The sequence below is a fragment of the Opisthocomus hoazin genome, chromosome 1 (genome assembly GCF_030867145.1).
Source record: "Opisthocomus hoazin isolate bOpiHoa1 chromosome 1, bOpiHoa1.hap1, whole genome shotgun sequence".
NCBI lineage: Eukaryota > Metazoa > Chordata > Aves > Opisthocomiformes > Opisthocomidae > Opisthocomus > Opisthocomus hoazin.
The window spans coordinates 5,811,469-5,955,647 of record NC_134414.1 but is presented as its reverse complement, the minus strand read 5'-3'; the positions used below and the strand labels follow the sequence as shown (position 1 = coordinate 5,955,647).

The window sequence follows — 144,179 nt, the reverse complement described above, 5'->3', positions numbered from 1 at the left end:
GCCCTGTGGGATTTTGGCTAAGAAATCTCTCACAATAAAATTTATCAAACTTCCAGGGCTCACAATTTTCCAGACAACAAGGAGGTATGTATGGTGTTGTAGCTACCCCCTCTGCTCAAATAACAGTGATGTGATTTTGACAGTCATAGTCACAACAAATATAGAATCATGGAATTATAGAATCACAGAATCATTAAGGTTGGAAAAGACCTCTAAGATCATCAAGTCCAACTGCCAACACAACACCACCATGCCTGCTAAATCACATCCCCAAGTGCCACATCTACACTTTTTTGAACACTTCCAGGGATGAGGACTCCACCACTGACCTGGGCAGCCTGGTCCAATGCCTGACCACTCTTTCAGGAAAGACATTTTTCCTAAGATCCAATCTAAACCTCCCCTGATGCAACTTCAGTACATTTCCTCTCGTCCTATCACTAGTTACTTGGGGGAAGAGACCAACCCCCGCCTCACTACACCCTCCTGTCAGGGAGCTGTAGAGAGCGAGAAGGTCCCCCCTCAGCGTGCTCTTCTCCAGAATAAACAGCCCCAGCTCCCTCAGCTGCTCCTCCTCTGGACACACTCCAGCACCTCAATGTCTTTCTTGTAGTGAGGGGCCCAAAACCGAACACAGCACTTGAGGTGCAGCCTCACCAGTGTCGAATGCGGTGGCACGATCCCCTCCCTGCTCCTGCTGGCCACACCATTCCTGATTTAAGCCAGGATGCCGTTGTCCTTCTTGTCCCCCTTGGCACACTGCTGGCTCATGTTCAGCCGGCTGTCGACCAGCACCCCAAGATCTTTTTCTGCCAGGCAGCTTTCCAGCCACTCTTCCACAAGCCTGTAGTGTTGCATGGGATTGTTGTGACCCAAGTGTCAGTGTTGTGACCTGGGGCTTGGCCTTGAAACTCCTACAGTTGGCCTCAGCCCATCGATCCAGCCTGTCCTGATCCTTCTGCCAAGCCTTCCTACCCTCAAGCAGACCGACACGCTGACCCAACTTGGTGTCATCTGCAAACTTTATCTCCATGATATTCCCATGAGAGTGATCCTCTTCTCATGGGGCGCAGCAATCAGCCTCCATTTGCTACCTTGTCCTAATAGGATGTAGACATTTTCTATGCCACACATACTGGGAGGGCGACCGCGTGAGTCATCATAAGCGAATGAGATGAGGTGATGACAGACACTGTGCTGATAGGTAGGAAAATTTCCACTAAATCATGTATATTTTGTGCTATCATAGCTACGAATGTGAACAGATGTCCTTGGACATGAGGTCTTGGAGAACCTATCTGGGGGTGTATCAATGCACCCCCAAATAAATGATCACTGCATACTATACTGAACCAAAGTATGTCAGAGGCAGGCTTGAGCCCTCAGTTCTGAATCTTGTCCACCCTTGTTCATTGTTCCTTAGCTCCCTGGCTCTATTTAGGCCTGAGCTTGCTCCAGGGGAAAAACAAGTCATGCAGTCCTCCAACACTGGTTCAGCAAGCTTTGCAGCTTCAGATGCCCCTCAATGCCCCGATCCACCAGCCAGAGCATTGAATGCCTTTGTGGTTTCGTTGCATCACCACACTATGCTGGTGGAATCAGCACTGCCTATGCTATTTCAGATACTTTGAATGGAAACACACAGAGAATCATAGAATCATACAATCGTTTGCGTTAGAATCATAGAATCATAGAATGCTTTGGGTTGGAAGGGACCTTTAGAGGTCATCTAGTCCAACCCCTCTGCAGTAAGGAGGGATATTTTCAACTAGACTAGGTTGCTCAGAACCCCATCCAACCTGGTCTTGAATGTTTCCAGAGATGGGGCCTCCGCTAACTGCTGGGCAATCTGTTCCAGTGTTTCACCACCCTTATTGTAAAAAATTTCTTAATTTAAGAAATTAAGAATAATAATAAGGTTAGAAGGAACCTTATAGATCATCTCATTCCAGCCTCCCTGCCATGGGCAGGGATCCCTTCCACCAGCCCAGGGTGCTCAAAGCCCCGTCCAACCTGGCCTTGAACACTGCCAGGGAGGGGGGCAGCCACAGCTTCTCTGGGCAACATGGGCCAGGGCCTCACCACCCTCATGGGGAAGAATTTCTTCCTTAGATCTGGTCTGAATTTCCCCTCTTTTAGTTTAAAGCCATCACCCCTTGTCCTGTCACCCCATGCTCTTTTCACAAGCCCCTCTCCAGCTCTCTCGCAGCCCCTCCAGGCACTGGCAGCTGCTCTAAGGTCTCCGCACAGCTTTCTCTGCCCCAGGCTGAACAGCCCCAGCTCTCCCAGCCTTTCCTCCCAGCAGAGGGGTTCCAGCCCTCGCATCATTGCTGGGGCCTCCTCTGGCCCCGCTCCCACAGCTCCAGCTCTGCCCTGTGCTGAGGGCTCCAGAGCTGGATGCAAGACTCCCGGGGGGTCTCAGCAGAGCGGGGCAGAGGGGCAGAATCCCCTCCCTCACCCTGTGCCCACGCTGCTGGGGATGCAGCCCAGGATGCAATTGGCTTTTTGGGCTCCTTATGTCTTGGAGCCACAAAATCTAGAGCAGCCTCAAGGCTGTGTAAATTCAATGCAATAATTTGACTCTGGAGAGTGATAACCATAAGCAATAAATATCAGCCGTAGACCAGGTCTCAGTCACTGTCCCTCTGGCTTAGTGGTGTAGAAAGTATACACTTTCTATTCATTACAGAGGGAGCCTACAGTGACGTGCTCGTAACGTGGAAAGCACAGCTCATTGCCTATATTTAGGTAAGATGAATCCAGGCCCTTCTAAAATGTTTACAGTGCCTTTTATTTGCGGCTTGAACCGGAACATAGCAATTATACACATCCCAGATGGAGAAAGATGTTTAAACGGAGGCTTGGTTATACCAGGAACCCTGTTGCTTGCTTTTTCTGTTTGGCTGTTTGTTCGTTTCTCCTACAGAAGGAGCAGGAAATCTTTAGGGACTGGCTTTCCCTCCTCTGCTGTTTCCAAGAAACTGCCACTCTCTTTGATCTTTTTTACTCTTGCAAAACCTGGGCCTGACCTTGTTCCAACCAAAGTAAGTGGCAAACTCACAGGATCAGATCCTTATCTGGGTGTAAATTGGCACAACCTCTGCACATCAGAGAAATTCCCTGGTTTACACCTCATGCTGACCACAATCCTCAAGGTCTTCATGGGAGGTGGGACCCCATGCCGACGACCTTGGTCAGTAAATTACTTAATTAAAAACAGCCATTAAATAATCCTTCATCTAATGTTTATTTCTCCAGGCTGAGCTGTTTACACTGCTTGTTGCTGCTCTGCATCGTGCCAGAGTGATGGGAGGCTACATCAAGGCTGTTCCTGCAACGTGGTGGATTTCAGTGCCCATGTTTGCGGCTGAAGTCTTGGCAGTGTTTGCTCGCAGGAAAAAGTGCAGTCCAATTATTAGATGGGGAGAAGGAAGCCAAAAAACCACTGCAAAATGCCAAGGTTGAAATCTCTGGTGAGAAGATTCTCTTCTGCTCTCCTGCCTCCTTCCCAACGAGCAAGTTTTACCTTGAATCTAGGGTTCAGAACAAAAGTAGCTCATTGCCTCCTCCAGAGTGAGGTTATGCAGGTGATTCATGCTGTCAAAGAGAGACTGAGCTCACACTATAGCTTTTCCCTCATCTGGAGCCTGTAGTGGGACTTCCTCTGAGCAGTCCGTTTTCATGACACTGTTTTGAAGCCTCCTGAATGACATTCACTATTGGGTTTATAAAGAAGGGTCTGGCAAACAGATTCTTTTTACTGCACGTAGACGCCAACTCTCAGGGCCACACTGTCCTAGGAAACAGCCTAAAACCCAATGCTGACCATGCTGCCTTGCTCACTCACAGAGAAAAGAGGGCATTACCACCACAGAATTTGGAGGGGCCATGCTGTGAGGTCCTTAGCATGAATTCTGGGGTCTCAATTTCTCAGGCAACCCCATTTCTGAGCTCTCCAGGAGCAATGATTTGCAGAGCACTCCTTCCTACAGCCACTGACCTTGACTGCTCAGGACTGAGGCCAGGTTCCCCAGAGCAGTTCATCCAAAGCTGAGCTTTCTGCTTCCAGTTCACTCTCTGAGGAGCAACCCCACAGCTCTCTGTGTCTTTCTTCACCTCCAAAGAGGGGAATGTCAGGAGGATGGTCTCCTTAGCACATGCAAATTCAACTTTCATCTTTTTTCCCCAAAAACTATGTTTATGGTGTTAAATCCCAACTCCTTCCATGAAGGCATGCCTCTAACCTCCTTATCACACATTCAAGGTGAAAGACTTTGTTCATTCCCCGTGCAGGGAGCACTCCTTGTCAATTCATAAGAAAGAATGGCATTATTGATAAGCGCTTTTAGATAATATACTTTAGATGAGCCACTTAAAAATGCATTTTGAGAAGTAGTTCTGCCAGGGATGGTTTCTCAGATGTTGAAGCTATTCTTTCAGGAAGGTCATGCTGTCATAACAAACATTTCACCAAAATAGAAACAATACCCTGGGAATCTGAACGCCAGAGTGGAAAGTCAGCTTCCTGGCAGATATTTCTGAAGTGCTTTGAAGATGTGAAAAGCGACATTGCTGCTAAGAAATATTTATTCCCCTTTTTAGTACTATGATGTTGATGAGCTAAATTTTTTTTTCAGTGTGTAATGACAGAGGCGATGTCTTCTCCATACTTGGGGATTAAAAAAAACAACAACAAAACCATACAAGAAAAACTCTGTGATATCTCTGCTATCAGCAGAAATATAAACAGTGCTGATTTATGTATAGATTTTTCCATGCCTCTCACCACTGTGGTATCTGAACCACTTTACAAACATTTAACAGCTACAATAATTTTGTAAAACGGTGAAGTATTGTTGTTTGTATTTTGCCCAGCGGGAACTGAATCACAGAATTAATTAAGCAACACAAAGTGAAACAGGAGATTAGATACTGAATGCTGATCTCTTGAGTTCCGATTTACTGTTTCTTCTATAAGATTATGCCTGTTAGCTAAAAAAAAGAAAAAAGAAGATAAGGGCTTTACGCAGTAGCCATTTAGTGCAGTTCTTCGGCCTGAGTTGTACAACCCAGATAAGATTATCTCAAAGGTCCCGGATAGTCCCAAAGCCCTGGAAATTATTAACTTTCTCTAATTCCTTTGGATTTGGGTGTAAGCCATTTTGTCTATGTACAATCCCCCACAAGAAGGCTTTTGTGGGTCATGACTTGGTGTTTGTGTCTATCCCATGTTTCAATTGTGTTGTGTTCCCATTAGCTGGGCAGGAGAGGGAGACCCTACAAATGCTCATCTGAGAACTCACGTGGGGGAGAGAAGAAGAGAGAGAGACATTAAAAATGACCCCACAGATAGAAAAATATGTTAGAGCTCACAGGCCTTTCAAGCACTGAAGGCAATCAACGAAGAGCCACAGCTCAGTAGAAAAGTGGGCTTTATAATTTCTGGTGTTTGCAGGAATCCTGGAGTTTTGAAAAGTTCAAGATGTACTTTATAAACTGCAAATCATTTCTCCCCCTGGAGAGGGGATTATCACATTATTAATTTTTAGCATCTGTGGAGCATGATAACAGAGTCTGGCTGCAGATGAGACACCATCTGATGTTGAGTCAAGACTCAGCCCGATTAACCATTCAGAAGGCAGATTTGGGGCTGGTTTATGTTCTTCACTTCTGATATCACTTCCAGCTACTCTGAGACAGCCCTCCTGCAGAATGAGCTTTGCCTCCCTTGAGTTGTATACCCCACATATTCCATCTGTTGGGCTTTATACCCCACATAATCCATCTGTTGTGCATTAGGAGGAGTGTGGCCAGCAGGTCGAGGGAGGTTCTCCTTCCCCTCTACTCTGCCCTAGTGAGGCCTCATCTGGAGTACTGTGTCCAGTTCTGGGCTCACCACTTCAAGAAAGATGAGGAGCTACTGGAAAGATTCCAGCGGAGAGCTAAGAGGATGCTGAGGGGACTGGAACATCTCTCCTACGAGGAAAGGCTGAGGGAGCTGGGCTTGTTTAGCCTGGAGAAGAGAAGGCTGCGAGGGGACCTAATATATACTTACAAATATCTGAAGGGTGGGTGTCAGGAGGATGGGGCCAGACTCTTTTCAGTGGTGCCCAGAGACAGGACAAGGGGCAACAGGCACAAACTAAAGCAGAGGAAGTTCCATCTGAACATGAGGAAGAACTTCTTCACTCTGAGGGTGACGAAGCACTGGAACAGGCTGCCCAGGGAGGTTGTGGAGTCTCTTCTCTGGAGATATTCAAGACCTGCCTGGACAAGGTCCTATGCAGCCTGCTGTAGGTGACCCTGCTTCAGCAGGAGGGTTGGACTAGATGACCCACAGAGGTCCCTTCCAACCCCTATCATTCTGTGATTCTGTGATTCTGTGATATCTGGATGGGGGCAGTCAGGCCGTGGTATCTGCTAGGGCTCATGAGAAGGCCCATGCCTCTGAGGGGATGGGTGGTTCAGTTCTCCTAGTTCTCTGAACTAAACATCAATTTCCCACATCACTCCCCGTGTCCTAACACAGCCCACCCCACATCTCTGGGGTGAAGACTGGCACCCCACAACGTTCAAAGGGTAGCTCTGGTGGATTAAAATATTATCAGACCCTTGAGGTGGCTTGGGTGTTTTAAGGTGACTCAGGTCATTCTTCCTGTTGATGAAGCAGTTCTTACAACTATGGTGAATTCAGCTTGTTGCTCCAAAACTCAACCAGGAAAGGCATAGAAATGAGATGTCCATATCACACACACTGGAGAGAGGACAGGAATGATAAATTGCCCTGGATCCCTGGATATATTCTTCAGATCAGACACGAAAATAATTCTTTTGCTTTGGCCCCTTTTGCTAGACAAACTCTGTCAAGAAACCTAGAATGAGCATTACCAGCTCAATTTAGGTTTAGAGGGTTTCTGCGAAGAACAAAGCAGAGAGTAATTTTCTTACCCAGTGTTCCCCTCGCTAGCTGTCTGTTTACATGGCGGCTATCACCAGCAGTGCTCTTGTTTTCAGCCGTTATCCACTCTCTGTGAAAGAGGATGGGCTGACCATACATTGGTGTCTCCTAACAAGCTGCTCCCAGCTGTTCCATGTAGGATAATCGACAAGAAGAAACAGAGGAATAGTTCTGAATGGCTGGGGTTGGGGTTTTTTTTGCTTGTTTGCTTTTCTCAGACTTTTAGGAAGCTTTCAGTTTTAGGAAGGCTAAAACAAGATACTCTTTTTGTTTTAATCCTACCTAGCAGGAAGACAATTTTCTTGGTCTGTAAGTCAGGACGTGGTAGGAGGTTCTTAACCGCTGGAGCAACCTACGCAAAGTGTTTATTTCCATACTTAGAAAATGGTTATAATTGAACTCTTCACAGAGATACAATTAGGAAATTATCAGACTCCATGCCTGTCAGTAAAAGCCTTCTTTGTGATTTGCCTGGAGGGTCGTGGTTTATAGTATTCATAAAGGGGATGAGATTTCTTCAGATGCGTGCAAAGAAAAGGCGGATTAAGTCCTGGGCAGGGCAGGACAGAAAAACATGATTAAAAAGTGCTATGCCTCTGCTTCGGTCCGTTACAGTTGTGGAATTGATCCAGTCCCAGCACCTGCTCATCTGCTCCCCTGCCAGACGTTGCTAGCGGAGAAGAGTTTGCTGGGGAAGAAATCCCTTACACTCCTGTTCTCTAAGCGATCACTGCTGACCACTGCCAGAAGCAGGAAAATGCAATAAAGGGACTGTCAGATATCACATAAACTGGGATTTCTACTAACTAAAGGAAACTGCCACAAACCTGGATTGGATCTATCCAGTTATCCACCATATTCACCTTCTTTTCTTTCTTGAAACTATAGACTCAGAAACACTGATGACTACAGAGATACTGTGACCTTTTTACAGTGCCTTTGAATCTCAGCTCACAGAAGCCAAAGAAATCCTGGTAACACTCATAGTTTTCCTGGCTGGATTACTGAATCTAATCTTGGGTTAATTTCATATTTGAAGGCTACAAATCTACTAATGAAAATTACAGGCCTTCCAGAATCTTGCTTGCAGACCCTCACTCTGATATCATAAACTTTAATATGCTCCTTAATTTTCCTGTATTCATCTACCGCTACTTCAAAATCTAGTGTCTCTTGTAGAAAAATTTTGTGAGTCAGCTCATGGTATGAATAATTCCAATGGATGTTTCATTTTGCATTGCACAGAGATGACTAGAAATGAAAACTCCGGAGGGATACTTTACAGACTGACATGTCAAAGGGACAGTAAGTTCAGTGAGAAAAATACAGCACAATGTGCATTGCTCATCAACATTGCTTGCATCGCCATACAAAGACAGGGTGTAAAATTCTGTCCTCATTGTCCATGAGGAATAAAGCTGATTTTACAGTCAGGAATTGACTTTCCTCTGACACAGAAGAGAAAGCTTATAGTCAGTAGGAGACTTCAAAGGCAGAAGAGACCATCCTTGATGAAAAATACCCTAAAAGGAATAAATTAAGTGAAGCGCAAAGACCTAGAAGACTATTGACTATAACTGGAGCAGATATATAGTTTGCCATGGAACTCCACTTTTACATACTTTAGGAAGGATAACATACTAGCCAAGAAATTCAGGCACTCTTACTTTTTTCATCTGGGTACCCGTACACTGTGGCAGTGGAGGAAGATGAAAGAGTTTTAGTGCTGGTACCAGTGGAGTGAAGTCAACAGTCTGTTCTTGCTGGCGAAAACATAGAATGATTTTGATGAAGTTTCAGTGGAAGCACTAGAGGTTTGTGGTGCCTCAGATGTGAATGGAGTTTGGCCTGCGATGCCCAACCTGGATCATGGAAGGAAGACTCTTTATAGCCCATGAGAAAGAGGGTACAAGGCAGGAGCTAGGACTAAACCAGAGGTCTGCCACTCTCAGTAGGGCAGGGAAGAGATGGGAAACAGCCTTTGATTCTCCCTTACAGGAGAAGCATCTCCAGATGTTGGTTAGCTCTGCTCAGCTCTGCTCAGCTCTGGGCAAAGGGAGCAGCATTGCCAGAGCTGAGGCAGCACCAGGTAGGAGCAGTGAGAAGGACCACGGCCCCATCTCCAGACTCTCTTTCTGCCTTATGCTGGAGAAGAGAGCTAGACAAGTAGTAGCTCCCCAGTTTTGGATGAGGTATCAAGACAGAGGCACAGAAAAGCCTGGGAGAACAGAGTAAGTCTTGGACAACATGCTGATGATTGCTTAGAAAGAAGGGTCTCAAGACTGGTATGGTTTGCTCATACAGTAGTCATAACAAGCCAAAAAAAAATTGGTGTTGTCTGGTACTGAATATTTGTAGAATTTCACGACTAGCCTGGTACCAGGGCACTTCTTCACAGAAATGGCCAAATACTGCTGTGTCAACAGAAGACCTAAAAAGATGTCTCAGGGGACCTACAAAGACTTCAAGGTCGTGTTCAACTGAATGTTTGCCCAAACGTATCTGAATTATACACAAGTCCCATGACGGCTACACTGGGTCTAATATGATTTCCTGCTGGATAAGAAAGACATGAATGATATTTTTCTGGGGTCTTTTCTTGGGAAGGTGGGAAGAGGGGAAAGAATAAAAGAGTTTAATTCAACAAGCTTTTAATTTGACACTAGTTTTGGATAAAGAAGTTCATGAAGCAAGGGACATCTCAAGGATTGATATCACTTGCAGAGTAGAAATAAATGACTTATTTTCACAGTGGAGGTATATCACCAGAGGACATCCACAGGTTCTAAGATACAGTCTGTATCATGTGGTACATCCATAAATCATCTCTAAAAAAGGAGTGAAAAGTGAGGGGACAATGTATGTGAAGGACACTCAGTTATTAGGAATCCTAAAGGGAAAAGTAAAAGTGAAAAGTTGTAGAAAGAGTGGTTGAGGGATAAAAGTCAAAGGCAGTAAATGCTTTGTTGTGCGGATTGACATAAACAACACTTTTTTCCTACAAAGAAAAGGTCTCTGAACTGCCCTTTAGCACTCAGTGGGGAAATGTTGGTGTCACAAGAGTGAGGTCTACAAAAATGTCAACTGAACACTCAGCTGTGGCTAAAAAACATTTTGGAAAAGTTATTATGGGGAAGCCATTACTTGGGAAGGGATAGAAAACTACAGGATGATGTCACTTCAGAAACCACAGACTACCCAAATCTTGAAAGCGCTTTTGCTCTCTGAGCTTTACCCCTCAACAAGGATATAGCAGAAGTAGGAAAGTTTTAAAAGGATCAGAGGTGTAGAAGGCTTTTTGCGCAAGAAGTGTATAAAAAGAATAGAACTGTTCAGCCTCATAAGAGATCATACAAGGGAGACACAATAAATATGTCTACAAACAGGTAAACCATGGCATAGGGAATAATCACTCATTGTTTCTAACAATCACAGAATTAAGGTCATCAAATGATGTTATTGGGCAAAGGCTCAGAAAAAAACCTCAAGATTCTGCCTTTTCACAAGTCTGGAGTCCAGTTATGGACCTGCTTGTCAGCAGGCATTATGAATAACAAACATTTATACAGATCCCAAAGGCAATTCCATAGCTAAGGGAAGAAATGTTCCTCAGAGGCTCCTCAACACATATATGCAACCTGTGGCTTGGCAAGTCCCTAAGCCACAACTCGGTAGGCACAGACAAGATACTGGGGCAGTGCTACTACACTCTGGTGTTGTTTTTATGATCCTTTCCTAACTTCCACCCCAGAAGGGATGGTGAACAGTTACAGACCTGGTCTGACTCAGCACAGTCACTCTGATGCCCTTACACACTTGTAAAACAACCTTGAAAGGTCTCTGACCAACTCCAAGCCAGCAAAATCATCTGCTCGGTGACCCAAACCTCTGCTTGCTTTCAGCACCTTTAACCCTTGCAAACTCAACTGCTTCCCAGTAAGGCTGAAGAGCTGGGGGAACCCAAGTTCCTCCTTCATGCTTGTTGGCATGAAGAGCTCATAACTTAGCAGACAGGGGAGATGCTAATCTGTGTTGTAAAGAAGCTAAGTTCCAGACCAAGTCTAGCAGTCTGGCCAAAAGCCTTACGAGGAGGCACAGTGCAGGAAGCAGTTTGGTGCCAGTTTCCCAAGTTTTGATCCCATGCCTTGCTGTCTGCAGCTCTATGATACATCCACAGTGCTCTGCAAGTAATTAACGCCAATTCTACACTAAACTGAAACCAGGAGTGACTGGAAAATGAGGATTCAGCCAGGAAATGCCTATTTATTGACCTTCCAATCCGCTTGCACATAAAACTTAGAGCAGACAGTGAAACTAATCCTGCTTTAACCCCTCTTACTCTGTGTCATTGCTGGCCATTGTCCTCTTGCTCTTGGTTCATATTCATCTCTACTACCCAGGAGATTTCTGCTTGTTTACATATTGAAATATTCTCCCTTTTATCCCTTGTGGTGGCTTAATGTCTCATTGCCTCTTGGCTTCACTGCATTTCTGATTCAAACTTTCTCTATATGGGGCTATTCAAATATGAAACAGCTCTGACCAAGGCAGCTGCTGCCTTGTCAGCTTTCATTTCTACAGATGATGACTAATGCTTCAGCTTATGATTTCGGTGGATTTTTGTACTATACCCTGACGCTTCGATCACTGGTGTGGGATTTGCAGTCTACAAAGTTCTCAACATATTGGTCCCATTAGGACTTCATCTGTGACCGATGCCATCTCTTGAAATGGCTCTTCTCCCAACCACTCGGTTTAATTCGTGTCATTAACTTCTGTTAACATGCCCTTGGTTTACCCTGAGCAAATGGCTGGGATCGGCATCACACCCTCCAGTCCTTTTGTGGGAACAGGCTACTGTCTGTCCTCTGGGATCTCCCCCAGCCCCACCCTTTCTCCTTTTATATCCTTCAGTCATCTCTGGAGCTGCCAAATGATCATATTTTCCTGTGGTCCGGGAATGTTAGTGATGGCTCCCCAGAAATACTCCTCATAGTGTGTATGAAAGTTGCTGTTAGCAGAAACAACCTCTCCTCCTGCCACTGACTTTGCAGACCCTCACACACAGCAAAAGGTTCAAGGCAAGTGAAGGCCCCAAGTTTACGTCCAGACAGCTCTTAGGGCAAGAATACTCATTAAGAATCTGAATGGAAGAGATGGCGATGATACGGAGGTTGCCCTGACAAGAACTTCACAAAAAAGCTCTGACTGCTCTGACAGCTCTTCAAGTGCTTGTGGGACTTGCATACAGACTCCTGGCAACATCATCAGCTGCATTACCAAGAGATGCAAGGTGGTACTACAGTAGCCTGCTCCAAACACTGAGTAAGAGATTCCCCTTTCCGAAAGAGCATCCCATACACACCAACCAAAGGAGGTATGTGTTGTCACCTCCACTTTACAGCTGAAGAGCTGAGCAGGTTTAACGTTGCACCCAAACCCTATGTTAATCAACAGGACACGGGCAGCTGTGTCGTTCTGAGGACTTGAGGCTCTACTTTGAAAACGATTTGGTGACTGTTGAAGAACATGGCTATTTTTGCTTCTTGCCATACGATGAAATCCTCAGGTCTGCAAGGTGCAAGGTGCCTCCTTCCTAGACAGAGTATATGCAGTGAGGAGATCTCCAAACACGGGGGAATGGAGACCTTCCTCTTCTAGCCAGGTTGGAAAAAGGGAACATGCCTTAAGCACATCTGGCAAAGACATGACCCTCCTTCTGCTTCAGCACCAGTCTTTCTATCCTTATTGCTAGATTCAATTGCCTTATATTTCTGTTCATGGAACATTTCCCACCCCATAATAGTACGAAGCTTGTGTCCTAGGGAAGAGCAATAGAAGCCTTGAATATGTGGAGGTTTGAAGTCAAGTCTTTTCTTTATATCCAGTGAAGCAAGATGGAGATCCTGGGTCATCTGAGTCAAAAAGGACCTGTGCAAACATGAACATTGTCAGCTGGCTGTCTCTTGTCCAGGATGTATTCAGGCTCAGAGCTCCTCTGTCGGATGAGGTAGCAGAAGGGACCAACCTAAGACTCCTCTACAGGACTTTGGTATAAAGTCTGATCAAATCATTGGCTGCAGAAGATGCTAACATGTTGGTGCTAGCTAGCAGAAATGTAGCATCCTCAGGTCTAGACAGTGGTTGAGTAGCAGTTCTGTCTGCCATGTCCGCCACAACAGTGACAGACAATTACTAATGTATTTAGTGCAGATCTGGCAAAGCATTTTAGCCAAGATCACAGACTGCTTTGTGGCAGAGCTGGGAAAATCTGACCCTGTGAGGTTCAGTCTAGTGCTTTAACCACATTAATATGTTTGTTGTGCTATCTGCTCCCCCTTTTCATGAACTCTACTATATTTTTCGTACCTAATTTATTCCTGATCATAAGAAAAAAAACCCTTTCAAATGCATATTCCATCAAACAAAAACCAGATTCATGGACCTTAAAACCTTTCCTGTTCTAAGTCTCTTTAAAATATGTTCTTTGAGTGTTCATTAATTACAAAGACTGTGAGATGGGAATTTTAAGTACAGTAATAAATCTATTCAGTTAAACCATGACACTGGGGATTTAATTCAAGAAGGGGTTTATGCCATTAGATTATGGCAAAAGTTTTCTGAGACATGAGGAACAACTCAGTCCTTCAGGGGCTTCAGCGATAAGGCTGTGAATGTGCTGATCCCTTGCACAATGTGTTTCCACTTCAGAAAATGTAAGTGGTCCAGAAACACTGCAACCTGGGCACCAACGACCTGCTGGATGGCTGGGGAGCTGTTGTTGCTGACTAGGGACCAACAGATCCCCTAAATTAAGCAGGGTTGTCCGTGGGAAGTTGGTAGGTAGAAAGCAGCTCAAGTAAAACATGGAGCAATGCAAAGATCTGAAGAACCTGAAATTTATGGCCAGCAAAAATGAACGTCTCTGTCTTGGTGGGGCTTCCACACTGGAGTCTGGACTTTACGCGCTGTTCACTACTCTAAGTCTTTAGGTATCGCACCCTTACAAAGAGCCACAGACTTTCTTACTTGGTGTTTAATCTAAACACCTTCTATCAGCCCTACAGATATTAAGACAACTTTTTGTCACTGCCCTGGTCACTGTCGTCACGTTCACTGTTGCATTCGCTGCCCCTCCACGAGGAACAAGCGTCATGATAGCCTTTTCTATGATTTCCCACCAGGTCCTCTTCAAACCCCTCCTTCCCCCAAGAGTTTAACTACAAAGATCAGCAACAGCGGGTACATCTGAGACTCTTCATCTCTCCCAAGCCCTCATGTTTCTGCAGAAATAGAGACTTTGCAGCACAAAATGTGCATGCTGCTACTTCACGCCCTTACAGGCTGCTGTCTCAGGGACTCCCAGCCTGCACCCCTACTTGCCCAAACCTGTTTGCTGCGGGAACTCAGAGCACCTTTTGCCTTCTCTTGGGAGCAAACCTCCTCACTAGTGCTGTTCCAGATGCTCTCCCTGCTCCCTGTTCTCAATCTCCGACTCTTGGCATTTTCCGTCTGCGCTATTTCAGCCACTCCGCTGCGCGTCTTACAGCCGGGTGGGGCTAAGCTATAAAAGGGATCTGACTATCTATCGTCTCTTGGCGCACAGCCTTGGGCTATACACAGCTCAGTTAAATCATTCCACGCATTCCTTTCTCTCCCGGGTAAGTGTGATTCATTGCAAAGGTTTTTTTTTTCACCATGCCCTCCCGAGACATAGAATTCTCTGCTCTGCAGCTGCCTTGACACATAGGTCTTGGGATGAGCTTATCTCAAGCATCTTGTGTGCAGAAAGATTCCATGGCAGCATCAAATAATAAACAGATCTCGAAAGAGTGTGCAATGTGCAAGCAGCCAAGAAAATACTCTGTGTTCCTAGAGAGACATTTCTACACTGATCTTCCTCCTGCTGCCATTATCCAGTTAGAAATACATGGTGTGAACCAACTGCTTAAACGTCAGCATTTTATTAATTTATATGCTGCAGTTACTGTTTGGTGGACCACGATCCAGCAGCCTTTTCCACCACTGATCCTGATGAAGCCACAGCTGCTGATGTTGCGTGTTTTCATTCTCAGACACACACAGTCCCATTGCATTACAGCCATGTTGCATTCCGGGGATAAGGACTAGCCACATTTTTGGCTTTCTTCTACAGAAACTTGAGAAGTAAGACACAAATTCACATGAACATGATCACGCCAACAGGTCATCTTTAAAAGTGGGTCTCAGGATCAAGAAAGGCATTTGCCTGATCTCTAAAACCCTTGGCAGGCATCAAAAGCCACAACTACTTTACTAAAGGCTTTTACTCCAAGGAGAGAGCCCTAGCCTCAGGGTGGGGGACGAGGCATCCTCTTTCTGTACTTCCAATGCATAGTTCTTAGCACTGTGTATGTGTATTTTGTGCTTGTGTCTTCTCAGACAAAGTGTTTGAATTCACCAGCTCTGTTGCAGCCCCAGAATGGTGTTTTACACTGTGGTGACAAGGACGCATGTCCATCTTCAGGTGCATGTGGGGTGTCCTGGAGGTGACTGTGGGTGCAAGGCAGTGCTGGAGGACCGTGTGGAGTGAAGGGTGCAAAGCTGTAGAGTTAGCTCATTTCTCAGGGTAAATTAGCTTCTCTTTAGTCTGGATGATCAGGGAGTCAGGACTTGGAATGATTCAGGGACGTAAATTATATGATTATATTGACTCCTGGAGTCAATAAAAGCCCCCTGGCTCCTGCAGTCAGAAAGGAACGTATGTGACAAGGTACACTAGAATTTTAAAAGTGTGTTGACATCTAATTGTATCTCCCAAGACTTCCATGCCAAAAGGCCATCCAAGTCCCTTATTACTGTTCATTTTCAACCCCAAGCTGGACATTCAACCTCCAAAATTGCTAAAATTTCCAGGATCCAGCAGCTCACAGCCTGGATGTTTTGCCCAGCTTAGTGGTTTTGCCCACCTTGGCAAAAGAACTGAGAATATTCCATATTTTCCTGAACATTTGGACTGAGAAATCATATCCTTCAGCATCTGGTCTCACTGTGGACATGGGATCCTTCTAAGAGTTACACATCTCCTTCCTAGAAGATGACCGTATATGCTTATTCACTCGCATAATCTATTTTTCTTGCATTCAGGGTGGTAACTGAATGTGTTACAGAGCGAACGCACATCATCTCTGTGGTCTACAGAGATGGTTTGCTGGGAATTTGGAAAGGCCAGTACAACATCATGCCTTTCTGATCCTCTGTATTTCAAATTTTAGACCACCAGATAAATATTTGACTTACATTGTGGGCAGCTTTTGGAATGAAGCTGTGAGCTGTGCAAAGATGTGAATACTTGGTCAGGGTGAGAGGGCACTGCCTTTCTCCAAAGGGTCTTATAACCAGAGAAATAACTTCTTGGAAGAGCCTTGACATTGTGCATTGGATGTGCTGAAATGTCCCCAGAGGACAGTCCGGAGGAAAGAGCTTTTCTCTAGCACAGTTAGAAATGTGACCGTGCAATCTGGGCTGTGGGTGATGCCCTCGTTAGGAAAAGGGCATTTCAATGAGAAGCTCAAGCCAGGAGGGAATATTTTATATGCTTTCTGCTCATTGGCTCCGGGGCTTGTAGAGCACATCCTGTTTGAAAAGCCCCTTTTTCAGTAAGCAAAGAGCTTATCTTCCACTTGAAGCGCAGGGGGTTTAACACGTGTCGCCCTGCTTTGCTGAATCTGAAACACTGAGCACGTACTTGGTGTTTTGGCGACTTCAATGAGAAAAAAGTTTCTGGAGGTCTGCTCAAGTGGTGACTAATCAATTACAGACATACCAATCTAGATGCTTATTCCTGTAGTTCTGAGCCAAATGTGACTGTCACATTTCTTGCTGCTGACCCTATCTCCATTTCTTTTACTAACGGACCAGCTGAGGTCTACGAATTACTCTGTATATCAATTAAGAAGTCAAAGTTTATTGTCTGAAGATAGCACCACCACAGACCTTAGTGATACTTGAAAAATTTAATATCTGGTATCATGCAACAAACTTGCTTGCTCATGCAAAACAAGTCAGAAAAAAGGTGAGGTATCAGGACACTTACCAAGTGCTTGGTTTTCTAGCCCTTGCTCCAGCAACAGTGTCTGTGTTTGAGGGAACTGGAGCTCCAGTTAGTGCAGGATTTGTATTTATTAGCAGCATTTCTCCTGTCACATCATTTAGCACCATCTCATGGTTAACATTCTTACTTCCATAGGAGCAGACATTTAAAATGGATTAAATAAATTCATCAACGGTAGAAAAAGACACAGGAATCTGACCACCTAACTAGGCACTGAGTATCATGCCTTAGCACAGAAGTGGTTGCCACACGGGTGATCTGTTATTTACAGGTCCTGCAGCGAAGTGGCAGCAAAAGAGGAGAAGTTGGCAACTTCTGCCTAAGGGCAAAACTTATTTCTTTCCAACAGCTCTTTTAAAGGGAGTGGTATGAGCATTGGAGGAAGCCTGTTGCTGGAGTAAAACCTTGTACGGTAGCTCTAGCTCAGGGCTGGCATTTATTGTAGCAACAGATTGGAGACCTCCTCATCCAAGCAACACCCAGTGAATACATTGAAGTATGGCAGATGAGATGTTTCCAGCTGCTTGCACATTTTGTGAAGCAGGTCACAGCTCAGACTTTGCACTTTCTGTTCTTGATTATGGCTTGTGCCGCTGCTGATCTTAGTCATCAGACAGGTACATTATTCAGAGTATAGGCTGTGAGAACAAACCAAGAAATATTTGTCCTTTAGTGAACTTGGATTAGAAACGCATTTTGGGAATGGCTGAGTAAGCATTAGCATGGGGCGCACGTGTTGCTGATTTCCACATATTAGGATGCTATTTAGTTTAATTAAGTGAACTGAGGCCCATGTAAGACGCTGCGCATCGTGTGGTCTGATACCGCTTGCTGGAGCCTGCAGGGAAGAAGGGAGATGCCTACAGGCTGATCTTCAGACTGTAGGCTCCTGAGGCAGCAGTATCACAGGAGCAGGAGAAGCAAGAAAATGCATAAACATGGAATCTTCATTTTGCATCGTCAAAGCTCCAAAAACCTGGGAATCAAAAAAAAAAAAAAATCCTTATCATCCATCCTTTATAGATGAGAAGGCCAAGGAACAAACACACAAAGAAATGTCCTAAGGGCACCCAGCAGCACCGATCGTGGTACCCAATGCACAATGGTGAGCACAACCTACCTGTCTACCTTGCTATGAGGTTCTGCAAACAAATAAATGAGATGATCCATCTCCCCACCAACCCCAAACTGTGGCTATAAGTCATAGAATCATAGAATGCTTTGGGTTGGAAGGGACCTTTAGAGGTCACCTGGACCAAACCCCCTGCAATGAGCAGGGACGTCTTCAACTAGATCACCTTGCTCAGAGCCCCGTACAACCTTACCTGGAACGTTTCTAGGGATGGGGCCTCCACTACCTCTCTGGGAAACGCGTTCCAGCATTTCACAACCCTCATCATAAAAAATTTCTTCCTCATAAAAGGCTTATATTCCATTAAAGGAAAAAGAGATTTTTAAGGCTGTAAAAAGGACGAGGTCAGGTTGACCTGAAAGCCTGGAAGGTATCAGCATCTTCCCATAGTGTCTTCCTCAGCTTCAAACTTTCTCTGAGTTTTTCCATCTAGGCTACAGCTCATTTTGCAGATTCTTTGTTACATATGGTCATGCTATGGCCCCTCCTAACCATCCACACAGGTACAATGCTCTCAACATCTTGGTGCTTCAGTTACTGCAACTTCCTTTACTCTCATTCTGAAAAATACAAATCAAAGATTTCTTGACACTCTTCAAATTGTTTTAAATAATTTTAACCATCTCTCCCAACTTTATATAACAACATGGTCTTCTCTTTTTTTAGCTCATAATCAAAACCAAGGTGGTGTTCTTACTTCAGGCCTCTTTTCAAGCTATGCTTGACCTATCTTTTTTGTTTTGAGTATAAAAGTTCAGATCCACCTACAGTCAATGCATTTGCTATGTGCTAGATCTCTAAGCAAATCATTATACATGAACCAGCAAGACATGGTTCAGTTCCTGACTACATCCTTGTGTGATTTTGCTCTGTACTTCAGTTCCCACACAGTATACAGAAGAATAATGCTTTTTGTCCACTGTTTTTAACTACTTTTATCAGTTATGCCTATTTAGTCCATGTTTGTAGAGCATCTCATACAGCAAAGCCCTGATCATAGATGAAGTCTTCAGTCACTACCAGGACCTAAACAAAAAAATGACATTTTGGGGAAAATAAATTATTGATTATCAATGAGGAATTCCCAATGGTGTGAGCTATTTAGGTGCAGAAATGTCTTCTGAAATACTGAAAGTATGTAGGTTATGGTAGATATATGATAGTAAATAGTGGAGGCCTATTCTTGCTGTCGTAAGGGGTTGGAGCAGAGGACATCAGGCTCCTGAGGTCCTTAACTCTGAATTTCACTAGAAGAAACCAAGATCCCCCAAACGATAGAAAAAGGTACTGCCATTAGCAGTCTGGACAGGCTGCATATCTGTGTTTTTCATGCCCTCTCCAACTACTCAACAGGAACAGTAAGTAATTCTGAGCCCGAGGATATTTTGGGAGTATGTGTATTAGTACTTTTTTTTACTTACATAATGTTTTTTCCACTCATAATCTGATCATCTTCATGTTCTGGGAAAAAAAAAAAATTATGCAAACAACTATTGCCCCACACAGTTAAGATTGTTTTAATTTACTCCATTACAGCACAGACGAGTCGGAAAAGAGGTCTTAGTCATGAATCTAACACAGCGTGAAGGGAAATTCCTGGGGAGTGAATGAGCGCCGCAATTCTCAACATCTTTTCTTTTTTTTTTCTGAGCACTCTACACGCAAATGTCTGCTAAACTTTTTTAATGATTTGTCATCTTTTTAGTCTGAAGTTGGCACTCCAAACGCAGTGATTCTCCTCTGCATGGAGTCCGCTTGTATTGACTTTACCTTTCCAGTGTCGTGACAAGGTGTACTTTTCCTGGGAGCAGAAAAAGGACAAGATTTCCCCACCACCCCGGGTCAGTATTGGTAGGTGTCATGATTTAGCCTGGCTGGAGGCCAGGTGCCCACCAAGCTGCTCTCTCACTCCCGTCCTCAGCTGGACAAGGGAGAGAAAACCTAACGAGAGACTCGTGGGTCAGGATAAGGACAGGGAGATCACTCGCCAATTACCATCATGGGCAACACAGACGCAAATCGCAGAAATTAATTTATTACTAATCAAAGCAAAGTAGGATAATAAGAAATAAAACCAAATCTTAAAACATCTTTCCCCCCACCCCTCCCTTCTTCCCAGGCTCAACTTCACTTCCGAATTCTCTGCCTCCTTCCCTCGAGCAGTGCAGGGGGACGGGGAATGGGGGTTGTGGTCAGTTCATCGCACGCTGTCTCTGCCGCTCCTCACTCTCTGCCCCTGCTCCAGTGTGGGGTCCCTCCTACAGGAGACAGTCCCCCATACACTTCTCCAATGTGGGTCCTTCCTAAGGGCTGCAGTTCTTCACAAGCTGCTCCAACATGGGTCCTTCCACGGAGTGCAGTCCTTCAGAAACAGGCTGCTCCAGAGTGGGTCTGCCATGGGGTCATAAGCCCTGTCAGCAAACCTGCTCCACCATGGGCTCCTCTCTCCATGGGTTCACAGGTCCTGGCAGGAGCCTGCTCCAGCGCGGGCTGTCCATGGGGTCACAGCCTCCTTCAGGCACCCACCTGCTCTGGCATGGGGTCCCTTCCACGGGCTGCAGGTGGATATCTGCTCCACCATGGACCTCCATGGACTGCAGGGACAGCCTGCCTCACCATGGTCTGCTCCACGGGCTGCAGGGGAATCTCTGATTTGGTACCTGGAGCATGTCCTCCCCCTCCTTCTTCACTGACTTTGGTGTCTGCAGAGCTGTTTCTCTCATGTATTCTCACTCCTCTCTCTGGCTGCAAAATGCTGTTACGCAGAGGTCTTTATGCTTCTCAAATACGTTATCACAGAGGGGCTTCCACCGCTGTCACCAGCAGCAGGTCCATCTTGGAGCCAGCTGGCATTGGCTCTATCAGATGTAGGGGAAGCTTCTAGCAGCTTCTCACAGAAGACACCCCTGTAGCCCTCCCTGCTACCAAAACCTTTCCACGCAAACCCAGCGCATGTTCAAATCCTCCGGATGTAGTGATCGCCTTGCAGCCAGACAGGTTTCTGATTCAGGTGGGGTTGGATTTACCTGTGATCAACCCACACTACTATCTGTTATCTTGACAGAGAATATTGGCCAATATAAATAGCGTTATTGAGCCTTGACATAGAATCATAGAATGGTAAGTGCTGGCTCCAGACCATGCCTTACTCTATAGGAAGAAAGGCTTTAAATAGTTTAAATACACCCCAGCAAATTGTCCTGGGAAACGCTGCAGGAAATAAGTTATCAGTAGTGAATGGTAGATAGTCCGATGCCTGATCTTTGGTCTTCATTTCTACATCTGCAGCTCGACAAGTGCAGGGACAGCAAAACAGGTCCTTTGGGGAAACCTGAGGGCATTTTTATTGAAGGAAACATGAAAAATGTGGCTTCCTAAATCTCTCTCTGTCCCCATTTGAAATGATTAAAGTGGAAATCAGAGTTCAGATACCACTGGAACCTCTTGGAAGCACATCTCTATGGTTTCATATTTCATCCTTCTGGCTTCTGAAGTACTACCTCAAATTAACTAATAAATAACTGTATCTAAAACATTACATACCACTTCTGAACCCCCCAGGGCCTTGACAGAGAAAAACAGCAGTTACAAGTTGTTACTTGTAAGTCACTCCTTGCATTGAAAGAACACGGACATCAACCAACTGACCACACTGACCTGGGGGAGGAAGGTGGACCCATTTTAAAGATGGGAAAGGCTGGGATCCGTCTGACCAAAAGCATCCTAGGGTTTGAGCAACCTTGGGGTTTCCTGGTAACCAAAGAGGAGACACTCCTGGGGTGTGACTCACCTTCTTGGGAAACAGATGTCTAAAACAAAGCAGATGAATTGCCACCTAAAAGTGCCCACTGTTCTCTACTGACTGTAAAGGGAGTCACGTGTGACTTGACCATGCGTAGACTTCGACACAACATGCATCTAAGGCCATTTGTGAGGAATCATATCTTCTGTAGACTGGCCAAGACCTGACAGCCATTTAGCTATGGCAGCAAAGTCTGAAGCTCATTTCAAAATGACATTTAACTAACATAAAATAAAATAAAATAAAATAAAATAAAATAAAATAAAATAAAATAAAATAAAATAAAATAAAATAAAATAAAATAAAATAAAATAAAATAAAATAAAATCAGTATACATATATAACTGGTACTCTGGTCTGAGATCTGACTACTTTATCTGACTCAGACCCTGTTATTTGTCATTTTTAGATCTCTGTAGCAACAGGAAGTCAATACATTGTGGACAGGATATGTAGCAATGTTCTGCTGCAATAGGATTGCCAGCCACAATGAAAACTCTGGGGGATCTGTGGGGGATCAGGCTCACGCTTTGTGTACAAGGCATATGGGCAATGCGAGTATCTTCACATCCCACAATGCGTTGCACAAAGCATGGAAGCCTGAAACACCACGAGTGGAAAACCTGATCCAAAATATCCTGCAATTTATCTTTTGTATTACTTTTGCTTCCCGCAGTTACTGCTGTACTTCTGAGTTCAAGACAGCTGGACTGCTCCTGGCAAGAGGAATGGGAATCTGAGTAATCCCCATGGATTTGAGACTTGGGACAAATGGTATCAACTCCAGACACTGAACCCAAACCACCCCAAGCCTTAGCAGTACTATGAGCTGTGGGTTTCAGAAGAAAGCTAGTGGTAAGAAAATGGTATTATCATCTGGGGATGGTTCATTTGCCTGCATTTGGTGGTCTCAGGACATTTCCACAGTGGTCAGAAGCCTACGAGAAAAATCATCACCTTGGCTGATGCTCATCTGGGACAGCTTCCACTTGGAAAAGGAAGGATAAGAACTGTCAGACCTGCACCAGTATCCTTAGCTCAGAGACTGCTTTTTCCTTGTAATGGGGAGGCTCCAGCAGACACAGCATGGAGAGCTGTAAGAGATGAGGAAATTCACAATGTCTCTAGATTGAAACACCCAGAAAGATTAAAATGGCGGAGTGTGCCTTCAGCTGAAATAAGAAGGTGGAAGAGACCCAAGAAGGGGATTTTCCCTCATCCTGGTATGAGCTCTGCTCTTTGCTGGGATGGCCCTGGCTGGGTTCAGACCAGGATGGGGAGCGATGCTCAAGTGTTGCTTGATTTCTCATGCTATGATTTCTAAGAGGTCTATACTTATCCTTACATTACTGGCACACAGGAGAGTCAATTAACATAAATCACTTTTATTACTGCCGGTTACCTTTCCTGGCGGCGTCTTTACCACAGCTTTTGTGGTCAAATTCCTCTGCAAACGTACATTCCCCTGTACAGGATCACAACTACCATGCATATCTTTCACAAGCCCCTGAAGTACTGGGGTTTGCTTCGGTAATTATTTACAGTCTTTAGTTTGGAGATTCAGTCTTACCGTGAAATCTTCAGGCAAATGAGTCAAAACTGGGTGCCTGCAACCATATTTAGGCTTTCTGAGAAATGAGATCTCATTCAGAGAAGTGTCAAGAAGTTTTCTGTGTCAATGGAAAGCAGAGGTACTCAGCACCTTTGAAATATTATCACACTTGAAGCGTCTAAATATAGGTGTTAAAGCCTAATTTAAGAACACGGTTTAAAAACGTTGGTCTAGAAAATTCTGTGGTTTAAGTTTTCTTCCCCTTGCATATCTACAGAATGTAAAAGGTCTAGTGCAACAAACTATTAAATACTGGTGATTTTGAATATTTCACCTACCAAGCAGTTGCATTTCAGAAGGGTTGAGACATTTGTTCAAACTAGGTTTAATGTCATATATATATGTATATCTTCTCCTGTTGCACTGGGGGGGAGGGGAATCTTGTTCTAAGCAATTTTTAAAAAGCACTATTTTAAGTATATATTATGAGTAAAGTCCTATGAATTCCTTCAAGATGAAAAACATGAAGACCTATGTTTTTAGTTTTCTTGTGTAATAAAGCTAGAATAAACAGAGATGTACAAAAATATACACTTCCCTTATGCCAGTTTTCAAAAGCAGAGAACATTACTTTAGTAAGACGTCATTTAACCAAGACATCTGATGAACTTTCACTGAAAGAATTTACATTCTCAATTTAGTTTAACATCCTGTCCTGTATTTTCGTTGGGAAATACTCAGAAGTGCAATGGAATCATCTGGGACAAAAAACCCTCAGAATCTCTCAAACTTTGCCTCTCTCCTAAACAGCAACATATCACACAAAAGAATGTGTAGCTCAGGACGTAGGTTTCAAACTCCAGGCCATGCTTTTTTCTATCTTGGAGCAACAAACCGAAAGAAACTTCGCTAACTTACCAGTTGCTTATTGAAATCTCATTAAAAATGTTTCAGTTGTCATTTATTTCTACCCAATTATTCTCTTATATGGTCTCATTATCAGTAGAAAGTTAGGGGGAAGAAAGATTCTTCTGACGCATAAATTTAATTATCTCATTTTAGGATCAGCTATACATTTTAACAATTGTTTTTAAAAATAACTGTGACTTTTATTGCTGGTATGAGTTTTCAACGGATACCTGCTGGGTTTCTGAGCATGTGTATTATCTTCAGTAAGATGACATGTTTTCCCAGGCTCAGACATTTTAAGATAAATTAAGACACAATTTACAATTTACATCACTTTTTCCAAACAACCCATCCCATGGAAAGTCCCCAGCTGTGAAGGTTTCACAAAAAAAGTGATGAACCAGTATTTGGCAACTAACCCAAGAGACCATTTTAAAAATTCAACTCAAAAGAAAAAAGGGGGGGAGGAATGTGTGGTTTAAATCAAATAACCAGCTTATATCGTCCCCTCCCTGTGAGCCCATGATCTTGCTGCACAACTAGTTACATCCTTAAAAGAAATCTTACTTGGTAACAGAGTCATGTATACAAAAGGATCACACCACTCACCATGGCCACGGTGATTCGTCCTGGGCCTGATCCAGAGCAGGCTGGAGGTGATGGAAAGACTGTGTTTGCCTCCAAGTCATCTCCAAGATGCACAATACATTGCAGAGCACCTTCTCACTTGCAAGGGCTCCCAAGGAGACTGCAGAACCCATCTCTGCTCTTCTCACCAACATCAAGTTGAGTGAAAGTTGCTGGTCACCATCTCCAAGGCATCTGGTGGCCTTCCCTGGTGCATTGGAGGGTTGGACTAGATGACCCACAGAGGTCCCTTCCAACCCCTACCATTCTGTGATTCTGTGATTCTGTGATCTGAAAGCTACTCAGAGCAAACCCAACTAGAGCTCTGGGGTTGCATATCAACTGCAGACATGTGCAGCATGATCTGCTGTGATTGAACACATCATTGGGCCAGATGATGTGTCCTGAGGCTGCCTTCTATCCCTTCCCCTCTAGAAGGACCTGCACCCAGGTATTTACCCCAAAACACTGTTGAGATCCCTTATTCTTCACCAAGAGGTGGGAACATGTGATGTGGCTCCAGTAGGAAGACAGAGTTGGGATCAAACCAAGCATCGCATCAAGTCCTGCAGATGCAATTGTCTTTGCACCAACAGCCATACAAACAACATGTACCTCCAAGATGTTGTAGCAGCATCAGAACAGCAAGCAACAAAATGAGCTGTAACTAACTGAATCTGTAGTATGAAAAAAATTCCTAAAAATCAAGAAAAGCAGACAAAAGTCTAGCTGGAAGTTGTTTGAGCTTGTGCAACACATGTGTCTGGCCTGCCTTTGAGTGATCTTAGCCAATTTGAGGTGAAAGTGTATATGAGTCAATGGTTTGCTTAGGTGACTTGCTCTCCCTGGCCTTGTGGTGGGACCGCAGCCCAGGGAAGTGTGGTAAGAAGGAATAATTTTGAGAAAGTAAAGACCTGCAAAAGATGATTTCTCTTGGCAGCAACACTTTCTTAGGAAGAAACTACCTCTCACTGTGGACACATCCCAGATGTCCAGCCTCCTCACGCTTTGGAGGGGGATAGCAAGAGAGGTCTGCCTGGGGAGAAGAACACAGCCCAGGACACCGCAGTGTCATTTGTTTAATCTTTTTTAATGTTCTGTAGGCTCTGTCTCTTAGGTTCTGCTTATTATTGACCATCAGACAACTCCTAGACAGCAACTCTGTTTCCTTATCACAGAAACACTAAATCACAAAATGGTCGGAGTTGGAAGGGACCTCTGGGGATCACCCAGTCCAATCCCCCTGCCAAAGCAGGGTCACCCAAAGCAGGCTGCACAGGACCGTGTCCAGGCAGGTCTTGAATATCTCCAGAGAAGGAGAATCCACAACCTCCCTGGGCAGCCTGTTCCAGTGCTCCGTCACCCTCAGAGTGAAGAAGTTCTTCCTCATGTTCAGCTGGAACTTCCTCTGCTCCAATCTGTGCCCGTTGCCCCTTGTCCTGTCACTGGGCACCACTAAAAAGAGTCTGGCCCCGTCCTCCTGACACCCACCCTGAAGATATTTATCAGCATTTCTAAGGTCCCCTCTCAGCCTTCTCTTCTCCAGGCTAAACAAGCCCAGCTCCCTCAGCCTTTCCTCGTAGGAGAGATGCTCCAGTGCCCTTATCATCTTTGTAGCCCTCCGCTGGACTCTCTCCAGTAGTTCCTCGTCTTTCTTGACCTGGGGAGCCCAGAACTGGACGCATTACTCCACATACAGCCTCACTAGGACAATGTAAAGGGGGAGAACAACTTCCCTCGACCTGCTGGCCACACTCCTGTTAATGCACTCAATGTTCAGTTATTTTCATTTTCAGCCAAATTTGGAACAGCAGCTTAAGAAACTTGACCTCTCTGCAAAGCTTGATGTGAATCCATCCCATGCTGGAGGCTGCACACTTCCCTTTGAGGTCTTAGGAATGAAGAGTTTAGACATTCGCTGTCTTCAGACCTGTAATTCTGTGAGCTTCAAAAGCAGTTAATTAGGTGTGATGCTGCAATATTACTCTTTAGTCCCTTTTTTGTGAACAAGGACCCAGCCTCCACCAGACACAGACGTGAGATATCCTCAGACTGGGTTTGAAAACAAGAGCTGATAAAAGTAATTAAAATGAAAGCTGCTTCGAAGACGCAAAGGTCACTAGGTAGGAGTGAAAGCAGAAGACGGCGTCAGGCTAGAGCAGAGGAAATGAAGAAATGGAAGCAGTCTATGCAATGGAGACCTTGCTGCTGGAGGAAACATCTCATCATACCTCCGACTGGCGTCATTCTTCTCGGAGCAGAGCCGCAGCAGCACCAGCAGGTTTGGGGGAGTTTTTCCCCCTCCAGATCTGCCGGCAGGGGGAGGAGGGGGTCACGCCAACTGAGACCAGCTTAGTTCGACTCGCACTGAGCTATACCTGCACACGAAAGCGGCAGCAGGTTTGCAAGTACCTCTTTCCCTTCTCAGAAACGACTATCACAAATTAGCGGAAGACAGTTTGAAATCCTCCTGAACCTTCTCAGGCTGCAAGTCCTCACAGCTAATTATAGCTGACACAACCCTGAAAACATCTGGGCTATCGAAAGCCCTGTCTGTCACAAAATACATGCTGATTTTGCCTCGGAAAATTTGGCCCGACACAGGACTAAGACAACAGAGTTCAGGGGAAATTTGAGCTGCAAAGAATCTCTACCTTTTTCAATGATATTATGCAGAAATGAGTTTAGCAGCTGTCCCAAACAAATCCACTAGCAAAGCAGGTCAGTAGGCTTTCATCATGTTACAGATAAAGACTTAAATCCACAGTGTTGATCGCTTTTGATTATTACAAGCTCAGTCGTTGCCAAATCCCTGCTCTGACACTCCACCCCTCCCCTGAAGTCGCAGGGTAGTGCTGCTCGCACGCCATCCAACAGCAAAATAGTCAACTGCACTCCAGTGACGGGTGAAGAGACACCTAAGCATTACATCTTGGGGATAGTTATTTGCTTAGCTGTGCTCACACTCCTCCATCACCGCGCTGACCTGCACAAGAAGAGGATGGGATGGGGCTTGCACTAGCCATGGGCTCAGCTCCTGATGTTTCTCCAAAGACCCGTGCAGACCTAAAAACCTCTGGACAGACACCTCGTGACCTCAGTGTGTGCAAGGTGGAGACATCCCCAGGAGCTACCTTGGAGGCTGTTTCTGCGTGCAGGCTGATGAACAGCCTGGAAACCACTACGAGAGGCGAAACTACCAAGGAGGTGCTCAGCAGCCTGCCAAGGCAGCAAATCAACTGCAGTGCAGCACAAGGGCACCTCGAGGCGTTGACAGTGGCTCTGTAGGGAAAGCGAAGAAACAGTGCTAACCCCTTTTGCTCCACATGACCCAGGCAAAGCATAAGCAATGTTGTTTTGATACATTTGGGGGCAGAAGATACTGAAATCCAGTCCTTGTGGGCCCCTCTCTAGACTCCTTGTTCTTACAGGTAAATGAAGGGGAGTTGATACCATGAAACAGCATTTTATACAGCCACAGAGCCTGAGGCTATTTTGAAAAAGGACAAGAAAACCTGTGTTGACCAGCAACTCCTACACATTATTCCCACACACCAGATAAGATTTGTCTTTCGGATTAAAAGACTGTGACATTTATAAAACCACCACACAGTGTAGGCTTCCTGATAAATGATAAATTCAATGGCAATTCCCCAGTTATTCCAGGTCAAAAGTAAATGCTCAATGAAAAAGAGACTCATGAGACTTTACAACGGTGAGAGAGTTCTAAAGGGCTGGAGAGAAGAAGCCAATCAATGCACAAGCCTAATTGGGCACAAAGACACCCATGGCATTTACTGTGAGATGTATGCAGTACTTATAAGACAGAAAGCCAATGAAAAAGTGCTAAAAAAGACACAGGTAGCAACAGTCAAGACTACTCCTTTGTGCAAAGGTAATCCACAGCTTTCTTCTGCATTGTGCAATGGGAGGTGGGTAGGTACGGCATTGAGCAAATATCCGAAGCCTGGCTTTTAATGGTTGCAACGATGCTCTGAGCTGTTCCCAGATATGCTGGGATTACTTTGGGAGGGAAAAGTCCAGGGCCACCAAGATTTCGGTAAATGTCAATAAACCTTGTGTTGTACTGGGCTCCTCGTGCAGCAGCGGAAGAAATCAATCTGCTGAATCATTAGCGCAGCAGTTATTTCTATCCACATGTCCACACTGGATCGTGCCATATCGATTGCGTTCCTTGCAGACTTGACAGGGACGAGTGATCAGTGCACCAATTTTCCTTCATACTTCACCATGTTTACTCCAGCAAAACTTTTATTCTCATGGAGTTGTGCTGGTGTGAATCTGAGAAACAAGGGAAAGAGCAACCACCAGCCTGGGAACAAAAGCATAAAGCACCAAGATCGGAAAAGAATTAATAATATTACATGGTTACTTATCTTTTCAACAAATTTCACTGGTGTGCTGGGTTTAGAATCATAGAATAGTTTGAATTGGATGGGACTTTTAGAAGTCATCTAGCCCAACTCCCCTGCTATGAGCAGGGACTTCTTCATCCAGATCAGGTTGCTCAGAGCCCCGTCCAACCTGGCCTGGAATGTTCCCAGGGATGGGGCATCTCTCACCTCTCTGGGAAACCTGTGCCAGGGTTTCACCACCCTCACTGTAACAAAATTCTTCCTTATATCAGGTCTGAATCATAGAATTAAAGAATCATTTAGGTTGGAAAAGACCCTTAAGATCATCGAGTCCAACCATTAACCAAACACTGCCAAATACCCCACTAAACCATGTCCCTAAGTGCCACGTCTACACATCTTTTCAATACCTCCAGGGATGGTGACTCAACCACTTCCTGGGCAGCCTGTTCCAATGCTTGACAATCCTTTCAGGAAAGAAATATTTCCTAATATCCAATCTAAACCTCCCCTGATGCAACTCGAGGCCATTTCCTCTTGTCCTATTGCTAGTAACTTGGGAGAAGACACTAACACCCACCTCGCTACAACCTCCTTTCAGGTAGTTGTAGAGAGCGAGAAGGCTCCCCTCAGCCTCCTCCAGACTGAACAATCTCAGTTCTCGCAGTCGCTCCTCATAAGACTTGTTCTCTAGACCCTTCACCAGCCTCGTTGCTGTTCTTTGAACATGCTCCAGCACCTCAATATCTTTCTGGTTCTGAGAGGCCCAGAACTGAACACAGTATTTGAGGTGCTGTCTACTCTCTTTTAGTTTAAGAGGTGAATCTAGCCTCTTTCAGTTTAAAACCATTACCCCTTGTCCTATCGCTACAGGCCCTAATAAATGTCTGTCCCCGTGTTTGAGGTATGATACATCACTGACTATATCCCTCTGCTGCTTAACAAGAACCCTGAAGCAATTATTTTCCCTATTTATGTCACTGAAGCGCAGCCTGGTCTTTCCTAACTGCCACATTACACTGATTAATGTAATTAGCAGTCATGTTTTATGATTATTTCAGCCCACTTATTCCACTCATGCTGAGCAGAAAGTCACTTCCGTCTCAAAAAAGGCCAATGATTTTTAGTATTATTTTGTTTCAGACTCTAAACGCCCTTCAGTTTACATCAGTGAGTCAATTCCCTCCAGCTGTGAACCACTGATTGGCAGCTTCCGTGGAAAAGCAGCTTTTGTCCTTCTCAGCATTGCTGTGAGAGGGTAAAAGGCATCATGCTAAGGGCATGCTCGACTCGCTGTTAGTTTTCAACACCTTTGTCTTCACTCTGAATTTTAATGCAGACAAGAGGTGCCAGCTGGGGTGTTCACAGAATAGCAGAATCACAGAATCAGAGAATGATAGGGGTTGGAAGGGAACTCTGTGGGTCATCTAGTCCAACCCCCCTTCCAAAGCATGGTCACCCAAAGCAGGCTGCGCAGGACCGCGTCCAGGCAGGTCTTGAATATCTCCAGAGAAGGAGACTCCACAGCCTCCCTGGGCAGCCTGTTCCAGTGCTCCATCACCCTCAGAGTGAAGAAGTTCTTCCCCATCTTCAGCTGGAACATCCTCTCCTTCAGTTTGTGCCCATTGTCCCTTGACCTGTCGCTGGGCACCCCTGAAAAGAGTCTGGCCCCGTCCTCCTGACACCCACCCTGAAGATATTTATCAGCATTTCTAAGGTCCCCTCGCAGCCTTCTCTTCTTCAGGCTAAACAAGCCCAGCTCCCTCAGCCTCTCCTCGTAGGAGAGACGCTCCAGTGCCCTTATCATCCTCGCAGCCCTCCACTGGACTCTCTCCAGTAGCTCCTCATCTCTCTTGAACTGGGGAGCGCAGAACTGGACAGAGTACTCCAGATGGGGCCTCACCAGGGCAGAGTAGAGGGGGAGGAGAACCTCCCTTGACCACTCAATGCACCCCAGGAGACCATTGGCCTTCTTGGAAGCCAGGGCACACTGCTGGCTCATGGTCAACTTGTCATCCCCCAGCACTCCCAGTCCCTCCACAGAGCTGCTCTCCAGCAGGTCCGCTCCAAGCCTGTCCTGGTGCATGGGGTTGCTCCTCCCCAGGTGCAGGACTCTGCACTTGCCCTTGTTGAATTTCATCAGGTTCCTCTCTGCCCAACTCTCCAGCCTGTTTCCTCTGCTGTTGTAAATCAGGAATGAGCGTAAACTTGATATAATCATGTGGAGGTATCATCAGAGATATCATGAGTTCTTCTGGGGACTTTACAGGTTTTGGATAAGGAAAGGAAACTCATTCTCTCCGTCAGGGTGGGATTCAAGGGTGGAGTGAGAGGTGGGTGTGGATTAGGCATAGATCAAAGTATGCAGTTTATAAAATTTAGCCTAGGAGAGAGCTAGGTTTGGGTCCATATTGAAGCTAATCCTATGAGATATAAATAGTGGAAATTTCACAATGTCAGAGGTGTGGCCTGCACTTGGTTACATCTGGGCTGGACTAGGAAACAAAGCTTGGGTTTAAATAAACAGCTTGAATCTGTGGAGAGAGTCAGTCACTGCAACTCAGAGGTCGTTGGTCCCGATGCTGAAGTCAGTGACACCCTCTTTTGCTACAGGACATATTCAGGGATACCTTTAGACAGAGATTAATTTAGCTATATGGAGAGAGTTCTGTCTACCCGTCAAAACCGTTGTAAAGCTTCAAAACGTGGCTTTAGAGCCCTGTACTCCTCTTCCTCTGCATGTGCAGTTCCTGTTAAATCACCAAGCAATTTACAGATGGGCTGAAGTCTCAGGAGGATTTTTTTAAAGCTTCGCTACGTTATTAGTTCTGTTTATCTTTCTGTTCCGTGATGACGGCTGAAGTAATCCCAGCCTTTATGAATAAACTCAGTTTCACCTGTGTTTGGTTAAAGACCACAAGGTACAATACTTCCCACAAACACAGCCTTGTCCAAGGAGTCATGCATCATGCATTGTGCTGGAAATTATACTATCCAAATTTAGTGTCCATCTGATGCCCAGTGAAACTGGTGGAAATATTTAAAATGCTGGCAGCAGCCAAGGAAAACTGCTCTTTATTTTTTGTCATGCCAAGATCTTTGCTGAAAGTTTGTTAAGAGATCTCCCTGTCCACCTCCTTTCACTACAAACTAGCTGACTCTCAACTTCTTTTTTCTTTTTGTTTTGTTTTTTTTTTTTTGTTAAAAGAAACTGCAGTTGTGACTGGTAAATTGTGGTTTTGTTTGTTTGCTTGCATTTCTTGAGTGTCTAATAATCTGTATAGAAGGCTGAAACAGAGCGTCATTGGACAAGTTTCAGCTTTGCAAAGAGAAGCAATAGCAAAACAAAACAAATAACCCTCAATAAATCTCCAGTTAAGATGTTACATCTGAGCAAACTGCTGGCATCCCTTTCTACTCTGAGACGAAGCTTCATCCATCGCCCAGTAAGCCTTTTAGCCAAAGTCCTCACTGGCCAAGTATCGTTTCTTCAGGAAGGTCAAGCCCTTAACCTCCAGCCCTTCTTTTGCTGGCAGCCTGGAGCCTGAATATTTTGGGATGGATGTTCAGGGCTGTGTATCACTGAGAAACAGGGGACCTGTTTGCCTTTCTCAGAGCTAGTCTGGAACATATCATTCAAAGCTCTTTTTTGCTGCATGATGGATTTTTCATTTCAGTTTTTAACTGAGAGATCTGTTACCTATTTTCTTGCCCTTAGTGGAATAAACCATAAACAATGTCTCTTCTCATTAAAAAAAAAAAGAAAAAAAAGACTGTAACAGTCTGTATGGGGCTTTTTAAGAAAAAAATCACAAAACAACCACAAAAGGTTCAAGGCAAGTGGAGAGCTCTATAACCTTCATCCAGGAGACACTCATGGCAGCAATTTGTGCTCCATAACTTGGGCTTTCATCCAGTTTCTGCTTTGTGCAGGTTGTACAGGTGCACCAAGGTAGTATTTCTAATACTCTCCTTGGGGACAAAGAGCAGAAGCATTCACATCCTGAATGCAATGGGGATCCAACAGAAGATTACACTGAGTTAACTCCTGGATGCCCAAGCTTGATTCCCTAACCCATACTTGGAAAACAGTGTGGAAGGAACAGGGATTTTGTCAGAAGGTCACTTAATAAGTGTATCCTGAAATGGCTGGAGTGTGAGACGGGCATCAGGGGAACAGAAAAATAGTAGGAACAGGCAGCCCTTTTCAGCTCCCGAGTGTGTGCTGGAAAGAGACCCAGCTGCACCCTTCCTCCTACTGTTCCCTGTGCTGGTTTCCCCAGGAAGGAAGCCTGGGTGCATGCACAGGGAGGGAGCCAAAGCACATTCCAGCAGGTCTTTTTGTTGAGGTGATTGGCCCCAAGTTTAGATATTTTAGTAGGCAATCAGCTCAGATGAAGTAAGGGATCCTCTGCATTTAACATAACATTAGTTCCCTACTAAGTTTCTGAAATAAACTTGTGTCTTCAGCTTTTCGAGAATGTCAGAAGATTTTGCAAGAGGTTTTAGGTTTCTCTCCTGAACTTGGGTACCCAGCTTCCACCCGGGCTGTAGCCAACACACCGGAGTCTTACTAGGAGTTCTGTCTCTTGTTTCCACTAAGACCAATGGGAATCAGAGCCCCGTTCTACCAGAGGGATACTTGGGTGATACAAGAGGTGTTGTCACATGCCCCATTGCATGGCTCTCAACAAGACAGCTTGGGAAGATCTAGTAATGCCCAGCTGGGCACCCAAGCTTTCCATGCATTGAACCAGAAATGTCTGAAACCGCACACACCACTCCCATCCATGCCATGACACTCGAACCAGAAGCAGGAGTTTCCCAAGAGATGGGTGTGCTTATAGAGCATGAGTGTAGACCATGATCTCACCCTCTCAAGGTGGGGCTCAGGGCTTCCTGCCCACACCCTGCCTTCCTGCCCAGGCGCGGCAGCAGACACCCCTGTCCCAGCCTCTCCTCACACTGGCCAGGCTGAGCACACAGCCTTTACATATCTTACAACTAATGAGGCCAAAAGGAGAGCTGGGGAAGGGGTCTGACTCCAGTCCTGTGGTAGAAGACTCAGTTGGGAGGGAGGGAAGGAGATCCCTGAGATCTTGGTCCCTCCACACATATTTTGCCATTTGCTTGCTGAAATGGTGTTTCATCTGGATTCCCTTCAGCAGTCCACTACCACAGCACAGTTAGACTTTCCCATTCTCCATCCTCCCTACATGAGAGGCGTAGCAAAGGTCTTTAAGAATCACATGATGAACTCATGGGAAAAGCATCAAAGACAGGAATGGTGCTCACCTGCTCTCTGAGACTCTTGAGATAACTCACACTTTCCCCAAACTAAAAATAAACTAGAAGATGAACACAAGGAGACCAGGCAGAGGAACACATATCTGATGCTGTGAATCCTATAAGATCAACCTTTCTCAGTTAGACTGGATGTCCGTATAACAAAATTTGTGCTATTTACCCATAAAAATATCTTTGGGATTAAATATCTGTGTGTTTAGCTTGTCTACACACGAAAAAAAGCCCTGGACTAAAAGCACATGTGAATCTCTTCAACCAAATTACTATCAGTGTCACTGTATCTAGGCTTTGTTTGGTTTTGTTTTCTAGTACTCTTAATTATAATTCTTACATTGCGAAGCTATAAACCCAAGGTTTTTTGCTGTCTCACAGAGTTCTGAGGAGCTGCAGAAAAATAACATCACTGGAATTGACTGTCACCCAAACAAGGTAAAATACATCGCATGCTTTCCTGAAAGACAAAATACTTTGGAAAAGACATAGGTGTTCACTGAGAGGAATGGTGTATTACTTACTCTTGTACAAGTCAAGGGGGCTTGGCCATTCTGGTGTGGTAGGTAAGCAATCTGCAAAACTGCTGTTGATAGTTTCTGGTTGTGGGCAGAAACTTACACCTGTTAGAGAGGCTAACAGTGACCGTTGCATGGGCACAGACTGATGCTCTTCCACGCATCATGCGCACAACCAGGACAAGGGGCAACGGGCACAGATTGGAGCAGAGGAAGTTCCAGCTGAACATGAGGAAGAACTTCTTCACTCTGAGGGTGATGGAGCACTGGAACAGGCTGCCCAGGGAGGTTGTGGATTCTCCTTCTCTGGAGATATTCAAGACCTGCCTGGACGCGGTCCTGTGCAGCCTGCTGTAGGTGACCCTGCTCTGGCAGGGGAGTTGGACTAGGTGACTCACAGAGGTCCCTTCCAACCCCTGTCATTCTGTGATTCTGTGAGTCTGTGATTTTGTTCCTGACAAAGCCAATGAGCCAGTGGCAAAGCCAGAAAACAAACTTTGGATTTGAGTCCTAACCTGGTAGCCCGGTGCCTCCAGCTGGGGGAAAAAAAAAAAAAAAAAAAGAAACAAACAAACGAAAACACATAAAAGGAAGAATTTCTGATAACTTCTGCCTGGAAATGTGGCTGTAGTGGCTGCAGATAATTGATAACAATACAGACACAAAGCAGACGCACCATTCCAGTATTTGTTGGCAAGAATTGTCCAGCAACTCAATCCAAACTGCTGAAGGGAGGGTGAGATGGGAAGGGAGCCTGAACACGTTGCACGGAGGAATTTCTATCACATGCTACGCTTCACATGTGGTGGTTTTTTCCCCCCACCTACTCACACAGTAGGTCTGAGACTTAAATCTGTTTGTTTTTAGTGGGAACCATGAGTAGGTAAATATGTGCTCTGGGCTGATATTTTAGGCAGGGAGGTTTAATTATGTATGTGTGCTAATTGTTGTTATGTTTCTAGGTATTATTGATCTTGGCCTCGCTCCTGCACACCCCCACGCACCAGAAGAGGAGAATAAGTTGTTTGGCTGCTATCACAAACACTCGCTACTACTACTGTACAAACGGAGCAGGGTGAGGGTTTTCCCCCAGTTGTTTGCTGAAAAGGTTGGAGCTGTCAGAAGCTGCCAAATAGGTCTTGGAAAGAAGCCTCATTTGTCTGCAGGATGAATGGAGGAGAGACTATGGCCATGCACGTTGTCCCTGCTCTACACCAGCAAAATGCAGCCACCAAGATGTTCAAGTGAGACACGGACCGAGCCTCTGCTCTTGCTCTGCATTTGCTGGTTTTGCTGCAACAAGTGATGCGATCAGCTGTACCGGCACGGAAACTGGTTACGAGCTTTGCCCACCCTGCTAAACTCCTTGATGACTCGCACCTCGCTGCCTCCAACAAGTCCATGAAGCTGGTCAGGGCACTCAGGTCAGTAAAAAATGGAGTCTTTCTCCTTCTGCTCACGTGGTAAGTCTGCAATCCTTCAAGCAGTTGTGTAAGCACTTGGCCATGCTCCAGTCACCCCAAATCCCACAAGCAGCACGAGATTCCTCAGTCATGCACAGATATGTCCTAGGACATCGTTGCATGGGAACGTTTGCTGATGAAAACTTTATAATCTGATAAATTTGCGCTAAACTTGGGGTCTTTATGCAAATCTCTCCTGACTACCTATTTCATTCACACCTCTGAGGTTAAACACCTGTTTTCTTGGAAACACTCAAGTTCTATTCCAAACTTGATCTACCTGGTTTGGGTAACATCATAAAAATAAATCACAGTATAAATAATGATGAAAACCTTAAAGCAGATAGGCAAAAATATTACAAGGTATGGCAAAATGACATGATTTTGATTAAAACCAAGAACAGAAAGGCAGACCAGAGTTTAGTCTTCAAATGACCCAGGCCAACTTGGACTAGCTGAAGACCTCTCTTAATATCAGCCAAAGCTTTATCCCGTTCCATTTATTTTCTTGATTGTAAATCAAACTCTAATTAATCACCGCCACCCCAAGCAAACAATCTCCTCTAATCACCTTGCCATGACAATACATCTTTGTAATATTGCAGATGCTCGGGGACATCTTATAAACAGGATGTAAGTGAATGTGTATTAAAAAATTAACTAGATTACTGCAGTTACTAAATATTATTGCAAGTTTCATAATACTGTGTGCTTTACGGCCAACACACAAAACAGCAGCTGCTGCTAGAGGAGTTTGTTTTTGCACTCATAATCAAATTTTGGCTTGTGGAACGGTGTGATTTTGCTACCCTCATGCTTTTTCTGGGAATTGTTGCACCAAACACAGACAGAAAAAAAGCTGTCTTCCTAACTTTTTTTCATGGGTTTCTTTATTTTTGTCTTTAATCCACCCACCTACTCCCCCGTCGATTGCTGATAGCTCTTCTCTGTTACTTTTGTGCTGCTGGAGACAGCTCATTGTGTCTGCATTTCTATTGCTAAACCGGGGGGTTCCGCAGATCCTGTGCCCAGGTAGGTGCCCCAAACCAACTCCTGAATCCATAGCGTGACGGTAATTTTTTCTCAGGTTCTTGCATAAATTACAGGGACGTGAATACGGAACATGTTTTTTGACATTCGTAAATGTACCCAAGGGAGAGAGCTCCACTAGTCCTGCCAGAAGAAGGGTGACAACCCATCCAGCATCAGCTATCAGGGATGAAAATTTTGACGAGGACACTGAAGGTGTCCTGAAGAGTCCACCTGACTCACAACCGAAGTATAAAGCAAGGGGCAGACAGATGAAAGCAGACAGGGGAGCACAAGGAAGCCCCGAGAGCAACCGGCAACAGTTATGCCCAGCAGAAGTCATCAAGGTTTCTGCATGCATTGACGATGTAGGTCTAGCTACAGGCATCTATAGGAGAATTTTCCCAAGGATAAGGGACAGAATGGAAAAGCACAGACTTGTGGTTTTGGAATTCTAATAGGTAAGCAATAATTGTCACATCCATGAAGAAGCAGTGGGTCTTTCCACGTTGGGTGTGAGAAGACAGAGGGAACAACGTCTGTGACAGAACAGAGATGGAGTAGGTATCCTTGAACATTTTCCTACAGGTGTTTCTGCAAGGGCCCCTCTATCTCTAGTCTTCTTCTCTGTATTCGTGTCAGACTGGGTCCTGATTTTGGTCCTCTCCATTTGCTTCTATCCACCCTCCCTCCTGATGTATTTTGTCTGTATTTCTCCTGCCATACAGCCGTGCTGCTGAACTGGGCTCCGACCTCTCTTTCCCCTCTGTCCTGACACTACCCATGGGGACCTCCTCCACCAGGACCTGCATTTCAAACTGATACTACCCATGGGACCTCCTCCACCGGGACCTGCGTTTCAAACACACTTTTTTCCAGAAATGAACTCTTTTTACCTCCAGATCCCAACTCTCTCCCTTTTCTTGACTCCCAAACCCTGACTCCCAGACCTTTGACCCTTTTTCATCCTTTTCTGTCTTCGCTGCAGCACATCACTTTTCTTTTGTTCCCAAGTCCGCACTTCTTTCTTGGAGACCAAGACCTCACACAGTATGCAATTGCACACTTGAAGTTATAAGCACAGCTGTCCTAAGACCTCTCCTTTTCTACCTGCACTGCCCCCTAACCTTCATAACTTGATTTTTTCCTGCCAGGGCCAAGATCTAGACCATTATTTCACAGTGCACTGCCTTATCTCTATCTTCTCATCTAATTTCTTTTTTTGTCTCTTCACATTCTTGGCCTTGTGCCTTTGCCCCTTCCCTATGCTCATCTGTCAAATGCCCTCTTTTCTTCAAAACGTTGCTTAAAATTCATCTCTCCAAGCATCACTCCTTTTTTTCTAATCACTGGTAACCCCAGATAATCCTTATGATGAAATATTTTCCCATGTTCTGCCTCGTGTTGAACTTGACTACTTTAGATTTCAAAGTCTCCTAGACAGGCAGTATGTCTTATCTGTAATGAATAAAATACTGTTTGCATCTATGCTATTCTACAAATGTTATCTAATAAATCGAATTCACTGCAGCGCAGTGGATCAGCTACAAAAGGATGAGAAGGACCAGCTCAGTTGTGAAGTTAACCATGTAAAGCCTAAAATAAAGAACCCAGCGACATGAAGAGATTAATTATGAAGTGAGATTTTGCTTTGTACTATAAAGAAATTATTAACTGTAGCTATTTTTGAGCAAGCAGCTGGGTTTTGCTTCATTGCTTTCATCCAGGAGGAATTTACTCTGAAGCACGTGCTCAGATTCGTGAATAAGCATCTCACATTACTTGGTGCTAACAGCAACTGCCGTGCTAACAGTTAAGGTCTTGACAACCACAGGACCATGCTCAGGACCACACTCTGACCCTGTTTGGTTTGTTGTAGCTATCGTGAGCCTGTCTACTGCCATGAGTCAGAACGGTAGGGAATGAGATAGAAAAGATAAAAGTGGCTTTTGAAGACTAAGAAGAATCCAATATGACCTTCGGTCACATTACAGTCACTGAAGTGGTGCCTCCTAACCTTCTACATGGTGGGAAGATCATTTGGGAACAGAGGGAAGGCAGCTTCTAATATTCGACCTCTGCTGAAGCATGCTCCAGCTCTAAAAACTACATCACTGCAAATATACCGAGCATTTGCCCAGCCACCCTCAGCAAATGGTTTAGCAAAATATATGGCAGCAGCTGCTGTTTCCTGCATACAAAGTCAACACCTAGATTGCTTTTCCCCTGTAAATTTAAGTTACAATATACATCTGTTCCTAACATCCCTATATTCCACCGAAGTGAGGAATGATTCTGGCTGACCCACGGCCTTCGCAAGCCTAGCCTTGATGCTGGGGCCAGGAGGAAGGAAATTAATGTCATCAGTAGCAAATAACACCCAACTGCTGCAAATGTTTCTCGGACCATCTCAGAATCTTTGGTTGCTGAGCCATGCAAACCACAGTGGTTCCAGTGGAGAGGCAAGGAGTTGCTGTCATGTGCTTTCAGAAATCAGTACATCTATCAACTATCTCTCTGTATATATATATGTATGTATTTATAATAGAATCACAGAATATCTTGAGATGGAAGGAACCCATAAGGATCATCGAAACCAACTCCCTGCTCCTTCCAGGACTGCCTAAAACTAAACCATGTGACTTAAGAGCAGCTTCCCAAGAGATTTATGTTGCTAGAAGTGCTGCAAACCTGGATTCTGGCTAATAGCATTAAAAAATCCACGTTATTCTACAGCAAATGCACATGCACAATAAAACTTCAGGTGAAACAAGTCATTTCTTTCTCATTCAAAAAATAAAACTCAGCATACAATTAATTGGAATTGAGGGTTTGAACTAGAATAGCTCTGTGGTGATCAGTGCAGGCTGGTCGATATACACCCACTTTCAACCCAGCCAAATGCTCTTAACCAAGCCCTGCAAAACACTTCATCTCATATCAGAATTACAAACACCTCGGACTTCACTGCATGGTAATATTTGTATAGTTGTAGCTATGACTTCTAAGGATTCTTCAGTCTAACTCATAAACTTAGCCTGGAATTAGGCAATAAAGATTATACACATATATACACATATATAAACTTTATATATATAAACAAAATGTAACTTAGTTGTAAAATAAGGCTAAACAAGAGCACTGCTCATTTTCATAGCATAGGTTTCCTCCAAGGAGCAGACGGTGCGGGGAAAGCCCTGGAAGAGGACGTCAGTTGTGTTTTCTTGCTCAGGTATCACCCAGGGACATTGCAGTGAAGGGAGGAATCGTGCTGGAAGAGAGCGATGATCTGCCAATTAAAAGCTGCCAATTAGGAAGAGAAGTTGCAGGGCCCTGTGGGGAGCTGCTGGGCGAGGACACCAGATGAGCAGCAGCTCGGGACGGCAAACTGGCCCGAGGAAAGGCACAGCAGTTGGTTAATTACACAAGGAGGGCTGGAGACCAGAGGGAAGACTCTAGAAGATGCATTTTTCTGTTTGTTTATTTTTTATTTAGCCCTAAGTCCACCCAGTAACCAAGCAACTCAGAATCACAAGTGGATTTTATCCTTATGCTACCCTGTGGAGTAGGGAGATGGCCAAATGCTCAGCGAGCAAAAGCGAAGAGCAAAGCAAGCGATTTCTTTGCCTGGGGTCACAGAGACCATCTAACCAGATGATGTGTTCAGTGTCTTCTCCACAAAGGCATGCTTTCCCCAAAGGAGCGAAGCTGGTCAGCAACCTGCCAGTGTTTATTTGAGAAGAAAGGCCCAAGGACAGGAAAAATAGAGGGGGGAGAGAAATTTCATACACACACACACACTCAAAAAACGAATCACCTTGTTTTTATAAAAGTTTTCCACAGGAAAAAAACCACATTATTCTATATGTCCACACGCTGGGGCAAAGCTCAATGCACAGCTCCACTGGGTCAGGTCACGGGAGAGGGTAGTAGGATGGGTCCTGACGAGAGGCGAGACCGTGGTCCACCAAGGCCATCCGTGGACTTTTGCCACAGGCTCAATGAAAAGGACTTCTGCATCCTTCCTGACCTGGAAACCACAGGTTTCCCAGCTGTGCTTCCCCTCATCTGAACAGCTTGGTGAGAGTAATGTGTTTTCACCAACACAGAAGCACTCCCTTGTGTTTTTAGACTGACTACTGATATAAAAATCAGCCATTGCTGGATAATCTCCTAGTCAATTAGATCCAGCAAGGTCTTCCTTGCTTCAGCGAAAGGCTTTCTTGCCCAGAGGCTCTATTATGAAAGTCCACCTGCAAAAGCAGAGTATGGGAGATGCGTCGTCTATGCAAGAGTCAGAATTCATCTTCCTCTGCTCCAGGTGCTCATCTCCACTTCTCCAGAAACAGCATCTTCTAACCTTCTTTTCCATGAGAGTTTTACGTTACACTCTGAAATGTAAGCTGGATCACAACCCTGTAAATTTAATAAACACACCAGGGCACTAAACCTGGCATCTCCATGACTCACAGCAAGTTTGCATTTGGGTCCTTACAGGACACCCATGGTTTTGCCTGGCCCAGGAGTCTTCATTAGGGTTTCCGTCACCATTAGTATATAACAGAAAGTGCACTGGATTAAATATCAGGAAATATTGTCTTTGCTCAGTTCCATTTCTCAAAAAAACCCTGTGACGTTCACCAGGAGAGCTGCTATCCTAAGCAAAGCTAACCTGCTGTATACAGGCAATTAATTAATTAATTAATTGTAATTTCCCTGCTCACATTCCCTCGAATCCTTATTTCTCTCATATGTGCTGCCTTCAATGGTTAACATCAGCACTTTATTCCACTACAGGAAGCTACCATCCTTCCTCCTTTTCACAAGGACAAATAACAGGATTTTCCACAAATAAAATATTTTAACCAGTGAACTTCATCCCATTGCAGTTTCTCCAACCATGGACTTTGGACAACAGCCTGCTTAAGATGCTTCTGAAAAGGATAATAACAGGTTTTCAATTCCTATGCCTATCACTTATAAAATGTCACCCTTTAAGAGCTGGAAAAAAAACATATAAAGAACTGAACTGGACTTTCACCAGAACCATTTTTTGTTCACTCTTGAACATCACTGCAAATGTCAAGGCAGGAATCGCAGAATAAGAAACTAAAAGCAGATTGGTAAAAAGCATCATTTCTCTCTTCCAGTTGAGCCTGGGAAAGATGCGAAGAATTCACATTTCTAATGCCATGGTACGCGGCGTGACCAGATTAAAGAATTTGGGTTTTTTTCTGGTAGTAATTTGATTTTTTTTTTGAGCTATTTCCTTTGTCAAAGGATCATGAAGGAGACCAGCCTGCCACCAAGCTCAAACTGCAACATAAAAACGTGATTAAGTGTTATTGTTCTTCACAGGAAAGCATGTTTACAGTGGGACGCAGTTTGTGCTGTTCCGGCTTGGGTTTGCTGTGAAACATCTGCGTAGGATTGTGTGTGCTCCTGCAAAATGAGAGTGAGCTTGCAGCAGGGCTGCAGCAGCCTGGCTTCATTCCTAGATGGCTTCACACAGGTGGCATCCGATAAGGACACTTGACCCTTTGATTTGTCTTTTATGTCAAATTTGTCTTTTACGTCAGTAAGTATGTTTTTTGGGGCAGTGAAATCATATGTTTACTACAAAACTCACGTACGTTTTCTGCCAGCTCAGTCCTTCAGCATTCATAAAAGAAAAAAAACATATAACATTCTGGGCTGATGTTTCAGAAATGAAGCATCCAATTAAACGAGTCAGTCTTTCCCAAACAGCAGTCTTTCTCCACTTCCATTATAATCAAGTTCTATTATTTTGACAAAACTTTTTTTTTTTTTTTTGTCAATGAAACAATAAATTCTCACTAGCTGAACCTAAAAGAAAAGAGAAGTTGAAGCAGTGGCACAGAAACCCATGTACATTCAAATTAACGGTGGCCTTCAGTTTCTTGGTTTAACCCATTCACGCTACACGTGGCCCCGAGCTCCTCACTGCCCTTAGTGCATTAGAAATCTCAGGGACTCCTGGCTTTATCACCACAAAGTGTCACCTAAATAATAATGGAAAACTCAAATTGCGTGCTAATACAAGACCGCAAGGGAGAGGAAGCAGGAGCGAGTCCCAGAGCTTCTTTCAAATGCAGCCTCTGTGATGACTCCTCTCTGGTCAGCAGAAGATGGATCAGCGCAAGGCACTAGCATTTAGAGGAAAATTTTCAAAAAAAAAAAAGACAGTTTATGGAAGAAGAGGATGAATTCGAACACACCATGACAGCAAAGTGGGAACGTCACTGACACAAACTCGGAGGAAGAAGACCCAAGCCAAGCCACCATGCTCAGCATGGAGCATGTTGTATCAACACACAGCTAGGCTGGGTCCCTGCCAAGCCAGCCAGAAGGTATCTACACTAAGCTCTCTTGGGTTGGATTATTTATGTTTTGGTATTAAAATCTGACAAATAAACCTAACAATATTTTTGGCCAGACTCCAACAGCAGCAATAGTGAGTGTTATGTTAACATAAGTTACTATTTACTAAACTGCAATACCCAACACGTCTGGCCAAGGGAAGCAGAAGACAAGTCTGCTGGACAAGTCACACCAGACAGCATGAATTGGACGAGCAAGACGGCCCTGTTTCATGGGGCTTCTTGAAGCGGTTTGGTGGCAACAAGGGACGCACGCTCTATAACAAAGAGCACGATGGACAGGATGGGTGAAGTATAATAAATGAAGGACTCAAATCACAAGCATTTGAATTCTGATAAATTAACGAAATATTAGAAACGGAACAAAGGAACCTTAACTCTGTAGGAGAAACAATCACCATTTTCCACAGGAACAAACCCCAGGCTACCCAGGGGCATCCTGGCATTCCTACTGCCTGTTATCTACCAGAGCTCACGAGTGATCTCAAAAACCAATAAAGGAGCTGTCATTACTTTAAGGCACATTGCCACAGGACATTGTAGCAAGTGGGGTGTCCGGGAAGGGTGAATGGTTTTGCAGTGCAGGCTCGCTTGTTTGCGGAGAACGGTGCATCAAAGAGCACACAGACAAAAAACAAGGCAAAGGAGGAAGGCACATTAGACTTCTCGCAGGAGACTCCACAGGTCCTTGGCAGTTAGTATCATTTCTATCCTTGCTATTGTGCTGTAAAATTTCATCACATCCAGGACTCTTCGCACATCCCATGGGACAGTGGTAGTGACTGCATTGTTGAGAGAACCTGAAGTTTGCAAGCCTTTGTGACAATTCATCTGCTGAGCTTGCCAGTCCTAGGCTACAGAAGAGGTCCTCTCTCTTCCATCCTGCTTCTCAGTGGCCCCATGGGCTTCATCTTCCTGTCAGGTAGCTCATGCATCTCTCCAAAGACAACACACGTGTGCAACACAGCATCAACACCTTGCTTTGTGCCATGCCACACACGCTCCTCACAAATATCCCATCCCAGAGCAGGCTTCTCTTCTATGCGGTGATCTCCAAGGCATGGGAATCCAGATCTTCTAGACCCATGGTGAGGAAGTGGCCTCATGCTTTTCCACAGCCTACCTAAATGAATAAGGAATTTCTGGGTGATTTCCAAAGGGAACGTCACTTAGATTTGACCTGAAAACCTCCATTCAATACGTTATAGCCATCCTGCTAATCTCTATGCTGTAGAGATCACTGTAGCATGACCACAAAGTCCAGGAAGAAAAGGACAGAGGAGGGAAGGGAAAACCATGAAGTCTTTTGGCAGCCACGCAAAGCATGTCCCTTCTGCCAGAACCAAGAACAAGAGTGTGATTTGTGATGAAAAGAAACCTCACTGTCATAAGGAAGGTGTCGGACTGGAAAAGGGATTTTCAGTAGCTTTAAGAATGAAGTTGGGGAATTTAAAATTTATTTTCTAGGGGTGGTAGGAGAGGAGAAATGAGGTAATGGGGTGCTTAGTGCACTTAGTCAGGAACTTGATAACTTTGTTTTACTTGGAGAGCCTTCGTAAGCTTTGCAAACAAGTGTGCCACCACCAAAATAACCATCTGGGTGCAAACCAGGGCTAACCGAGTCTCACCGTAACAGGAGTGGCAAATCTCAGTAGGGAATTTTGGTTGTTCCCCTCCATTTGTCCTGCCGGCACCTGCACGCCATTGTTTCCCATGTCCCACTCATCATCTATAGACACCACATACATCCAGGGCAAACTATTTTCCAGATCACTTCCCCTCAACTTTTGCAAGGAGACCAAAGCTCCAAGGCCAGAGTTGTCCTTGCGTCTTCCTGCACCTTGATTGAGAGAATTGAAATGATCCAGGTTACATTTACTCTCAACTTCAAACTCTGCAAACCCCATTCCCCAACCCCAGTTTATTTCAGCTTGAGGTTCCTATTTTATTTCAAAACATGGCCATGATAAACTTCCATAAAGCACCTGTGCCAACCTTAACCCAACGGTAACTCTGAGCCCCGTGGTGCATTCACTGTGGCTGATCGGACCAGGCAATTCCTCACTGAGTCCGTGCACTACTATCAGACTAACTTCATAACAATTAATTGTAATAAAGCCCTATCCTGTGCTCTCTGTACTTAACCATCTCTGGATTTTAGAATCATAGAATCATTAAGGTTGGAAAAGACCTCTAAGATCATCAAGTTCAACCGACAACCCAACCCCACCATGCCTACTGAACCATATCCCAAAGTGCCACATCTACACGTTTTTTGAACCCCTCCAAGGATGGGGACTCCACCACTTCCCTGGGCAGCCTGGTCCAATGCTGATCACTCTTTCAGTAAAGAGCTTCTTCCTAATATCCAATCTAAACCTCCCTTAACACAACTTGAGGCCCATCTCACCAAGTTCTTTGTCTTAAGATGCTTTGGCAGATCCTTATTGTTATTTTGGTCTCCTCAGTACCATCTATCGCAGGAGAACTCGTCCATCCCTCAGGACAAATTCAGAGGCACTGAAGCAGCAACAGCAACCAGATGAGTTTGTGTGTCCTCAAGGCAAAGTTAGCCAGGCTCTACCCAAACCAAAATCATTGCTTTGCATGGAAGGCAGCCCTTCAGTTCTCAAATCAGTCCTTCTGGGTTTGCGTGTTGCACATTTACCTAGTAGGTTTGAGCAAAAATCATAAATCAGAGCTAAACCATGCCGCGATCACCCATGGATCTATAGCACATATTTTCATCCAAAAAGAGGAAGCTGCACAGTGCTCACTAACAGCTACTGCATCCAGCTGTAGGTTGATGCAGTTGAAAAAACATTTCTGAGCATCCAAAGCCTTCTTTGGATTATCTGGAAAAAATGTCTTTTTCAATATTAAGAAACACTAGAAAGTGGGAGCTCACTACAGCGCTGTGTTGGTGCCTTGCGTCACCGCCGTCCAAATGTGGCTGCAGGGAGAATGTACGAGTAAAACTCCGGAGAGGAAAACAAATATCCCTATTTCTGGGAACACTGCAGCTACAAAACTTTGTTCTCACTAAACTTGTGCTACTTCCTACTTCTTGTGGTTTGTTCTCATGCTGTTTTTAACCTCTTCTCAAACCAATATAGTACTTCTATTTCACGTCCAAAACAAACCAAGGAAAAAACAGAAAACACAGCACATATGAAAAACAATTGAACAGAAACCTTTTCATTCCCAAAAGGATTTTAGCCACAATTTAGGTCAATTCTTTTTTTTTTTCCTAATGAGTTCACATGTTCCTATTTTAACTTATGACAAAAGCAGCACCATAGTGCCTCTAAATAAAGAGTACGCTCTGCTTCCCAATTAAATAACAAAATTCGGTTTTGGGAATAAAAAAATAATCAGATAAATTTCTAGCTAAACAGTCTCCTTTAAAGGTGATTTTCCTTATCTCCTTACTACACCCTCATATCAAGAAAAATGGCCAGATGGGATGAGAAAGGGATGTCCCCCACGTGCTTTGAGAAGACACAAAACCGATGCATGCAGAGAGCAAATATTTATTAGGAGCTATTGAAGAAGCACTTCTTTTTCTTCACCCTTTACAGGCTTTTCACTTCAACCCCATTGGGGTCCTGTACCACACACACTCCAAACACCTTTCGTGCTCAGTCCTCGCTAGGCTGGGCTGCTCCATGTGGATGCCCTTCAATTCCCGACTGCTTGCAGGAGACGGTGGCATTTGCTAAGCATCAGCAGAGCGATGGCAATGTAGGACAGCACTTCCTACCATCGCACACTATTGCAATAACCTCTTATTATTCAAATTCAAACCTTTTTAGCAAGGCCTGTTGTGACAGGACAAGGAGCAATGGCTTTGAACTAAGGGAGGGGAGATTTAGACTGGATTTAAGGAAGAAATTTTTCACAATGAGGATGGAGAAACCCTGCAACGGGTTGCCCAGAGAGGTGGTCGATGCCCCATCCCTGGGAACGTTCCAGACCAGGTTGGACGGGGCTCTGAGCAACCTGATCCAGTGCAAGATGTCCCTGCTTATGGTGGGGGGGTTGGACTATATGGCCTTTAGAAGTCCCTTCCAACCCAAACCATCTGATGACTCTATTCTATGAAATAAGCACTGAATAACTTCTACATTTTGATCTAAAAGCAACACGATCAACTGAACACGAACCAGTCACGTTCCCAGCTGCAGCAGAAAGACACGTTGGTTCTCCACTGAGATGACAGATGTAAAAAACTTGCATTTTGTCCTTCCTGTGACCATCCTTCTCAGCAGATGCTAATGGGAGAAGGGCTGAAAATTCATGAAAGGAGAGAAGGTCCCAAAGGTGTAACTACAGAAGGAACAGTGTCTTGTATAACCACCTATCAGGACAAGGCAATCACAACGCACACACAAAAAAGAAATCTCACTTTTGGCTCAGGATCAGTAATGCTTTACGCAGTCCCAATGTCCAAAAAGGCTCTCCCCTTCCTCACAGTACCCCAAAGTAGCTGTTTATACTACAGGCTCTGCCTTTACTGCTTATTTCAAAACAAACTTTTGCCATTTCCTGACCAGAAAAGTTGTGCTTTTCATTCTGTGCTGGAGACTTTGAAAGTCAACAGACTGCTGCTTTCCACTATAAATAGCCCAGGCTCACTATGACATCTCACTGTGACATTTAGTTCAAACAAAGACGGAAAAAAAATCTTGACAGGAAACAAACAAACAAAAAAAAGAAACAAAGAATAAAATAAATTGTAAAAAAATAAGATAATGACTTCTTGCATCTCTGGGAGAAACTAATTTCTGGATGAATTCATAACCTTGAACAAAGTCCCGTTTTCCAGACTTAGGGACATGTAGACATCTCATAGAAAGTGCCTGAGCCTGACTCTGGAGGTGGCTGATCTTCTCCGTGTGATACACAACAGGAAAATCTTATTCCAGCCTCTTTGGGTATAAATTCAAACTATTTCCTGGTATTATTTTCATGCTCCCAAAAGCCCATCGCTATCATCCCTCCAAGCTGCCTTGACAATGGTTATAACTCCACTTATTTCCCAGAGCCCTGAAAGCAGCAAATTTTGCATTGCTTGTAGTTGCAATCCTCCCGCCAGCGGGGACTCGAGTCAGAAGCCAAACATTCCAAGACAAGGGTCATGCTTTGGGCCAGGTTATTGAAGACTTAAAATAGAAGTGGTTTCTCAAAGTATTTTATACCACTGGTTTTGTAGCCGTTCAGGTTTCTGGGCATAAGGCTGAAAGGGGGATCTTCTCCACGTGTATGATTTTCATCATACTTGATCTGGGTGTAAAGAAGATGGAGCCAGACTTTCCTCAGTGGTAACCAAGGAAAGGACAAGTGGTAATGGGCAAAAACTCAAAAACATGAAATTTCACTTAAATACTAGGGGAAAAAAAAAAAGAATGCATGGGGGGGTCAAACACTGGAACAGGTTGTTGAGTTTCCATTGTGGGATATTATCAAAACAAGGCAACGACATGGTCCTGAGCAGCCTCCAGTAGGGTTGGAGTAGATGATCTCTATAGGTTCCTGCCAACCTTATCAACCTTGTGAGTGCATGAAGAACCATTCCCAGCCCTTTGCTATCCAGGTCTCGGGCATCGAGAAGTTTTTCTCAAGGAAGGGATGTAGGCATTCCCATTCCCTCCATGGAAACTATATATTACACATGGCTTTGATCTTCTTGCAGGAAGAATGGGAAATAGCAGAGCAGGTTACAGGTCTGAGCTAAACTCACGGGGAAAGCAGCTTCCTAGGAACAAAGAGAATTGGGAAAACAGAGACCTGAAACAAACACCAAGCAACAGATGCCCTGCACGTTGGCTTGCTTTGCTTTTAAAAACCACTATAATATCAAAGAGTAACTTCGCAGTTAAGGATTAACTAGTCTGCAGGGAAAGTCTGGCCTGACCAAACATCCAGCTCAAAGGGTTTATGCTGATGGAGACACTCACCAGCCATGGTGACAGCTACAGGGCAGCAGTGATGGACTCACTGCTTGTTAAGCACTCCATACATATATATACACACATATATAAAGCAGCATCCTTAACATCAGTAAAAGCCTGTGCAAAGAGACTTCGAGAGTGTTTAGTTGGCCTCTGGTAGAGACCAAGGTGAAAGAAGTCCCAAAGTACCGGAGTCCTCAGAGCCTCCGGGACAGTTCTGGCTGAGAACTGCGAAAAGCTGGACTTGTTACCATAAAAGACAGCAATTCCTGAACTATGTTTGCTGTAATGACTCAGTTAGACATAAGTTAGAACCTAAGTTTTCAAAGTTTTAGCAAAAGCTCTATCATAAAGGATTCATGCTAGGTAGTTTGGGCATTCAAACTGACATGACTGACATGATGAGATGATCTTTATAGGTCCCTTCCAACCCAAACCATTCTATGATGTGTTCTCTTTGGGGTCTAAGTCCCTTACATCATCCATGAAAGACTGGCTGACGTGCCTGCCACCCTCTGAAGGGTTCAGCAATAACCCAAGGAGCCCATGGTCCTAATTACGCACCCGTAGTGAGGCGATACGAATATCTTTATCACAAAATCCATTTATCTAGAAATGATGAACAAGCTCCCAGGTATTCATTATCCTATTTACTAAGCTTCAGCAACTTTTCAAGTACAACGAAAGGGAAAATCACCCACCACCGCCACAACCCAAGACCACCAATCACCTCCACTTGCCAGTCACATCTCTAGCTGCCTCAAAGTGCCACCAAGCACTGGTTTTTCATAGTTTAAAGCCTTAAGATCCCAGTCCAACTGTCTAGTTTCATTGCCACTAAACAATATGAGGCCACTGGATTTCAACCTGCAGCCCCTGTGCTTGCTGAGGAGAAAAGACTCCAAATGAGAGAAAACACAACACTCCCTCATAACGCTAATTAATTATCCTCAGTCTTGGTACCGATATTTTCAAGTTTCCATTTATATGCCTCTATGCAGACTAAAGAGCCACTAAGGACAATTTCTTCTTGCTTAGGAACCCCCAAATGCACCTTCAGGCACCTCTTTCATAACTTCCTCTTTCACAGATCACAGAATCACAGAACAGTAGGGGTTGGAAGGGACCTCTGTGGGTCATCTAGTCCAACCCTCCTGCCGAAGCAGGGTCACCTACAGCAGGCTGCACAGGACCTTGTCCAGGCGGGTCTTGAACATCTCCAGAGAAGGAGACTCCACAACCTCCCTGGGCAGCCTGTTCCAGTGCTTCGTCACCCTCAGAGGGAAGAAGTTCTTCCTCATCTTCAGACGGAACTTCCTGTGCCTCAGTTTGTGCCCATTGCCCCTTGTCCTGTCACTGGGCACCACTGAAAAGAGCTTGGCCCCATCCTCCTGACACCCACCCTTCAGATATTTGTAAGCATTTATAAGGTCCCCTCGCAGCCTTCTCTTCTTCAGGCTGAACAAGCCCAGTTCCCTCAACCTCTCCTCGTAGGGCAGATGATCCAGTCCCCTCATCATCCTCGTAGCCCTCCGCTGGACTCTCTCCAGTAGCTCTTCATCTTTCTTGAACTGGGGAGCCCAGAACCGGACACAGTACCCTAGATGATGTTAAGCTCTAAATCTATCATTGTATTTATCATAAATTTATCATAAGCTATGTGTTGCACAGCTACTGGAAGAAACCAGATTCACAGATTTTCAAGACTGACCTTGGGTAGGGGAAAAACTCTGAGCCCCATAGCATGGAAGGAAGTTTTGCACAGGCTGTTAGCAACCATTCCTCGCGGTTTATATCAAACCAGGGAAAAAGAGCAAGTGCCGATCCTGGCATAGACACACAACCCTGAAACACTATGCTTTTTCTAATTCATTATCTTAAGTCAAGCTTGGAGTCTTCTCAGACTGAACATTGCCAAGCTGAAACCATCTGCCTCTGCAGCATACCTACAGCGATACAGAACCCTTGATGTGCAAAACCCTTCGACTCCAGGAACTATTTATACACTAGAGAAGAAAAGCATAGAGTCTGAAGTTTCCCTGACTTCTGATTTTTTTTTTTAAAGGTCATTGTTTTTTTTTAAATCCCATCTATTTAGTCATGCACTCTGTTCAAAGGGTCCTCCACATGCAAGATGACGCAACCAGACGTAGCTTCTGTTTTTCTGTTTTGCCCTGAAATTTCAAAAGCTCATTTTGCCAGTGGAAGACTGAGACTGAAAATCCTTTTACCCTGAAGGTTAAATCTTTCCAAAAAACGTGTAGTCCTCTGCAACTGTACGCACCTTTAAAGTGCACCTAACTTCTCCCTCCTTTCAGTACCTCCTCTAGTTTTACTTTCTTCGCATCCTTTTCTGAAAACTCGTGTACTATTGCAGTGCCAGAGGACATCTGTTAAAATGCCAAATTTAAAGCAACTCTTCCACACAGTTTTACTCACCCTCCAACTAACCCACAGCTTCCTGCTAAGTTATGAGCCTGTTACCTGCTCATTCCCATCAGCTAGGGTTATCATCACCACCATAGCCCACCTTTCTTCTGTCCCAAGGAAGGACATCAAATTCATTTCAGGAAGGGAGATGCAGCTTATTAGGGAGAAGGAATATGCAAATGTTATCTTACAGGCTGATGTTTTTATTTTTAGCAGCTCAGTGATATTTATAAGGTTGTGAGGAGCGGATACGTGGCTGCAGTAGGATGAAGTAAGTATCCCAGGGGCAGCTATGAAAAACCTGGGCATCTACAGGGCCAGAGAAGGAACATGCAGAGCTGCCCGGCGTTCAGGAAAAGGGGGAAGAAGGTTGGACACTCCAAGAATGTCTTCTTCCAGTTCTCAAAAATCAAGTAAATATGGGAAAAAAATAACATACTGACCCTAACTTTTAGCTCATCTTGTATCAGAAAAAATTCAGCTGTTTGGGAAAGCATCATGAGAGGAGTTTCAAGAATGAAGGCATCAAATACAAAAGTCCCTTTTCTAAATTTCTTCCGTGATGCCTAGATACCCCCACCATGTGCTCCAGTTCACCAGTCTGAAAACAATTACGTCGCACAGCAACACTAAAAACTTTCATATTTTTAAGAGAGATCTGCTGACTTTAAGGGACTTCAAAACAGTTCGCTGTAGTTGTTCATACCTTTGCTGTAAAGTCACCACTAACGATGCAAAGTCTTACATAAAATGTTGGAGTAAATTGGACCAGAACTTAACCACACACTTCATGCATTAGGAGTGCTGAATTCACCTTATGCCACTTATGAGTATCCCCTTCTGGCTAGAGACAGTACATGTATTCACCTAAACCTCAAATCATAATTTGAGGCAAAATTGTTGGGCAAAAGCACTGAAGAAAAATCTTGCTCTACTTTATATTCTCACGGCCTTTCAGTCCTGGATATGCCAGGGACACTCAAAATACTGCAGGTCCCCAGGCGACGACGTAAATCTGATACAAGCCAGAAGAACCGCGTGTCATCTGCTTCGGGCTTTTTGTAGCTGTGTACGGAAAACTACAGAGCATGCCTTACGCTGGCATCTGCAAAGCGCAGCAGGCTGTCCCGTCCCACTGGCGGTAAAATCTGTATTAAATCACTTTTTGTCATTCTGTAGCAACGTGGCACTTTCAGGATTTAGATCATGGCTTGGTCACTCTTTTTGGTCACCATTATTTCACTGAAACAAGAGTAAAAGCTCCCAAACAACTACCAAAACCTGAACCACTTCAACTGGCATAATAGTAGGGGGTTGGGGGTTTTTTTGTTACTAGAGAAATATGGTATGTTTCATTTTATATGTATTATTCTTTTCCATCCTGAGTTATAAGTACAGCAGAAAGCAAACCAATACCTATTCCAACATAAAGGCAACGCAAAAATAATGAGGTTCCTACCCTACTATTTTGGCATTTGCATGTTGAATTTATCAGGACACTTCTCCACCACAATAAACTACATTATTTTGGAACTAACGCTGATGGAAAAGAAAACAGAAGGGGAAAACCAGAAGTCGATGAAAGTCATAGGGACTTCAATTTATGAAATAACGGAGGTTGGATGAAAAACCAACAGCACCATCTAGCGGTTACTGCATCTTCTTACATAAGTGGATACCCAGGACAAGTAAGATAAATGTTTTTTTAGCTTTTGTATTTTCAGTTGGAATTGCTCTAGTTGGAATTTAATCTTAACTACAATATCAACAGTAAAATCACGGCTTAAAAAATAAGACTGACGCAAAAAGCTGTGTTAGACTTTGGATGAAATCTACTTACAGTAGTACTCCAGCACCAGAAAGTGGGCAGTTAGGCTGATAGATGTATATACAATTAAATGATATGTCAAAGTCTTAAAATGCTTCGTTATTTATAATGAAATCTATACAAAACAGTTAAAAACGTGTTTTTATATACATTTGGAAAAAAAAAGTATTGTCTTCATTAGCAGAACGTATTAAAACTGGTTCTCTTCTCCCACCTGAACCCAAACCTCGCTCTGCAGCTTGTAACTAATCACAAAAACCCGATGTATTGCTTCAACAAGCCAAAGTCGTAAGGCTAATTTCTGAAACCTACCGCTGTATATCGATTTAAGCTTTTAAACTCCCCCAAAAAACAGCATGTAAGAGTAAAATACAGATTTTTAAAAGCCTTAGCTCACTTCTAAATTCACAGGTTCGACTCGGAAAGATGCTGAACCACTTATCCCCAATTTTGAAAAACGGATTTATAGCAAAACACATCACCTCCCACCCTCTTTGTATTAGAATTAACACACCTGCCTGTTTCACAGGAACTTTTTGAACAACTTGGCCTCACTTTACATTTTATATTTAAATAAATAATCAAAGATTAACTAAAGTAGATGAGCACTTCATATGCTTATGGCACAAAGAAATGCCTCAAACTCCATTACCCTAATTATTGTAAAGCATGAAAACAAAAATCCACTTTGCTACCAGTGATTTTGCTTATTTCCAAACATTCACCAACAAGAATTTTAAAAAAATAAACTATATTTTTAGGCTTATGAAAAAATCTTAACTCTAAGTGAGCACAAGTGCAAGAAAGCTAACCAATTCCAAAATTCCTGGGGCTTTTCCAGCACTGTCAGAGACACTGTTTCTCTCACATGCTATTTAAAAATACAAATATTTATTCAACATTCTCTTTTTTTGATGGTGTTTTGCTCAACAGCTAACAAAAAGACAAAGCAAAATAATGATCCCTTTTCACTGAAAGCTGTTTCAGCATCTGGGCAACGGCTTCAATAGCACGAGCTGTAGAATTCGCTGCAGATTTGCTTTTTAACAGGAGTACATTCCACTGTCACAGGTTTACTAATTCTCAGTAACTACATCTTTTTTTTTTTTTTTGGAAACCACTTTTAAGATGCAGCTTTTGCAATACTGTCTTGTTAAAACACACTGATGCTCCAAGGGTCCAATGAACAACTCTAACAAGCAAAGTGCTCTAAGACATCACAATACAAGGGCATCTTGGATACTCAAAAATCCCAAGATGTTTTTTGAAGTGCACTCCAGTGTCCCAATTCTTTAGGATTGTTCAGAACTTCGAGAGGGGCTGGGCTCGGTGCCATCCTCAGTGCTACTGTCCACATCTTGCTCCATTGCCGTCGCCTCATCGTCGAGGCGCTGACTGGTGAAGTTGTTGAGCTCCAGAAGCCCGCTGGGTTCCACTACCACATTGGAGCTGGAGTGACAAGGGATGGAATAGTGAGGGATAGCCTGAAAGGAAGAAAAGATGTAAGTTTTAAACACGCAGAGTTTTCACGGGTAAAGGCATCTGTGCAAGCACAGGTACTCATGGAAAACGGATACTCGGCTTCCAAGAGCAATCTTCCCTAGCTGAGGCTCGTTGCACGTTAGCTAAAGCTTCACAGCACCCTTTCACCAGATTAGGTTGTGAAAGATACAATTGGAATAATCTTGCTTTTAAGACACTGATCTTGGCCTTGGATCTTCACTAAAGGTCTGCGACAACAGCATCACCAACAGCTAAACCACCAACGCCCACCATCCAACATTCCTCAAACGCAAAATGGAGATAATAGAATCACTGAATCTTTAAGGTTGGAAAAGACCTCAAAGTCCAACCCTCAACCCAACCCCACCATGCCTGCTAAACCATGTCCCCAAGTGCCACATCTACACAGTTTTTGAACACCTCCAGGGATGGGGACTCCACCACTGCCCTGGGCAGCCTGGTCCAGTGCTTAACAACTCTGTGAAGAATTTTTTCCTAATATCTAATAAAATTTTATTCAGACTTCTCTTTTTCTTCTCTTTTTCAAAGAAGACATTCAGACACAGGGACTGGCTGTGGTTTTTGTATACGATACAATCAGCTCTGGCCTTGCTCAGAGCTACAGCATCACAGTGGCTGACGAAACACCACGGATCTAAGTTATTTATTTCTGCTTGTACTTTCACAGATCCTAAGAACTAAATCTACAACTTTATACAACTGGAATTCTGGGGAGTATTTTACTTTTGAAACAGCTCATAGCATGCCACAATGATAAACAATACAGATTCTCAAAATATACAGATTTAAAGTAAAATAGAAATCTACCTTTGTCTATTTAGGGAAATGAGGACTAAAAATGAGTACAAAAATGATGATTTCTACAAAAGAGAAGTTAGGTGCAATGAAGATATTACAAAGCAGCATGAAAAACTTGAAAGCTCTGTACACAAATTATTCTCCCACATCAGAAGCATTTTCATTGTAACACAAATATGACACACATTAAAACCACTTCAACCCACGCTATCATTTGTGTGAACAGACACAACGCCATCTTGTCCAGAAAGATTCGTATTATACCACTGAGAGTCCTCAGACGACTAACATGCTTGCTCAGTTGACATTCTGACCATGTATTACATCATAAAACATCATATTTAAGACAGCAGAATCAATGAAAATATCAATCATCAGTATAGGCAATGACTCAAAGCATTTAGTCTAAAGATCAATAGCCATTTTATCTCAATAGTGGCAAGGCTGGTTTTAAGTGACATTAACAAGCTTTTTTGCTGAACTTTCCCAGCAAGCAGAAACACACTACTTCATTTTTTTTGCGCTAATTATATACTCAGAGGTTAACATTAATAGATACTATAAAAAAAATTCTAGCCCATAGTTCCACAGCAATTGTTCAAGGTCACATTTTTACGCATTTCAAATAAAAGTACTTTGTAAAATTAGATGAGCTTCGTTTGTTTTCTTGTCAGAAAAAGGAAGACACTGAGGACACAGTGAATGATACAGTGCTAGAGAAACCTGAGCTCAATTTAAGAATTACACTCTTCGAAGCAGTAATTCATTACAAGTATGAGAGTAGAAAAAGAACCAAAAACTGGGGGAGGAAAACAAAACCACTCGAACATTGTTCAGTTGCTATCATCACATTCGACACGAGTTTGCTCTGCTCAACCTTTGCCTCATTTGCTCTGGTCTTCTCTTACCTGGATAACAATTTCTGATGAACTCTCTTCAGCTTTCTTTTGTGATATATTCTGAATATGTATAAACTGGTTTGTTGTAGGCATTCCTTGCGCATCGAGTTTCCTCTCTGTTAAAGTAGGACCGACAGCAGGAGGACTTGAACCGGATTCTGCATGCGTCTGTTGCTGGGGGATGGAAGTTGCCGTCATCCCTACTGCAGTCACCCTCGGCCCCTGGGTACAAGGTGACGACTCTGCTTCACTAGCGGGTTTACTAGTGGACATGGCCTGGTTTGGGGGATCCACTATCGTACGTTCTACGCTTGTAGCAATCTGAGCTTCCACCACAGACACTCTCAAAATATCTGCTACCGCTGTCTTCGCGGGTGCCTGCGTGGGAAATAGGCTGGTAACTGGCAATGCCAGTTTGGGCACAGAACTGCCACCTGCCACCTTTGAAACAGGAGGAGGCTGACGCCCCTCAAAAGTTATCTTTGTAACAGTGGATCCTTGCGTTATAATTGGATGCTGCACCTGAAAATCAAATTTTTGTTGTGCATGTTACAGCTAGGTTTGTTTTTATTTTTTTAACTGAAAATCTAATCAGTATTTCCAAGGACAGTATGGCACAAACAACATACTCGCTATTAGGAAGACAGTTGAAACTCAGTGTTTTAACAAAGGAATTAGCAATGATATGGTAACAGTTAATTGAAGCCTGGGGAAAAGCAGCTTTTTAGGCTGCTAGATAAGGATTGTAGCAATATAATACCACAGCAGCCTCGCTTGCCTTTGGGATTTACATCCCCATGTGATGTTTGTTAACCCTCTTGTTTTCACATGTATTCCTGAAAGGGCCAAAAAAAAACCACACAAAAAAAAACTTGTACTTTTCTGGAGTTAGTTAAAATACATATTTTTTTTCCACTTTCCTCAGTCTTAACATTTTCCCCTCCCAAGGAAAATCAAATTACTCCTGTACATGAAAGCCATATAACTTCAGGAAGATGTCAACTACAAAGGAAGATGTACAATGGGAGAGCCTTAGGAGACTGCAGTGTATTCATCTTTATTTCCACAGAAATAAAAAGTGCTACGGGAACGGAAATTAATAACGTGTCATATCTAAAAATTAAAATAAAATAATTAGGGACAAACTCCATGCACCAGTGGTGGCAGAAATTCATAAAAACGGTCCAACAAAACATGTTTGTAAGCTCTATGGATTATTTTTTTTTTTCTCTCCCCTATAACATGTGCTTCTCTTTCCTAGCGTCAACCTTCTGATAGGGTAATTAAAACCAGCAGAATGAGGAGTTCTCTCTTGCCAGGACAAAACACTGCTACAGCGACAGGGTTGGCGTTTTGATTTTTTTTTTTTTTGTTTTTTTTTTTTTTTGTTTCCTTGAACAGCGACGTGTATTTTGCATGCTATCAATATTCCGTTACCTGGCTTGCTGGCTGTTTCTCTGAAGAGGCAGGTAGCTGCATTTGACTCGGGGGGGGCTGGGGTTGCACGTAGATTTTTTGTGCCGTTGGTGCCTGTTGCAGTTTGGGCAGCTGCTGCGTGGTTTTTACTGCAAGCACCTGTACTACAGTTTGCTGTGGCTGTGCCACTAAGGTAGGGAGTTGCCTTTCTTTGGCCATCATGTGGTGTGGGGGGTGCTGTGCATCTGGTTTGGTCTGTGCTTGCTCTTGCTGCAGGGGGGTTAGCTTTTGATGCCTTATAGAAAGCTGGGGCATTTGTGGGAGTTTGTGCTGGATTTGATCAGCCTGCAGGTGGATTGTCTGCTTCTGTTTAGTCTGGAAACACTGCAGAGTTTTCACTTGCAGTTGAGTCTGTTCCAGCTGTGGCTGACTCAGTTTTTGCTGTTTTTGTGCCTGCGGTTGTGTCAGGGCAGATCTGTAAAACAGGCCAGTCTGAGGATCTAAGGTGTCCATCTCTTCCACTTCTCCTTCCTCAGTTCCAAGTTGTTCACTGTGTTTGGTAAATGCAGTGTGACTGCTTAAGGCCTTAACAAGAAGAAGTTAGAGCAAGTTAGTAAAGAGAAATATAAATTCTAAGAACACACAATCTAAAAATAATTTTTAATGTTTAAACTGGACTACTTGCAACTTATTTTACCATTACGGACTCCCAGTTCATGAATGAAACAATACACTTCCTTACATGGAGATTCCACACTACGTAAGCAATCAATACCTGTTTTTATCATGTTAAAATGTGGTACATCTCTACGTGACATTATGGCCATAACTAATTATCAGTGGAGATTACGTAGCCCTCGCGTGTGCCGGACTAAGGTTCAAAGCCCCTAAGGTTGCCCAGCAGCTGGATACAAAGAAGCAGGGACTTGCAGGTGGCTGAACCAATGGCTCCTCATTAAAACCAGGGTCTCTCTGCACAAGGACTTCTTATTCTGCCTCTTAGAAGCCTAATCATTTTCTCCATGATTTCTTCTGCAGCTCACCATATACCTACGGTCTACCCTATTTCAGCAGAGATCTTCTCTTCTCCTCCCTTCCTCACAATTTTATTGTATTTTTTCTTGGGCATTGCACAAGCATTATTTCATTTTTTGAGGGATTTGCGGGAGCAGGAGACCTACGTTACAATGCTTTCTACACCACGGTACACACGTGTTAATAAATGGCTTTAGCAAGATGAAGCAGCCTACTCAAACACCTGTGAAAATAGAGTCTCTGAAGTGGGTTTATAACCCTAACACAGCACTGTCCTGGTCCGCAGCTGCAGTTCCTAGAAGTTCAAGCACTGCAGAGTTGAACAGGTCTTGAACAAAGGCATCGGAGTGGCTTCAGTAAGATTTCACCACAAGCTACACTTTGTTTGGAGTGTTTGGGATCCTCACAGTACTGGTCTAAATACAATCTTGTTTTCAGATTCAGAGAAGTTTGCCTGTTCACAAACCAAAGCCCTGAAATCAAAAGGACACTGTGCTCTGTGTACTGACCAGATTCTGCCTCATCTCTCTTCCCCCTGCACTAACATCAGCCCAGTCTGAAAACCCTAGGCCACTGCAATAAAACACAGAGAAAATACGCAGCTTGTTGCTGTTGAAGAGATGACACAGACAGCAAGAACTCATCTAGGAAGCACTATCTTTTCCACGGTGGTCATTAATATCTCTTACTTAACAGTCTCAAGTAACCCCATAACTGCTTCCCTTTTATCCCACCACCCTCACCATTAAAACAGGCAATATGTAAATCAATTACTAATGTGCCCTTATGCTTAGCATTTTCAGTGGCAGCAACATGACATACTCATTCAGAACAAGCCCTGGTCCTACGTAATTCACATAACCCACCGCTGCTTATAGACTTTTGGGAAAAGAAAGGGTACAACCTGCTGCATGATATGGGTAATCGCGCCCGTGGAGGATGCGGGGATGGATTTCACCACAACCGATGTCTGCGTTGCTGTCTGCGACTGAGCCACGTGCTGCAGCAGAGTCCGCTGGGGCTGCGATGACTGCTGGTGGGGCTGGGACCGATGGCTGACTGAAAGCAAAGAGGTCAGTGGCACTTCTCCACAGCTAACTGCAGTCACTTCAACTACCTGCTGCGCATTTAAGCTTCAACTGAAAGCATATATAAGTGAAATAAAGTTCTGAGTATGAAAAACATCTTTTACCGTATGCTAGCTTCAACCTTAAAGCGCAGATCTATTCTGAGAGGCTTTTTAAGGTAACAGCTCAGGGGTTTTGCTTTTATCTCTGTTTTCTAAGTAATCACGCTTTGTCCGAGCCTCCTCTGGCCTCCCTCTCCCAACACACCAACTCTGCAAGCAGAATTTAAGCTTGATTTTCAGCGGGGTTCTTTATACAGCAGCAGCATAACACTGCAGAGCATGTTATCCTGTGGTGTTCACATTGTTAAAACCACCTGCACAACTGACTGCAATTAAGAACAGCAAGCCTTGCTCACCAAATTTCTACCACTGACAAACTGCAAGACACACTCTTCAGAGAACTGGCTAAATTTGAAAGATTAGCAACTGAGAAACGTTTGGGTATTGCAAAAACAAGTGAGGTCCATCAGAAGTCACAGACCAAAAATACGGAGACCTTGCCACAGGTCTAGGTCACTTTTTAGAGCAGATCCAGCATGAGTTATGGAGCTATGGTGATGGCTCTGTAATTAAACAGTGGATTGACAGAGAAATAATTTTCCGCTGAGGAAAGAAAAAACAAAACAAAAACCATTCTATATTGCAGTCACTGATAAGATATGAATCCACATAACTTTATACCTATCCATACTAATACGTAAATATTTGCTTTACTTAGCTTTCTAGTTACACAATAATTAGTAACTGAAGGAGAACACGCAAAGTTTAAGTTCAGCTGTAACATAACTTCAAGTTAAAAAGTTTCCAGTGACCTTCCTGAAAGGTAAGAGAAAGGTCTTATTTTGAATTAATATGATACTTCTACTTTTCCATTCCAAGAAAGCAGTTGGATTATATCAACACTGGCCTGCATGCGGTGCCAGATTCATTGTGGATATCCCCCAACAGTTCCTGCACAATTGAAAACTTCATTTAAAAATAAAGTTTCTAACCTATATGGTTGTGTAGATATTCTTCCGAATGTGAACCAATACAGTGTTGTCTTCCTGAGTCTGCAGACAGACAAAAAACGATGACACTAAGATGTGTGAACTGCTCCCTTCATCTCACGAGGAAGCACGTGCTGAAACCCAGCTCCCGTAGAGATTAAAGTGTGCCTAATCCTTGGGTCCAGGCACGCGCAGGAGATCTCACAACAGATTACAGACTGTTTACTATCTTACTACTGAATTTTCAGCAGAAAATAGAGCTATGTGGATTACTGATGAATCCCAAGAAGCACAAATTAAGAATAAAAACTCAATTACCTGCATTCCCTGGCAGTGTTCACAGAAACTGGGGGAAGGGGCAAAAATTTGAGAACAAAATAACCAGCTTTGTGTTACAGCAGAAACTGCTGCTGGTCAGCTCACAGCAGCCTGTGTTTGTCTGGTAGATTCCTGTATATCAAATGTTTATAAAAATCCCAGTATTTCAAATAGTAATCACAGCTCCAGGAAGTTTTGAACTTTTGTATTCCGTATGGCTTTTAAGCTGCAGAAAAGGACTTTAGTCTACAAAAGTACCGACTGTAATTCCTGACCCTCCTGGCAAAGAGCCCTATTTTACATCAACTTTTACAGCAAGATCCAGCAAAAACTGGAACCTTGAATAGAAGCTAAAGCACAATATCCGTGTCAGTGAAGATAACTTGACTGTTAGAGATCACTTTAACACTATTTATTGTGCTTTCCAGTTTGTTTTAAAAGAGATCCAAGGGAGCATGACCCAAACATTCAACATTGAAGCCAGATACAGTAAGTGTCATCTAAAATAATAACATGAACATCCCTCCCAGTTCCAACTTCACACAACTTAAATTTAGACCATACAAGGGATGGGAGCAAGGGGAGGAGGTACAGAACAGGAAAATGAAAAATGAAAACATCAGATTAGACATTTAACACTAAAAACACTGGAGTTACAGATATGTAGCTATACGGTTTAATATAATCACATTTTATGCTTCTTCTACAATGTGGATTTTTCACCACACTTTTGCTTTCATTTTCCAAATAAAGCAGGGAGACCAATAATATGGACTTAAGAAATTAAAATGGAAAATAGTTAATTTGATCCCCTCATGTACATACAGGAAGTTGCTCACACCTAGTGTTCTGGGGTAGCAGGGAGCATCAGAGAGACAAGGGAGTGCAGAACTTACACAAAATGGCCAACCAGACAGGAGGAGTCAAGAGTTTAAAAAGTTAAAGAGTCAAATCCCAAGCATAATTTCAATTTGAAGAATTTATTTGTTTAAAAAGTGCAAATTTATCAGTTCAAAGCCTCCTAGCAAATGATGAAACTGTGTACTACATTAGCCTGGTAAATTCACACCTGGCTTAAAAATCCACTTAGTCCTGGCAGGCAAGCAACTTTTTGCAAATACAGGTTAAACTAACCCAAAGTCTGACTGCTCTCGATAGGTACAAAAAATAGTATACAGTTCCTATAACTTCTTTTTCTACTTTTCCCTTACTAGAGATTTTCCTTAAAGACAAGTGGGACAGCCTGTCCTCTCTGTCAGATCAGGGAACAGAAAATCCGTTCAACTGGTATGTCTTCAAGCAATAACCTTTTGTTTCAGTTAGAAACATTCTCCACTATGCCTCAGAAAAGCAGATGCAATCTCTGTCCCCTGCACAGGGTCTCCAGAGTGGAAGAAAAGACTCATTTCCTCCACAGTAAATTATACTGAAAACACAAAAATGAAACCCGTTGTAAGAAAACTCCAAAATTAAGTCCCCAGACTTCAACTGCAAACCCACCATCACACCACCTTAGTCACTTACCAGTTGTGATATATTCAGCAACTAATTCCGACTCTACTACAGCAATTGAAGGACTTTCCGGAGAATGCCTCTTTTCTTGGGTCATCTGGATTGGGACAGCCATTTGGCTCAAGTCAATTGTAGGCTGCCTTGGCTTTGATTCTAACTTTTCCTTCACTGCTTTAGAAGAAAAACAAAGCATAAAACAAACCTCTGATGTATAAACCTCCATAATAAAAGAAGTCTCTAGTATAAATCCAAAAAATTAATTAAATAGATAGTGAACATTATACGACAGATTCAAACAAACTGTTATGGGATAAGCAGACAAGGAATCAAGCTCATTCAAGATAGCTTCTCTTCAATTACAAAACTTCCTACAATTTACTGCTTAAGTAACAAGCTTTGAAGTTATCCTAAACAACTGCACGTGTTTCCACACCTGTTGTTTGCTGAAGTTCCAGCAAAGCTTTTATTGTGGAAGTTGCTGACTGAGATTCACTGGATACATCCTGATAAATTATTGTAGGACTCGTGTCCACAGCAATTTCATGTTCTGACCAATCTTGACTTCTTGAAGCGATCACATGGACTACAGGCTGAGAATCTGCTTGCAAAAGAACAAAGGCACATCAAATCATCACAGAGCCATTTTGGTGTGAAGGTTTCTTGTCCAATTTCTTGCTTTAAAGTAGGGCTACAGTTCAAAATTAGACCAGGTTACTCACTACCTATTAGCATTTTGAACACTGCCAAGGATGCATAATGTCATTCTGCAACACTTTAGTTTTTATTACAATTGACTCTTGAAGTAAAACACAGCTGATGTTACTAACAGTTTCCAGCAAAAAAACATCCTGTATCTCAGTTGCTTGTAAACGCTTTGGTTTGAACAATCAAAGTTCAGCAGGTTTCTTTGTATGTTGAATTTACCTTGGACTGAACTCTTTTTCAGAAGGTTTTAGCAGTTCAGGCAATCAACATGCATTCAGCATTCTGCATTTACAGCTCCTAAATTTTGATGTTTGCTGAAGCTTCAAAACTTTTTTTAATTTACTTAAAATGGCAGTACAGACCAACAATTACAAAATTACATAGAAAATATGACTGCAAGTCAAGTAAATAAGTACACGTGTTTCCCTGAGAGGCATTTACTTTTATTTCATGTATTTTATTTAATGTAGTGATACACCCTATGGTCACTCCTGACCAAAGGGTGGGTGTTATTTATGCCATGTTCTTTATCCTTCTCTACCACGTAAGAGCAGCTGCTTCTGTATCATGGCCTGAAGCCATGGTGGCATCCCCATCAGGGCTGCATGTCTGATCTATGTCCTGATGCACACATATGTGCCAATAAAAGGACCAAAATTTATGCGTTCACACGACAGCTTTCAGTCATGCGAGACATCAGAGATGTTTCAGCACACTCAGGAAAGTGGGTGGCAGAGCATGAGCTGCCACAAAAAAAAGAAAAAGAAACTAAAAAACCACCCTGCTACACTGTCTACCTATGGCAGACTCCCCAGAAAGAGGGAACAGGCTGCAGGCCACAAGCACTGTAACAGCAAGCCAGAGGCCAGTAAGAAACCATTATCTCCAGTTTTCACATAGGAAATGGAGACATATAGTAAATAACTCAAAGCAGGTAAACAAGGCATAAGTGAACAGTGACACTCACTGCTAACAGACTGGGTGAAAACCTGTGCTAAAAGGAGACACAGTGAGCTGTAGGCAACTAGCCAGCAAGCTGGGGAGACAGTCCATTCGTATTTCACACAACATGGATACCCACCTTGGGAGCTCTGGGAGGACTCTGTAGAAGAAGAGCTGCTATCAGTGTAGGTTTGTGGTTCTTCTTTCACTTCTGGGAGAGATGAGTTTCCTGTCTCCGCTACCCTTGATGCCTGCTGCAGTGTTTCAGTCACCAGCTGCCTCGTTTGTTCACTCACAACTGTTGCTTGAAATGTCACTGGCTTTGGTTTTATGAGAACCTAATTAGAAAGACAAATTTTATGTCTAGTAAGAGCACTCAAGAAAACAGATCTGAGCAATCAGAGTACAGGGTGCCACTCTAACACATCAATGTACAAGACCTACATAATATTCATAATTTACTGAAAAAGTCTACCTGTGAATTCAGCAGCTCTGATTATTAAGCCACAAAGCCCAAGTAAACGGCAATGTACAAGGATGTACTTCTTACTCAGTAATTTGGAGTACTTGACACAAACCATTAAACTGTCTTTTTTCAGGGCTGGATACAATGATGGTGTGACAAGAGAAAGCTACACAAGTGAGCTGGAACATGCACTGCACTGGTAAGGACAAGCACCTCTCTTCGGCAGCCCAAAATAAATACAGTCTTTAATAAACAAGACACGCAAAATATTACCTCTGATAAAAGTTTAGTTATTCTTTAGTGCAACCAGAGAAAAAGCTGAAACTAAAAGCATCCAGAAATAAGCCAGATTCTCTGTAAAAAGCCCCACCAACCACACAAGGTTGCAGGGACAACCTGAACATACACTAACCAGAAAACAGCTCCAATAAAACTCTCAGATTTGATGGATGTCCTGTGTCCAGACCCTGCATCTTTATTTCTCACAATCTAGCCATTAGCTGTAAGACATCAACGGGCATCTAGAGCCATGACCAGACAGTTTCAGTTATGTAAAAGGCTCAGTAAATCCTTTTGGCTTGCTCTAGGCCTCCAGAAACTGCTAACAAATGCAAATGCCGCGCTCAAGAAATCAGAATCACGGCCACCTCATTCCTCATAGACATATATTAATCCTGCAACAAATGCGGCAACACAGTGAAAAATTAATTACTTCCCGCTGAAATTTAGGGGTACATTTCAAAACAGAAATGGGTCCTCACTGTACCTGCGTTTTCCCCTGCTGACCATAAACAATTTTAGTTGGGATGATTTTGGTGGCTGGCTGGACCGTGGACCCTATTCCTTTTGGCTGTGTAACAATCATTTTTGTGATGGGTCTTGTGGCAGTGATGATAGCAGGTTTTGCTCCTGCTGGCACTGCCTGAATAGTTTTCTCCCCCTGCAGAGAAGTCAAAGTTTACAGGTTAACTTAGTGAAATTCTTCAGAAAGACCCACTTCTCTAAAGAAAAAAAAATACACAGTTATAGGTGAGTGTGTGTACCATGAAATCAACCTGCTGCTGCAGCTAGACTTAGCTGATACAAAAAACATTCAAAGACCAAGAACAAAAAAACCCCATGGCTTTGAATTGAAAAGCTACCAAAATCCCCTTTTCCATCACTTTACCTTTTGAGCAGCTCTGAAGGGATGAACAAAAGGAATTACTAAAAGACACTGACAAGTTTACTGAAGTTGTTTCAAAGAATTCACGTAAGTTGGAACTTTCCTCAAATCTTTTGCAGATGTTTTTTAAAACTTCTTATTTCTATTAACACTAACTTCGTAAAGTCCTCTACAAACCTTGAATTGAGATTCTAAAAAGAAATTTGTTTAAATACAGATCTTTGTATTATCTTCATGCCCAAGACATTAATTACGTAAGGACTTTTTTTAAAACTAAAAGTTCACTTAACTGAAAAAACCACAGATTCACAGCTGCTTCACAGGAAACATCCGACTTTGCAATAGTGCTGACATATGACTAGACTCCTGATAGCTCCAGAGCAAAGACATGAAGCATGTTTGGATTTTTTTTTTTTTTTTTTTTTTTTAAACTCTGCACAGTGATAAACCAGTTAAGGAACAACATTCTTTGCCAGTTCTCCCAGTATTCCTACCAACTCCCATCAAGTAGCTGGAAATCCCAAGAACCATATCATCCCATTCTGGTGGTTCCTACTGTGTAACATCACAAGATTTCCACTTGTGTGAAAATACAGCTTTAAATTTTTTAAACCAGGAAAGTTCAAAATCTTAAAAAAACCAAAAATCCTAAAAGGTTTAAAAAACTCCTCCCTACTCTGCTCTGCCACTCAAGCAGACTTTTAAAGATTACATGATCAATGCATTATATCTCACAGTTCTATCTAGGAACATAAAGCACATTTATGATTTTATTTACTAGCACTTACAGATAAACCCAGTTGTATCTTGGAATTTGATTTTGTTCTTAGTACACATCAGGTTATGCAAAAAATAATTCAACGCTATACAATACTCAGGTACAGGATGTTACAGTGTTACAGACGCCATAAACTGAAAAACTGGTACCCTTACTGTGAAGGGAAAGTTTATTTCTGCCCTTTATATCCAAAGATAAATGGTTGGAGATGCAAGTTGATAACAGGACTGTGGCTCTCACTAGAGTACAAACAGGGTAAGATTCTAGTGATTTTCTTCTACTTAATCTCTTCAGGATGACAACATCATTAACCACAGAAAAAAGGTAAGCTCAAAAGTTTTTATTTTCCTTCAACTTTTCTCAACATTCCCAGCTTGTTGTAAGCATCTTTCACGTCCTGCAAGACACACTTGCTTTTCAAACATCCCTGACGTTAAGGCATGCCGTACCTGTTAAGGAGCTCATGCACAGTTTGCTTTTAATAGAGACTTCAGCAGAATGAATGCAGCAGCCACCACACAGCCTGCCACTTGGCAATCGATTTGAGACTTGAAACTCTTACTTACCCCAGCGTTCAACAGCGTTGTGACAACATTTTTGCCTGGAAGCCCTTGAATTGTAGTTCCTTTTCCAGTAGTCTTTTGCACAACAATCACATTGGGTTTGGATGTCATTGGAATTGTAGTGATTTTCGTTGTAGTTCCTAAATTTTTGTGGGGAAGAGAAATAATTTGCAATGTACCACATGTACATTTCCTTCCACTGTAGAAGCTGGTAAGCTACATAAGAATCATTGTGTTTCAATCTAACAGCACAATAAAAAAAGATGACAGAATGGGAATTTGTGTCACTCAACTCAAACAAAGATTACACAGCCACTCTACAAATCTTTCACCTACAGTAAAAACAGTCATGCCCAGGACAGAGTAATTTATTCTACATCAGGACAGTCAGCCCCTTCTCACAAATTACGGAGCAGACTAATACAGCTTTCTCAGGCTAACATGTCTAACTTTTCAAAGGCTAGAACTAGGGGAGGGACAAGGACACCACTAATGCTCAACTCAAGGTCCTATTTGCGCAGACAAATACTCTTCTAAAGACACCCTCTGTTGAAGAACCTACGTAACAAGAATGTACCTCCAGTCAAGAGAAACACCAGCTCTTTCTGGCACTGAACTGTTGATTGAAAAAGAAAAATAAAATACGCTACTGTTTCACAATCAGTTCTTAGAAGCTGAGTTTAGAAGTGTGGGGCTTTTCTTTTGGTTTTTTTTTTTCCTTCTCCTGAAGATCTATGTTGGCTATTTCTGTTCCTCTTCCAGTATTTACTTAGTTCCATGCCCTGTATCAGGTTTTTATTTACCTGCAGTGACAGGCAATTCTGATCAGCCCCCCACAGTCTATAAGAGTTTGTACACTGATGTACAAGTTAGTATTATCAGACTGTGATTTCAGTATCTACTAAGCTTTTTATCACCACCTTCCACTTTTTCATTGAAGAAAGCACCACTCAGTCACAGCAGAGCTGCAAACCCAAGTATTTCCCTCACTACCTTCTACCCATCCATCCTGCCTGTAGATACTTCACTACATATTTCAGATTAATAATTCTACTAACTCTGGGAAAAGGGAGACATGCTGAGACCAGATCATGATTTACTTAATTCCAGTGACTTCACAGGCATCTAAAGACTGCTCCCTTAGCAAAAAAACAACCCCCCAAAAAACCACCATAAAACAACAACAAGAAAAGCAGGCATCCTTTCCAAACTTGCATTGTTTCAGGACAATCATTATTATCCTTCTCAGGACCAGCCAAAGGTTTCCCCTGACTAGCTGGTGCTCAGGAGAATAATACTTGCACCTGTGTATAGACTGGCTAGGTGATTTAGAAATCTTCTTAACAACTCATCATATCCACAACAGGCTAAGAAAGTTACTTGTTCCCAAAGAAGCTACTGTATCAGCCCTAAGAGAAATCAAGATCGAAAAACTGAGGTACCTCTAAATCTCACGGGAGGTTTAAATTAGGTATTAGGAAAAATTTCTTTACTGAAAGAGTGGTCAGGCATTGGACCAGGCTGCCCAGGGAGGTGGTGGAGTTCCCATCCCTGGAGGTGTTCAAAAAACGTGTAGATGTGGCACTTCAGGATACAGTTTAATAGGAATGGTGGTGTTGGGTGGATGGTTGGACTTGATCTTAGCAGTCTTTTCCAACCTATGATTCTATGATTCTCTACCAGACTATACCCCAAGGCAGCTTGTGCAGCTCCTTCCAGTGACAGGAGCTGGCTGGTGCCATGTCTGGCCTTTGCTAAGCACCAAGAACAGGACCGCTGAGTAATTTCAAGATCACAGAATGCTTTGGGTTGGAAGGGACCTTTAGAGGCCACCTAGCCCAACCCCCCTGCAGTGAGCAGGGACATCTTCAACTGGATCAGGTTGCTCAGAGCCCCATCAAACCCGACCTGGAATGTTTCCAGGGATGGGGCACCTCCCACCTCTCTGGGCAACCTGGTTGCCAGGCTTTCACCACTCTCATTGCAAAAAATCTCTTCCTTATACCCAGTCTAACCCTCTCCTCTTTTAGTTTAAAACCATCACCCCTTGTCCTACTGCTACTGGCCCTGCTAAAAAGCCCGTCCCCAGCTTTCTTACAAGTCTGCTTTAAGTACTGGAAGGCCACAATAAGGTCTCCCGCAGACTTCTCTTCTCCAGGCTCAACAGACCCAACTCTCTCAGCCTGTCCCCATAGCAGAGGGGTTCCAGCCCTCAGATCATTGCTGTGGCCTCCTCTGGACCCAGTACTACTAGACGGGATGAACAGACCCAGCAGATCTTGCTGTAGATGTGCACCTAGCTAGGAAACTCAGCAGACCTTCTCTACATTAGCACTGTTCAAGGTCAAAACAGATACTAAGAAATTGCAACTGGTGTGAGTGTGCTTGGTCCTGGTCCTAAAGCGACCGTATGTTTAGAGGCTGTATGGGCAGAGAGCATCAAGGCTGACCACCAGACTGACGAAGATAAGCAGGAGGGTTTGCATGAGGCTGGGAAGAAAAACTGAAGTTAGAACATGGGGTAAGGGAGAGACAGGCTGACACTGATAAAAGAACAGGATGAGGTGGAGACTGCACTGATGAATTTAACACACACAGTTATGGTTCTTTGGATGTGTGGGTGGAACAGAAAAGGGCAGCATCCAGATTACAAAATGCTTTAAACTGGGGCTAATACAGTTTTCTGATCTTTCTGCCCTCTGACAGAGGACAATACAGAAGCTGTCCTCCCCGACATTGCTCTTTTCTTCCCAGACTTCCCTCACATTAGATGTTTCCTTCTTAAACACAAGAACTACTGCAATCCTACGAACGCTTTACCTCCGTAACTTCTACCCATGATTTTCTTCTTCATCCTCAGCTATTTTTTCTTCTGAATGAACTTCTTCAATAAAGGTCCTAATAATTATTTGAGCACATAACCCACAGAAAAGCCCTGAACAATCACAGCAAGTCTAAAGTTACTTTTGAAATAAGACTTAATATCCAAGTACTTGTATGCCTACCAGAAACAATATTACTGCTGATAATCTTCCCTCCCAGCGTAGCCAGTGATTTTGGTACTACGGTAATGATGCTACCACTTGTAGTTTTCACGTAAGTAGCAGCCCCCGGAGTCCCAGCCATCCGAGCCCCTATAGAGGGGCTAACCGTTGGCCGCGTATATGTTGCTTGAGTTCCTGTTGTAAAGAGAGAACAAGAAAGTTCATTGTTAGAACATGACCCTCTACTAGTATCTGTGGAAAAATCAATCTTAGAAAAAAAGCATAAGATTTTGTTCAGTGACCCTCACACTGCAATTTATTACCACCTTTAACAATTCTGCTCATACTTTTTAAGCCCATACAGCAATATTCAAGTATATACCAACTTTAAATCGACGTAAGAGTCTTCTGAAGTATGTCTGTATGCTTGCCACTTGCTCCCTTCGATGCCTAAGGGTTAGGCATCTGATGACACTACCAGAACTGATCTCTTTCTCTCTTGAAAGACATCTACACTCTCACTTCTCCTACCTGACAAATTGTTTATAAAGAACACCACCAATGACTGGTCTAAATATCACATCAAGAAAAAAATATGACTGACGATTATAACACAACTTTATGGATTTAGCATTTGGCGGTACAAAAGAAACCTCCTGACGTGGTATAAATGGTGCTTTTTCAGACCTATTCCTTCTCAGAATGGAAGCAGAACTGAGCCCACAAAAGAAACCTGCTGAAAATAATAATACAAGTTAACGGTTACACCAACATTGCAATTCCATTCTCCTTGTACCGCTGCAGATAGCGCACTACAGACCTTAATTGCTAAAGATCACAGAGCAGTTTGTTACAAGAAAGCCATGTGTTCAAATCCAAGAGAGCACACTACAAGTTTTACCAATTAAAGGAACTGCAAAACTGCTAGATTTTTATGTACTTAATGTTTTTCTCAAGTACTTCAAAAGCTAAAGAAAAAAATATTAAACATTAGTTTATGCTAATACTCCCAAGCCATGCTCAAAATCCAGGAAATACGTTAGAGTTTTCTGAAAAGTAGGATAAAGCTGCCTTTCAAGTTTTCCTCATACATGCTTACAATCTGAACATTACATTCTGCATTTCTTATTAAGGATCAGAAATAAACAAATACAGTTAGATCCCCAGAAAAAAACCCTGGGAGTTTAAAACTCAATTTACTGGCCTTTTTATAAATTCACTGCAGGACTATGAGCAAGTCACCTGTTTTTCAAAATCCATCTATGTAAAACAGGAATGATGCTGACCGATGCTGACCTATCTGCATGAGGTACCTAAAAAGTTGTATTAGACAATTTACATTAATTTAAGATGCTACAAAAGTGCAAAGTATCAGTATGAGTTGCAAGAAAACTTCCTTTAAAATAAACCCAGTCTGGAAGGAATGATCACATTTTTGTGTAGCAATTAAAAAAGATCATAAGGGGGGTAAAAGAACACTCAGTGCAAAAATCCTAATCTAGAATAAATATCAACAGGGTTGTGAATGTGCTGTTGTACTCACTGTTCACAAGAGAGAAGTGCTTTTTTATACCCTAATAAACCATGGTTGATTGCCTGTATGTCTGGGTTACCCTCCCTTCCCTTCTCAGAGCCATAACTTACCAGTGGGAGTAGTGACCAGTTTAGTTGTCATGATAGTCCCATTACTGCTAACCACCATAATAGGTGAATTGCTACTGCTGGGCAAGGTCGCTGTAACTGGTTTGGGAAGGATTTTACTGGGCTGCACCTGTTGAGTGATTATTTTAACACCTAGGAAAGGAGAAAGGTCACTGTTAAAATACAGGCACGAAAAGTTACTTTCTGAAATGCTTTCTCAGACCAAGCCCTAGCGGGCAAGTAGCCTTGCAAGGCTTCTGTTCTGAGCCCATGTATTCTTGATCCTGAAAAAGAATTAATTTCTTTTTTTGTTTGGGTTGGGTTTTTTTTTTTTTTTTTGCTTTGCAAATAAAAAGACAGTCGTCATCTTTGCCTTTCACGTGCCTGTTTCAATTCCTAGCTACTCCCACTGAGGCATGGGATTCCATTCCATTATGGATTTGTTGCAGTGATTAATTGTTTCTGGTCCATGACTCAAAAAATTGACCACTTCCCAGGAACCAACAGGTTACAAGCAACATCAAATTTGTTCATATACAGTGAGCCATCTAAAAGTGAAGTAGTTCTTCATCATTTTAGTCCGCAAATTCTAATGTGTCTTAATTAGCCTAGTGGAATTTCATCCCTCTGAATAAATTAAAAAAAGCTTTCTGCACAAAAAGTACCAGTGGATGTAAGGAAGCAACTGTGACAGCACTGGCTAGGGAAGGTTGTGTTAAGTAAACTGCTCGCTCTCCTCTTGATTTATTGTTATCTTGAAGCCACAAAGCAACAGGGCTGAAACAAGCTCTGAGTAGAATCAGCAAGAACAAAGGATGAGGACACCTTAGTACAGCAAGGATTCCGCTCCCTCTCTCTCCATTTGTGTAGTGGAACGGGACCTCTGTGAGATTCACTTCTCAGCTGCAAACCAGGAGGTTCGTGTCATCTGTCCAAAAGTATATCCAGGACACTTGCATCTTACATTCTGTTCCATGATGAGGTAAATGCATTGTGTTGGTCAAATGCCATGAAAACACCCACCCTGAATTCATCCCATCTAAATGTAGGCACTTCTATTTGTAGACAAATATTTCTAGGTGAACAGTTTTGTCCACCTGGGACGAGAAACATCCTCAGGAGATGTTTTCTTCTCTCTGCGTTGACTATAAAAGCAGTACCAAGCGAGTAAGCTCTGAACATAAATAATGAGGCTAGGAAAGAGAAACTGAAGCCTTTGCATCATCCAGACACAAAACTGGATAAAAAGCAAAGTCTCTGTGAAAACTGATTCACATCTTCCAGAAGGACTAAGTATTAGATGGTATTTCCAAAGAAACTTTAACTAAAAATCACATTGAGCCTAAACCCACGGTAGCAGGCAAGGAGTGAAGCTCTTATCAAATATTGTTCAGTGACTGGAAGTTGGAGACCTCTTATCTGTCTTCGTTAGGGGGTATTTTTTCTCAGGCAATGGTCCTATAATCCAAAAGGAAGTTCAACAAAGGACAGAAGTAGGGCTGTTTGATTTTTCATTCTATAGTCTATTTTAATTATTTGATCTAAATAGTATGAATATAAAATAATTTTACTAATATGCTTAATATAAAATAAGGACATCAAAATACTTTGCACTTTTATAGCACTACTTCCTTTAGAATCATAATTTTGCAAACATTACTTCTTACTAATTCTTACTAATTTATGGAAATAAGAACTGTATCCTACAGCAGAGTAAAGCCAACACAAAAAGATTACATGACTTGCCCAAAGTCAACTGAATGAATCAATGCTACAAAAAGACTCCAGTCCAGCTTCCAGTCTCAGATCTAATCGTATTTGTTTTGACAAGTACCTCAAAAGTAGGTTTTGATTTCTGGACCCAAGAAAAGAATTATAACATGGATTAACTGCTTCCAGTTGATACAGTTGAACAGCTCTTGCATCTTCAGAAAACTGGTGTCTTCCAGGTTGCCAATCACGTTACTTTTGAAGATATTTACATACCTTTCAGTCTCTAAAGATAAAACATTCATTCCTCAAGCATGGTCTGTATACCCAAAGCAAACAAGAAGAGTGACAGAACCAAATTCTTCAGTTACTGTTAGCTGAAAAATTAAGACATCCTTCACTATCTACTTACATCCAGGTTTAATGCCAAATCCTGTACTCTAGTAACTATGCCTTAATGATAGATCCCCATGTGCGTTTTGGGACAGAATTCTGCCCCACTTTCTCGAGTTGCAGTTAGAATATGACCAAGATTAACTCCAACTACCTGATTCCTGTTTGATCTGAATGGTGGGCTTGATACCAGCTGGCAACTGAGACTGCTGCGGCTGCTGTTGAGCTACAGAAGACTGCACCAGCTGCTGCTGCTGCTGCTGTTGTTGTTGTTGCTGCTGTTGTTGCTGCTGCTGCTGCTGTTGCTGCTGCTGCTGCTGTTGGGCCTGTTGTATTTGGTGCAGCTGCTGTTTGGGGGACTGCTGATGCTGTTTAGGAAACTGTGCTAAGATCTGAGTTGGATTCCCAACCAGACCTTTTGGGGAAGGTAGTCTGGTAGAGGCAACTTTAATTGCCGACGTAGACACACCTGAGAAAGAGTAAATGGTTTAAGACTGAGCAGTGCAACATGAAAGAAAGATATTACAATTTCTTAAATACTTTTACATTTAAACTGTCTTTACTACTGAAAGATGCACAGACATACATTGAATAAAAAAGCTCCTGCATAGCGGAAGCACTCTGTTCAGAGACAAGGGAGCTTTATATCAGCTCTCTATGTGGCAGTAGAACAGCAGCTAATGAAAAGACCACAATCCCAGTCTACTTCCTGCACCTTTCATAGTACAAATAATTCACAAATATTTTCAGAGCCTGATATTTAAGCTTCAAGAAAGCAAAATAGTGAACCACTACAAAAAGCTAGAATATGAGGATAACAAATACCAAACCCATCAACATCAGTAGGGAGTACCTGTTAGTGAGCACAATGTTGTTTTAAAATACTGAATCAAGTAATGGTATGTAATTAGAAAACTGTGGAACACTCATTTTTTGTGCCATTAAGTTAGGTGATCTTATAAGTAATAAGGTGATTAGAACAAGTTTGCAGTAAGATGGAAAGACAAAGTTCCCAAATAAATCTTAATACTTATTCCTGTCATTCCCTTACATAGTTGTCACATTTCCAGCAAAATTTCACTTCATGTAGAATTATAAACTGCACATCCATAAGCAAGCACCAAAAAAAGACAAACATACAGCCCATGTCTTATGAAGGCAGTTTTTTAACCAGCTGTAATGGAAAATAGAAAGAAAATCTCCTCTCATTTCTCTACATTTACAGATGGCAGTGATAATGATAAATCATAATAAGCTACAATGCTGGCAACCTAAACAAGGAACCCTCTTCTCACTGCATCATCCAAGACAGTTTCATCATTTCCTTGGTCAGCTGTTCTCATTCACGAATTTAACTTTCTTCACAGCTGGAGTAATTATCAGTTTATGTCACAAAAATGTTTCACCAGCATCTTCTGCAGTGACACTGATAATCTTGGAAAAAAACAAACCAAAACATTAAGAGATATTCCACCTAAGATATTTTAGAATTACAGCTTCTTCCATCATCAAAGCCAATGAAAAGTCCACAGTTCAGACAATATGAAATACTGCCGCAACTTTTTCTGCTCTGTAGATCAGCATCTTGAGGATCTGATTAAAAGAAGCAGTATGGAAGACAAAGCACCTCCTCAGCCTTGAGTTTGTTGCCCAACTTCTTGTAGAACTGAATAAGAAGGGAAAACATGGACGAGGAAAAACTGCCATGCCATACTTGTCAGAGTATTTTTCAAGTGCTGGTCACCGAGGCCCTTTCATTCACCCACAGCTTCCCTTCCAAATGGTTAAGTAGTGGCTGTGGAATTGAATCAGTTGAGCCAGCATACATAGTTGGAATTAGAAATCAGAAACCTAAGAATTTTAATCCAGGCCCACTCAAGTCTTAATTTCTAAGGACTTGAAAACTGAGATGCTGATATCACGCACATATAAAAAGGTGGAAACACCTCTCTACCCTTCAGAATTGTCATCAAGATTAGTCACCACAAGAGATATTCTAGAGACTGGGCACGTCAAGCATAAGTTTCATTCATTTGATGTTAACTTTGCATGTTTTTGTAAATCAGGCTTTAAGAGAAACAACCATCTTCAACTCCTGGAAACAGCCATTTCCCACGCATCAGAGGTCTTCAGGCCAATCATTTTGGGGCTACAAAGTTTTAATGCTGCAAGTACAATCTTCTCAAAATAAAAAGCTATGTCACACTGTCTCACCACTTTCCCTTCAAAAAGAGGATCTGCACATTAACTGTTGAAGAGTGAGAGAGTTCAACAAGAACTTCTGTGCTCTTGGATCAGTTTCATCAGCAGACTTCTTCAACATCTCCTGTGCTTTATTCATCGTAACGCAAAGTGCATCTCCCCTGTGCTATCCTCAGAACAAAGTCCACTTCATCAGTGAAAGAGCTTTTATAAATATAATGTTATTGCCATACCTTGTGCTACTGTTGACATAACGACTGACGGTGTTGATGACACTACAGCAGTCACAGCAATAGTATTTGCAGCACAGGAGGGAGTGGAACAGCTACTGCTGCTGCTGCTACTACTGACCAAAGAGGACTGAGAAGCAGTTATAACCATGGGTTGCTTTTGAGTAGTTGAGGCAATGACTGATGTTGGGACAAGTTTCGTAACTGCTGCATAGTTGTGGGACTTTGAGAGGATGTTGGGTACAAAAGTTGAGCTTGGAGAGGTGGTTACTATTATCACCTGAAAGGAGAAAAAGAACAACAAGAAATTTATTTGTTCTTTGCATTTATTTAAAAGCATAACATTTCAGTAATATATGTATGCATATTTAGCTTTAGGGATACATGTGTATTAAGACCATTTAAGAGTTTCATATTAACTTGTGCTGGCAATGAAAAATTTCAATTAGTTTGAAGAAGTGGTGATAAAACATTTCCTTAACATTGGTTCTAATTAAAGTAGAACTATCTCGTCTGAAGGCAAACAGACAGGAATGAACTGCTTGGCTTTGTTAAACATGGCCAGGAAGCCTGAAGCCCATTTTAGATGGAACTGAAGGGATTTCAAGCAAGTTTTAAACACCCTTCTCCCAAACCTTGCACATATATCAACAAATGACAATGAGAGAACAGATGATTTTTTTTTTTTATCTCTTTACCAACTAGCAAGCAGTTGCTGAGTCAGTAATGGGAAATATTTTTGATCCACAAGGCTGTAAACAATCAATAATTCAGTGAAAAGCCTGGTTTAGGTTTAAAACAACTTCTGCTTTAATCAGTGTTCTTGATAACAAGAAATTCTTCCTTATCTGTCTGAAAACTGTTTGTCTAAAGACAATAAACATTACCCCTCATGCGAGTTACAATTACAACACCTTGAATCTGATTTGACACAGAAAAACAGAGAATTAATTATAACATTGGAAGAGGTCTGTTCTTACGCAACTGACCTAGAAAACTAAGCATTTCTTAAGTACTGAATATGGGGACTATTTAATTGAAGAGATTCCTTTTATTGTGCTTATACGCACCTCCTTGTACTTACAAACACACAGTTAAAATACAAATACACAGCACAGAAATATAATCTATTTTCAGTTGACCATGCAAGAACATTGAGAAATTGCTTAAATAATTCAGTTGTCCCAGTAAAAATTTCATTTATTAAAAACCTTGAAAATTAAAACTTATTAATGTTTTGATGTAACAAAAGCAGACAGAAAAAAAAGATACTGAAGGAGTAAAGAAAAACTGTGTCAGCTCAAACCAAAAGTCTTACACTACTACCCAAGGACGACTGAAACCTTGCCTGACAGAGAAAAGAAATATGATAATGGCATCAGAAATAGACTTCAGTGACAGATCAAGCAGTAAGAGATAAAGAGTTCATAATTTGGTTAAAAAAAAAAAATAACCACATGGATGGAATAAAAGCACCAAATTTCACCACTGTGGCTGCCTCTGCCTCTCCTTCCCCCCTAGTCCTTAGTTTTACGGTCCTCGCTACTTAGCTAAGCCTTTAGCAACCTGATCGGAGGAAAGCCAAAACCTTAGTACCTCCACAAGCTACAGCAGGTTGACTGCAGCCAACCAGTGCCTGAAGGACAAGGTTTCCACATCTGCTGCTCCACCACTTTATTGCATTCTCCAGGGAGAACGTTTTCTCTCCATCACACTTATTTTTGCCTTCTTTTGCCTAACCTTGATTTAATCAAAACACCCTTCTGAAATTGCTCTTGGGCTATAACCATGCAGATCAGCTGACCACGACACAGCTTGATTCTGGTACAAGGCTTTCAGATGAAAAGATCCTGCAATGTGCCTCTGGAGTTTTATCCTGTTTCTTAAACAGTTAACACTAGAAAAACTTCCCAAGTGTTTGAATTGTAGGGCCACATCCATTCCACCTAGGATAACTAATTTAGGAATACAGTCAAAGGACAACCTACAGCTACAAAAGGCAGATTACTCACATTAAACTTCCTATATAATCCACAGCGCAACAGGGCAAGTTCAACAACTCCACTAAGTACAGATATGTAGGAAGAATCTGGGCATAATCACAACGCCTGAACACCACTATTCCTCATTCAAAGACAGAGATAAAATCCTCCATTCAAGATTATCACTTAATAACACTTCATTTAATCACATAAGTCAAAAACTTGTAAAGCGTTATAGTTCAACAGTGATCACTGTCCTGTGACTACGCAGGTTTGGGTCTCTTTATTCTATATCTTCTTTCAAAATTAACCCAGAACAAACATTAGTCATCTTCATTGTATGAAGCATATCCAGAAAACAATTTTCAGGTAAAAAAAAAATAAAAGCGTTAAAGCTCAAATCCCAGTAATTATACCTGAGATACTATTTTCTCATGTATGTTGAAATGATCGGAGTAAGCTCATCACGGTTACCAAAACTGTATCACACCTTTTACAGCAGAAAGACTACCTGATTATTTAAAAAGAAAAAAAAAAGCAAGTTGCTTGTTTGTTATTGTTGATTTTAATTAAGGTAAAAACTAATTCCTAGCATACACTGAAATTAGTCCCGTCAGCTCTGTTTTGAGACATCAATGCGTAGTCCCCAAAGAAATAAAGGACTGCCAGAAGCTTCATGAGCTAGATTCCTTCTATGTCCTAGGCAGAGGACTTGATTGTAAGACAATCCAGACACCAGAGCTGTGACGTTACTAGTTGTTACAACAAATCTTCCTCCAATCTATTAAAATGTCAAAACAATTCAGAAAGCTGGCATGCAAAAATGAACAATTTCATTCATATCCAAGAACTTCACTCATATCCAACTGCACTTGTTTAAATGGTACATTTCCCATCTGAGTCTAACAAGTTTCACATTTAATTTAAAACTACTAAAAGGGATTTCTCCCATCAAAATGACCCAGTTACGTATTCTGGCAGATCTAGACTCAACAGAAGAGGGCAGTGTGACAAGTTCAGATACAAACACGACTATGGCTCCCTAATGAAACAAGCAATGACTTTCCTATCACTGGAGATTAGAATCATAGAATGCTTTGGGCTGGAAGGGACCTTTAGAGGTCATCTAGACCAACCTCCCTGCAGCGAGCAGGGACATCTTCAACCGGATCAGGTTGCTCAGAGCTCTGTCCGACCTGGTCTGGGATGTTCCCAGGGATGGGGCATTGACCACCTCTCTGGACAACCTGGGCCAGGGCCTCACCACCCTCACGGAAAAGAATTTCTTCCTTGTATCTAGGCTGTATCTACCCTCCCTTAGTTTAAAGTCAGTACTCCCTGTCCCTGCCAAAAAATATTTTCCCCATCTTTCCTATCGGCCCCTCCAGGCACTGGCAGGCTGCAATAAGCTCTCCCCACAGCCTTCTCTTCCCCAGGCTGAGCAGCCCCAGCTCTCCCAGCCTTTCCTCCCAGCACAGGGGTTCCAGCCCTCACATCATTGCTGGGGCCTCCTCTGGCCCCGCTCCCACAGCTCCAGCTCTGTCCTGTGCTGAGGGCTCCAGAGCTGGACGCAGGACTCCCGGGGGGGGTCTCAGCAGAGCGGGGCAGAGGGGCAGAATCCCCTCCCTTGCCCTGTGCCCACGCTGCTGGGGATGCAGCCCAGGGCACGGTTGGCCTGCTGGGCTGCCAGCACACACTGCCGGGTCATGGCCAGCTTCTCACCCCCCAGCACCCCCAAGTCCTTCTCGGCAGGGCTGCTCTCCATGTCTTCATCCCCCAGCCTGTGCTGGTACCGGGGGTTGCCCCAACCCAGGTGCAGGACCTTGCACTTGGCCTTGTTGAACCTGATGAGGTTCTCACAGGCCCACTTCTCAAGTTTGTGCAGGTCCCTCTGGATGGCATCCCATCCTTCTGGTGTGTCAGCTGCACCACTCAGCTTGGTGTCATCTGCAAATTTGCTGAGGGTGCGCTCAATCTTGCTACTTGTCACCAGCGTCCATTTGGATAAAGCCGTTGACTATCAGTAAGAGAGACAAATACTACGATGCAAAGCAAACCCTAAAATCTCCATGCCAGAACAAGCAGAGGTACAATTGCAGAGCAGGCCCTAACAACAGTCCATTCTCTTGCTTTCGGAGATTTAATACACTCTAACTACCATGATGCAATACTCATACTTAACACAACACTACAGCCGTTTAAGGTAAAAAATTCTGCCTGTAAGATGAGCTTAACACGAGCAACAGGATGGGTAGATTAAGCCCCATCCTAGCTGTGGATCTGCTGCACTGAATGCAGAACATTTTATTTGATGGTTTATGCTCGCTCACAAATTTCTATGCACTTCTTCACAGATGAAATTCGATTACGGACACTGATAAAGAACTGTGAATCAAATGAAAACACGTAAGAGCTCTGGAGTGGGAAAAGGCCAGCAAGCCAATTCTCTGTTGCACATTACTTCAGTCAATCTTCCTTGGTTTTAAAGTTTCCAAAAATCAGGACATGGGAACTCTGTTAATCCAAACAGTCATAAAACATTTAAGACAACTAATAGAACAAATATTCTGTGAAGGGTTGAGCTCAATAGTCAAACTCTCCAGAGTTAGAAAAAAAATCTTGTTAGTGGCCAGCCTACCATCAGTCTGTCAGTATCAAGGCCAAATTAATTCCACAGACACTACCCCCCCCCAAGTCTGTCTTAATTAATCACCGTGCCACGAATGAACTTGGACTGAGCCATTAATACTTTTTAAAAAAAAAAAAAAAATCTTAAGGACAAAAATCTTCCTAAAGCATGGGAGAATAGTCATGCCACAGATCAGGCACATAAAATCTGAGTCCAATACAACATTTTAACATGGAAGACCTTTCTCACACACTGCATTCTGGTAAAAGCTGGGCACGCTCGGCTCAAATAACACAACTGATTTTGACCACTACAACACTGCTAATGTAGAATGAGAAATGGCACACTAGTACTGAAAGGAAAATAAAGCCCCCCAGTCTTTGATCAGCTCCACGAATAAGCTTTAAAAGACCCCCAAAAAAGTAGTCTCTAGACAAAAGGCTTGGCAAGGGAAAGCCCGTGCCACCTCTCCTGGAATTCTACTACTGCAAAGAATAATTATAAATAAGGAAAATAGAAATAAGAAAGATTACCTTTGACCAATAGTTGTTACCATCTGAAGGCTGTTCAGTGGCCTATGTGATCCAGTTCTCAGTGGACTAGTGTCCATATCACAAAACCCAACACCACAAATGGTACTAACTGGCAACCTTGTTGGCAGTCTCACCAGAGAGGCCAAGAATTGAATGAGCATGGAGACTGAATCCCCTCTCATCCCTAGAAGTGGTCCCTTCAGGTCAGGGTTGAGGCACATTGGTGGGGCAGTCTGGGGGAAGCTTGCACTCCCGCTGCCTGTGCTGTACCTGTTCTGTGGATAAAAAGAGGGCTTCAGTCTCCACGGCTGTCAATCCAGGTCCTTTCACACACAGGTGAACTAAATTCATACAAGAGTTTGGTTTCCTCTTTGTTTGTTTTAAAGAGGGATTACCTTATCCCAAGCGCAATCCTTAAAAAACAGCCAGACAGTTCATCGAAAGGAAGAGTCAAACATCACGTCTTATTCATTGATACAACCAGAATAAAGTAACATTTGGCAGCTTCCCCCACATACCTTCTGTGTTGTCGTGTTTGTTGTCTGTGTTGAGGGCTTAGTGAAGGTTATTTTCACAGGCGACATGTGTGGTGGTAGGGAGTTGGCAATGCTCTGCATTATATTACTCATCTTGGGACTGCCACTTACAGGCACTGTGATAGTTTTAGTGACAGGAGTCACTGCCTTCGGGACTTCTTTCAGGAGAACAGGGGAAGAACTAGAAGAATTCGTTCGCCGTCTTTTGCGGGGCTTTTCATCATCATCTGAGCAGCTGACACCTGGAAAAGAAGTACTTTTTCTACATTATATTTTCCCCATCTGCGGCGCCCAGTGCTTTCTAAAACTCTACAAACTTGCCAAGTCTTATACCCACTTTTCACATAAGATAAAAAGAAATACGTAAGTTAATCTCACAGTCACGACTAACCTGTATCACACCACACATGATCTTAGTCCTTGACATAGATCACACTTACAGTGCCATATAGCAAAGAAACAAAACCCCCAAAACCCAAGCTACGCAGTTACTGGGTTACTTCGTTCAGTTTAAGAGATTAAAAGAACATCAGAGCCAGTACAGGGATTTCATTCTGTCTCCAGAAGTTTGACTTAATGAGACTAGACACAAGGGGTTTGGGATAACGTCATGCACATTTCAGTTTAAAAGTTCACACTGTTATTGTTGCTGCTGGTGACAGTAACTGGACTACTGAAGTTTATCCTCCTGTAGTCTTCTCCAGTTTCAACCTTAGTACCCACTTTCATGCCATGCTTATTGGTACAGAAACTGTCTCCCTTTCAGCTCAACAGAACATCTTGAGATCCTTTTCCTTTTTATGACACACTTTAACTCTGAAGGTCAAACCTCCCTTTATCGGCTTATGCCTTGTTTGGTGTGTTTTGTGTAACAGATATAAAACGGCACCTAGCACGCAATCACGAAAAACAAAAGAAGTCCGGCCTCAAAGGAGTTCACTCTTCCTCACAATCATCTACTGCACACAAATAAAAAAATCTGCTGCAATATTCAGCTGAGCAAAGGGTAACAGTGTGATCAACAGATCTTAAATGCATATGAAACTTTCCAAGGTAGGCAACAGGTTCACAAATTGGTATACATTACAGAAAGACACAGTTTAATCACCTTGAAAAAATCTCTTACAGCTACTAGGTAGCATTTATATTTACCAAATGAGCCAGCGTTAAACAATTTCAAAAAACATAGATTAGCCAAAAAGACGCAATCCCCCCTTATGCAGAGCAAGACTGAAGATCTTGTTCTGTTTGCCTGGGGCTTAAAGACAAAAAAATGCTGTCACGGCAAACAGCACTCTTGCTGGTAATCCAAGCAAACTTGGTTGGCAGTCTATCTCTAATTAGGGTCAAGATCTAATTATGGTCAATCTCTAATTAAAATAACTAAATATTCTGGCATCCGAAAAAGTGAAGATGCAGGAATTAACATGGACAAGAAAGTGCCCAGGCGCACAGCAAGTGATTTCTGAAAAACAGGATTCTCTCTCAGTACGAGTACGAGCTCATTTACAGGTACACTTCAGCAGACTGACAGCTGTATTCACACAAAGATGGGAAACTGAACTAGAGGAGAGAAGCAAAGGCTCTATTTCAAGCTTGCTTTGAACTCCAAAAACTAGTTCTAGTTGGCTGTAGCAGTACAGATGAAGCGTGGATCTACGAGTCTGGATTTCAAAGCTCTAATCAACAATTTACTTTATGGCCTTGACCAAGCCTAGTGGTGATCTCCATCTAATAAAGCAGAGACTTGGTTACACAAGTTTAAGGTCTATTATGAACCTCTAAGTATTACTGCGAGTGCACTATGCAGACTTGTAACTGTGGGGTCACTAATCACACTGAAAACGTGCAGGAATTTCAGAGTCTCAGATTCCATCCGAATCAAAAATTCACACGCAGCTAGGATGTTAGGACACAGCTGTCACTTTGGTCGATCACCAAAAATCACTGAAGAGCAAGCTATTTGTTCGTGGTCTTCCTCGACTAAAAAACCCCACAAAACACAGAAGTAAGAAGGTAAGATTAAACTAGCAGAATATTATGTTAATCACAGCTGATTTCATCTCCCGTTTTCACTGCTGGGGTTCTGTAAAAATGTTATTCCGACAATTTCATGTTAGAAACTGCATTTGCACAAAGTTTTCCACCAGTATAAATACCGGTGGAATTTATAATCCAGCTCGACTGTAACTCACACTCGACAAGCAAGGAAGCAGAGGCACGGAGAGGTTAATGGCTCAATCAGACTGTGACTTGGATGAGGTCACACAACAGATCAGCGGCAAAGTCATGACTGTAACTCAGGCATCCTGAGTTTGCTCTTCAGCAGGTTTGTTAAAACAAACATGACTAATCTAACACATTGTGAAAGACACACGATTCCTTAAAAAAAAAAAAAACCACAAATGAAGAAGGCGAAGTGGGGAAAAAAAATTAAATCTAGGGATGGACAGACTAAAAATGCGAATCTTTCATCCCTCTGTCATGTGTCTCGACTGGTTTTATACTCATTACCATGTAATAATTCAATAGAGGTCTAAATTAAATTTTTAAGAGGTTAAGAATATTTTCCCCTGAATCTTTAAACCAAAGCTGAGTGATTACTGCGTTAAATCAGAAAAATGAAAAATCTTCATGTAATGGGTTCCATGGGTTCATATAAACATTAAAAATGGTGGTTTGCAGGTAACACTATATTTACGTACAATGAGACATTTCTGATTAGCTAGAAGCTTATACAAACACACACATATACTATAAAGATTAAAATAATTTTTAAAATATTAGAAGGTATCCACAGCAACTACAAAAATAGCACTTATCAAATTCACTATTAATCTTTGTCACTTGCATTTTGATAGACACTAAATCATGACAGAAGGAAACATTTTTAATTATTAGTTAAATAAAACTACCTTTGATGAGCTGGGCATACGTATGAAGACGCAGTCTGCTTTTAGAACTAGCTGATTTATTAGTCAAAGAAAGAAGGTGTGGGGAGGAGACAAGAAAAAAAGACTGTTTCTAGACTTTCTGCTCTGGATTTCCTAATTTAAATACATGAAGATGGGCATCTGGTGGGATTTCGCACGGAGTTTTCACTGTTGCCCAGGAATGCAAGCCTCACTAAAATTCGCTTTCAAATAAATCACATAGTTAATGTAAGCACATAAAATGCTTGCCAAAATACCGCATTCTAAAAAAGCCTAGGCCAACTGTGAAGGTGGAAAGGAGGGACCTTATCTAACTCAAATAAGTGACTACCACGCATTGCTGAAGCAGAAGGAAAGAGGGAAGTCCTCTGCAGAAGCAATCAGCAGAGCCACCTTAAAGACAGCTTCAGAACAAGATGGATTTGAAATTCACTGATCTACAGCAATTCCTTTATTTTCAAAACACTTTTCACTTGTGTTGTCCTTGCCACTACTGCTCCCTGCAGCATTCCACAGTGAGCGGATTTACCCTCAACACAATTTCTCTGAAAAAGGGAAGCAATAAAATCATTCTTTAGACTAAACGAAGGCATAAAGGCATTAAACGACTTGCCCAAGGTCACAGTGTTTAACTCGGTCCATGCTTCAGCTACCAGACTATCCCTTTCTTTCCCTTTTGTTAATCGGTTGCTAGTATCACTTACTTTTGACGTAAACAGTACTTCCACTTGGCAAGACGACTACATTGGAGGCTGGACTGGCGGGTCTGGGGGACTTCACTGTCGCTACACTGCCACTTGGAACAGGGGTAGATGTTGGGGTTGAAGTGGTACTTGTGTAGGAATAGCAAACCACCACTGAAGAGGAGAAAAGACACCTTCCGTATAACTGAAGTGCAGAATCCCATTATTCTATCACTACTTTAACAACTGAAATGGAAGGCAAAGACTTATTGGGTCATTATCCACATCTTTGCCTCTGCAATCCTCTTACTGTTGAACACTCCCCAGTTTGACCTAAGCATGGCCAGGGAATTAATGGCCTTCAAAGACAACATAGAAATCTAACCTCCCCTCCTCCCGTCCCCAGAAATCTGTGCTGCCGATTCTAGACTTAATTTGTATTTATCTGACGTTTTACTTTACAACTTGTTGTTTTCCATTTTTGCATTTTTAATTCAATATTTTGATCTCTTCACTTTTCTGTAAATGACCGTATCTAGACTGGTAACCGACAGAAAACAGCTAGTGCCTCTCCTCAACAGCGCATCAGTTGAAAAAACCAAAATATTCTTTCAGTAATGAACAACTGATTTTGCGAGTCAGCTTTTTTAAACTGTTACTTCTAAGTAATGGCACTATAATCCAGTATTTCTCACAGAACCAGAATAAAGCAGCCTATCTCAAGAAGTGTCTCACATTCTCTAGTTGCATGAAGCATAATTTGAGCCTACTCAGCCAAGTTAGACGGAATGTGTACTAGCATTATTTAAAAAGCCTAGGGAAAACAGAAAGCAGTATTTTAACTTGTTAGCTTGGTAAGTTTAATTTGAAATAAAACACCCCAAACAAATAACAGAAAACCAACAAAATTTTCTTGACTTTCACCAAAACCTACTTGCATTCTTAAAGTGTTCTGAAATGCCTTTTATCACTCATGTAACTTTACAAAAATCTTCAGCCATCGGTCCAAATTTCTACAGTTTACAGAGCTTAACAAGTTACCCAGTGAATTTCTCCCTCACTTGCTGGCAATTTGTTTGTTTTAATTTTCGTTGCCAGTGTGCTCACCAACAAAGCTGTCAGATTTATGCTGCAGATGCTACAAAGGCATCTTTTAAAAAAAAAAACACCACTCTTTTCATATTTCTGTGAATACCTGTGCAACAAGAATGATTCAGACTTTAAAAAAAAAATCTAACACTTAAAACCTAAGATAATAACTTACACTGTGACATTATTTTTGTATTCCCAGAGACTGCAGCAGAATCCCGGCTTTCTCTTACCTTCTTTGTTCCCAGTTTCTGCGGGAACTGGAAGAGATGCGTTGTGCTGAACAGCTGCATTGGCAACAGCATTGGCAGTAACAGTAAAAGCTGTTTGTGGAACGAGCCGTGGCATCAGTGGCACCAGTCGACGACCTTCTATAGACCATTCGGAAGAGCTATTTGGTCCAGACATACTAAACAAATAAATGCACATTCTTTAAGCATCCTGCCCAGTTTCCAAAATACTCAGTACTCTAAGTGCCTTATTTCAACAGTGAAATTCTAAAACGCAGTTTCTACAGACAAACTACAGCAATAATCTTCAACTTTCTTCATGATAGCCCTTACAGCTTTCCCACCTGATGTAGAAATCCTCTCGCAGAAAATTTCAGATTTGCTGCTTCTTTTACTGTTTTGTTTTACAGAGCCCTTAAAGGGACAGAGATCTGTGGATGTCATGCTCAAAACTTCCACATTAGATTAGCTGCTACTCAGGTCGAGCTGGCATCCTCTACCTCTGGACGACACAAAAACCTAGACATTCAGTAGACTTCATAAGACTACTGAAATCTATTGTGTTACAGGCTTCTAATGCGAATCTTGTTTCACCCGAACAGAAAAGTTTCTCAGACTTATTAACGCAGTCCCAAAGAAGGTAACAAAACATTAAATGACCGAAATACACCCTGTGCATCTTCCTCAACAGAAACCAGCCCACTGCTCTGACTTTCTCTTAACCTGAGTACTTGCACAGAAACTGGAGTGTTTCCAAAAAATGCTGTTCTTATCTAGATGGAGAAGTGTTTCTGTATATGATTGTTTTACGCGAGTCATTTGTCAAACCAGCAAAACCAAAATTGCAAATTATTTTTCAATGCTGTTACGTTCTTAAACAAATCAACCCATTTAATGTATTAATATATTCTGAAAAACAAGTTCTCACGTGAACTATTGCAAGCAAGTTGCAGCAAAAGCTACCACAAATTCGTTCGTAAAATGCAGAGGATCTGCTCTGCATTCAGCTGCGCTTCAGCGTTCTTCATACATATTCACACGGTATAAGCAGAGCTACATGAGGTGAGGTAAAAATACACTTTTAAAATCAAAAATAAGACTACAAATGTTGCATCTAGCAAAGCCGGCTTTCCTAATGAGTTAGAGAATTGTTTAAGTCAAATACTATATTACCAACCATCACTTACAAAGAATTACCACAGGAAAAATAAAGAGATGCAGCACTTCACAACTGCACCTTGTCTGGATTATATTATCTCATCCGTCTGAAGTTCAACACCTCAGGACAAACTTTATGCTTGTTCTGTAAAATGCTAAAAACAGAACTACTACTTAAAAAGGAGACTTTATTCCAGAAAAGAATCCCAATTTGACAATTACATGCTTATTTGCCACTATTTTTCCCCACCCTTTCTTTAAAGGAGTGTAAGGAACTTGGTGGTTTTTGTTTGGTAAACAGCCTATTTTTAACTCTTTAAACTTGAACATTAAACCACTGAAATGTCAGATGTCCTTCTGCAGCACTAAACAATATGCTGATTTTGGCGAGTCTTGGATCAGACAACTGCTAACTCCAAGCGGCCTATCTGTATGATTTCCTTTTCTTCTCCCCAGAACATCTAAGCTACAGGAGTCAGCCCCCCCGCAATGTTCTAACAGACAGACAAAAAAAATACCAACATTTATAACCCAGCCCTGAATAGTAAGACTGTTAAGTAACTATCAAAGATACATAAGCACTTGCGCTCTTGCTGATCTCCACCCCTCAAAATCATGTGGAGCTTGCGAAAGCAAATGCCAAGGAGGAACCAGCCCAGATGATGCCAGCACAGCAGCTGCATCAAGCAGAGAACAGTGGGCACTGATGTCATCAGTTAGCTTGCTGCATTTTTTTTTTGACTCTGACCATTCTCCCTCCCCCCCCCCCGGGCACATACACTGTTTTCCACTAATCTCTGCCACCTCTTTCCCTCCTTTTGTCCTTCTGTGTAGTTAAGTCCCTCTTAATATAACCTTTCAAAATGGATTTAAATACAATTAAAGGTAAAATAAAAAATAAATAAAGCAAACATGTTCGCCCTGCTTATGGATTTCTCTATTTTCTCTACTCTCTGTTTCTTCTGGTCTATCCTACAGAAAGCTCTTCATGACAAAACACTGTTTCTTACACTGTACACAGCGAATGCAACAGTACAAAATAACTGTTTCTAGTTCCCTGAAGCAAATCCGATACAGTAATTCCTTCATTCACACACTGGTTTAACTGCTGTTCTTTAAAACACCATCAGTCTTCAAAGTTCTATCATTCAGTTACGGCACAATGGATTTTCCAAAGGGTACCTTTGGAAACCACGTAGAAAATGAACTACAACTTACTTGTGTGCAATAGTTGTTAGTCGTTCATCATTTACTGCTCTCCGAACTTCAGCACGATGTCGCTCCGTGGAAATACTATTAAAAAAAATAGAGCAATCTATTTTAGTCAGACGGAGACATGAGCATTTATCTAAAACTTCTAGCTAAAATGAAACTGATGAATAATCCACTCAAGACACGAAAGGGACCCAGGCATTTACATTTAAGAGATTGTCACTTAACTTCTAACACAGTGAGAAAGAATGAATGTATCCTTCTTCAAAAATATTACTGAAGAATAAAAAGAACATTACTACTCATAGGGTACCCCTGCAAAACAGCTGGAATCCAGTCTCCTGAGAAGAACAATAAATTTAAAGCACATGGTAGAAAAATTCGCAGAGAACACGCAGCATTCTTTCTTGATGTTTGGGTCCAAAGACCTTGAAGTCCTACCCTGACAAAACTCCACGCTAGCACACACTCAGGAGCTAGCTGTAACAGTTCTAACACTCAGTATCTCCCAAAATACCAACAAAATAGTAAAGCTCCAACCACAGAAGCTCAGTTGTTTTCCTTACTAAAAACTCAAAGCAGAATAAGAATCCAACCTCCGCAAGATGGAGAATTACTTCTCCAAATTAAGATTTAGTCAGTGATACTCGTGACGGAAAAAGCACGCAGTACCTTAAAAGAAAACAGGTCATCGGTTCTTATTTTAAAAAGGTCGGGGTTACCTAAGCACTTTAGAGAGTTCTCCAAGAAGATCCTTCTTCTCCTTCGTAAGGTCTCCCTGTGCACGTAAGGCGCTGATGACACCTGCGTATGCCTCCAGTTCTGAAGAATTAGAACAAACAGTATCTCGATTTAATGCTCACAGCAAAGGGAAAAAAAAAGTGTTATTTTCAGTATTACTGACAGTATTCTATTAATTTTCAAAATCATTAAGAGGAACATGTCTTCCAATTATTTAGTGCTTTTCAAAAGAGTTTGATGATTTAGAACTCTCTCAGTCAATTACTCTGCAGCACACAACTTTTCTGTGAAACAACGGTATCTTCACAGAGGATTATCTAGTTTATAAATCCAACTGAATATTTCAAACTCTCTCTGAGCTGACAGTTCAGCCCGAAAACTTGAAGAAAGAGTCCCCAAATTTGGAAAGTAGCTCAGAATTCTCTAGAAACAGGAGAAGAAAAATACCATATTATTAAAAGTTCCACGGAAAAGCTTGGCTTGAAAAAGAAATACACAATCAAAAGTGCAACCGTTTTTTTCCTAATGCTTCTCTTTAATTAGCACAGAGAACATCAGCTCTAGTTTGTTAAATACAATCACCGTAATCTTTTATGCCCAATTACTTGATATATACAACTGCTTGAATCTCAAAAGAATGCAACGTGCTGAATTAAACCTGCTCAACACAAAAGAAACAATCCAGCTATTCTTAAACGCAGAACCACAACTAAGATTAACTCACAAAAACACAGCTCTGATTTAACGGAAATGTCTAGCTCCAGGTGACCTATGTAAATGTTATGCCATTGGTGCTTTAAAAAAATAGACTAGTTAAAGGCTACTGACACTTCTGAATTTTGTCCTACTAAGCAGGATGAAAATACACCTAATGCAAATCAAAAGACTCTGCTAATTTCCCAGAGAATGACTTGCTATTCTAAACTTAGCAGTTTACGGAAACATTACTAGAACTTCTGCTTTAAACTAGAAATACAAATTCTTTCGATATATATGTGGGTGCCTTTCATTCCACACCCCCCATTTCAGCAGTCAACCAAACCAATCGCACAACAGATCCCAGTTAACCAAAAGCAGGAATAAAGGGGCAGGCCAAAACCTAACACCTCTAAAGTTTGCTGGAAAAGAAAGACCGATGCTATTCTGAAAAGCCTTCAGATTAGGATTCCAAAGAGCTAATTTACAAATCAAATCAAGGAATTGTGCTGAAAAGAAGTCCTGCTCTCCTGTCCCGATTAAGCAGACAAAACACAAAGCAGAGTCGCTTTGGTTAACCATGCAGCCTACACAGGGATGCCGAGTGACCTACAGAAGCGTTTACTGCTTCAGTTATAAAACATTTGCTAATTAATGCAATGGTTATTACTAATATCAACATTTATTTAGACAACTATGCTTCAGCATTTAAGATACTAATTATTTCCCTCTGTTAACAACATAAGGTAATTCTCAGACACAACCGTATAATTATTTAGTGAGGATGGCTTTTTTTTTTTCTTTCTGCATTTTTAATAGAGATCCTCTACATTACAGCCTTAAAAATTCATATTCTGGCTTTTTAGAAGCTAGTAAAGATTACAAAACAGCTATAACTAGCTTCCTCATCCTCATGTCTACGCAGCAGTCCCTAACTGGTGCACTCTTTCCAATGCAAAACACAAACGGCCAAAACAGATTTCACAAATAATTACCATTATTTCAGGCATAAGGTGTTACCACCATCCCCTCACTCAGTTGTAAACCACGAACGCCGCAGAACAACGCTAGGCACTGCACACCTCGGGATGCATTTCAGCCTCACTGACACCACTGCATTTCACTCATTACAGATTACTCCGCTACTGCTGAACGGTCAAACGGAATCACGGAATGCTTTGGGTTGGAAGGGACCTTTAAAGGCCATCTAGCCCAACCCCTCCGCCAGGAGCAGGGACACCTTCAACTGGATCAGGTTGCTCAGAGCTCCAACCTGGCCTGGAATGTTCCCAGGGATGGGGCATCGACCACCTCTCTGAGTAACCTGTGCCAGCGCCTCACCACCCTCAGTGTAAAGAATTTCTTCCTTATACCCAGTCTAAATCTCCCCACTTTCAGTTTAAAGCCATCACCCCTTGTGCTATCGCTACAGGCCCTGTTAAAACGTTTGTCCCCGTAGGAGACAAAACAGGACGTTGGGCTGAGCGCTGGAAAAGCAGGACTCTATACAGCAGACGAATATTGCTGGGTACGACTGTCAGACAGCTATTCGCTCCCACTGCCCGTGCTCCTTCTCCCTCCAGTCTCGTGGTGCGCCTGTTTAAACCGAGAGCTTCTCCACCTTAGCAGAGAGGAGGCTGCTGCAGGCTCTGATCCTGCTACGATGGCAGGGCCCCCTTGTGGGGACACAGCTCATGTCAGCAAAAAAAGATTTATTTTTTAATTTTTTTTTTTTTTTTTTTTTTTTTAATCCTGTCAGCCTAGGTTATGTCACTGAAGGAGGTGTAGAACTGCAGTTCTGTTTGGCTCAGCTGCACTAGCAGGGTTCTGCCAGCACACTGCCGTCAGCTGGGCTGGAAGGTTGGGTTTGTTTGTTTTTTTTTTTCCACGCTCCTAGCCAGCAGAGCTACGTTAACAAAATTTAGTAGCACAGATCCGGTCCAAATCTTTCAGCATCCTGCACTTCCTCCCAGTTTTCGTACTTCATAAGCCTCGCTTAAGACCCAGGGCTGTCACCTTAACGGATGCGCAGCTTAGATGCAATGTTGTGTGTAACATCTACGTCACCGTCGGTTTCAACAGAACACAAATCCCCAGTTTCCAAGAAATGAAATAAAAAGGGCAAAGCGAGGGAAAATCAGTTCTCAACTCTCAGAAAATAAAGTGGATGGCTTCATGACATACGTGAAGCTCGGCACAGTTAAGAAGTACAGCACATTATCTTTTAACGTTAAAGTGAAATGAGAACAAGAAAAGCTGTGACTTGGCTGTCACAGGAAGTTAGAGGCAGCCTCAACTTTCTTCCTGACATCATCTCCTACATTACGCTTCTCAGAAGAAGGTCTGAAAAGAAATCGAAAGGGTTTTTTTTCCCCTTCCAATACTACACATCATTTAACTGGCAAAAAAATCCTTAACTAAATAAAAAGAAATTCAGCTCTAAGAACTCGAATGACTGCACAAGATCAGATCAATGGTCTAATACATGATTCTCTCCCCTGCGGTAGCCAAAGGCAGATGCAAGGAAAGAGCAAATATTTTTATTAACTTCCAAAATACAAAAGCCCGTCTCCTTGCACACATGTATTTACAAGGACAGAGCACAACAAAAACCCTCCCAATATACACATCTATCCGGCAGGGCTCTCAGATATAGCAATACATTTGAAACAATGTAAAAAGCTCCTGTTGTGGACAGTTAAAAGAGAACATCGTTTTCACACTTCCCTGACAATTTGTGTAACTGCAAATCACAAACCATCACAATTTTTCTCCTCCCGTCTTTACGACGGGTACCTTCACTACTTGAACTCAGTCCCACCACATCAATTAAATCAGGGTTCCATGATTTTTTTCTTTTGTACAGAAAGGTGTCTAATACAGAATTCAAAGACAATCGAAGACCTTCCTCTCACAGAGAATCCTGCTACACGTTAACAGTCATAAAAGGAACAGCAATGCAACACTGCAAAGGCGAGGCAGAGATGGACCAGGACATCCACGAGAGATTCTACCAAACCAAATCAGTTCTGCTCTATTCGCTTTGCTCGGGCAGACAGCATCTGCCAAACATCATTTGAAGCCAGGGCTGTCAAACCAACGACACATGCAAAATGCAGGAAATGACTTGTAAGTTGCCTGTAGACATCTTAAAGTATTTCATGGAAGCAGCAGGCAGGCAAATCTTAAAAGGGCAAACATACAGACCCACAAATTGTATCTTACTGTACCCAGTTTGCGAAGGACCCTCTTGCATTCATCTCTGCTGAGATCCAGAAGAGTTGGCCACACCACGGGCATCTTCCCTTCGTGTCTGCGCTCCCACAGAGCTCAGCCTCGCTGGAAAAAAAAAAAAAAAAAAAAAGGAATATACACGCAGTAGAGCACAAGTCCATCATTTATCGATTTCCCAAGCTGATTAACACAAACTCTCCTCAACTCCACGGACGCATTCGCTCCCATCCCTGCTCCAGCCTTCCTAAGGCAGCACTCCGCCATGCAGGAATCCAGCAGTTTCACAAGGGTACCGACTTCCTACGCTCCCTTGCTCAGATCCATCACCCCAAGCCCTTTTACCGAGTTTCCCCATCTCCTCCTCAAGCCCTTTTTTTTCGTCTTTCCCCATCTCCGAATTGATGCTCGAGTCTCCTCCCTCTCTTTATGCACAGGGCACCTATTAAAAGAACTCTCGCAGCTAACCGCACGCCCCCCCCTTCCCCCGGGGAATGCATTTAGCACCAGCCTATTATACGACGGAATGGCAAAAAAAACACCCTGGAAAAAAAAAATCTGCTTTCCGCGTACCAACACCCAGAAGACAGAAACAAAAAAAACCCAAACACGGGAACACCCCCCTCGCCCGATTCGCATCTCGACGAGATTCCGGGGGTGGCGGGGAAGGAGGGCGCGTCTCCCCGTTGCAAAGGGGGTAATAAAAAGGGAAAAATGAAAGAAAATAAAGAAAAAAAAAAGGAGCCGCAAGGGAGCGGGGCGAGGAGGCGTGTGCCAGCCGCCGGCCCCGCCGCGCTCCCCGGGCCGGGGCACGGCAGAGCGGGTCGGAACCGGGCGGGGGGGGGCGGGCACCGGGAACAAAAGCCCCCGCCGCCGTCGCCCCTTCCAGCGCGGGGCCGGAGGGAGGGAAGGTCTCCCGCAATAGCCCCCGGAGGCAGCCGCCACCTCGGCGCGGGGGAATCGCCAGGTCCCCGCCGGGCTCGGGGGCGGCCGCTCCCGGCAGAAAGCGGGGAAGGAGGGAGCGGGCCGCGGGCGCTGCTTCTCCGCGGAGGGGCAGCGCCGGGGGGGGGGGAACGGACGAGGCGCTGCCCGCGGGCCCGTGAGGCGGCGGCGGGTCCCCCGCCGTCCGGGGAAGGCGATCTGGCCCCTCTTCCCCGAGGGGGCACGGCGACGGTGGCGGGGAGCAGGACTCACCTGCCCGGCCGTGCCTGGCACATCGAAAGGCTCCTCGGCGGCTGGGCCCCTCCTCTCCCCCGGTACCGCTCTCGGGTTTGTTTAGTGGCGGCGGCGGCGCTTCCCCGGGCCAAGATGGCGGCGGAACACACTGCCCATGCGCGGGCGCCGCGGAGCACGCCGGGAGTTGTAGTCCGCGCCCGCCGACCCCGCCACCCTCCGCCGGCGAGGAGATGGAAGGAGCGAGTGCCAAGATGGCGACAGGGGTGCGCTGCCGCGCATGCGCGGAGGCGCAGGGCACGCCTGGGAGTTGAAGTCCCCTCGGCGTTTTGTCGACGCGGTGGGAAGAGGCGCCGGCCGTCCCGCCATGGCCCGGCGGCCGGGTACGGGCGGCGAGAGGGAACAAAAACCCGCGCGCGTTTACACGCACCGCGCGTACCCTCAAAATTTTCGGCATTAAGGGCCGCTCGCTGCTTCTGCAAAGAAATCCGGCCGGGCTGACATCAGCCCTGACGTCATTTGGCCATTTCCAGCCTTCCGACTTCAAACCAGCACCAGCGACGCAGCCACGCGTCCGTGCGAACGATGAGGCCGTAACACCCCAGGCCGCGTTTCCAACCCCTTTGGGGTGTTTTCGCTCCCCGCAGTGAATTCCGTCGGTGAGCGGAGGCACCACCTCCTCCCAACGCCGCGAGCCCTCGGCCTGGCAACTCTCTCACATACAACAGCGGTCATAACTTCTTTCCCCTGGTCATAACTTCTTTTCCCCTGCAGATTTCCAAGAAAAGCAGTAATTGTAGCTCTCTACGTCCTTAGATCAGATTAGAAGGAGAAAATAAAATACCTCTCCGGCACAGCTGGAGTTCAAAATCAACGCGTCTGGCTGCGGCCGCGTCTTGCGGCGGGAAAATAAAATGAAAATAAACCCCGACCCGTCAGGCTGTGGGCTCGACCATGGCTGGGAAATGGCACCAAAGGCCCCTCGGGGTCAGCTTCTCGCTGTTGGGTCTCCATCTCACAGGGCTTCGCTTCTGCTGCAGGCGCTTGTTTTCCACGCTTCATCTCACACGCTTTCTGATTTTGCAAAGCCCAACGGACGCCCTGGGGACGGAGAGTCTGACGAAGAGGAGGGCAGCGATCCTCCTTCCTCTGCTCTCACCCAGAAAAATCTCCTTTTACAGTTTGCTTTCAAAATGCCAGGAACAGCCAGAGGTTTGCCGAGGTAAAGACAAGGCGGCCTACTGTAGGTGACCCTGCTTCGGCAGGAGGGTTGGACTAGGTGACCCACAGAGGTCCCTTCCAACCTCGACCATTCTGTGATTCTGGACGATGCGCGCTGAATCGCAAGGCCTATTTCCAGACCTCCAAGCGCTGTTCTTCCTACCCAGCTGCAGATAAAAACGTTTCTTCCCTGCGATCGCTGATGAACATTTTCTGACTTGCAATCTCCTATTGTTCTTCACAGCGGTGTAAATCTGAAGTACTTGAAAACAATCATGCTGCACAGCACAGGAGAGCTAGAACAATTTTCCGTCTTTTTTTTAACGCCTTCTTCAACAAGAACCAGCTGAAGGCAAGTAGCATCCTACCCACATTATATTATCTCATAAACATCCTCAGCTTTGCACAAAACTGAGGGAGACGCAGACAAGTCAGCGCTAGAAGTCGAAGCTTTGCGCTGCAGGTCAGGGACTCCACCACAAACTGACCTGGAAATGCGTCTTGGTTGGATCGCTCTGGTTAACAGGAACAGGCAGGACAGCCTCGCCGCTCCCCAGAATAAAATGACCTTTCTGAGGTTTATTCGTCGGTCATAACCGTGATGCTCGAGCAGATTACCAGTTTTATTGCATCTGAGGTGCTAAACAGCTGGCCCTTATCTTTGTAGAATAAATCATTTTGTGAGCAAGAAACTACCGAAACCTCGTTTTTAAGAAAATTTACCTAGGGCATAGATTTTAGCTGAACGTTTTCTCCGAGTCTGTGTGTTTATTAACACATTCTGTTCTCATACACGCTCTCCAGTGAAATCTCTGCTAATAACAAAGCTCAGAGAGAGCACAAATATTTTCTCAGCCCTGCTCAGCATTGATATTCATTACATTTAGTAAGATAAATTGGGTTTGTTTTTTTTTTAGATCTTTAATTTTTTATCAAATGTGGATGAAAGTGGTCAACAAGATCAAAAGTTATTATGGGCAAGGTGGAGAGACACACACTGACACTGACGTACGTACATATGTACTCAGGAAAATGGTACAGAACAGAAAAGAGATGTAAAAAACAAGTCCATTAGGCATGAAGCGCCTGAAGCTGCAATTGCTGCGTTTCTACAGATATCATAAGATGATTTCCAAGCATTCTCATTTTTATTAAGGATGAAGAACCAGACTTGGAAATATCCCAGAGGTCCAGAAAGACCGAACGCCGAATTCTGCTTGTCGTTACAGCAGCAACATTGCCATTTACTTCAGACTAACCTGCAATCAATTCTTTATTACCCTTAAAAAAATGGGAGGGCTGAGATTCCATGGACAAAGCAAATGAAAAAAACACCACAAAATGCAAAGCACATAAATAATGAGTCTGAAAAGCATAAGTAACCTGACCCAAGGCCAGACCTGTGCAGCAGTTGATCAACTGGGACAGATCCACTGAGATTGTCCCCGCAGAGAAGCAGAGATGAGTCCCAGCAGATGCACCAGAGCCAACCCTGAGCCCACCAGGCTCCGGTCAACGTTGTCTTGAGTCAAGTCCCCCTCACACAAAAATCACTTCTCTGCTGTGCAGCGCTCACAGGTCCCCCAGGAGCAGCATGGATCTTTCATTAAGACTGAATTAAGGTTATCTGGACTCAGAACGACTGCACACAGCCAGCCTGAATCTTCTAGCCTAATCCAGAGGGGTTGCCCGAAGGCAGCTGAAACTTGACAGCATTTATGTCTGATGAACAAAATGTCGAGTGTTCCAGTTATAGGCTAAAACAAATCAACACATGAAAATACGGTTTAGGCTTACTTCATTAATACAGAAACATGGCTAAATGTCCCACTGGTGAAAATTTCTCAGTGAATTAATATAAACAAATTCATTATGGGTAAAGGAAGAAAATGCAGAATGTGAAAATGCTAGCATTCTTTCTAGCCTTCCAGATGTTTATCACTTTCTTAGTTCTCACTACCTACATCCCTGGTCTCTGAGTCACCAGTTAAGGAGGCCCACAATTACAGAGCACTTTCTGACTGCTCAGAAAGTAAGCAAGAAACAAACTTGTCGACAGCAGCAACATTTTGTCGTCTCCTAAGCAGGCAAGGCTCAACAGTGTAATAAAAAAAAAAAAAACAAAGTAAAAATAGTTTTTAATATTCCATTTTACTTTGCAGACAAGGCAAGCTAAGAACTCACACTATCAAAACAGCTGTAAGCAGTAAATCACTGAATTTTTGCAGCTTGGTGATACTAGGCTGGTACCTTAGCTCTAAACGTGTTAACAGCAGCTCACCATTAGCTTTCCTGTTACAGCCAGCAGAGATGAAACTGGGCTTCACCAGGACCTGCAGTATTCTTCATCTGAGGGTGACCTACTGAGCAACCCCGGACAAGTTTTATCACCTCTTGTGCCTCTGTTTCCCGCTTGTATTTTAAAAACTAATGACAGATGGTGATACACAAAAGCCACACTTTATTATTTATAACAGCATACTGCTGGTTATTCTTTTAAGAATTTGATCAATTATATGAGATTAAGCAAAATTTGTTGCTCCTTCCAGTAAGGGAAAGAAATGTAGTGACCATCAAGCAGTCCTACTTTGTGTTATGTTCTCTACTACCTGACATCCTCAGATCCACCATCAGCTTAAATAACACAATTCTCATCGCTTACAGACACTGGCCTAATTAATTAAACTTCCTGGGCATTTACAGAATAATTTGTGCCTCACCACACTTCCTTCGATCCTCTAAGACAATGGAAGGGGGGAAGAAAATGAGCGGTAGCTTGGAAGCATCAGGGGTGAGATGGCCCAAGGGAGGAGCAGGGATTTTCACGCAGAGGTGGTGATTTGTATGCAGCCCAGGTCACCAGGACAAAGCCGCGCTTCTCAGCTCTCGCTGCGGTTCTCACTGGATTATTAACAGCATCTCCCCTCGCATCACCACAACCTGATTGATACAGACTCCAAAATAATCCTTTTTCTTCAGAGCAGCCTTTCCTGGGTAGAAGAGAAGCGCATCAGCCTGGTACTAGATAAGAACTACGCACAGCTACTGCAGCTGCTTCTTTTCTGCCATAAACAGTGGATGTCCAGCTTCCAAGAGTCTTAGGTTGGTAATTTCAAAAATAAAATTAGGAAATCAAGGAAAAAAAATACTATTTGTATCAGCCTGCCAGCGATCGAGAAAAGAAGTAGGAAACCCACTACGCTTTTATACTAAGATGAATGTAACAATGTAGGCAATTTAAATTTTTAGGTAATTTAAAGATGGTTTAAAGTATCCTCCATGTCTTGCGTAAGAGAGAAGTAGCCTAGATTCTAACAAAAGTTGTATTATTTCTTGGTCTTTTTTTGTTTCCGAGCTAAACGGCCTAACCAACACAGTTCCCGCTTAAGAGATCATTCAGTGACTCGATACACTTTCCTGACATAAGTGTCTATTTTAAATTCATTCTATTGCCCTCAGACCACTCCTAAACTCGCTCTTCCTTCTCAAACACTTTCCCGTCACATTTTTTCTCCTGGCTAAGATACGAGCAGAAGCCTCAGTAATGTTTAGGCGCTGGCAGCTTGCCAGCGGAGCCTTTTATATACGGCCTTGTCAGCTACAGGGATTGTCACCCAGGACTATTTGTATTTAAATCCGCAAAGATATTTCAACTGCTTTCACTGAAGATAGCTTTGTGTTGCCAGTTAATGGACATTTTTCCCCCCTATTATGAGTAATATATATTATATTCAACCTATGTATTTATTTTACAAGTCGTAAAAGATTCTGTGCTAGAAGTACGTAAATTCAGCCAGGCTTAAATCCCTCAAAACGCCACTGTGCCTTGAGCTGAGCAGCTATTTAATCACTTTGCTACACTGAGGCAAAAACTCGATTACATATCCTCAAATAATGAAAAATAACCCCAACTTCATTGTGTCATTCTGCGGCATATCAAAGACCGAATTAAAGTTGGTACCCTCTGCAGTCCGGGGAGGGAGATGCAAACCTCCATCCACTTTGTAGCATGCTGTAGTGGTGAAAAACGCATAAACTTGCTGGGAAGAAATCAAAGACACTCTCAGAACAGAAAGCGTGGGAATAAGGCAAAGTATTAAAGCTGTCACTCCACTGTTTAAGTTGTGTCCTTATCTATGGTCACAGACGTGTATGACAAAGCACTGGTAACTCTAGCATGCTTCTGCAGTTCAAACAACATATCCCAGATCAGCTTTTAGCAGAACTGAGCCCTGCTAGGACCTGATCTGCGCTGTGCTTTAGGGGAGCTTGCATGTTCTCTCCCGAGTTGCACTTCTAACATATCAGCAGTTCAAGTCAACTCAGCATTCAATGACTTCCTCCTGATTCTGACTAAGTATTCTTACAAGGCTAGATGGGCTAAAAACTCTGGGGAAGCAAGTGAACGTACCAACTGTAAAGGATATGTTCGATCACTCTAAGGAGACTGGACAACAAAGGCAGCTCCACAGACAACAAGACAAACAGTTAACGACCATAATTACCGAACGGCCAATGAACCTGGGCATTTGCTTATCTCGACAATCACCAACCTTGATTTTCATAGCAATACAATCATTTATAAACTCTTTATTCCCAACTGTTTTTGAAGGATTCCATTCATTAGTTGTGCCCTGAATTCAAGAAACTACATTGATCCCCAAACTCCTTGCAAATAAAAGTTTACTTAAACATACAGTATTGTTGCAGGGTGAAAACAGCAATGGAGAAGGAAGGCAAGCTGGCGCTGAATTTGCAAAATACAGAGTAAAATTTTTGTCAGTGCACAGCCTTCACTGAAGCTTTGGGAAGAGTTCACGTACTTTTAAGAGGTTGGTCTTAATGCCGGAGGCTAGCAAGGCTTGCGCAGACAAATAAAGCCAACCTGTCACTCCTGGGTTGGGGCAGGCAAATAGGGAAACTAAAAGATGACTCATATTCCCTCTTTATCCACTCAGATTTCCCACTCCTTCATGGTGATATAAACATCTGTCTTTCCGTTAGGATGTGCTGCCCACAGAGCAGCACAGTAGGCTGTAATCATCTGCATGGGCTGGCTGAACCCTTCCAGAACTGCAGCAGCTCCGGTGGAAGCGAGGACTGGACTTGGAGCAGTTGCTTGTAATTTAGAAGGCTGCTTTCCTACGCAGGGAGAGGAGTAGCTGTAGGCCAGAATACAGACAGCTGTGGGTAAACACAGAGTAGGGCAGGAATACAGATTGCCTGTGCACAAAATCACGTTATTTGGGCAGACCCTGACACAAACAACACCCTCACATAAAAGTACAGTGCTGCAAAGCCAGCAGCCCTCTGGATTTCCTCATATTGAAGACCTGATACAAAACTTACGAAAGTTAGCATTCTTTGAAAAAAAAAAAAAAAGAAAAAAGATGCCAGTGAAACAGAGAAAAAGCAATGGTAATTGGGTCTGACAACCCTTGAATACCATCACAGACATTGCTAACCTTCATTTGCAAAAAAACTAACTGTGAGGGAGGAGCCAGGATGCTGCCCTACTCTGACTTAGGGTTGGAGTTCAGCTGCATATTGGTCACTCAAATTCCATACTCTGTGTGCTCTTGCACAGTCTCAGGGGTCCTCCCTCATGCAGTGTGCAAGACTTCGTTATTCCCCACCTTCGCCTCCCAGTTCTGCAGAACTGTAGGCAAGCCCTGGGCATAAGCAACTTGTTTTTCATCCCGTCATTGTGAATTTCAGCGAGTCTCCAAGGCAGCATGGATACAGACGTACAAAAACACCTCTACGGGATTAACATGAGGTCCTTTTAGTTCTTACAGACAGGTTATCCCAAAAACACTGGGGCTGTGCAATTTGCAAGAGAATATAATAGTAGCAAGAGTCATGAAAGCATTTCAGGCTGTAAATATTCTCTTGCAAATAGACTTTTAATAAGCAGGAAATCTGCAGGAGTACATGATTGTACTCAAACAGTATAATCAGAGAACAGAGGCATACTGACTTTCACCCTGGGGAAGAGACATGCAATTTATCTCCAGAAGTACATTAAAGAGGTTATTTTACAACCACTATTGGGTGATAGAGAATCCTGGATTTAAGAGACAGCTGACCTTAAAGACACAGTGGTGAAATAAAGCAATTAAAAAAACCCCACACGAATGCACAAAATTCCTTTGAGAAGGATTTATCCAGAGGATACAGATTATCTGTACAACACTACTACTACAGTACATAATCCCCATTCATTGTCAATAGACAGACACACTTGGAAATATACTGTGAACAATGTTTGAGTAATCTGGAAGATCCTTTAAGACGCAAAATCACTGGCATACAAGTTATATGTGTACACTTCAAAACCTACTCTGCAGGGAAAAAAAAGGGGGTTGGTGATTTCTGTACTCTACAACAGAAAGTAATTTTTGGAATTTCCAAGCAAGCAGTAAACTAATTTTCTTTAAAAATAACGGACTTCTAGTAACATTGTTGGGCTTTGAAAATAATTCATTTTCTTTCTGTTACATAGGAATTACTTAAAAATTAGTCTCCCCATAAAAAAACACCATCCAGCAAACTTCAGTAAATTAACTTTATGCACCAATCATTGCATTCATTTCATTAGGAAAACTCATATGCAAATATACACACATTTAGAAGAGCCAAACCATGCTTGTAACATGATTCAAATGATTCAGTATCAACAGAAGCTCCAGTCAGACACAGCCGTTTAGAAATATGCGCCATGGTTAATTTCTTTTGAACACAGCCATTATAATCTTCTGGTTTGGCTTGTTCAGAACCCTAAGAAGGAATTTCAGCACAGACGCGCTTTTGTTTAGTGAATCAATTTGGAGAGGAAAAGGCCCTTCAATCTCAGATAAATATTAGTAACAATTACTTAAGGGTGAAGAAGTATTTTTTCACACTGAAACGGGTTTTAAAAGTGTTTGAAAATTGAAAACATTACACAGTCATGCCTCTAAACTATTACTGCAATTGAGGATGATCCTGCTCTCTCCTGTGCATTCCCTTGCGTCAGCAGGAACATTTATGCAATCCGCACAGCAAATCAGATGGCCCTTATTCGAATGAAATCTAGCCTCAAGGTAAATGAGTGTTTTTAAATAAAGTTACTTATCTCATTAACTCCCTTAATATAGTTCACCGTATGCAAACGTTGAATTGCCCAGTAAAGTGAAAGCAGTTAGGTGCAGCTAGACTTATCTTTAGCATTGGCTTAAACAACTACTCAAAACTACTTAAATGGAACAAACTCAGCTATGTGCCCGAGTCAGAATTCTGTCAGAGAATTAACACCAAATAAATTGATGTTATTGAAAACAGTCCAACGAAACATGCTTTGAGATTCCTAGTTTGAAGGGCACTTGATGACAAGACTTCCTCACATAAAATACAGCTTTTATCCTACTCATACTAAACAAAATCTTACAAGTTTTGAAGCCAGCCGAAAAGGAATCAAACGAGCCTTTTTTTTGTTTTTCCTTTATGCACTGTTTTGAAAATAAACACACTTTGGTTATTTCACACATTTGGATTATGCTTCCTAAAGCCCAACAAATCTCCATGTCAGGACGCTTTTTACGTCATTTTCCAGGTATGTAAAAGATTTATCACAGCCGAATTCTTACACCATAGCCCCATTACACTGGAAACAATTACCATGTGCCATCAGCATCTATACCTTTCACAGCTGCTGTATCTAATTCCTCAAACTACCAGCGGGCCACACTCGGCGAGTGAGTCTTTTTCTTCTTCCAGCTACCCTGTTTTCAGTTTCCCGTTTCTTTTTCTCTAAGCTTTCTTCCATTTTTACCTATGACAGACCTGGCAAAGCCTTCCCACGAGGTACACTCCCTGTTTGATTACTTTACGGCTCAAAACACTCGTGGTTTCTCTCGTTATCCACCCGGGCTGTGGAGTAACATCTTCCTACAAAGCAAAACAGAAGAAAATAGACAAGGGAAAAAGATTACAACCTCCTTCTACGTCTAAAATTCATTCTGCAGGTAAACATACTCAATTTACCACATAAATACGTATGAGGGAAACCCGACACCACCGCCTCTGCGCATGCGCGGCGCGGCCGCGGGCCCTCCCCACGCGCATGCGCGGAGCCCCGCCGGGACACATGCGCACGCTCGCCCGCGCCCAGCCGCGGCGCATGGGCACCGTGCGGCGGGCGGGCGCGGTGCCTTGTGGGAAGGAGGCGGCCCTTCTCCCGGCGGAGGGCGGCGGTGAATCCTCCCGGCCGCTCACAGCAGTGTAGAGCCGCTTCCCCCCCCCACCACCACCCCCTTCCTCCTCCCTCCTCCACCCCACATACACCCACCCCACCCCCCCCCCCTTCCTCCTCCCTCCGGCCCGCGGATTTAAAGGGGCAGCGGCGCCCGAGCCGGAGGACCATGCCGAACTTCTGTGCGGCTCCCAACTGCACCCGCAAGAGCACCCAGTCCGACCTGGCCTTCTTCCGCTTCCCCCGGGACCCGGTCAGGTGAGACCCCGGCCGGGCGCTGGAAAGGCTGCCCGAGGGGCGGGGCGCTCGCCTCTCCCCCCCTCAGGCCCCGCCGGCCCGCGGCCCTCCGCTCCGCCTGAGGAGAGACCGCGGCGGGGGGGCGCCTCCCTCCTTCCCCCGCAACCCCTCTCCGCGCCTGCTCACCGGGACGGGACGGGGAGGGCCGGCGGCCGCCCGCAGCTGCCGGCTCTGCCGGCGGAGGCCGCGCACGCTGTGGCGCCGGAGGGGCGGGGCTCGGCGGGACCCTGCGGCCCGCGGCGGGGAGGCGGGCGAGCGGCTGCGCATGCGCCGGGGCGGCCGCCTCTTGTCCCCGAGGGGGAGGGCCGGCCCTGAGGGGCTGCTCGGCTGTGAGGGACCTGGGGGAGGGGAGGGCTACCCAGCTGTGAGGGGGCTGAGGGAAGGAGGGGCTGCGAGGGAGCTGCTCGACTGTGAGGAGGCTGAGGGAGTGAGGGGCTGCCCAGCTTTGGGGGGGGGGCTGAGGGAATGAGGGGCTGCGAGGGATCTGCCCGACTGTGAGGGGGCTCAGAGAGTGGGGGGCTGCCCGGTTGTGAGGGAGTGAGGGGCTGCCCAGCTGTGAGGGGGGCTGAGGGCTGTGAGGGGGTTGAGGGAGTGAGGGGCTGCCCAGCTTTGGGGGGGGGCTGGGAGGGGCTGCGAGGGGTCTGCCCGACTGTGAGGGGGCTGAGGGAGTGGGGAGCTGCCCGGCTGTGGGGGGCCTTGAGGGAGTGAGGGGCTGCGAGGGACCTGAGGGCTATGAGGAGGCTGCCCGACTGGGCGGGAGGCTGAGGGGCTGCTTGGCTGTGAGGGGTGTGGGAGGGAGTGAGGGGATACCTGGGTGTGATGGGGTGCACATCTGTTGAGGGTGTGGGGCAGCAATGGAATCGTAGAAGGGTTTGGGTTGGAAGGGACCTTTAAAGGCCGCCTGGCTGAACCCCCCTGCCATGAGCAGGGACATCTTCAACTGGACCAGGCTGCTCAGAGCCTCGTCCGACCTGACCTGGAATGTTCCCAGGGATGGGGCATCAGCCACTTCTCTGGGCAACCTTGCCAGGGTTTCACGACCCTCACTGTCAAAAATTCCTTATATCCAATCTAAATCTCCCCTCTTTTAGTTTATAACCATTACTCCTTGTCCTGTCACTACAGGTCCAGCTAAAAAGTCTGTCTCCACCTTCTTACAAGCCCCCTTTAAGTACTGGCAGCTGCTGTAAGGTCTCCCCGCAGCCTTCTCCTCCCCAGGCTGAACAGCCCCAGCTCTCAGCTTTCCTCGTAGGGATGTGTGTAATGTGATGTATGGCTGTCAGAGTTGTGGGGCAGCTGGAGAGGTGCGGGAGCAATGGGGTGAGGCAGGGGAGCTCGTGCATCGTCAGGAGCCAGCGCTGGCTGAGGTGGTGGAGGTCTGTCCGTCGTACGGTGTGTGCTGAGGTGATGTGGTGCTGAATAGCGAGGTGTGTGCATGACGAATAGGACACCAGTGTGACAGGCAGCTGTCAGAGGACTGCGAGGATGACGGCTGTTGGTGAAGCATCGTGAGCAACAGCAGAAGTGGTGGGATATTCAAATAATCATTAGGTGAAAAGCAGGGATGGTGTGCTGGTAAAGCAAGAGGTGTGTGAGTGGAAAATAAATCATGTACTCGGACGTTGAAACCCCATGTAGAAGCTCACCTTTAAATCTAGGAAACGCTGTTAAAATTGTTTGGCATAACTTGCTCCTCAGAATTTTGGAATCTGCATAGATGCCAGAGCGATACCAGTTATCTCTCTCCTAACAGTGGGTAATTAAGGCTGAAATTTTTGATGATTTATACATGATACTCGCTTCCTTCCTTCTTTGATGCTGCTTGACCTGATTTTTGGAAAATTTCAAAACCTGTGGGAATTGTGGGTACATTTTTTTTCTGAGAATATAGTCCCCTGTGAGTGATTTCAAATGAATCGTAGAATCATAGAAAGTTTTGGGTTGGAAGGGACCCCTAGAGGTCACCTAGTCCAACCCCCCCGCAGCGAGCAGGAACACCACTAACTAGATCAGGCTGCTCAGAGCCCTGTCCAACCTGGTCTTGAATGTTTCCAGGGATGGGGCCTCCACTACCTCTCTGGGCAACCCGTTCCAGTGTTTCACCACCCTCATTGTAAAGAATTTCTTCCTTATATCCAGCCTAAACCTACCCTGTTTTAGTTTAAAACCATTCCCCCTTGTCCTGTCACTGCTGTCTCTACTAAAAAGATTGTCCCCGTCTTTCCTATAGGCTCCCTTTAAGTACTGAAATGCTGCAATCAGGTCTCCCCGCAGCCTTCTCTTCTCCAGGCTGAACAAGCCCAACTCTCAGCCTGTCCTCATAGGAGAGGTGCTCCAGCCATCGGATCATTTTTGTAGCCCTCCTTTGGACCCACTCCAAGAGTTCCATGTCCTTCTTGTGCTGAGGGCTCCAGAGCTGAACGCAGTACTCCAGGTGAGGTCTCACCAGAGCAGAGTAGAGGGGCAGAATCACCTCTCTCGACCTGCTGGCCACGCTTCTCTTGACACAGCCCAGGACACGGTTGGCCCTCTGGGCTGCCAGCGCACATTGCCGGCTCATGTCCAGCCTTTCGTCTATCAGTACCCTCAAGTCCCTCTCGGCAGGGCTGCTCTCGATCCTTTCACCCCCCAGCCTGTATTGATACCGGGGATTACCCCGACCCAGGTGTAGGACCTTGCACTTGGCCTTGTTGAACCTCATGAGGTTCACACAGGCCCACCTCTCCAGCTTGTCCAGGTCCCTCTGGATGGCATCCCATCATTCTGGTGTCTCAACTGTACCACTCAGCTTGGTGTCATCTGGAAACTTGCTGAGGGTACACTCGATGTCGCTGTCTGTGTCATTGATAAATATATTGAACAGCACCGGTCCCAGTACGGACCCCTGAGGGACTCCACTTGTCACTGGTCTCCATCCAGACATTGAGCCGTTGACCACTACCCTTTGGCTGCGACCATCCAACCAATTCCTTATCCACCGAACGGTCCACCCATCAAATCCATGGCTCTCCAATTTAGAGAGAAGGATGTTGTGGGGGACCGTGTCAAAGGCTTTACAAAAATCCAGATAGATGACGTCCACTGGTTTTCCCTTGTCCACCCTTGTTGTTACACCATCATAGAAAGCCACTAGGTTGGTCAGGCAGGACTTGCCCTTGGTGAAACCATGCTGGCTGTCTCGAATCACCTCCCTGGCCTCCATGTGCCTTAGCATGTCTTCTAGGAGGATCTGTTCCATGATCTTCCCAGGCACAGAGGTGAGGCTGACAGGTCGGTAGCTCCCAGGGTCTTCCTTTCTACCCTTTTTGAAAAGGGGCACAATGTTTCCCTTTTTCCAGTCACTGGAGACTTCCCCTGACTGCCAGGACTTTTCAAATATCATGGAGAGTGGCTTGGCAACTACGTCAGCCAGTTCCCTCAGGACTCTGGGATGCATCTCATCAGGTCCCGTGGACTTCTGTACATTTAGGTTCCTCAGGAGGTCCCGAACCTGGTCTTCACTTACAGCTGGAGGGATTTTACCCTCCTGGTCTCCTTCATGCCATCCATCGACTCGGGAGGAGTGAGGAGAGAGGTTGCCAGTGAAGACTGAGGCAAAAAAGTTGTTGAGTACCTCAGCTTTCTCCTCATCTGCTGTTACCAGTTTGCCGGTCTCGCTCATGAGCGGGGGTGTGCTTTCTTTGACCATCTTTTTCTGGCTGACATACCTGTAGAAGCCCTTCTTGTTATTTTTCACATCCCTTGCCAAGTTCAGCTCCAGCTGTGCCTTGGCCTTCCTGACCCCATCCCTACACAACCAGGCAGCTTCCCTAATACTCTTCCCAGGAAGCCAGTCCCTGCTTCCACTGCCTGTGCGGTTCCCTCTTCTTCCTTAGTTTGACCAGCATCTCTTGTCTCAGCCTCGGATACAAAAAGATCGTATAGGTAGTAGCTGCTGCTTAAAGCTGTGTTTTCAGATGTGCTGTGAAGTTTCCTGGGTGAATGCAATGCCTTGCGCTAAAGCTAGGATAACCAGACGTCTTTCTGATGCCCAGACATGCAAGGTTTTGTAGTACAATCCTTACTGTGTAAGTTTGTGCTTTTGATGAAAACTGAAATCGAAGTAGTTGAGTGCCTGCTCTTAACCTTTCATTTGTATGATTTGCTCCTAGGGTTGTCTCTTTTCACCTTCAGTCCCGCGAGAGTGGCGGGTGCTTACACAGTCAAAGGAATGATGGTGTGTGCGGAATTGAAGAGATTTGGTTCTGTCTGAACTTCGGGCTTAATTTGTAAGGAGTCTGTGCTGTAAAATCTGAGGCATGTCAAGTTGTGCAAAGGTGGTTGATACGTGACAGTTTATTGTATGATGAAAATACCCCCTTCAGTTATATTTTTTCTATATAAATACATTTTGAATGAATATTTTTCCATGGTAGCAATGCAGAAATGTATTAAAAAGTGTACAGTTAATTAAATGATGCACCAATTTTAAAAGGGCTTTTTTTAAGCTGTATTTTGGAATTAGACTAGTACTACTTTTAGCCGCCATTTGTGGAAGTTTAAAAGGAAAAACCGCTTGAAATAAAAAATGTGTGTCAGCTACAGTGAGTTGAACAATATCATTTTATGGCTGTTGCTTTTGCAAACGTTGAAGTGGATCGTGGACGTGGTGTTAGGAAGCATGTACTGGCTTACACTTCTGTGGTGTGCAAGTAAGCGTGCTTTCTGAGTGCACGACCACTTCATAATCCCCTTGAAGTAGTTCAGGCTAATACGATTAATGTTCCCGTAACAGAGTGGTAGAAAATAGAGTTAAAGTTGACACTGAAAGATCATCTAGACCTTTCCACTGTCCAAAGGAAGGATAAGCTATACCTGAACTATTTCTAGTGTCTTTGTCGTGCTCTTAAAAACATGCAGTGACAAAGATGACGCTCCCTTTAAGTTCTCTAGGAGTTTTCCCCCCTGAGATCTTACACATTTCTCGTTTAAACTTATGTTAAAATGTCTGAAGTTGATAATATATTCTGTTTTAACAACAGCATTTGCAAATTGATAAATCCATGCAACTTTCTGTCTTTGTAGACTGGAGGGTGTTAGTGGTTTATTCTCCTGTTTGGACTGCAGCAGTCATCTGCAGTTGTAGGTGACAATGTGTCCCTGTGCTACTTGCTGTCACAGAAAGCTCTTGCCATTATAGGTCAAACTGGTCTGGCGAGCAAAGTACTTTGTGCCAAAAATGTGTTGTTTGCACTTTGCAGCTTACAGTAAGAAAGCTGAGTATAACAGCATTAGAATACATCTTTGTAATATATATTTTATTTCTCATCAATGATTTTTTTTAAATTCCATAGTCCCAGGTACATTGTCTCTACTACCTTACTGCTTTCAGTTTTTCCACAATAACTGAATAACTGCCTTTACATTTTCCCAGTTCAGGGCTAAGCAGTTCCAGTGAGACATTCCAAGTCTGATCTTTCAAGCGTTAGCAAGTCTGGGAGAGCTAACCAGTTATTTAAGACCGGCTTCATTTATTGTTTGTAGCTGAGAAAACAAGAAGGGGTGCACAGAGTAGACTTTGAAAAAGAACCAGCTGCATTTAATGGGTGATATGTAGTCTTTTCATATCAAAAGTTAATGTGAATAGCCTCTGTTACTCTAATGAGGATGTATATTTTATAGTTTCATACAGTCTAGGCCCTGAGCCCCACAGTGAGATCTGTTTAACCCTCATCCGTGTTTCTGACTCTGTCATGGTGGTTGGAGTTAAGGTGAGGTGTGAGTGTTTAGAACCAAATGCTTCTTAAGCAAAGGGATGCTGTTCTACTGCCGTTGACTGATATTGAGGTAACATAAAGCACTCTGTCTGCACCTGAATAAAATGCCACTTGAAGTTCCATGAGATGTCAGCAGATCTCTGAAAATGTAAAGTTTGTGACTGAGGAAAACCTTTTTAAAAGCTAATGGGCGGTACCTAAGCAGTGGTGTGATATATTACATTGAAATGGCTTTCAATATGTGCCAAATATTTTGCAACTAAAGCACTTGTGCAACAGTATATAGTGTGTGTTAGTTGAATACTAAAAATCTGGAGATATTTTTATACAGAATTTTATTCTGAAATCTTTTTAATTGCTGCGTGGATAACACTATGCAGAGCTACATTGGTTGATTTCAGAGGTCTTTGTTCTTCCGTTCCTTGGAGAGCATTCGATTTGCAGCCGAACACATAGCAAGACCAAAGGGCTGAATTCGGACTCAGATGGAGTTTGCGTGTTTTGAGTCCAGTCACGTAAGCTCAACCATCTCCCTCTAGTCCTGTAGCTACCTGAGAGAACGTCAAGGCTCCAGCCTTTACCAGCAGAGTTTCCTAGATGTCTAGAGCTCTGCGTTCCTGAGTAGGACCCCTCTGAAGAGCTCACGGTGTCCTTTGCCATCACTCATTAGTCTGATGTGGTCCCTAGCTATTGCTAGTATCTACTTCAGTGTTCACTGGTTGGCAGCAATGTTGATGGTGAAGGGATTCAGGCTGATGTTTGTCTGTCCTTGACAGCTCTGTGCCAGTTGCAGGAGATATTCAAAACCCTCCTGGACGAGGTCCTGTGCAGCCTCCTGTAGGTGACCCTGCTTCAGCAGGGGGGTTGGACTGAGTGATCCCCAGAGGTCCCTTCTAACCGCGACCATTCTGTGATTTGGTGAGGTGAGACCACGAGGTCTTACTCTTACTCTTCCAGTGGAAGAGACTCTTCCTTTGGATACCGCTCTGGGCTGAGACCCTCCCCACTGGCTACAGGGAGGCTCTTCAGCCTTTGTAATGGCCTGATGCAATCACCTTTAATGAGGTGTCTAGTAATCAGCACCCACTCAGGAGGTAGGAGAGACAGATTCTATATAATCTGCATGCTAAAGGTCTCCTGTGTAAAAAGATTGTGTTTCTACTGTTTGGTTAAATGGAGAATGCTCTTCTGTGTCTTGTTGGAGTGACTGCACTGTCCAAGCAAGAGTGCAAGATCTGTGGTACCAAAAGACTGATCAAGAAACGATACTATTTTATCTTACTATTATTTCAAGTCATTATTAAGGATACTATGTCTAGATCTACAAGAGCAGCTATAGAAATGGTTTATGTTTTATGGCACTTGCTGTCACTGTTATTTTGATATTTTGCATAAACAAAATATTAAAGATGCATAAACATTTCAGCCAGCAGAGAACCAGAATCCAGGGTTCTCCCCTTTCATCTTCATTCACAGTTGCCTTTCACTGCACTCAGTTAAAATAGATGTGATGGTGAATCTGCTCAGAGCTGTGGATTTCTGCATTTGGGCTGCCCACCAAAACATCTGGCGAGACAGCCTTCATTCCAAAATTGTTGAATAATCACTAGTTATTTTTCTTCCTCCTTGCTCCTATGAGGAGTAATTCCGTGTTTGCAGTCAAAAATAACAACAACATTTCTTTCTTGTAACTTCTAGCTGTTTCTTGGGTCGGGAACCAGCTTCTTTTTAATTGAGGAATAAAAAAGAAAATTTAAAGCCTTTTGTTTTTAAGTGGACTGAGTAATTTTTTTCACTTTCGTGAATTGCAGCAGTGATTGAGTTGTGGGGAGGTCTCCCCCACTTTGCCCTGCTGAAATAGTAGACTCTTCATGTAGCTTTTCTGTGTAGGTTCCTAGAACTTTGTGGACATTGCCAACATTTACCATTTAAAAAAAAAAACTTTAAAACACTTTAAAATATGAGTCTACATTGAAAAGTGTGTTCCAAAGTGATGGATTGTAAAGTAAAATAAGTCACTGAGACTGTAGTGAAAGTTCCTTCTCCTTTTCCCTGTAGAATTATTGTGATATTACCATTGCTCTTTATAATGTTGTTGTCTCTGGCATTCTTGAGTTTGGGGAAGGATTTAGCCTAGGAGGATTGGGAGCTTGTTGCACCACTCTACAGTTAGAACAATGAACAAATTGTCAGTTGTGTTCATGTGGAGGCTTTTAGTCATCTATCTGTACTGTGATTCTGCCCCTCTGCCCCACTCTGGTGAGACTCCCCCCGGGAGTCCTGCGTCCAGCTCTGGAGCCTTCAGCACAGGATCAGCTGAAGCTGGAGCTGTGGGAGTGGGGCCAGAGGAGGCCCCAGCAATGATGGGAGGGCTGGAACCCCTCTGCTGGGAGGAAAGGCTGGGAGAGCTGGGGCTGCTCAGCCTGGGGAAGAGAAGGCTGCGGGGAGAGCTTTTTGCAGCCTTGCGGTATTTAAAGGGAGCCTATAGGAAGGATGAGTAGAATCTTTTTAGCAAGGCCTGTTGTGGTAGGACAAGGAGCAATGGCTTTGAACTAAGGGAGGATAGATTTGGACTGGATAGAAGGAAGAAATTTTTTACACCGAGGGTGTTGCCCAGAGAGGTAGTGGAGGCCCCATCCCTGGGACCATTCCAGGCCAGATCGGATGGGGCTCTGAGCAACTTGCTTTAGTTGAAGATGTCCCTGCTTGCTGCACGGTTTTGATGTAGATGGCGTCTAAAGGTCCCTTCCTACTCAAAGCATTCTATGATTGTGTGTTTTCAACTCTGTTTACTTATGTGCAGTTGTCAATTGGTGGCTCTGTGGTGACACAGGTTGTAAGCAAGTGCGTTGAAATAATGCTGCTTCAGAGGATTATTTTTGCAGGAAGGAAATGACTTTTTTTAGAACTTTTGAATACAGAGATATCAATAGCTCCTGGAGTCGTGTTAATTTATACATACACACACACACACACACACTGCACAAATCAAATAGCAGATGAGTTTTACTGGAGCAGCTGTGCGGAATCAGTCTATGCATGTTGTTGCTCAAAAATACGTAGCAAGAAAGTGATAGACCCCGTTGGGGAAACAGAAGATGACTATTGCATTTGCGTCAATTACTGCAGGTGGTTTACTTGCCAGAGGAAACAGTATCTTGCATATCTAAAAGGAGCCCTAGTAGTAGGGGAAGTGTTTCTTCAGCTTTGTGTTGTATCTCAGAGAAGTAATCCAAAGCAGAAGTAAATGTTGTAAAACTATGTATGTAACAAAATCCTACTTCAGGTGTGTGAGTACTGTCTGTACAATGATTGCTTTTTTATTTTTATTTCACTTTTCAGAAATCTACTCTGAACTCCCCAATGACCACAATAAATAAGAAAAATGCTCTATTTTGGAGGGAGGCAGAGCAGACAACTATTTTAATAGTTGCCTTCATAACCTTTATGACTTTAGTCTACAAATGCATCTCTTTTTAACTTCGGTTTTTAAGATTAAATTCTTAAGAATTAAATGGTCAGGTTTCATGACCATCTGCGTTAGTCTGCTGTGTGTCTGTAAGACAAAGGCAAGAATATATAGAGGGAAAAGATTCCTGAGTTTGTTGGGGCTGTGTTAAGTGGTGAGCAAAAGGAGAAAAACAAATGTTTAAATAGATTTGATGGTATGTTACAATGGAAGGTGTACAGCCTCACATAAATGGCAGGGCTCACTGCACTCTGGTTCCGAGTACGCTTTGAAATTGTAGGGGATTTTGTTTTATCTTAAAACTAGCTAATTCTTTTGCTTACATGCAGGTGTCAAAGATGGGTAGAGAACTGTCGAAGGGCGGATTTAGAAGATAAAACTCCAGATCAACTCAACAAGCATTACAGATTGTGCGCTAAACATTTTGAGACTTCTATGATATGTAGAAGTGTAAGTAAAACCAAGCATTTGTTTGTTGTGTCTTGCCAAACATGACTAACGGTTTTCATCAGTGTGCTGCGTTTCAGTCTTTGATCCCCTGGGTAACGGGTCCCTGGGAAAATTAATCTCTTCATCTTAATTGAGATCATTGTCATGGTCCAGAGCACCACACAGACTCGCAGATGTCGGCACAAAGGATGAGGTGGAAATGAGCAGTCGGGGAGGAGGAAAGCAGAGCTGCTCCTGCTGATTTGATATGTTTGTGGAGCCCTGGTCTTCACTGCAGTTCTTTCTTCATACAAAGCAATGCTCATTTTGTTTATTGTCATTAGATGTTACAACATTATATAAATTTATTGGGTGTAAGTATGTAAGTTTGCATACCTCTATTTAAAATCATTAATGTGCTGTTACTGAAGTGTGTGCATGGTGTGATTAGGTGAAATTACACTCTGTTGTGGCCAAGAGATTTAAACATTTTTTGCCTCTGTCAAGCTTTTGTTTCCTGATATACTTTATCCAGCTAAAATCATGGCACTGTTTCCTGTTAATGAAGTAATACCTTTCAATTCTTGTTGTTAACAAGATAATGTTGATTTTAACAGCTTATGTAACTGTAGGGAACAGTGGACTTGGGGCTTTGTATTAAGTTTTAATTTCTAGGCCGAATTTCACTTTGATACATAGGCAAAATCAGTCCTTTAGTTACGAAGGATAGTTAAAATATGCAGGTCAGACTCTGAGCTCCTGCTGGTATTACACGTGACAGGGTCTCTGATTAGCCAGCATCCCAGAAACAATCGTGCAAATGAATGTGGGAAGTAATTCTGAATGTGAAATGAAGCTTGATGAAACTCTGTTTAAAATGTATTTCAGTCTAATGACAGGTATAAATGTCATCAGTTAAGATTTTGTATGTACTAGAAACTAGTTGGCTTAGACAACGTACGTTTACAGTATTTCCAAATATTAAATTTTACTTAAAATATTTTTAACTGCTACGAACATTTATGTGACCATCTAGATGTATTTTCTTCCTCCTGCTCATTTGATAGATAAATTTTCCTTCAATATGATCTTTCACAGTAGTGTTTTGTGGAATTCATAAGTCTACATAAAACAGCATTTTCACATAAAAAAGTTTGTGTGATGGTTTCTAGAACTGTGAAATAAGTGAAAGCTTACTAGTAACAAAATGTTTGCTTTCTGATGCTTAAATATCTTTTTATCCAGAATGTTTATTTTTAAAGAATCATAATATTGTAGTAAATTAAAATTATGGTGTCTGGGGTCTTTGTTGTGAAGATAAAAAGTATTTATGGTTTGGGTTGGGGTTTTCTTTAGTATCTCTCTTCTCATTTTCAATGTTCTCTTGATATCCCAAAATGTGAATAGCGTAGCATAGCTGTCTGTTTTGAAACATCAGAAAGTGAAAATACATTAACAAAAAAGAAAAAGCATGGCATCTGAAATTCCGGGGGGGTTTTGTGCACACGCAGTGACAATTTCCCAAATAAATCCCTAATCTAGATGTCTGTCTTCCTACAGAGCCCTTACAGAACGGTTTTACGGGATAATGCTGTGCCAACTATATTTGACCTTACGAGTCATTTGAACAATCCCCACAGCAGACATAGGAAAAGGATAAAAGAGCTGGTAAGTTTTTAATGTAAGTTTTTTTAATTTTGTTAGTATTAAAAAAAAGGCAAGTAAGTTTATGTGAAACTTCTGTTTAAAAGTGTCAAATAATAATATTTAGCACTTGAATGTTTGCATTTTCTGTATTGCCTATTCTAGTGTCTTTTTGTTGATTAAAATTTAAGTGCCCAAATATTGTGCTGATATAAATTTTATCTACTGAGGAAGGTTTAGTGAAACAATCTGGAAAATGAAATGTGTTGTTCCAGAGCTGATTCTGTCTTCCAAAGAAAGTGCATAGCTTCCTTTTGCTTGTTATTGCGGTGCTAACTGAGTACAACTTATGCTTGGTACCCTGAAATTCTTGCTACATATTGATTGTGATCTTCAGTTCACCTCTTTGACACTTGAAGTCTGCGCCAAGTCATGTGTGCTCGTTTTAGCTTATTGTTCTGAAAAGATGATCCATGTATAAAACCAAGATCAAAAAGTTTTTTGTGGAACTGTGTCTTGTGGATACCTTTTTTCTGTCATTTATAGTGGTTATAAGTATGCTGACAATTAAGAGGAATTAAACTCCTAAACTCTGCTTATATGTTGCAAAATTACAAACCGTTTCTAAATATTTCTCTGTGAGTTTGATGGAGTCTGTGTATTGACTGAAAATAGAGTTAAAGATGATTGTCTACTGACAGTGCACGTTCATATTGAAACAGAATTCTTTAATGTAATCTGTTTACTAAGAATTACAAAATACATATTGAACAAACTCCCTAATACTAGAAGTATGGGAGTAGCTATAGTAGCAAACTATTCTTATGTAATAAGTAGATGTATGTTGTGGCAGCAATAAACTACCTGAAGAAACCTGCTTCTCTTGGACTTTCTAGCACTTTTTGGTAAATATTAACGCTCTTTAAATGGTCTTTTCACAATGCTTATATCTAATCTTGATGTGTTTTAATGTGTTAAGAACATGCGCTAAACATTATCATCAATATAAGTTTGGGGCTTTTTTTCTTTTTTAAAGAGTGAAGATGAAATAAGAACACTGAAGCAACAAAAGAGTAAGTGGGCAAAATAACTGAGTTTGTAAAAGCTGTGTTTACTAAGGCTGGCAATGTAATGCAGGACAGATAACTGTAAATTTGTATGTATCGGGAGGATAATTGAGTTCCTGCTTTGTTCAAACAGTTCGAACAGCCAGTCTAAACTCTTTCCAAAATACTCATTCACTTCTAAACTAGAAGCTTTCTGCTCTGGACTCCAGTAACTCTAAGGTAATGGGGATAGTAAGGGAAAGCAAATGTTATGTTTCATTCATGTTATCTTGACACTTACAGTATTTTACATTTTGTAGTTGATGAAGCTTTTGAACGGGAGCAGGCAACTCAAGAATTGAACGAAAGCAATGAACAAAATACTGTCTCGGAGGAAGGGGGGGAAGAACAAGAGGAAAAAGCTGTCCCCTTAACAGTGGAAGAAAGAGAAAACAAAGATTACCTTAAATCTTTGTTTGAAATTTTGATCCTGATGGGTAAACAAAATATTCCTTTGGATGGCCATAATGTTGATGAGCTTCCGGAAGGTATTTTTACTTCAGATAACTTTCAGGCTCTACTGGAATACAGAATAAATGCTGGAGATGAAGTTCTGAGGAAACGATTTGAGATGACTGCAGTCAATCTTGAGTATTGTTCGAAAACTCAGCAGAAGCAAATGCTTGAGATCTGTGAAAGCTGTGTTAGAGAAGAGACACTGAGGGAAGTAAGAGACTCGCACTTCTTTTCTATTATCACCGATGAAGTAGTAGACATAGCGGGAGAGGAACATTTGCCGGTGTTGGTGAGATTCGTTGATGATTCTCATAATCTAAGAGAAGAATTCATAGGGTTTTTGCCATATGAGGCTGATCCTGAAATTTTAGCTGTAAAGTTCCACACGACTATTACTGAAAAGTGGGGTCTAAACATGGAGTACTGTCGAGGTCAAGCCTACATCGTCTCCAGTGGGTTTGCTTCTAAAATGAAAGTTGTGGCTACAAGACTGTTGGAAAAGTATCCACAAGCTGTGTACACGTTGTGTTCCTCTTGTGCCTTAAATGTTTGGCTGGCAAAATCCGTTCCTGTTGTTGGTGTTTCCATTGCGTTAGGAACAATCGAAGAAGTTTGCTGTCTTTTTAATCAGTCTCCACAATTACTAGTAGAACTGGACAACACAATTTCTGTTCTTTTTCAGAGCAATGAGGAGAAGGGTAACGAGCTGAAGGAGATCTGCCGTTCCCAGTGGACAGGCAGGCACGATATTTTCGAGGTTTTAGTGGACCTCATGCAAGCATTGGTACTGTGTTTGGATGCGGTAAGCAGCGACTCATCCGTCAGGTGGAACAGCTTTATTGCTGGTCGAGCGTTTGTACTTTCAAGTGCATTAACAGATTTTGACTTCATTGTCACTATCGTAATTCTGAAAAATGTTCTGTCTTTTACGAGAGCATTCGGAAAAAATCTCCAAGGACAAACATCAGATGTGTTCTTTGCAGCTAGCAGCTTAACAGCAGTGTTGCATTCTCTGAATGAAGTGATGGAGAATATTGAAGTTTACCACGAATTTTGGTTTGAGGAAGCAACAAATTTGGCTACGAAACTGGATGTACAAATTAAACTCCCAGGAAAATTTCGCAGGGCACAACAGGGGAACTTGAACTCTGAGGTAACGTCAGAAAATTACTACAAAGAAATCCTTAGTGTCCCCACAGTGGAGCATATTATTCAAGAATTGAAAGACATATTCTCAGAACAACATTTAAAAGCTCTGAAGTGTTTATCATTAGTGCCCTCAGTCATGGGGCAGCTCAAATTCAATACGTCCGAGGAGCATCACGCTGACATGTACAAAAATGACTTGCCTAATCCAGATACACTTTCTGCTGAGCTTCATTGTTGGAGGATCAAGTGGAAGCACAGAGGAAAAGATATTGAACTTCCAGCTACTATTTATGAAGCACTTCACTTGCCTGACATAAAGTTTTTCCCTAATGTTTACGCATTGCTTAAAGTCTTGTGCATACTTCCAGTGATGAAGGTGGAGAATGAAAAATACGAAATAGGACGAAAGCGCTTAAAGGCGTACTTGAAAAACACCTTGACAGGGCAAAGGTCAAGCAACCTAGCTTTGCTGAACATAAACTTTGATATAAAACATGACTTAGATTTAATGGTGGACACCTACATTAAACTCTATCCAGACAAAGTGGAATTTCAAGAGGACTTTATTCCCTCAAACAACTCTGAAGTAACGGAAGATGCTTAGTTTTTTTAAGCTCTAACCCATCTGTTGAAACAGCTTTTTTTTAATTAAGTTTCAATGCTGATGGGAAAAAAAACTGTGAAATCTTAAAAGTCACTGCAATTGTATTTCAATTTTAGGTCTCAGACTGAAGAAGCTGTGGTCAGTGACCCAAATTATGTTTTGTTAGTCTGCATTAAATGTGTTATGCGAACAAAACCAAGCCTGAAAGTAAGCCCATGCTCTTGGCTTTCTACATCCGATTGACTTAGCTAGGTGCTCGTTTACTTTATTGCATCTTGGAAAAAGTACATTGTGATTGTAGATCTGATGGGGCTGTTACATATTCGCTCATGAATTAGGATAAGAAAAAAAAAACAACCTAAAAATGTCAAAAGGCGTAATCCGTTTTAGTTCTGTTACTTAGGATTTTATTCTTTTTGGAAAATTTAAAGAAAAGTCTTTGATGTGTATTTAACTGGCATTTTGGAGAGTGGATTCAGCTATTGCACGATCCTCGTGCTGTGGACTGTTCTTGTAAAGTGAATGTTAGTGGTATAGAGGTACCTTTATGGTTTCAGTCGAAAAGCCAACCTCTTTAATCTCTCAATGGCTGTTTACATTCCTTTGTGTGAGACACAAACCCTTCTTCTTTAGGCTTTTAACAGGCATGGCAGGAGTGCTGAAATTCCTAAAAGACACTACAAACTTAAATTTTATTCCACAAATGTTTAAATCTGATCGTTCCATCCCAACTCAAAATCGTGCATCTTATTGTCTGTTTATTTGTAAAACACCCAGGAAAGATTAAAATAAGAGTCTGTTGTTTGTCTAGAAGTAAGATTGAAAATATTGTCGTTATTTTTGGCAAGAATAAAACATTTTTGTACAGTTTATTGCAATTTAAAATAAAATGTGAATTGCTTTTTACATAGTATTGTATTTCTTAGTGAAGCTGTGCCTCCCTGAGAATGTGCATTCTTTTGTAAGGTACCTTTTAGTTTTGGCACTTTTTTTCTCCATTGCTTTTGCAGTTCTAGTGAGTGGCATTGTCTTAAGACACAGGAGACTTTGTGTAATGACACTTCTGATCTGTACGTTCTGCTGAAGGTTTTTTTTTGTAATTATTTTGAGATAGCACTAGTGGAGATAGGTTAAATTTGAAATGGTTGAAAAGTGAAGTTTTGGAGCTGTCCTGATGCATGCCAATCCTATAACTTATTTACAGTTGTCCTTTTGTGTACTTCCCAGTTGCAGTGGGTAAGGCCCCCAGTAACAGAAAACTGAGTGATTGTACAGACTATGACAAATACAGTTCTTGATGTTTTAATGCAGTCAAACAGTAAGAATTAATTTGAGAAAAAAACCCTTTACTAAGTAAGCTTGGATATTAAAGTGGCTATGTACATCTTAAAAAATGCTTTCAGGAGCTTTTATTTACATTGGAGTAGTAAAAATTTCTCTTAAGAAGTATTATCTTTTCTTCCCACTGCTATTTGTGTTACGCTTTCTGGCATGCTTTCATGTTAATGCAACTGTTGCCTCAGTCAGTATAAAGTGTTATAGCTAATAGCTTGCTCTGTTTCTCTGAATATGTGAAAATAGCCCAAACCTATGTTGATGCTATGAAGAAAAAGCATTTTTAAATTAGAAGTCATATGGAAAATTGTCTTTTTAAAAGAAGATATTAATTACAATTTTTATAAAATAAAGAAATAAAAAGATCTTTCCCATCCTGGGAATGTCTGTGAGTTCCCCTGCTAAAGACAGCAATGCGAGGTGGTTGTGACCTCTGAGGCTGTGAGCTCCATATCAGTAAAGTCAATTTGGGTGAGCCCAGGCTTACGGGCGTAATCAGAGAAGGAAAATTAATACCCAGTGCCATATAATTGGCCAAAAGAACTGAAGGCTGCTTTCTGACTGTGTAAATAAGATCTTTTTGACCGATGTACTGAGACAAATTGAAGAAGGGAAATGCAGTAAAAACACTCCTTAAGCTACTGAAGCATCTTCTGGAGCTCAGCTGAGACCTACAGTTGTGACTAGCGTTGCTAATTAGCTGGCTCCAAGAGCCTTGATCGCTTGTTGTGCGCGATCGTTGTAGAGCCATTCACAGAGATACCTTGATTGTCTGTAATCAATCGAAAGCTCCTTATTTAGCCTGTTGGAATTGTCCTGTTGGTGCAGAACGCCTCATTTTTTAGGCACAACGGTGCCTTGCTTGGGCACCTGTAGCAGATAGTCTGAGTAGTGATGGCTCGGCAGGGTGCGGAGGAGCAGAGGATTGCGGTGGTGGGCACACCTTTAGCTTGGGAGATTTATGTGGAGAAAAACCATTTCCTGAAACTAGAGTGGCTTGCATCTTATTTCTGGGGGTGCAGAGAAAGGATGTGACCAAAGTGGAGTCCAGTAATATAATTTTTAAGAGAACACTATTGCTAGAGCAGGTCAGAGACTGACAGAGAAGTGTCTGAAAATGGGACAAATAATCACTGAAGATAAATTTTGGTTCCTTTTTTGTTTTTAACAGATTCTTGAGACATAGTGAATTGTCAGCTTAAATACCCTGCTGATTCAGGGCAGTATGTATTTCCAGGGTGTATCTGAGGTATTTACCTTGCTTTGACCTGGCTTTTTGGCACATTCTGTGTAATGAAGCAATATGTCTGTTGAAATTATTCAAAGTATCACTGCTGAAAAATTAATGTATCTTAGCGAAAGTGGATTTTCCTTAGCTGCTCAGCTGATTGTTGTGTGAAAGCAATGCTTGTTTTAACAATGTACAAACTCTATTTCCTTTTCCTATACACAGAGGTCCTGTTAAAAGTCACTGTTACTTCTTCGAAAAGTAGCATGTAGCTTTCTATCTCCTGTAGTGTTATTTCTGTCACTGGCTGCAGAAATCCTGTAACTGCTTGTTTGACTGCCAAGGTTCTGCTGTAAAGAAGCAGAGGACCAGAACCACTTAATGATTCTGGGTGCAGCTATCCTGTTCCTCCTGCACTTGGTTTCTGTGCAACACTGCAAATCTCAGCGTTGCCAGAAACATCCCTTTACTCCAAGAAGGTGAAAATAAATCTCTTTACTGGATCTGTTTCAAAAACCAGTTGCTAACCTGGAATAACAATAGGTGTTATCCCAAAGTAGGCTTAACATTCAGTAATTTCCAAACCTCTAATGCTCCCTACTTTCCCTAAGGAAAACAGTTCTTACAAAGAATAGCAGTCTCCCCAACGTTTTGCCTATGTGTGAGTAGTGGCACATCAGCAAAAAAAAATGGAGTTGGAAGTTTTAGGCAGATCTACAGCAGTTTCAAAATATGTGTGTGTTCATTCTGAGTTTTCTTTACTTTGCAAAAGAACACTGTTCATTGAATAGAATTCAATGTTCTGTAATGAAATAATTGTTCATTTTATTATTGCCATAGTTGTCCAATGTTTCTATTAATTTATTTTTGTGTAGCAAGCTTGCTTTTTTTTAAAAAAAAACGTACCTGTGTGTCTTCTGCTTTAGCTGGCAGCAGTTATCCCTGGAAGTCTCCAGGAAGGCGAGGCAGGGACGAGTAAAGTTTGTTCATTGAGACAGAGGAGAGGCAGTGCAGCAGTGACAGAACAGGTGCCCGTGTGGTCCCCTGTTCCTCTGTTTTGTAGTGTCCCAAGGTTAAATATGTCAGTGAGTAAGCTATGTGACTGCCCATGTGATCTTACAGTAGATAATGCTCTTGGGCTACAGTGGCTACTGCCTCAGTGTTTTGCCTAAGGTTCCCAATGACCCTGCATGCATGTTAATAGACATCAATACTCTAGGAATAAATTAGTTTCCTGGTTGTAGAACTTGGGGTACAGACCAAAGGATGGCTTAAAAGCCACCAGTAGTATCTGCAGACATCCCACAAACCCTCACGCATCATGAGCACGTGCTCCAGCAGCAGCAACACTATAAAAAGACATTTGTTTGGGCAGCAAAGGATCCTTCTTGCTGAGAAGCCATGCTCTAAGCCTGCAAGCATACCAGATGGAGTCCAGACTAGAGCATAAGCTTGCCTTGCAGCACCTGGAGGAGGGAGGCCTGTGACAGCTCTACCTCTACTAAAAGATTCTGAGCAACGCTGATTTACCTTTAAAAACAGATCCCTGTGAAAGCCAGGGCTGGAGGCAGTTCAGCACATCTGCCAATAATTCCAGGTGTCTCATGGCATCTTTCACTGAGAGGTGATTACTGAGTCTCTGATCATCTGTGATGGTCTACAGTCAGCAGCTGGGACTACACACAAGACTGATAAAGAGTCTGAAAATTCGGCTTCTGTTGCCTCTTCAGCTAGCGGACATCTGAGGATCTGGGGAAAGGACTGTCTTTCCTTGTTCCTGGAAGAACCCTGAGAAGGTCTACTCGGCAACACAACACCTCTGGCATGACCTGCAAGCCTCTGTGGGTTTTCTAGCAGGTAGATTCTGGCACTGAGAGATTCAGCATCTACTGTCAACAGGACCTGGTGTTTGAGGGGAAGAACTTACCACCAGCACCTTTCTTTTTTGTCCTCTCTCACTCCCAGAGCAGGAGAACTTAAAGCTTCATGGCCGTCTCCTAGTAAAGCAGCAGGGCATTTCTGTACAGTTTGCATGTGCTAACGTGGTGAAGGGAAGATGTTTGGGAGATGTTGGGAAGGACGGGTCTTGGGTTTGGGTCATGAGGGAAGCAGGAGAGGGGTGGGGGGACACATGAGAGAGCTGGTCAAGGGCACGGGTTGGTTGGTAGCGTGATGGGAAATGCATGACAGAGCTGGTCAAGGGCACAGGTTGGTTGGTAGTGTGATGGGAAATGCATGACAGAGCTGGTCAAGGGCACAGGTTGGTTGGTGGTGTGATGCTCCAAGCCTGTGTACTAGCTAAGTCCAGATGGGATCCTGATCTTCTCCTCCATCCCCATCCGCCAGCCTGCAGCTGTGTCAGGCTGAGCAGACATGAACTGGAGGGCTTTGTGCTGCTGCCAGAATGGGTCCCTCGCGCAAAGCATGGAGGAGGCTGATGGTGCTGGGGAGCTTGGACCTGTGTCCGTCCTGGCCGGCCCACCATTACGCAGGCAGCCAACTAAAGGCACGCTTGACCTCCTTCCTGAACTGGGGACTTAATAAGTTGAAGGTGAATCATCTGTTTTACTAAATCAGAGGCCGCTTCGAGGACAACAGCCCAATTATGCTACATGTTGTACGTATCCTGAAGAGAGTACTTGTGGAGAAATGGGATCCATATGGGCAGATCCTTACTGGTGAGCACATCCCGCTGAAGAACAGCCTTGGGTATCTGCCTGCAGAGATCAGGCTTGGCAGGATTCAGGCCTTAACTCTTAATTTATGGTGTTATACAGCTCTCAAGAACAGGGAGGGATCTGTAGGAGGTACGGTATAAAGCAGACGGTGCTGTGACGTGCGTTTCCCCCCCAAGGAGTGAGACTTGCTGCCTTCGCCTTGGTGTGAGGCTCTGTGCTCCAGGCATGAGCAGGAATATCACAGTCTGGCCCACATTCCTCCCCGGAGAAGAGAGACAGATGATATCATTGTTGGAGTTGTTTGGACATCATAAAGGTACTTACTGAAATGAGAAAAATATGGATTTAATTCATTTCTTAATAAAAAAGTAACAGAAAGCTGCGGGTGCCAGGAACCTCACTGAGAAAAGAGTCTGCACCCTGGAGAGCTTTTCTTTGCCTAATGAATAACCACTTCTAAGTCACTTTTTGGTTCATTTTTTGTGTATATGTATGTATAGTACGCAAAGCCAGATGAAGTTACATGTTTGTCTTGCAGATGTCAACTTTGCTGAGCAATCTTTTGATGAAGAAGAAGCACACCCAGAGTGAAAGGCACACAGCTTATTCCTGGGAGACTTTGTACACGCTGTACACAGCTCCTCCTGTGCCCTAAGATCCAAGCGTACAACTGTTAAATTAGGAAAAGAAACGAGCCTCAGCACATGCTAATTATTAGTTTCCACTCCACTCCGAAAAGATTAAGTGGAAATACACAACTGAGCATTGGCTTTAAGACTTTCCCTGCTCGCCATACAAAACCGCACCTTCCAAATCAACGTCGTGCACCAGGCGGGGTACCCTGTTCAGTGTCTGCAGAGGCGGCGGAAAGCTTGAAGGAATTACTGCTTGGCAGGTGAGCAGAGCTCTCTCCATTTAGCTGTTCTTATAAACTTTAATCCTGTAAGTGTATGATTGTTGCAGAAGATGCATGTATTGAAAAAGCTGTGGCTTCGGCGTGGGTTTTGGCATATGTAAAGGCACCCTTCTGTGTTATTATAAAAGCTGGATTTGGAAAGTACTAGTAATACATACCATTTGACATCAGGTATTCCTGCATTTTCCAGGCTGTTTCACATTCTCATTTTAACAACGGGGATAATGGAACAGATTTGCAACTCTAATCCTGACTCTTTGCACCTTTCAGGCAGGACAATACAGCTAGAGCCTGGATGCCGTTGCTCATCTGACAGTGCCACCATTGTTCCTGGGAAACTCTTCAAGGGGAAAAAAAAACCATGCTGGAAATGTTGATGCAGCCATTTTCTCCACTACTTGCTTCTCCAAGGTATGCTTAAGGTACTGCACACCTTGCTGCTACACGGTCCTTCAGGTCTTGCCACTCTCCTTTTCTCCCAGCTGTCCTCTAGGGTCATGCTTTTCAAAGGTCAGTGTTCTTGGATGCCTGTATTTTCTATTTCTCCACTGGAGATGCATTGAAAATCTGTGATTTTAGGGTTTAGCATTACCCCTCTCTGTGGAAAGAAGCTTGAAAGCAGTGTCAAGCTGGGCATACACAGTTAAAGGCACTAAAATGCACAAGTCTTGAAAATCTAGGAAGAAAATTCGGCATCTGAGTAGAGCACTGGGGCTGTATTGTTTAGCTACCTAGGTATTGTATTGCATTCCCCAGGTGGCTTTCAGTAGATCTTGTGACAATGAAATCTTTCTAAGCAATTTTAAAATTTGCCTTTTTTGATACATCTCCTCATTTTAATTGTGGGAGATAGAAGAACCCCAGTGTATTCTGTTTCTGCTGTTGAACATTACACACGCTAATTTTTTTTCTACTTCACTCCATTTTTCCCTTCCCAAATTCAGCCCAACAGTCCTTCACTTTTTTTGTCTACAAAGTTGCATTTTCTTCTCAATTCCAGTTCAGCTTTAAAAATGTTGATATGTATCATCATGTCCCACTCCCTAGTACTCTGCAGGAATGGTAAATCTTACTGATGGCGGTCTGCTCTGAAGTCTGATGCCAGTTCTTTGCAGGCAGACTTCGCCCTGCGCTCTATCCATGCTCCAAGCAGAGTGGGAACCAGGAACCTGCAGTTGAAGGCAGGACCAAGGCACTCTCCCGCAGATCATAGAATCATTAAGGTTCAAAAGACCTCTAAGATAGTCAAGTCCAACCATAAACGCATCACCATCGTTCCTGCTAAGCCGAAGTGCCACATCTACATGGTTTTTGAACCCCTCCAGGGATGGGGACTCCACCACTGCCCTGGGCAGCCTTCCAATGCCTGACCACTCTTTCAATCTAAACCTCCCCTGATGCAACTTGAGGCCATAATGAGGAGATAATGAGATGAAGAGGTAGCTCCAGGATTCCTGGTTGGCTGGGGACACAGGTGGACTCACTTTTGTTTGTATGCAAAAGACCATGCAGATATTATCATGGCTATTCATATGACCCCCATTTCTGGAGTATTTTCTGTGTCGCTGATCTTTTTATTTTCATGAAATCCCTGGGATATAAGGCCCAGTTATCAGATATCTGAAGTGATTATGGCCTCCATCTGGTCACATGAATAATTTGCAGTGAATCAGGACACTATATCAAGGTCTCCCAAAGCCTTGCCTAGTGCCATAAAACAGTGTCTCTAGCCCAGGAGACTTACAGATATGACATGATGAGAAACAGCAGAAACAAGACAAACAATACTTAAAGAGAGGGGCAGCAGGGGCAAGTTAGTTTGGGATAAATGAACATATAGTTCATGGTATTCATAAAAGGTAAGAAGACAGCCCTTCCTAACATCAGTATTCATTTGGATTCGTGCTATGTCAGCAATGGACAAGGAAGGATCACCAGCAGAGGAAGAATCTTAGAAACTCATTCCATGTGGTTTTGGTTATTTAGGCATCTTCTCCTGTAACGGCACCGTCTGCTCTTTCAGCGACAGCAGTTTATGAAGGGCTCTATTTCACGTGCTCCTCTTCATGGCGACGCTCGTACCCTGAGACTGAGCATCTCTGCAGAAAAGAAGGTGAACAGGTTGGAGACAGGAGTGTCAGTGTAGGGAAGGAGCATAGGTTGGTAGCATCCATTCAAAATACTAAATATCCACAGCTGACTCAGAAACCTACCTCCCGTGTTTATCTAATTACAAAAAATACAGTAATTTCTTCATTTCCAGTAAATCAGTATTTCCTGAAGTATTGTGATACTTTCCCTGAGCTGAGCAGAGCTCCACTAGGATTTTCATTTACAGACAATTTGGTAATATCTTATTACATGTAAGACTTGTGCTAGGTCCGATAAAAATGTGTCTTGCATTCCTTGCTTATCCCAGAGCTGCTGCAGAGTAGATATTTCAGTGTGCTGAAGGCATAAAGAGTTATGAGTCTGCAGTTTTAGAATTTTTTTCCAGGGATATTTGAATATATCATAGCCTTTACAGAGTAACTGCTTCTTGTGGGCTGGGATAGAATTTGGGAACAGAGCTATATAATAATTGGTGTTTTCAATTCAACAATAATCCTGAATAATAAAAAAAATCTTTTAAATAGAATAATAGAAAAAGATCTCTTTTAAATAAACAGTCATAATCTGATGTGAAATGCAATTTTATAAATTTTTAATCCTCTCAAGATTAAATTTGAGACAAATTAAGACAAACTTATGTGGTTAGATGTCATCAAAATAAAATATTTCATCTTAAAAACAGTTTCATTCATCCTGAACGAACTATGCAGGAAAACAGAGCAATTCACAGATCATTTTCCCAGCTTACAGAAATTTTCAGTTGAAAAACTGGAGTGGATACTACATAAAATCATATGTCTGTACCACCCCAGTCCAACTCATTTTCATAGTAAAGGCAAATTAAATCTTCCTTTTGTTTTGTTTTGCAGTTCAATTTATTAGATTGCTCATCTAATTATAGTGAGTGCACAGATGAGCAGTAAGCAAATATTATGTCTAGGGTTTTTTGCTTGCTTTTGTAGATAATACTGCAGCAGGGTGAGGGGAAGAACATTTTTGGTGTCTGAACAACCTGACATTTCTTTTCCATGTGGAATAAAAATACGTGTTGTATTACAGAGAGTCACCATAGACCTGACATGCTTCTGTTTCCCTCCTGTATTAAAAAAGGCCAAGAGCAAGAAGCAAACCCATGCACTGGGAAGTAAGACACCAGTAACAATTCCTCACTGGGAATGCAACGGGCAAACTAGTTTTGCTTCCCACACAGGTGAAATCCGAGGTAAATATAAAATGATTGTGTGTGTGCAGGTTTCCTGGAGTCCTTGAGATCCGTGTGTTTCAGAACAGACTTTCCAGAGGCTGTAGTCAAATCTTGAAGAGTTGTTCTGGAAATTTATCCCACATTTATGATTCAGTACAAGCTCAGCAGAACTAAGTGAGAAATTTTGGCTTTTTCTCTGCTCTCGGCACTTCACTACACTTGTGTGTAATATGTAAAAATGATGTTCACGTGTTTGTTGTGGGATATTATTTTGTTGCCGCTTCGTAATACACAATTCAGCTGAAGTATTTGGCTAACAGTTCCTGAGCATGCAAACTCACATTGCCATGCAGGGAATTATTAAAATGAAACCCTCACTGTGTGACAAAGGACATCTTAGTGCTCAAGAACAGTTGTTCCTAGAAGTGTTTGAAAAGGACACCTATTTTGCACCAACCTGTGAAGTACACCAGACAGTGCACAAGTGTGGTGCTTGGAGGCCAAAGAGCAGTGATGCATTTGACAGCTATAGCTCCTGCTTGGTTTTATTTGCTTTTAGGAATAAACTGTGCCCATATACCATTGTGGATGAAAAATTCCCGGTGGTTCCCTTATTTTCTTTGTGAAGTGTTGTTCTGTCACTGTCATTGCACAGGATCGGGGTAGGAAATGGGAACGGAGATGGGGACTGCTGATGTGACCTCAGCTGCTCCCTAGAGAGCTGCCAGTAGCTTGCAGAGCTTGGCTTCCACTCCCTGTGCAAGCAGAGATGGGGCGTGATCTACACATCCATTCCCATGTCCTCCACGTGTGCATGATGCTGGTGGAGGAGTAGAGGTTCACCAAGAGGATACCAGCTCCCTTGCACTGCTGCAGAGACATCTCCCATCCTCCTTTGCTCTCTGTCTGTGGTAGGAGCTCCTCCAGGTCTACAAATGAGTGGAACTCCTGCCTCCAGCTGCGTATCCAGCCACCTCATGAACGTATGGCATCATGCGATGGATATGGCAGAGACCGGCGTGTTCAGGCTTGTGTGAAGCCCGAGTGACTGCTGCTGAGCTGCCCCTGAGGAACACATCTTCTGGAATTGGTTTCCCTTGGCCAGCCAAGATGCCACCACCTGCCTGCACCATCCCAGCGTGGGAGAGCAGACCCAGCGCTGTGCCGCTGGTATAGGAGAGGACGCACCATATAGGAGGACACGGAAGGACAGAAGGAGTGACTGCCATATGCAGTTTGTGCTATTCCTTCTAGTTTCGTTGCCCATTGCCTTCTCAACGGCAGTTAGATGTTGAAGTGCAAGACTTTGTTGCAGTAGGAACGACCACAGGGAGCTTCAGCAGAGCTCTTCCCTGTTGGTTTTTTTTTGTCTCCTAAATCGCCAGGATCCCAGTTTATATGTGGCTTTTTGCATAATGCACTCCAGCAGGGTTACTTTGATCCTGCCCAGTGGAAGGATGGCCCACAGACCTCAAAATCTGTTTGCTCAGGTGTGTGTCCTTCATTTCTCAGTCTTTTTCTGTAAGGAGAAAGATTACTCAAATGAATTTACACAACAGTTTTTGTTTGGCTGCAAGTTCAACTTTATTGTGATTCTGGCTTGTTTTTTTTAGGTTTTTTTTTCACAAAACCCTTCATTTCTCAGTTGTTTTTTTTTTTTAAAGGAGAAAGATTAGTCAATTGAATTTCCACAACAGTTTTTATTTGGCTGCAAGTTCAACTTTATTGTGGTGGTGCTGCTGATCCTTTTGTTTTCCTTCTACAGGGTGGTTGTGACAGGTTGGAGCACCTAATTTGTGCAAGCAGACAGCCCAGAAAATAAGGAAAAGGCAACAGCTGGAGAAATCCAGCTCTGAAGGCTGGAATGGTTTCCTTGTGCCGATTTCTCCAAATCACAGCTGAGTAGGGGCACGGCTCACTGAGAAAATGTGTGCCCTGTATAATAAAAGGATTAGGAAACCACTTTATAGCTTGGGAGATTTATGTTTTTAGAACAAAAGGCTGTGGTTCACTTGGCCTGTAGCTCTAAAGGAGGCCAAAACAAACTACTTTAAAGCTTAGGTTCAAAAGGAAGGCTCAGATCCCCCCTTATGTGGGTCTTTGTAAATGATGGGAATACTGGAAAAAGTCCTGCGTGTCCTGCAGCACCTCTAAGCCACCACTTTTTGTTGCCTGAGTGTGGTGATATTGAAAGAGGAATTTGTTCCAAATGTCCCAACAGAGTGAAAATGTCAACCTGGAAACCCAGTGATGGAGCAGAGATTTTTAAGAAATGTATTGTAGGAAAGGTTGCAGAGGAAATGTATGATGCGACCTTTTTCTGCCTCTCGGAGAAATGCAAGCACAAGGCATGGCATTGCCTCGCTCTGTTGAAGAGAAGAATTGAAGTTTTTTGGGGACTAGCAGGGCCAAAAAATCTTCATTTCATCTTGATTTGTGTCTCAACCAGGGAGTTCGCCTGTGTGGATTCTCTGATGTCTGATAAAGTCTGAGCCCACGTCCAGCTGTTTCCGATAGTGAGGGCAATTTAGGGTCTCTGTCTCTTGTAGCTCTGCAGGACCTGTCTTGCTTCCCCAGGTTTGTATGAAATTGGCCAGCTGGTGCAAAGGTACTAGCAGAAGGCTTGATAAGCTCACACAGATACACCAGCACATTTAGAGAGGTTTTAAAATTCTTTTTCTTTCAGAAACTGAGCTAAAAGTATGAAGTCAAAGAACAGTGTATGTAAGAGCATGAAGAACTGTTAACTTAGTATATTCTAGGAGACAAACAGGGTAATAAACTTACTTTTTTCTGTTGAAAAGCCAGGTATATTAGAATTCTTGTAGGTTTTAAGTGTGATACATACAGTAGGATTGAATAACTTACTGAAGACTCGATCAGTCAACTGGATTATTCGCAATAAGCAGCTCAAGTTGATTTTATTCTGAAGGATTCAGTCTTCCAGCCCAGTCACATAAAGACTCGCTCTAGCGTGACTGGAGCGATTCTCGTGAGGGATGTTTGTCCCTGCCTGATTGCTTCAGATCCATTCTTGACACTGGGAGCCCAAAAGGACTCCCAGGCTGCTGACAACATTTATCAAGCCCAGCTGCCGAGGAAGGATGCTGATTGTAGGCAGCCCATAGTATGTCATGGAGAAAACATTTCCTTCTTCTGTGCTTTCCAAGTCGCTGAGGTCCTGTGCAAACAGAGACAACGCTAAATTCCTGCTTGGCAGCCTTCAGCAAGGCCCTGCGGAGTCGTCTGCCTACCACAGAGAGCCACCTGCGTTTAAATATATTCACCTACTTTGCATTCATCTAAGTGTGCTCAGGAGCAGTAGGGATGTGCAAGGAAAGCCAGGAGGAAGAGCATCTGTCACCAGCAAAAGCGCCCAGATTTTCTAATGGGACTGGTGATCATGGATGCCTCGGGTTTAAGCTGGTTAGTTTGCAGCCCCTGCCCAAAAGGCTTTCTGGCAGCAGGTTCATGGCCAGTGCCTTTGAAATCAGGTGCCGTTCAAATGTCTTCTTTCATATAATTTCAGGTTTCTGAGTACTTCAGCCATTCTGAGAAACGGTGGCACAGAGAGACCATCAAAGGGACTTAACAATTGTAATGATTGGGTTTACTGGATTAGAAATCAGAATGAAATTGTTGCTTACCTTTCAGTAAGTGATTGTATGCTTTGGTGCTCGTATCTGAATATTTAGACAAATGGCCTGATTTTGAAGGTTCAGAGATTGTCTTGAATCTCCCATGCAGATAGCCTGTCTCTTGGCACTGACTTTTCGTATTATTTAAACAGTGAAAATCAATAGTTTGGGAGCTGGATTTGTTGCCAAGGAGCCTTGTAAAGCCTATGAGTCTCCCACTCTCTGGCCAAGCATTTCCATGCACCTCATGGGTAGACACAGCGAAAGCAAGTCCAATAATCATGAGAGAAAAGAAAGAAGAGGTTTCTGGGAACAGCAGCCAAGTCTGTCCTGAGGAAGTATTTAGAGCTTGGTCTGTTGTGAATTTGAGCTCAGGCTTGCACTGAAATGAAGTATCGAGTGACAAGAGCCACATTCACTGGTTCCTACATTGCAGCAATAGTACAGAGAAAGAGACATCTTCCCGTTCTGCAAGCTATACACTTACTTTTAGTTTATATTTTCCCCGTTCCCAAAAGACAAGATACACTGGCCAACTCCTCCATAGTTTTTTTTTCTTCTGGGAAATGATGGATGTCCTTTTTCGCAGCATCACCGAAACTGCCGTTCTCTCTAAAACTGCAGCTTGGTATCTTGCTGCAGACATTGGCCAGACCCAGCACCACAGGGAAAGCTGCAAAAAACTTTTTAGGATGTATTACAAGGTGAGACGTCTGAAGCAAAAGCTTTTGCCTGGCCCCTTCCTTTTCCCTAGTAGCTTGAGGTTCAGCCACACACTAAGCCATAGGTATTAATTGCCTCCCTTAAGCTTAACATTACTGTTTACAGCTCTGGATAGTGTTTTTATCCTTATACAACTAATCTCTCCTTTGAAGGGTATTGGAACTAACCAGGACCAAGGCATGGACCCATCTACTGTCCTGAAATAGTCCAGGTTGTGTAGTTGTGGCTGTTCCCCAGCATGGTTTTGGCTGTGCTCTCCAACAGTTTCCAGGGAGAGCGCAGCACTTGGGTTGCTCTTGGCAGGTGGCATGGTTGAGGCCAGTGTGTTTTGGTGAATTTTTGGATGTATGGATGTGGGCTGTGCTGTGCAAAGGGTTTTCCAAGCCAGAGAACAGTCCCTGAGATATCTCATTTACTAGAAGAGATGTAGCTGCTAATATTAACATGGCTCTGAATTGCAGAGACACTGGTTGTCCTCTTGCTCCTGGTTTACTGCCTGCCCACAGAGCAAGGACTGGTAGAGTCAGCAGGCTTGAGATAAAGATGGATAGCAGCAATGTTCAGTCTGGTAGAAGGTTGTTTTCAACAGGCTGAGTAATTACCACTAGAGTAGGTCACTAAAGGCGGGCTGGATTCTTCGTCATGTCAAGGTTTGAGAGTTAAATTAGATATTTTTCTGTAAGATGATGCTTCAGCTGGGTGCAAATGTGTTGGTGGAGACTGGGGGTCTGTAGCTCCCTCCAGGAATAGCTCTGCCTCACGGGTACAAGCCTGGGGACCGCAGGAGAGTGGGTGCTGTTTGCTGCTCTGTGTGCAGGGACTTTGTGGTCTGTGCTGCCCAGGAGGTCAGGAGAGGGGACAACAGCAGCCCCTTCCAGCAGTGAACGTCCTCCCCAGATTAATTTTGGGTGATACCCCCTTGTTCCTCTGAGATAAGTGGTCCTCTCTCATCAGCACAGCCGGTGCTTGGCAGACGTTTTATGTCCCCTCTTGTTCAGTTGTGCTTGGAGGTGGAAGAAACTTTCTCTACTAGATGTGATAAGTCAAAGGAGAGGGGGAGGAATGACGGTGAGGGGACCAGGGTATTTAACAGAGCACCTATGAGCACAGCTGAAAGGTTGCAAATGATTTAAAAATGGTCTTCATCATTTGCTTAGTGGATTTGATGTGGACGCTACTGGTAAAAGTGGTGCTTTTCTTTGCAACTTAAAATGTGTCAGAAATCACTGCCAAAAAAAAACATGACTACCAAAAAAATCACTACAAAAGAAATCACTACCAAAAATATCGCTACCAAAGTTGTAAAGGGTAACTCAAATAAAAGCTTGTATTGCCTTCTTTTTCCACCGAATCCTCTAAACCTTTTAATGTTCCACAGCTGGTATGGAATCACAATCACATATCTGATCCCAGCTGCTTCAGAGATCCCTAACTGTCTCTTTGGCCCAACCAGTGGGTGATGAGGTGTTTCAGTGTCTCACTGTTTCACTTTGCAACGCCTAATTGACTTCAGAGCCTAAATTTGGGGTTCCAAACTGATTTTCTCATGTAAGAGCCTGCAGCTTACTGGCTTTCAATAAGCTAAAAATATTTAATGCTGCAAGTGGGTCAGGGTAGGACCACACGCGTAGTTGGGTACCACAGCCCAGGCGATGAACAGAGATTTGTGATGCAGGCTGCTAGGTGGCTCGCTTTAGCTCTTGACTGCTTATGATCACATCCTCACACTCCAATGTTCCTGCAAGTCCTTTAGGCGTTGCAGTACTGAACATTGCTAAATACCCCTTAAAATCTGGGCCACAGTTGACTCTTGCTTTGGCAACTGTCTTGCTGTCGCACCGATGATCTCCTGTCTTTCATGAGGTGTACATGAACCTTGTAAAGTCGTTATAAAAGTAAAAATTTCCACCTAGACTGACAGTTCTGTGTTCACATCTTTCATTTGCACCGTCATATTTTAATCCATTGTCTGTGACTGTAGAATAAATCCAGAGCAGGGAGTTTAACGAATATAAGCCAGATTTTCACTGCAGGTAAATTGGCAGCATTACCTGCTCCACTAAGAAATTTAATTTTGCCGTTGCTTTGTTACATCCTTAGAGGTTGGTTTTTTTTAAACAGCTGCCAAAGCTGAATAGTGGCTGGTTTGTGTCCAGTGAAGAACAGACTTGGACTAAATGGAACAGCTGCACAAAGATGTTCAGCATAATAGGTAATGCGAGTCTTTAAACAAAACCCAGTGCCATCAAAGCCAAAATCTGAAAAGCTCTTAACAAAAACCATATTTGTAAAGAACAGATGGAAAAAAAATTGTTCTGAGCTGTATAACAAGATCACATCAATCAGCCCAGCAGCAATGGCATACGGAAACCTTCACACATGAGCAGAAAACTTAACTAGAACCAGACACAATACCAGTATCTCCAACTCCTCAGAAAGCAAGAGAGAGCCAGGGTGAACAATGCCCTGGGTGGCTGAGGACAGGCAGGAAGCACAGTAGTTACAGAGGTGTTTTATCTCCGTAAAGCTGGGGTCTGGGAGATTTAGGAAAGCATCATTCCAATACATTTTCCAACAGATCAGTTAAAAATACAGCCTCGAGCTCTCAAGCAGTCCTTTTTATGTGTAGTAGAAAGCCGGTGATAACCGAGCTGTCCGTAAGATGAAACAAAGCACTCTGGAATATTCCCCTGCCTATTTTCATGCTATTTTTGCCACTAGATGTCTCTGGTGACTTCTCAGAGCACTGGGTAAGTCGCGTTCTCTGGTGAACAGGAGAGACGACTGAAGTGGAAATCGAGCTGTGAGAAAACCTGCTTGTGACTTCAGTTCCTAGGGTTTTGTTTCTGATGAATAATGTCTTCTGTTTAACGCAGAGATAAGGGTCTGTGAGGGCTTTCTCAGCTATCTCCCTTTTTTGAAGTGTCAGAAAGGGAATAAGATGCTTGCTGCCACCCGTCATTGCTACTGTTTCAGAGCATTTGTTGCCTACTCTGACATTTTGATTCTCAACCCCTTCCCACCTCCCTGAAGGTCTCTTTGCTTGTTTTCCAGGGGGTTTGTTCTCCTTGGATCTCATACGTGCTTACAAGTGCCGTGGACCAAGAGCGGCAATGCCTTGAAAGCACCCGGTGGCCAGCACAAAGGTCTGTAGGACATCATGTTGAGCTCAGGGTGTCTGAGCAAGACACCATTTCGGTAGGTGCTAATGACAGACATGAGAATGATGGGAGGGAGGCCATAGGATCAACCTGTATGATCGGGTGCAGATGCTGACTCCAAGCTCCAGTACTCCAAAGTATGAGGTGGCTTGAGGTTGGAAACCATGTCAGATGGTGCCTAAACTGTTCAGGCCAAGAGCCAGGACCAGATAAAATGATGACAGCGGTAGCTGCGTGTCCTCTAGAAGAGAGCTGGTTGTCTTCTGCTTGCTCACAGCAAGGTGCACGGGCTTAGTGCATCCTTTGGCCATGGCTGCAGGATTGCCTCCAGTAACTGGTAGGTTATACTGAGGGTTGAGGAATGGTCATGAGATGGAGGTACTGGAGACTGTAGCAACTGGGAGACCTTAGAGCAGCCTTCCAGTACATGAAGGGACCTGCAAGAAAGCTGGAGAGGGTCTTTTTACAAGGGCATGGAGTCTTAGGACAAGGGGTAATGGCTTTTAACTAAAAAAGGGGAGATTTAGATTAGATAAAAGGAAGAAATTCTTTACTGTGAGGGTGGTGAGGCAGTGGCACAGGTTGCCCAGAGGAGTTGTGGCTACCACCTCCCTGACAGTCTTCAAGGCCGGGCTGGATTGGGCTTTGAGCACCCCAGTCTAGTGGAAGGTGTCTCTGCCCATGGCAGGGGGGTTGGCACTGGATGATCTTTAAGGTCCCTTCCAACCCAAAGCAGTCTATGATTCTGTGAACTTTGATACTATAGCTCTTAAGATGTGAAGGGTACCCAGATCAGAGGTTAAGCCATGCATGCCTGAGGTGGAAGCCACAGCCCGAGCAAGTTACTCGTGTTGCCCTTCGTACTACAGCAATGTTGTGCCTGAGGTTTCTGCTAGCCCAAGCAAGAGCAAGCCTGGCATTTATGGTGGTGGATTGCACTTGTGACTTTAGCAGTCCCCGGGCTGCAGTGGCGGCCAATGCCATTTACCTGAGATTTGAAACCTGGTCCAAAATGGCTTTTTGCCATTGATGTCACTACAGGGACTAGTCCCTACCCTAAGAGACCTTCTGCCCTCTTGGACAGACATGAGCATGCCCTGGATAGTCTTTGTGGGGGAACGTGAAGTCTCTGGGTTATGATTTCTTCACCATTACAGTGAACAGATAAACTCAGCAAGACTTCAGAAAATCTTCATCACTTTTCCTTTTTGCAGCTCACCACTCCATGTTTCCATCCATTCTTGACAACAGCGAGAAGTTTTCAACACCAAATGACACCTTCCTGATTTCACCGTGTTCCCACGACAGTTCAGGGCAGTGTCCAAGTGCAAGGAAATTCCAGGGATGCTCAGAGGCGTATCTCAGGGGAGGAGCTTGCAAGAAAATATCAGAGTTCATGTTTTAACAGGCTACCCTCAAGATAATGGTGAGAATTAGAGAGTTTTCTCCCCTTTCCATTATTTAGCTCTGTATCTCAGTAGCAAATATCAGAAAGGAAGTGCTGCACGGGATAGGTGGGGCTTTGACAAACAACTGTACGATATAAATTCTGGGGCTGGCAAATATGGTCAACGTGTCTTCAGAACTCACATGACAGCACACTCAGTCTGAGTTTAAATGCAGTAGCTGTAGGAAGAGAAGGTGGGATCCAGAGTTCGGGCTGGTCCCCAAGTCTGATATCGCATCTCCAAATAACAGACCTGAGAACGAGAGGACATGTGGTGCTCTCTTCTCTTCACCTTCTCCCACTAATGGAAAAGCTGTGTCTAAAATTGATGCGTGTTTGAGTGCAAATCCCTTTTCTCCTTTCCTCGTTTATTCTCTTTGCTTTCTTTGTTATGGTTTGGATCGACAGTAAACCTTGGTGTGATACTGAGTGCTGTTCTGAATTGCAGAGGGATGCTTTCGCACTCTGAGGGTAAGGTCACACACTTAACATCCCCATTCCTCAGTCTGACCATCTTAAAGTGGAGAACAGCAATATTGACCAAAAGAGCTTGTGACTTTTAAATGCTTTACAAGTCCTGTGGGATGGAGATGACGCTGAATTGCTTGAGCTCCTGTGGCACACTGAAGAAGACTAGTAAGGTTATATATGCAAATCGTGCTCCAGCATGGATTTCCAGGGATCAAATAGCCAAATCTCATACAAAAAATCCCTGCCTTAAATTTGAGTCTACATCCACTGAAATTAATGGAATTATCTATGATTTGTCATAGAAAACTAATAATGGCCTGAGTAGTTAAAAGGAGCTACATGGGGACTTTTTCCACCATTCGAAGGCTGGATGAGTCTAGCTTCATTATCTAGTCTGACCTAATTCATCATCTGGCACATTGACTTTCATTCTGTGGCTCTCAGAACATGCTCCAAAACCTGGGGTCTCTGGATTACTTTGAGCGTAGAAGGAGGCAGGAGGTTACAGCCACAGGTACGAAGAAGCCGAATTGGCTCATTACTTCATTAAATTAGGGCAGAACGAAGAGCTGGGACCCACATAGGGATATGATACTCTCTTTTGCTAGTCCTTATCAGCTCATCCATCCAGTAGCTGCTGTCCCTCCCACTGACTCCGGCCAGATGTTAAATAGGTTTTGCGCAGAGTGGTTGCCTGGTTTATTGGCAGTACCAGTTCCACAAAAGCACAATATAAAGGGAAAAGGAGGTGGGACTGAGCTGGTTTTTAATCTCTTCCTTCTCCTGCTCATAAATAATATAGATAATTAGGTTTTCATTTCAGTCTTGATCTCTCTTTGCTTCTAGGTGACCACCTGAGCTGAATCTGAACCCTTGATCCTCACTCATGGGGTGAGGTTGGACCTCATAGAATCACAGAATCCCAGCATGGTAGGGGTTGGAAGGGACCTCTGTGGGTCATCAAGTCCAACCCCTGCCAAAGCACGGTCACCCAGAGCAGGCTGCACAGGACCGTGTCCAGGCAGGTCTTGAATATCTCCAGAGAAGGAGACTCCACAACCTCCCTGGGCAACCTGTTCCAGTGCTCCATCACCCTCAGAGGGAAGAAGTTCTCCTCATGTTCAGACGGAACTTCCTCTGCTTCAGTTTGTGCCCATTGCCCCTTGTCCTGTCGCTGGACACCACTGGAAAGAGTCTGGCCCCATCCTCCTGACACCCACCCTGAAGATATTTATAAGCATTTATTAGGTCCCCTCGCAGCCTTCTCTTCTTCAGGCTAAACAAGCCCAGCTCCCTCAGCCTTTCCTCGTAGGAGAGATGCTCCAGTGCCCTCACCATCCTCGTAGCTCTCCGCTGGACTCTTTCCAGTAGCTCCTCATCTTTCTTGAACTGGGGAGCCCAGAACTGGATGCAGCACTGCAGATGGGGCCTCACTAGGGCAGAGTAGAGGGGAAGGAGAACCTCCCTCAACCTGCTGGCTACACTCTTCTTCATGCACCCCAGGATCCCATTGGCCTTCTTGGCAGCCAGGGCACACTGCTGGCTCATGGTCAGCTTGGCATGTGTTCACTGACGAGGCTGTGACACCGTTGCTCTGCCAAACAAATAAACTCTCTGACTATATCGGTGCTAATAACCAGCCCAGGTCTCTCCTGGCCATACAGCTTAACTTTTAGCATGGTTCCTGAACAGTTTTAGCCAAGACCAAGCAGTCCTGTAGTTGCACAGGCCAGATGATAGCCTTCCCTGTGATGAGGATGTTATGTGACCAACCTGTTCTGGAAAGCAATGGAGATTATTGATAAAGGTACAGACCCTTTCATCTCATTTGGCCATCGGGCCAAGGAATGGGCCTTGGCAATGCTCATTCTTCTGGTGTAAAGACGACTGAGATACTTAACTGCCTGCTCTAGAAGATGTTCCAGTAAGATGAGCCACATAGGTCACAACATTTCAGCTTTCTATGGGTTTGTTCAGTTCTGTCCCTTCCCTCATGTGAAGTGTATCTGAGATCTTAATTGTAAAGCTGGCAGGGGAAGAGATAGGGAGGGAGCAGAACGGGCTTTATTGGATCACTTTTACTTGGGGCTGATGTCTCCAGCTTTTCAAGGACACCTTGCATCTCACTGCTTTGCTGAAGCATGAAGTCAAGGAGTTTGGCAGCAGTCGAGCAATCAGTCACTACTCTCTGCTTTGAAACTTTCCCTAACTCTTTGTTCCAGTAAGAATCACTGAATTCAAAGTGGGAGATCATATCCGTGCTGAAGGCCGGGAAAGGCAGAAAAGATTTGGAGTGAAGTTTACAAGCAGATTCTCAAATGGCTTGAAATAAATTCCCTTGGCTGTATTTCAGTTGTCTCCCCAACTCATCCTTCCTTTGCGTTGTAAACTGTTTGTACAGAAGGACAGCTACAGCTGTACTTTGTAAATATTTTGTTCTGGTTCTGATCACATTTTGGGCCAAGCCAGAGATGAGATTTCCAGACAGCAAGCAACCCACATCTTTTAATAAATTGTCCTCATCTGAAGAACTTCTTACCTGGTGACTCCTGGGACAGCATTTCCAAACAAAGCAGGTAAAAACCACTTTCCCTAAGCTGAATTCTCTTTCTGTAAGAGTGGCCTTCACCCCCAGGTACCTGCAACACCGCATCAGAGGCCAGGGTGCAGCTCCCACCGAACAGCACTGCTCACCGAAAACAGGTAAGTACCAGGAGGAAAAGAGAGGAGGTGTGTAAAGGAGAGGGGGAAGATGAGACAGAAAGATAATCAGAATGGCTCCAAACCCATTGCTGCAAATTGCACCTGGTGCAAAAACCATCTTCCCCAAAAAAACTTAAGAGCAGATGCTGAGGGGCGGAAGTTTAAAAAAATAATAGCTGTATCTAGATTTAGGGTACAGTAAATCTAAAAGTATTTGTTATTCTGCTTGTGCTTTACATGTGTTTTATGGTGCCGGGAGCTACCCATGCCAAGAGTCAGTGACACGTGGACGCACAGTCTGTGTGACATTGTCATAAATTAACAGTGATCTTTATCGTTATCTCGCTGCAGACAAGGACAGGTGCTGCATCAATGAGCAAAGGGAAGTCATCCGTGGAAATGCTGTCTGGATGGCCGAACACGGGCAAGGAGGAGACAGCAGGAGTGCTGGACAGTACTGACTGTGCACCACAAATTAGATATGAGGGGAAGAAGCCAGTAAGGTTTTCAGGCAGTCTGCTTGTGCAGTTAGGATGGAGTTAAGCTGAAGGACTCGGATGTGTATTTGGTTGCAGAAGCAGCAGAAGAATGAAGGTGAGTGGAAGAAGGTGGAAGTGCTCATTGCTAAGGGTGGTAGGAGGCAGATAGGGCCATGTATACATCGGATTCAGGTCAACTGAGGGCTTCAAACAAACCTAGTTGACTGGACCCTCACTGTGGCCCATAGGAAAAAGTGAGGCAACTCCAGAGGACAGTTGTAGGACTGTGTTAGATAGCCAGCTTTGGGTGGACTTGCTTAACCCCAGTGACAACCCACTCTCCCTTTTCGCTGGGGCAGAGCACTAGGTGACTATCTTGTGCTTGACTTCAGTCGGTGAAAACTGTCCCCCACCTCTTACAGGGAAAAATCAGGAAAATCCAGGCGTGAATGCCCAACTGACAGCTTGTGAGAGACACGGCCAACAGTCAGCTGCAAGTGTGAGAAGGGTGAGAACAGGAGGCTAAAAGAAGGGCTGCCTGGGGTGCCAAACGGGAGAGATTATTTGGAGTGGATCAAAGGAAAGGGAAGCAGGATGTGATAAGCTGGGACAGCACTTCTTCAGGATGGGATCTACTGAGCTGCAAGCTTGTATCTGCAGGGAAGCAGCACGAGCCTCAAGGACCGGGTCTCTTAAAGCAGGACAGGATGAAGGAGCAATGCATGTGCTCCAGGGGACAGTCCTAGAGCAGGTGGGGGACATCTGTATCAAAAGACACCTCCAGCCCTAATTTTGTCATTGTTTTAGAAGGAGTAGTAGTTCGTTTGGAGACTGTTGGAAATATTGTCAAAGTAATCCGTGGAGCAAATCCGCACTTGGCTTTCTGAAAGGAGGTGAGTTCACTACAGCGAACAGAGCTGCTGCAGCTTTTCTCCGAGGAGGCTGTGAAGATGCTTTCTAGCGAACGTGCATCCCCTTCCAGTCCCGCACTCCTTGGCTCTGGGGACCATGAGGTGGCGCAGTTACCCTGGATATCGGATCACGGTGGGCTGCACGCTGGCCAGGTATCTTCCCAAAACGCGTCCCCTCCCCGGCTGCGTAACTACAACCATGTGTTAAGGAGCT

The 144,179-nt window shown here is 43.4% G+C and overlaps 2 protein-coding genes and 1 long non-coding RNA gene across 12 annotated transcripts; 1 reads left to right on the top strand and 2 right to left on the bottom strand.

The window, feature by feature from the left end:
- Nucleotides 1–54,076: 54,076 nt before the first annotated feature.
- Nucleotides 54,077–96,725, bottom strand: EMSY (EMSY transcriptional repressor, BRCA2 interacting). Of its 10 annotated transcripts, none has more exons than XM_075415659.1 (21): nucleotides 96,617–96,725; nucleotides 95,422–95,530; nucleotides 91,477–91,576; nucleotides 90,761–90,835; nucleotides 88,388–88,563; nucleotides 87,087–87,239; nucleotides 83,432–83,691; nucleotides 77,773–78,049; nucleotides 75,492–75,806; nucleotides 73,238–73,387; nucleotides 71,615–71,788; nucleotides 68,613–68,749; nucleotides 66,870–67,043; nucleotides 65,777–65,975; nucleotides 64,424–64,588; nucleotides 64,003–64,161; nucleotides 62,164–62,223; nucleotides 60,947–61,101; nucleotides 59,029–59,592; nucleotides 57,601–58,113; nucleotides 54,077–55,854 (listed from the first exon to the last, which is right to left on the bottom strand). In XM_075415659.1, the coding sequence occupies exons 2-21, from the start codon at nucleotides 95,489–95,491 to the stop codon at nucleotides 55,663–55,665; spliced, it is 4,068 nt and encodes a 1,355-aa protein (XP_075271774.1). In that variant the 5' UTR covers nucleotides 95,492–95,530; nucleotides 96,617–96,725; the 3' UTR covers nucleotides 54,077–55,662. The 10 variants fall into 10 exon arrangements, with proteins under 10 accessions (XP_075271774.1, XP_075271807.1, XP_075271849.1 ...); XM_075415692.1 differs by having other exon boundaries at nucleotides 57,601–57,969; XM_075415734.1 differs by having other exon boundaries at nucleotides 57,601–57,765.
- Nucleotides 96,726–100,815: 4,090 nt separating this feature from the next.
- Nucleotides 100,816–106,567, bottom strand: LOC142360820 (uncharacterized). Its single transcript, XR_012763386.1, has 3 exons — nucleotides 106,473–106,567; nucleotides 105,498–105,745; nucleotides 100,816–102,978 (listed from the first exon to the last, which is right to left on the bottom strand). It is a non-coding gene; the product is annotated as an uncharacterized LOC142360820 (long non-coding RNA).
- THAP12 (THAP domain containing 12) lies at nucleotides 106,159–122,377 on the top strand. The gene is made up of 5 exons (XM_075415644.1): nucleotides 106,159–106,307; nucleotides 115,901–116,021; nucleotides 117,561–117,668; nucleotides 118,681–118,717; nucleotides 119,011–122,377. The coding sequence occupies exons 1-5, from the start codon at nucleotides 106,219–106,221 to the stop codon at nucleotides 120,957–120,959; spliced, it is 2,304 nt and encodes a 767-aa protein (XP_075271759.1). The 5' UTR covers nucleotides 106,159–106,218; the 3' UTR covers nucleotides 120,960–122,377.
- Nucleotides 122,378–144,179: the final 21,802 nt, after the last annotated feature.

Excerpts from the sequence above, each read along its gene's own strand:
- THAP12 (XM_075415644.1), top strand. The coding sequence starts at position 106,219 with ATGCCGAACTTCTGTGCGGCTCCCAACTGCACCCGCAAGAGCACCCAG. Across the intron at positions 106,308-115,900 it reads TTCCCCCGGGACCCGGTCAG|GTGTCAAAGATGGGTAGAGA; the intron begins GTGAGACCCCGG and ends GCTTACATGCAG. Across the intron at positions 118,718-119,010 it reads AACACTGAAGCAACAAAAGA|TTGATGAAGCTTTTGAACGG; the intron begins GTAAGTGGGCAA and ends TACATTTTGTAG.
- EMSY (XM_075415659.1), bottom strand. The coding sequence starts at position 95,491 with ATGCCCGTGGTGTGGCCAACTCTTCTGGATCTCAGCAGAGATGAATGC. Across the intron at positions 65,976-66,869 it reads GTCAGCAGGGGAAAACGCAG|GTTCTCATAAAACCAAAGCC; the intron begins GTACAGTGAGGA and ends CTTTCTAATTAG. Across the intron at positions 64,589-65,776 it reads GTCCTCCCAGAGCTCCCAAG|ATTCTCAGCCTGTAGTCCAT; the intron begins GTGGGTATCCAT and ends TTTTGCAAGCAG.